Source organism: Miscanthus floridulus, chromosome 9, assembly GCF_019320115.1.
Source record: "Miscanthus floridulus cultivar M001 chromosome 9, ASM1932011v1, whole genome shotgun sequence".
Classification (NCBI taxonomy): domain Eukaryota; kingdom Viridiplantae; phylum Streptophyta; class Magnoliopsida; order Poales; family Poaceae; genus Miscanthus; species Miscanthus floridulus.
The window spans coordinates 14,664,380-14,808,558 of NC_089588.1; the positions used below are offsets into that span (position 1 = coordinate 14,664,380).

The 144,179-nt window shown below is 45.0% G+C and overlaps 6 protein-coding genes and 2 pseudogenes across 6 annotated transcripts; 2 read left to right on the top strand and 6 right to left on the bottom strand.

Annotated features, from left to right (window-relative positions):
• Positions 1 to 11,234: 11,234 nt before the first annotated feature.
• On the bottom strand, positions 11,235 to 15,028 carry LOC136481402 (zinc finger BED domain-containing protein RICESLEEPER 2-like). Its single transcript, XM_066478753.1, has 3 exons — positions 14,732 to 15,028; positions 11,820 to 13,756; positions 11,235 to 11,510 (listed from the first exon to the last, which is right to left on the bottom strand). The coding sequence occupies exons 2-3, from the start codon at positions 13,741 to 13,743 to the stop codon at positions 11,491 to 11,493; spliced, it is 1,944 nt and encodes a 647-aa protein (XP_066334850.1). The 5' UTR covers positions 13,744 to 13,756; positions 14,732 to 15,028; the 3' UTR covers positions 11,235 to 11,490.
• Positions 15,029 to 41,904: 26,876 nt separating this feature from the next.
• Positions 41,905 to 42,757, top strand: LOC136481403 (calmodulin-binding protein 25-like). Its single transcript, XM_066478754.1, has one exon. It carries the CDS (start codon positions 41,942 to 41,944, stop codon positions 42,587 to 42,589), a length of 648 nt encoding a protein of 215 aa, XP_066334851.1. The 5' UTR covers positions 41,905 to 41,941; the 3' UTR covers positions 42,590 to 42,757.
• An 18,386-nt stretch (positions 42,758 to 61,143) lies between these two features.
• Positions 61,144 to 61,885, top strand: LOC136479288 (glutathione S-transferase T2-like). The gene is made up of 2 exons (XM_066477207.1): positions 61,144 to 61,572; positions 61,727 to 61,885. The coding sequence occupies exons 1-2, from the start codon at positions 61,144 to 61,146 to the stop codon at positions 61,883 to 61,885; spliced, it is 588 nt and encodes a 195-aa protein (XP_066333304.1).
• Positions 61,886 to 63,174: 1,289 nt separating this feature from the next.
• Positions 63,175 to 63,834, bottom strand: LOC136479289 (uncharacterized). Its single transcript, XM_066477208.1, has 2 exons — positions 63,593 to 63,834; positions 63,175 to 63,511 (listed from the first exon to the last, which is right to left on the bottom strand). The coding sequence occupies exons 1-2, from the start codon at positions 63,832 to 63,834 to the stop codon at positions 63,175 to 63,177; spliced, it is 579 nt and encodes a 192-aa protein (XP_066333305.1).
• A 3,657-nt stretch (positions 63,835 to 67,491) lies between these two features.
• Positions 67,492 to 69,395, bottom strand: LOC136479290 (wall-associated receptor kinase 5-like; annotated as a pseudogene).
• Positions 69,396 to 98,372: 28,977 nt separating this feature from the next.
• On the bottom strand, positions 98,373 to 113,575 carry LOC136479292 (wall-associated receptor kinase 5-like; annotated as a pseudogene).
• A 4,280-nt stretch (positions 113,576 to 117,855) lies between these two features.
• LOC136479293 (uncharacterized) lies at positions 117,856 to 122,401 on the bottom strand. The gene is made up of 5 exons (XM_066477209.1): positions 122,171 to 122,401; positions 120,421 to 120,565; positions 120,197 to 120,312; positions 119,149 to 119,210; positions 117,856 to 118,644 (listed from the first exon to the last, which is right to left on the bottom strand). Exons 1-3 carry the CDS (start codon positions 122,399 to 122,401, stop codon positions 120,197 to 120,199), a joined length of 492 nt encoding a protein of 163 aa, XP_066333306.1. The 3' UTR covers positions 117,856 to 118,644; positions 119,149 to 119,210.
• Positions 122,402 to 123,757: 1,356 nt separating this feature from the next.
• Positions 123,758 to 126,759, bottom strand: LOC136479294 (putative wall-associated receptor kinase-like 16). The gene is made up of 3 exons (XM_066477210.1): positions 126,138 to 126,759; positions 125,858 to 126,007; positions 123,758 to 124,995 (listed from the first exon to the last, which is right to left on the bottom strand). The coding sequence occupies exons 1-3, from the start codon at positions 126,757 to 126,759 to the stop codon at positions 123,758 to 123,760; spliced, it is 2,010 nt and encodes a 669-aa protein (XP_066333307.1).
• Positions 126,760 to 144,179: the final 17,420 nt, after the last annotated feature.

A 144,179-nucleotide genomic window follows, 5' to 3' on the forward strand; every position in this document is an offset into this window, starting at 1 on the left:
GGCAATCAAGGTCAACATAAAGATTATCATGCCATGTATCTTCTTAGTGGTATTCTTGTGGGCTCAAGGCAAAGGTATGTTTTTACATACATGTATTGTAAGTGCATCTAAGGCCCTTTACATGTTAGAATGTGCATTTGTGTGACATAGGAGATATGTTTTTCAAAACCCATAACTAGCATGTGTAGGTGGTGTGAATTTGAAAAACTATTTGAATCTTGGTCTTTGTGACCTAGCCTTGCCATGTGATGATTATAGCTCTCCTTGATTGTTTGATCAGCTAATCACATATGACATGGCTCTCTTAAGTCCACAATCTACTTTGTCTCACTTTATCTCTCTCAAGCAAGCAAATTATTGATTATGCCATTTATTTGGAAAAGAGAAAATAAATTGATGGCATTCGATAAGAAAAGTGATAGTACTCGGTTTGGATCAAGATCATACACCTTTTTGGACTGAGCAACAACAGAGAAAGGGTTTGGAAGAGTGAGAACACATTTTGGAATTATTTGGGCCAGCCCGCGTATACCGGACGTGTCCGGTATGCTACCGGACGTGTCCGGTATGAGCGGGACTATAAAAACAGAGCGTACCCCTTCGGCCCAACCAGACTTGCCTCCTCCAAACCAACCAGCCGACGCCCTTCTTCTCCCCTAGGGCGACCAAGGATTTCACCAAGGAAAAAAGAGAGAGGGAGATTGCATTGGAGAAGGCTTGGATCAAGGATTGAAGGCCCATGGATTTGGATTTCACATCGCTCTCTCTTCTCTCCTCTCAAGGTACCCTAATCACGGACCTCGTCCGATCTACATGGTTAATGCATGATTTGGAAATTCCTTCGGTAAATATGCTGCATTGGTGATATAGAAGCAATGCCTAATGTTTGGAATTGATCCATGGTGGTTTGAATCGAGGGACCCCGGTTAGGGTTGCTGGTCGCCCATACCAGACGTGTCTGGTATGCTACCGGATGTGTCCGGTATGGCCCAGCAGAGCAGACTCCCTGCTGATCTCTGACTCAATCCTATCTAGAATGGTTTGTTAGGCTTAGTTTCTTTTGTATCTACATTTTGCAAACCTTGTGACAATGGTGTGTCGAGGTGATTGTAAAACCTTGGATGAAAGAATCTATGTCTAATTACAATTCAAGAATAAGCTATGGGCATGTATCTAAAATTCTTTGGAAATCTTTGGATACAGGACAGCTGCCATGAGTGGACGACAGGAGCTGAGGTCCAAGCACAGGCATGATCCAGCACTTGAGAAGTACAAGAAGGCGAGACAGGATATGCATCCTGGATTTCAGCCGACCAGCAGGAGGTCCACCAGGGCTGCCACTAGTGCAGCAGCTCAGTATGCAGAGGGGTCCGGGAGCTCTTCTTTTGACACAGACACTGATGAGTTCAGAGTGGAGTCTAGAGATGAAAGAAAGAGGAAGAGCACTGACAGAGGATCAGATGGTGACAGCTCAGATGAGGAGCAGGAGATTGAGGAGGAGGAGTCAGTTCCTCCAGTTCAGCACTAGCCTGGTCAGGGGATGCATTATGGTCTTCTTGAGACACGTCTGCCCAATGTGCCCTCCTATGTTCCCAGAGTTGACTACAGGGGAAAGGGTATGACCAGGAAGGCTAGAGATGAGCGAAGGGTTGATCCTAGGAGCTTACCTAAGGTTCAGTACGATCACCGCTTCCAGACAGCCTTTCACTTGGACTTCTACTCCAGTGTGATTCTTACCAGGAACCCAGTGATTGCTAGGTCTCAGTGGATTGATTGGCAATATATTAGAGAGTTGCAGAAGGCCTCAGTTGATCATGCTATTGCCATCTACCAGAGCACAGGAGTTTATGAGATCATGGAGTTCCAGCATGACTGGAACACAGAGGTAGTAGCTCAGTTCTATGCTACTCTATTTGTTGAGGAGGATGAGCGGCGGATGCACTGGATGCTTGAGGGCCAGTGGTACAGTGTTGACTATGATGTTTTTGCCGCCCATCTTGGCTTCTCAGAGGATGATCTCCAGAGGGACAGGATCCACACCGAGCAGGTGTTACCTCCTGAGCAGCTCGCCTACATGTATCCTCCTGGTGGTGTGAGAGGAGCTGTGGGGAAGGTTCTAGGTCTTCACCCTACCTACAGGTACCTGGATAGGATGTTCAGGAAGACTATTGACTACAAGGGTGGAGACAAGGGCACCATTGCTGATTACTCCAGGAACCTACTCCACAGGATGGCACCTGATGCTCGGCCCTTCAGCGTGTTTGACTTTATTTGGTCTGAGATCAGGAGTGTTGGAGAGAGGCCCCTCAAGGGCTGTGGTTTTGCTCCTTATATCATGCATATGATTGAGCAGGTGACAGGGCACACATTTGAGTATGATAAGATTCACAAGGCCCTGAAGATTATTACAGATTTGCCTGAGACAGGGTTACCTCCAGCAGGACCAGGAGGAGCAGCAGCAGCACCAGAGGCAGATGCACCTAGGAGTGGTGCACCAACAGGAGCTTCACCTTCACCACATGCACCTTCACGTTCTACTTCACGCCATGGCAGTCCTCCTTCGCCTATCCGTAGGCTTTTCAGCTCCATATTTGGGATGTGCCGTGACATCCAGACTAGGCAGCAGAAGGAGAGGGAGGCTAGGAGGAAGGACACTCGGACTTTGAAGCAAATTGCTTCTAATCTTGAGCTTGATCCTCCTAGGTCTCCTCTATCAGATGAGGCAGCTAGTGAGCCTAAGACTGAGGAGCAGCAGCAGGCTAGATATGATAGAGAGTATGTTGAGTTCATACAGCGATAGCAGCAGCAGCAGGCACCTGAGCACCCTGACACTCTACCACTTCAGGCTCGTATGCCTACTCACTCTCAGCCACGTCCCAACACTGCAGACGACTATGCTACAGATTGGTGGAGTGACCTGACAGGTGGTGGTGGCTTCTACGGGTCTGGTGGCTATGACGCGTCTGGTGCGGGTGGTTCTCGTCCAGCCGGTGTTGCACGCTCAGATGATGAGGATGCTGGTCAAGATGATGATGATGATGAGTGATCTTAGCTTTTCGTGACAGCTTGTAGCCCCTTTGTCCTTAGTATGTCATTGTTGGACCTTTGTGGTGATAGATAACAAAGGGGGAGAGAGACTGATTAAAGCTTCAGGATAGTTTCATTTGCTTATCTTTGTACCTGAAGATATGTACTGCAGGCTGTAGTTTGTTTTTGAGCTTCATTAATGTATCTTGGATTTGAGATAGATTGTATCATGTGAGAGATGAGACTTACTTATGCTTTATCTATGTATCTCTTGAGACATGATCTTTATCTATATATATCAATGGTTTCTGAACTTGAGAAAATTTGTAATGAGTGCTATGTGTGAATTACATGTGTCATATTTATTTTCATAAGGACTATGCATGCTAGAATGAAAATATTTGATGTGATGCCTTTACATTTATTCTTGTATGATATATCATGTCATATGCATCACGGTTTCTCTTTGTCACACACACATGCACCCCACGGATGCAATGATTTAGGGGGAGTCTCCTATTTGTTTTAGTATGTGCAATTGACATTTGAGGTCATTTTGTGGATTCTAATCATAAGCACATATTAAGGGGGAGCCTCTCATAAATCATTGAACCCAAAAGTTTAAATGTTTATATCATTTTGTAAGCTTTAATCAAGTTGTCATCAATCACCAAAAAGGGGGAGATTGAAAGTGCATCTAGCCTTTTTGTGGGTTTTGGATGATTGAATGACAACGTGATTAAAGGACTAACCCGTTTGCTAAGTGTGAACAGGTAATAGGTTATCTCACAGGTACTTAATGAAAGCCAAAATGATGTGTTGTTGTATAAACAATCTAGTTCAAGCACAAGACAACAATGCAAATGGAATTCATGTGAAGGCTTATTTCTTGTGGGATTTCCATGTACTATGTGAAAGCAAGCTCATGATTATTAGTTAATGAGACATAAGGGATTGCATATGGAATGGTCTCATATTTGAAGCTCGCTAAATTTAAATGAAAAAGATAACAATACATATGAATGGATGATTCAATACAAGATGTGACTTGATGGCTTGAGATGGTGAAGATAGCAAGGAAAGGCTTCGAGGTACTAAGCAAGGGTGAAGGGCAAGCAACGGCTTGACGGCCGAAGAACCTAGCTAGGGTGAAGAAGAAAGTACTTGCATTTAGTTGAGGTACTAATCAAGCTAAGATGGTCATATTGATGTGAAGAATCAAATCTATAATGAAGTATTTGATGGAAGTGACTTGATACATTTGGGATTATTCAAACTTGATGAATGGAATCAAGTCACATGCTCAAGATGGCTATAGTGAAAAGATCAACATCAACATGTTAGCACCCTTACTTGATGAAGATTGGAAGGGACGGCATCAATTCAAAAGAACAACTCAAGTGGTACAAATTCATATTTCCGTTTATCTTGAGTTTAATAGGTATGCCGTACTATTAAGAGGGATGCATCATGTTGATAGATAATGTTTCATAAGTGCTCAAGCCAACCCATGTGAGTTTTGAGTATTTGAGCGACAAAAGTGCTAACTGATTTTTTGCTGGTCTGACAATACCGGACGTGTCCGGTATTCATACCGGACGTGTCCGGTATTTGTCCAGCAGCTATAAAACTGTTGTTCTCGGGTTGGTTCATCGGGAGTTCCGACGTAGGTCGGGAGTTCCGACGGTCGGGAGTCCCGGCATGGGTCGGGAGTTCCGACGTCTCGCACCGGATGTGTCCGGTATTTGTCCAGCAGCTATAAAACTGTTGTTCTCGGGTTGGTTCGTCGGGAGTTCCGACGTAGGTCGGGAGTTCCGACGGTCGGGAGTCCCGGCATGGGTCGGGAGTTCCGACGTCTCGCACTTCAACTGACTTGGAGGGTTCACTGTCCTGGTCATACCGGACGTGTCCGGTATTCATACCGGACGTGTCCGGTATGGATGACCAGAAGCCAACGGCCAGTTTTCAAAAGCCGTGAGGGTCGGAAGTTCCGACATGTGTCGGGAGTTCCGACACCTCACTAACTTTAACTCAGTTACATGTTTTTCAAAATTACTGAGGGTCGGGGGTTCCGACTTGAGTCGGGAGTTCCGACGGTCGGAAGTCCCGGCATTCTTCGGGAGTTCCGACGCCTCACAACTTCACTGTAACTTAGTTACCGTTGGCGCAGTGTGAGTAATACCGGACGCGTCCGGTATTCATACCGGACGTGTCCAGTATTACAATGGCTATAAAACGGCTAGTTTTTCAAGGGGGCTATAAATACCCCCAAGCCTTCACCTTTGGAGGCTGCTGATTCTGCTGAGATAGACACACGTTTTTGAGCCTTGCTAACTCTCCTAAACCCTCTCTTAGTGAGTGTGTGATCCAAATTGCAAAATCAATTTGTGGGTTGAGAAAGAATTTGAAAAAGAGAGCAAGCCACCACTTGAGCACTTGTGCTTATTGTCAATCTCATGATTCGCATTTGTTACTCTTGGACTCTTCGGTCCTAAACGGCTAGGCGTCGCCGGAGAGCAACCGAGAGATTGTGGTTGCTTCGGAAAGTTTGTAACGGTCGATTCCGCTGCCTCGGAATCATTTAGTGGAAGGAGGAAAAGGAGTTGGAAAAGACTCCGGCTAGAGTGACCTTCGTGGTACCCTCTAGGGCTGACCTTCGCTGGGTCACCCGCAGCCCCCTCAACGGAGAGTAGGACTCGAACGAGTCCGAACTTCGGTAAAACAAATATCGTGTCTTAATTCGCATTCCATTTGATATTTGTGTTGCTCTAGCTGTGCTGCAGGTTCTCTGTGTATATTGTCATCTCCATTAGGTGCCTGCAGTTTGGTTTGAAGATAGAAATCAAAAGGAGCAAGTTTGGGGCTGATCTGCAGAAATCGTGTATACCAGACACGTCCGGTATTTCCTGCCTGCACTGAAAATATTTATTCTCTGTTCTAACTCGGTGTTGCAGGGTTGTAGCTTCTAGATATATTCTTTATACCTTGTTTACTTTGTGGCTAACTTGTGAGGGGTGGTAGTACTCTTGATTTGGAGTTTCCATTTTGGAAACTCCCCTTTCTAATTATTTCCGCATTTAAAGGTGTTAATTTTCAGAAATGCCTATTCACCCCCCTCTAGGCGGCATCCTAGGTCCTTTCAGTAACCAACAGAGGTTACTAATTAATACATCAAGTTTGTCTCCAAATAGAGGTTCAGCCCACAACAAGTAGGCACTTAAGTGAACTACCTAGTTACACTTACTCAGATATAGTTAGTCACCCTCCAACTATGCAAACCCAAAAGGGCAGGTGCTGGTCAGCCATCTACCATGCACAGGAGCTACACCAAAATAGAACCCAAAAGAGAAGAGAGTGGTTGAGGGAGGTGGAGGAACTATACATCTCAACAGTCAACTCCCTCCTTGCCTTGCTATCCTAGATGGACAAAACTACATATAGTAGTTCTTGGCAAGGTAGTTCCTCAGGCAAATATCCCTATGGTTGATTGCCATGTTCACAAAGTCCCTGCTAAGGGCCTTGTTTTCTAGCAGGTAGGTGTAGGCAACAATGAGAGCTTCAGTGGTGAAGCCAGGCATCTCCATCACTGCAAGATAGAGGTCTGGATCCACATATACAGGCCCAATCTCTCTAAGTATAGAGGCTACATTGTTGACAGCATCAGTCATATTAGTCATCATCAGCATCTCTTCCTCACTGAAATTACCCCTCTTTCTCTTTACTCCCACAGTGGAAGTGAGCAGCTCAGTTGCCTTACTGCCCTCACCCATCTCGGAGCTGCATTTGACATCAGCAACAGTGGTGAAGCCCTAGCCCTCAATCTTAACAGCAACACTGTCAACATTATTCATCCTTATCCTTGAAGCACTTGTCAGCCCTACTGCCATAAAAAACTATCTGGGCCATCCTCCTAAGGACAAACTGTAACACCCTCGGTGTTATGCCCTAAACAAACTATTAAATCATGTCATGAGCATCGTGTTTATGTAATAATACATGCGATAGAAGGTGTTGATAAATTTCTTATAGCCTAAAATAACCAATAAAAATGTTAATGAATGTTGATTCAGTAGCTCATGTATATCAAGTAGGGTTGAAAATCAATTTTTATTAAGCAAAAAATACTATAGAACATGTGTGTGATACTTAAATAAAGTTTGAAGTATAAACTTTATAGATGATAATGCAACTCTTGTTGTAGAAAAATAATATGACTAGGTAGCATTTCTAATGGCTTGAAAATGGAACTTGAAGTCAAATTCTACTCAAGACTTGAAAGAAATTTTAAGTTTGAAAACAGTGTGACAATGCCATGTTGGCGAATTAATTATGAAAAATCTAGCTAAAGGTCAATGCTGTGTTTTTGCTCCTTATGGTAGATTGATGTGCCCTCGTTAGCATGGTCGAGGTAGATTAGCTTCAATCGTGATAGGATAGTTTTTAGACGCGCTTTTAAAATTTGTGCACGCCATATGCTTGGCTCGGGCGCACGGTCACCTTGCGCGGCCGCTCGGCATCGCGTGGCTCGTCGCGTTCCACGCGCCGTGGTGCCGACCCTGGTCGGCCTGTTTGGTCATGGGTTGGCCATGACTAGCTCCAGTGGCCCGCTGTCATCACCCTATAGAGAAATAGCTAAATTCCTGGACCTTTTACAGTTCCGATAGGAAGATAGCGTAGTCAGCCAGAATTCATATTGGACGAGCTTTAAAGATGTTAAGGTGGTGCTTAAAGCGCCATATGAGGTTTTAACAGATTAAACCCAAACAAGAAATTTAAAGATACACTATCTTTATAGAAGATGGGATGACCTAGTGGAGCATGGTATGTAGAAACCTATGACTTGAAGAGAAGCGGGACTGCGTGCCCACTTCAGTGATTCAAAAATAACGAATTTCTCAATACCTGTTGATGTTGTATGACTTACATAACACCTGTTGTTAGCTCTTTGAAAAAGATGAATAATATAAACAATGATCTTGTAACACAGGAGCCTGTAGAATCAATTGTCTCTTGGCAATGAAAAGCAACAACAACCCCATATGAAAGTGCCAGTAGCTGAGGCCGCAGAAGGTCTCAAAGAATTAGAAAACTAATTTTTTTTTGATGACTATGAAGTCTATGTTAGTGAAGAAATTTAAATGGAGGGTGATCCCACCTCATTTGAAGAAGCCATGAGAAGCATTTACTCGTCTAAATGGCAAGAAGCTATGGAATCTGAAATGAATTCGATGAATACCAACGATGTTTGGGACTTAAAAGAAATTCCCAATGAAGCCAAAACAGTAGGCTGTAAATGGGTCTACAAGATATAAAGCACGACTTGTAGCAAAAGGCTTACGCAAAGAGAATGAATATATTACAATGAGAGTTTTCTCTACAGTTTAATGTAAGGATTCTTTTAGAATCATAATGGCGTTATTGGCACATTACGATTTAGAGTTACATCAGATGAATGTGAAGACGACATTCCTCAACGGGGATTTGTATGAAAACATTTACATGGCATAAGCCAAAGGTTTTATCGTGGAAGCAAAAGAACGTATGGAATGTCGTCTGTAGAAATCAATTTATGGGTTAAAACAAGTCTCTAGACAGTAGTATTTGAAGTTGATGAAACAATAAGAAAATTTGGGTTTAAATAAAATGAGAAGGACAATAGCATTTATGTGAAATTCAAGAATGGAAAATTTATTTTCCACATCCTATGTATAGATGATATTCTACTCACTAGTAGTGATGTTAATCTATCATTGAAGAAGAAGAAGTTCTTGTCCTCAAGTTTGAATATGAATGATCTTGGTGAAGCGTCATTGGTTCTAGGAATTAAAATTCACCGAGATATAAGAAAAGGGGTATTAGGACTATCGCAAAGACATACTTAGAAAAGATTCTAAAAAAATAAAGTATGCATGCGAATAAAGCTACACCTGCTCCTAAAGTCAAGGGTAATAGATTTGGGAACCTTCAGTGTTCCAAGAACCAATATGAGATCGATCAAATGAATATGGTTCCATGTGCTTTAGCTGTTGGAAGCTTAATGAGTGTACAAGCAAGAACTTACCCTGACGTAGCTCACGTATCCGAAATATTTTGGCAGAAGTCCAGTTCAGATATAGATTACTGGAATGGAGTTAAAAATATCTTGCAATTTTGCAAAGTATTATAGGCCTCATGCTGAGTAAGAAAGAACAAGTACTCTCAAATAGTTGTGGGTATAAATGTTAAACCTTGGCGAGATGTGTAGTGAAATCCACAGTAGTTGCTAACACTCGCAGTTGGAGTATTATTGTGGAAAAGCTCTAAAGAAACAATTGTGGTATCATCAATGACGCATACCATACTATAGCTTGGTATGAGGCTTCAGGGACAGGCAAAAGTGGTTAAGGAAATTTTGTACCCGGAATTAACAATGGTAGACAACAACAATAACCATTTAAAGCAAATCACTCCTATGACAACAGGTTAAGTGTGCTGCCAAACACATTGACGTTAAGGGTCCGTTTGGTTGGGCTTTTGGCTTTGGCTTTTGGCCCCAAAAGCCAAAAGCCCAACCAAAGGGGCTGCTTTTTCAGGTGGCTTTTTCAGAAGCAGTTGCTTTTCCATAGTACAGTTTTGAAAGCTGGTTTGACCCTGCTTTTGGCTTTTGGCTTTCTGCTTTTCGAAATTAGTGGAATAAAAAGCTCTTCCATAGTTGTTTCAAGAGAGATAAAGATAGAAGGTATATTTTATACTTGTTTAACCAAACAGCTTTCAGCTTTTCTACAGCTCACAGCCCACAGCAGCTTTCCCACAACTCACAGCCCACAGCAGCTTTTTCCCACAGCCACAGCTCAACCAAACACACCCTAAGTTATATGTTGTAAAGGAGAAAATCCAGAATCATTTTAAAAGCATTGAGCATATAAGTACCGAGTAAGTACTTACGGATCTGCTTACCAAAGGCTTACCACCCAGTGCGTTCAGAGAACACATAGTCGACATTGGTTTATGGGAAAGGCTAAGATTTTTGCATACTAAGGATCTAGTTGAGAATCTGTTTCAACACAGAGAGGTGTATTATAGCGGTTAGTCTAACAGTACTAACTGTTATGATGAGGCATGCTCTATGCACTAATCTGTGATGGAATGGGGAAAAAGACAAAGTGAACTAAGTTTTAAGTCATAAGGTGAGATCAAGGAGGAGAATGTTAGATTGATCTCCACCCGGCTCGGTCAAACGATCGAGTCGGACCCTGATTCGCGTCTTGATCGGGCGTTCAGCCGTTCTCCTGGCTAGTGGGCCCCGTCGCATAACGCTATGAATAGGAGGTGGGGGTTGGGGCTCGAGATACGAGGTTTACCGCAGCCGCCAGCGCCCCACCGACGTTCTAACCCTAGTCCGATCTATTGGCGCGCTGTGAGCGACGGGAAGCGCCACCGCTTTCGCCGCTGCCACTGGATCGTGCCTCCACTGCACAGCTACCTCTACTCCGACACTCGAGGCCACGTCGCTGCGGCACCATGGCCACGAATGCGCTTTGAAAGGTACATCGACAAGTTCTTTGTCTAAGTTAAGGTTCACCCGCTAGATCTACACCTTCTGTAAACCCTATCATCGCTTGCCGCTGACAGTGTTCTGATGCTGACGCCAAGCTGTTCCCCTTCGATCCTCAACATCCTCCGACAGTTTCTTCGTGGTGCGTATCTGCAAATCCCCAAGAATTCAGATGATCTGCAGCTGGACGTGGGAATGGATGGACTTCCAAATCCAAACTATCCAGTTCAATAATCATAATTAGTAGAGACATCCAATATAGTCCAATCCAACTTCATCTAAATCCAATTCCATCCAACACAATCCAACTAGCTACCTGATTGCCACAAACACCCGCACAGCATAGCAGAGCTTGGCAATCCAAATACTAATCGGCCTAAACTTACAGCTAAGACTGATCCGAACTCTATGAGGCATCTTATTCTTGCTGAAAAATGTAACCAAAAAATGATTTCCAACAGGGAATATTTTAGTATGGTTCTCTGATCTCCTAAGAACATTACTGTCAACTAGGTTGGCTGTTAACATCAACCAGTTTGAAGAAAAAGACCATTAGAAAAGTAAAAAAGAAAGAGGAGGAATCAGAACCCCCAAAACTGGCATATGCAGAAACAAATCTTTGCCCTAAAACATATCATGCATTCATCATTCATGCATCACATGTGTGCTCGGCTCCTCGCAATTTGCAAGCAAATATAGCAAAAAACTGCGAAGTAATCAATATATCATTTTTAACTTAATAAAGCTGTACATGCTAATCCACACATCTTTTTGAACTGAAGCAAAGGAGTAGCCATAGTATCCTCAGGGCCTAAACAGAAGAATTTAAGCTGTAGATGCTAGTTTTGCATATCCCAAATCACTCTACAAATTAAGCAGTTTGCTATTCTTGTCATCACCTTCAGTTGACCTGTTCAGCGGTGAGAAACTCAAGCAGTAGTCACTTCACCTGCACACAAAAAAAATGTGTTCACAAGCATTCCCAAAAGGATCTATGATATGAAGTATAATAGTTGGAAGCTAACAAAAAATCTGTTTCTGGTCACAAAGAGCATACAGGGTGCTGTAAGAAAATAAAATACGAACATATTATTCAGAGTGAAAGAGGTCTGCAGCTTGTCCCTGCTATGAACACATTTAATTTAACAGCAGTAATGAGACAAAATAAACATGAAAAATATATCTAATCATAGATAGAAAGGGGTCATAACTAGGCATATCATCAAATGTTAATTGCATATCTGAAAAAATGTTTTACCATCATCATCTTCATCATCTGAGAGGTACTCTTTGAGCCAATCTTTTGCACATATGAGTGCTTCCACCGTTTCTGAACTTAGAGAATTGCGATATTTGTCAATCATTATGCTAGCAGTGTTGAATGTTGATTCAGAGGCCACAGTTGACAATGGAATGGCCAAAAAGTCACGAGACATCTTAGCTAGTACAGGATATTGATCTTGGTTTCTTTTCCACCACCCGAGCACATCAAATTCTTCACCCTCCCTTGAAGGAACCAATGGATCATATAGGTAAGTGTCAACTTCTGGCCTTCTTGAGCACTGTGGCCTTCTTTGGTGCCTAAACAATGCAAATTCCAGCCCCAGTTTGCGTTTTCCAGATAAGAAAGAAAGCGGACTCGCTGAACCACCCACTTCGGGCGATGAAGAAACATTACTTTGATAACTCCTTTGAGGCATGCTTTCATAACGAGAATAATATGCTTTAAACCAAATAAGAGCAGCATTTGCTTTACTATCAGCCACTTCCTCTCCATAAACTTTCATGAGACAATACTTCAAAAAGACTAACTTGTACCGTGGGTCTAACAACGATGCAACCAAAAGGATTTTGTTAGGTTCATCCCAATATTTGTCAAACTTTGACTTCATGTCATCACACAAGACCTTCAAGAATTTATCACTTATGTTTTTTTCATCAAAGAGTAGTTCCCTTATCCCCCAAACCTCTTCAACATACCTATGAGAACTTGGAGAATTATGCTGTGAGAAGACTTTGGTTGCATCAGCAAAATTTTTTAAAAATTTGCACACTCTATCTGCCAAGTTCCATTGCTCAAGGTTGGGTCCTTGAATGTTCTGCAGATTTGCATAGTGGGTCAAGGCATCCTTATACTCAAGAGCTTCTTCAAGCATGTCATAGGTAGAGTTCCACCTCGTAGGAACATCTAGGGTGAATCCCCTCTTAGGCCGAAGATTAAATTGGTGTGGAATGGTATTGAAAATTTGCAGCCGAGAGTTAGATGATGAAATATGCTTAATGACATTCCTAACAGGCTCAATGATATTCTGTATGATTTCCATTCCATCTTGGGCAATCAAGTTTAGAATGTGAGTTGTACACCTCACATGAAGATCGCTACCTTGAAAGGGCATATGTCTCCAAAGAGTATCTTTTAGCTTTTGTATGGCTCCATCATTTGATGTGGCATTATCTAGAGTAAAAGCAAAAGTTCTGTTGGACAGATCCCACTCATGAAGGCAATCCATGATAGTACTATGAATTGCATCAGCATTATGAGGATGAGGAACTTGTTTAAAATTGATGAGATGCTTGTGCAGATTGAACTCTTCATCTATAAAATGTGCAGTCAAACATATGTATCCAAGATTCTGGGCTGACATCCACATATCTGAAGTGAAGCTAACACAAGAATCTATATTGGAAAAACCATCTGCAATCTTTTTCTTCTCTTCTTGATACACTGACATGCAGTCTCTCTTGAGTGTCTGTCGATCATGAACTTCAAGGCTTGGGTGGGCTAATTTCATCATCCTCTTAAAAAACCCATTTTCTATCTTTTTGAAGGAAATATTTGCTGTGATCCAAAATTTAGTCATGAAATCCCCGACTAGCTTTGGATCCAATACTGAACTTCGAACATCTAGACTAGACACACCCTTTGGAAAAATCGAACTACGATCAATATCTGGAGGAAGTTCTTTGCAGGCAGTTGTAATATGGTTCCTTAGATGTGATATTCCAAGACCTTGATGATAAGCCAACTTTGATCTGCAATGGATGCAGATTGCTTTTCCTTCATTTGTTAACTCTTCAAAATGGTTCCATACTGGAGATCTTCTCCTGCTTCCGCGGCCTGAATTCTGTACGACTTCATCAGCTCCCTCATTAAGTAGTGCCAAACTTCCGCTATTAGGCATCCTTTCAGTTGACCTGTTCATAGAATAGTATGTGTTCAGATCGCAGAGTCACGAGCATTCCCAAAACAATAGTGCTATGTTATGCAGGATTACAGTTGGAAGCTAACAATAAAATCTGCATGCATATTATTCAGAGGTATCGTCTATTTCTGGTGACAGAGAGTAGACGGGTGCCATAAAATAAACACGAACAAATTTTTTCTCAAGCCAGTACTTGCGATTTGCTCCTACATTTGTCCACAATATGCCGAACTAGCTAGCTACATCAAGTAATCATTGTTGCACACATCCACTAAGAATCCCTATTGCATATATACGCTAGAAATTTCATAAAACAAAAAAAAAATATTTGCCCAAATAGCACCTCACTTATCTGCTATTTTCTTGCTCTAATGTTAAACAAAACCAACACAATCTCTTTGCTTCGAATGAGAATTTTCTGCAGAGAAAAAAATGGCTACAGTTCAAGATTCTGGAGAAGTTGGGATGAGACAAGGCAAGCCACCTCCTGCAGCCACATGCATGCTAAAATGGTGTGCAGGTGCGGCTTCCGAAAGACCTAGGGGATTGTATTTGTTTGTGTGCCTTCCACATTCATAATTATGATGAGCCAGCCCCAATTCACTTTCTTGTTTGATTCGAATAGGTACAGTTTAGTTGGCATGCAACTCACTTTCTACTCTGCAGTTTTTTCTGCTGCATGCCAACAACTTCCAAGCAGACTAAAACTGAATGTATTCAGAGGAAATGGATGACTCCGGTCAGGTGTTTCAATCTCTCTCTCTGCATCACATAACTAAAATTGAACGTATTCAGAGGAAATAGATTGCTCAGTTGAGGTGTTTCAATCTCTTTGCATCACCACATCTCTGAGATGGATTGGAACTACAATCCACAAGAGATCCACACTAGAGATTGTACCTGGATGGTTATGCTAGCTAACGTGTATGGATGATATGGGGTACTTGAGGGCAGCAAGCATACGGACCTGGACCTTCGAATCGAGATGGAGGATGCCGAGAAGGGGGTACGAATTGAACGCCGACGATCTGTACTTGCTTCACTGGCACGAGCGCCCGCCCCGGTCAACCGTGGCACCTCGCGGCAAGAGCCGATGGATGGAACTATGGAAGGCGCTCGCCCTGACAGCCTCGGTAGGCCCTTGCCTACCTGGAGAGCAGGAGCAGCTGGCGGAAGTGCTGGCGGAGGGGGACGCGAAGAAGGCCAGCCGGCTGCGAGAGCGCCCGCACTGCAGCCGCCGCCGCACGTTCGCCGGCTGGCTGCCGAACGGATGTCCAATAGAATTTGGATTATCCAATTTTTTGTTTTTGTTTTGATCCACACAACAGAGTCTAGCTCAGTCCAAATCCAATGAAGTCCAAGTGATTTCGGTCCAAGTCCAATCCAGGTCTAATCTACACCTCTGATGGTAGTGGTACGGGACGGGCCCCCAAGGACGCATGTTCTGGGGAATAGGAATTGGCCCACGGTCCATTTGCATTTTGGGCCGGAGGTCGTGTTGGATCGAGCTGAATCCTGTCTCTCTGTTTATCGTCAAGTTCGTCTCAGCAACTGAAGAAAGGATCAAAATATGCTCATTAATTGAAGGAGAGAGAGAGAGAGAGAGAGAGAGAGAGAGAGAGAGAGAGAGAGAGAGAGAGGGGCAGTGTTCACCGTAATATGCATCCCCCGTTCTAAAAACACTACAATTTTAGATACGAATCTAGATAAACATTTGTCTAAACTAACACGTACAATTATATTCTTTTTATGAAGGAGGGATTCATGAGTTATGACTAGTACACTGGAGACCAAGTCACCATGCATCTCTAGCTAACCGTTGGTGCCGCGATGAAGCTGAATCGGTCCAGAAACGAGTTCCACTTCCACCCAACAAATAAAGACGAACAAAACAACGTCAGCGTCAGCCGTCACATTCTTGCCTCCTCTGCTGACGAGAGCAATCAGGGTCTCTTTTCCCCTATGAAGGAGGAGGATGCCTGCCGTCTCACCTCAGCTCAGATTTTTTGAGTGGTTGAGCTGAGCTTTTTAGCAAGAAATCCTTGGTAATTAATGGGCTATCTATTAGCATTCGTATAGATGCACTCATAAGACCAGCCCTAGTCGTCTTCGCTGCGTCAAGGACATATATATCTTTTAAAACGCCTGAGTCTTAATACGATTCAGAGCACCGAAATTCCCCTAGATACAACATGCGAAAAATATAGGAATCTAGGTAATATAGAGACGTGCAAGAAAAAAGAAAAAAAAAAAGACGCCGATCTCATGTTAGATCTGCTCTGAATTTTCTATGACTTCAGCCCTTCAACTTACAACGTATATTCCATTGTTCAAAAAGGCATATATATAGTAAACACTAGTAGAGAACAGACCTTTGATTCTCGATCAAAATGGACTCTAGTCCTGGAATTTTTTGCGCCCGGGACTAGAGATACCTTTAGTCCTGGTTGGTGGCTCCAACCGGGACTAAAGGTCCCTACCCAACGGCTACTGCGCCAGACAGAGGTGGCAGGGACCTTTAGTCCCGGTTGGAGCCACCAACCGGGACTAAAGGTATACTTTTACTCCCGGTTGGTGGCTCCAACCGGGAGTAAAGGTCTACTCCCGGGCCGTGGCTGCGCCCGGGGTTAGAAAGTTACCTTTAGTCCCGGTTGGAGCCACCAACCAGGACTAAAGGTCCCCCTTTATATCCCGGCCGTCTCCTTCTTTCCCAAGCCCGAGCTCAGCACATTTTGAAGCTCACTGCAGTAGTGTTCTTGCTTCCTCCCTCCCTCCATTGTTCCTCCATCCATTCTTCGATTTCTCCATCGATTTATTCGATTTCTCCGTCGATTCTTCAGTTGTAAAGGTTACCAATCTCATACTCTCATTTTTCACCATTGTCTTATCTCATTTTGTTTACTATATATATATGGTTCTTTATTGTGGTTTTTTTCATTTGTAAGCAATTTGAGTTCAAAATCACTTCAAGCTTGCATATTTACATGAAAGAAGGTTAAAGTAGCTAGTTGAACTTGCGGACCGTGTTCATCACGGCGACCATGTTCTTTGCCGAGCGGTAACGGACGTTAAGGAGGAGCTTTGATTCTACGAGGGAGAGCGGCAACGGTCGTGGAAGACCGTGTTCCCTTCCTCGTAGAATCGGAGCTCTTCCTTGACCAAGTACGGTGCCGTCCGATGGAGAAATGCTCGCCGAGATGATCACGTAAGCAAGTTCAACTAGTACGGATGGTTATTTATTCACATGTCCCGATATCGTTGCAGTAGTCTGTCAATCACCATATTTTTTATTTTAACTTTTTATGAAATGAAAAACTTAGAAAATAGTTAAAAAATTATAGAAAATCCGTACTAGTTGAACTTGCGGACCGTGTTCAGCTCGGCGAGCATGTTCTCTGTCGAGCGGTAACGAACATCAAGGAGGAGCTTTGATTCTACGAGGGAGAGCGACAACGGTCGTGGAAGACCGTGTTCCCTTCCTCGTAGAATCGGAGCTCTTCCTTAACCAAGTACGATGCCGTTCGGTGGAGAAATGCTCGCCGAGATGATCACGTAAGCAAGTTCAACTAGTACGGATGGTTATTTATTCACATGTCCCGATATCGTCGCAGTAGTCTGTCAATCACCGTACTTTTTATTTTAACTTTTTATGAAATAAAAAACTTAGAAAATAGTTAGAAAATTATAGAAAATCCGTACTAGTTGAACTTGCGGACCGTGTTTAGCTCGACGAGCATATTCTCTGTCGAGCGGTAACGGACATCAAGGAGGAGCTTTGATTCTACGAGGGAGAGCGACAACGGTCGTGGAAGACCGTGTTCCCTTCCTCGTAGAATCGGAGCTCTTCCTTGACCAAGTACGGTGCCGTCCGGTGGAGAAATGCTCGCCGAGATGATCACGTAAGCAAGGTCAACTAGTATGGATGGTTATTTATTAAAACATGTTTTTGAGCTATAGTGTATTAAAAAATGAGTATAGAGATATAGATAATTTTATAGTTTCTTAATTTTATTTGTTTATAAAATAAGAAATTTATAGTGTATTAAAAATGAGTATAGAGAGTAGATGGCAACTGCTTCATTGTTTAGAGATATAGATAATTTTATAGTTTCTTAATTTTATTTGTTTATAAAATGAGAAATTTATAGTGTATTAAAAAATGAGTATAGAGAGTAGATGGCAACAGCTTTCGGGTCCTCGGTCTCTCATGGGTTTTCAAAGCGACTTAGGCCGGGCCTCCCTCTCATTCCATGCGGCAAGTGTCGTGATGAGACAAAGATTGTGATGGAGTACCGAGTGAAGAAGGAGGGTCCCAACAAGGATCGTATCTTCTACAAGTGTCCGGATCGCAATGTGAGTTATTTTATCGTATTTAATGATTATGGTTAGTTTATACCTATTTTCATGATGGTTGTGATTAAAGTTCTAATTTTTTGTTTTAATTTCAGTGAGATGGCAGTGGACGATGTTCAGGCTTCTACTGGGAGGCGATCATCATAGTGCTCTGTACGATGACATTGTGTTGGAAGGCGAGGCTGCATCCACACCATTTCCAAGGAGATCTCCAATGCCGCAGCTGCCACCTCCAAGGAGGTCTTCAACGCCGCTACCACCACCTCCAAGGAGGTCTCCAACGCCTCCCCCGCCCCCGCTTACTAAGAAGCCTAGCAAGAGGCCAGCCCCACAAACGAAGAACCAGTCCCCGCCGACAAAGAAAGCCACCGTGAAACCAAGGGCTATTCCCAAAATAATATCTGAAGAGAAGGAAGAATGAATTGATGCATATAAAAAAGATATGTCTAGATTCTATGACAAACTTAAAAAGAATCAAGAAGCAATGAGAAACCCGGAGAAACCATACTTCTTCGTAGCTCCAGATATTCTAATAAAAAGTGTGGCTTCTTACCAGCAACAATAGCGGGAATCTCGTAAGCCGTCCAAATCAACGTTAACGGACTATGACCGCACTCTCACCAAATCAATTGAGGCGGCACAGAAAAAGAAACGGACAGGGAAAGGAGTTGCCCAACTCGAACAACAAGCGCACCAATCAGTCCCCCCGCTAGTTGTTGGTAATGAATATGGTTCGAATTTAGGATTAATGCATTAGGCAAACATACCTTCGGATGTCGATTTGGATCACCTTGGTGAATTTATTGATGAGACTGGTCTCGACCTTTACCAGATGTTTGGTGATGGAAACATTGAGAGTGCGGTGAAGGTTGATATTTAGAAGAAAAAATTTGTACTAGACCAGAGTCTATACAACCCTTAAGCCTTATCTGATCTGGGGACGCAAATGTACCTGGTAAACAAGTGGTACATGCAGGCGTCTACCGGTGGAGACTTCTGCGTTGGTGTCAGAATTAGAGACGAACATTGGTTTCGTGGCGATGATGTTATGTATGTTGACTTTGCAGAATTTCATCAACTATGCCACCTGACCTCTCTGGACAAAGTTATCATTAGCTGCTATTGCCTGTAAGTAATAATTCTTTCGATCTATTATTAAACTCATCATATGTGTGTATATGCATATAAATTATCCTAACAAGTACTATATATATGCAGATTTACAATGACAGAGCTTAGAAAGGAAGGCTACAATAAAATTGGTTTTGTTGATCCCCATATAGTATTCAAAGATCCAGTTATTCCAAAGACTAATTGGAAGTCTGAGTCAGAGAGTAACCTCATGAACTTCTTAGTGAACCAACGCCACAAGAAGGATATACTCTTTCCCTACAACTTCAAGTGAGTGTTAATAATGTCGATCATCCTTAATGGCTCATATGTTGATTCTAGTTAATTAATGAGTGTTATGCGTTATATCCTATAAACACATGCAGCAATCACTGGATATTGATGGACATCGATCTGGTGAAAAGTCACTTGATAATCTATGACTCGATGAGAAAACCACAACAAGACTACTAAGATATGATAGATATTATCCAGAGGTAATTTCAGTATCTCTAGCAACTATATATACACACAAACATGATGATTAACTATATCTGATGACGTGGCAAATTTTTTATTGGGCAGTGTTTGGAAAACCTTTATTGAGAAGCAACACATGGGAAAATGCAAAGCGCCACTGAATGTAATCCCTTTGAAAGTAAGTCCCCTAAATCGCATCATCTTTATTAATTAAACATATAGCTTTCACCGGATCACTAGATTGGATGACAAATCTTTTTCTCGTAAAGTGGTGTCTGAGGCAGGAACAGGGGAACAAGTACTGTAGTTACTATGTTTGCAAGTTTATCAAGGTGGTCTCCCAAAGAACTCCTACAGAGAGACTCAAAGTACGTTAAAAATACATTATATATTCATTTAATTATTATTATTGATTGTGTTACTATATCTTTATATATATATATATGTACATATATTAATTTATTTTCCTTTAATTCAAACCTGTAGACTCGATGGTTGGAGGAAAAGGTCATACGGCAAGACCAAATCAAAGCAATTCAAGAGTCTATAGCCGGATTTTTTTAATGAGCAGGTCATCGATTCCAAGGGCGAGTTCTACTTCGACCCAACACTGCCATGGAAGCCAAGCTAGAGGATGAGAGGAAACTTGTTATATCACAACAACTGTAATGCAATCTTTTTGTAATATATGCACATGAAATAATATAATGTAAAATACACATATGCATGCATGCATGTAAATATATATATGATGCATGCATATATATATATATATATAATTAGCGCGTATATATATATTTCTATGCTTGAATTGTGTGATTTAATACGTTCATTGTGCTTGAACCGAAACATACTATACGCGCATATAAATGTATAATTAGCAGCGTACAATACGACTTCAGAAACCTATTTTGAAAAGAAAACAAAAAAATAAAAAGAAAATAAAAAAACCTTTAGTCCCGGTTCGTATTACCAACCGGAACTAAAGGTGCCAACCATCGTGGCATGTCAGGAGGCACCTTTAGTCCCGGTTCCTGACCCGGGACTAAAGGACCACCTTTAGTCCCGGATGCTTGCTCCCGGGTGGGGAACCAGGACTAGAGAGGGTTCCCCACCGGGAGTAAAGCTCTGTTCTCTGCCAGTGAAAAAAATCCACCGATCCTTTGTTGAGTTTGTTTCAAAGGCAGGCTGTTGATCTTGGATACAAGCAGGCATCTCTAGCTAACCGTTGGTGTTACGAGTCACGCCTAAGCTGAACCAGTCCAAAAGCTAGTTCCAGTTCCACCCAACGAAGAGTCAAAACAGCGTCAGCGTCAGCTTGTTGCTTCCTCTCCTCTTCCTTCGTTTCAACTCCTTTGCTGACGAGAGCAAACAACTTTTCCCCCCTATGGGCCGGGCCTGGTCCAGTGTAGCTCCTGATGCTTTATATATCTTTGAAGCTGAGTAGTCTTAAAACGCTAATTCGGAGCGCCGGAATTTCCCTAGATACAACGTGCGGAAAATATAGGAATCTAGGTATATAGAGAGAGGTGCAAGAAAAAAAAATCAAGAGGTTGGATCCCATATGTTAGATTTCCTCTAATTTTTCTATGACTTAAGCCATTCAGCCCATTCTATAGAAAATGTATATAGTGTTTACAAAGTAGATTCCATTGTTCAAAAAGGCATATATATATATATATATATATATATATATATATATATATATATATATATATATATATATATATATATATATATATATATATATATATATATATATATACGAAAAATCCACTGATCCTTTGTTCTACAGGCAGGGTGTGATCTTGAATACAAGCAAGCATGTTAATTTGATTGATAAATCAACTGAAAATAACAGCATGAAAGAATGCAGAAATCGACAAGAAAGAAAACAAACAGCAAGGGAGCACGCTAGTCAATACTGAAAGCAAAAATGAAAAAAAGAAACGTATGCGAAGAAAGGGAAAGGACAGTGCCTGCCCAAAGTGCGTGCAAGAAAGCAGAGATGTACTACTAGTCCAAAAGATCTGACCGATGACCAATGTATAATCGTCTTGTGCCCGAGAGTGTGTTTAGTTGGGTGAAAGTTGAAATTTGGGTACTGTAGCATTTTCGTTTTTATTTGATCAATAGTGTTCAATCATGGATTAATTAGGCTTAAAACGTTCGTCTCGTAATTTTCAACCAAACTGTGCAATTAGTTTTTTTCATCTACATTTAATGCTCAATACACGTATCACAAGATTTGATGTGATGAGTACTGTAACACTTTTTTGGAATTTGGGGTCCCAACTAAACACGCGCGGAAGATGGTGGGTAGCTAGGTAGAGTCAGTGCAATGGTCAGAGCCCCTAGCGGCAGTGCGTGCGTACGTACGGAGTATATATACTCGGATCTCTGACAGGGTCAAGCAATGCAAGCCGCAAAATCCACTGACACTGACCCAAAGTCTCAAGTCGTACCAAACCATTTTCACACACGCTACATAGGAGGAGTACGTAGCTCTCAAAGCAAGGGGGCGGGATCAATCAATGTACTTATAATAATAAGGCCCTGTTTAGTTCAAAAACATTTTCACCCTAAAATGTCATATCGAATTTTGCGGCACATGCATGGAGTACTAAATGTAGATAAAAAAAACTAATTGCACAGTTGGGTGAGAAATCGCGAGACGAAACTTTCGAACCTAATTAGTCCATAATTAGACACTAACGGTCAAATACAAATGAAAGTGCTACAGTAGCCAAAACCGAAAAATTTCGTCAACTAAATATGCCCTAACAACGTGCTGGGCCATGGTAAAAGGGACATGCGTGCAGTACACTAATACCACCAGCTAAATAAATTAAGTTGACTAGCTAAATTTGGTAATTGGTTTAAGGATTTTTTTTCTTCCAAAAAAGACACCCTATATAGTCTATTGATATAGCATTTGAAGGAATAGTCAGCTAGAAAGGATTTAGAGGCGGGTCACATTATAGCCCATCTCCTAATATATTTGTAGAGTACCATGATTGTCCGTAACACCAACTACCTCTAAAAATAGAAGACATTTAATTTCTAAAAGCGTTCGAAAGCACCATCCACTTCTAAAAATCGATTTTTAGAGACGAGTTGTATTGTTTTAGAGAGATAGCTGGTGATGGAGCCACCTCTGGGACAAAAAAAGAAGAAGCCACCTCTCTTCTACGTAGTAGTGATATAGATGGTTGTGCAAATAGTAAAAGCTATACACTTTTAGTACCACCTCTAGATGAAAAATAATTACTACATCCAAATTTTTTTTTGTAAGTTGAGTTATTTTAAGTCTAGCCAAGTTTATAGAGAAGATTGTCAACACTTACGATATCAAATAGGTAAATATGCTATGAGAATATATGTTTTATAACGAATCTAATAATATTTATTTGGCAGTGCAAAGATGGTATATGTTATGGACCGCGCGTTGGCGATGTAGGAAACGCTGTGAGTAAGGCTGGATAACGAGCTGGCTCGGCTCGGTCTGGCTCGTTAAGATAACGAGCTAGCTTGGCTCGGCTCGTTATCCTAACGAGCCAGAAAGCCAGCTCGGCTCGGCTCGTTAAGCTCGCGAGCCAGGTATAAAAAATACACAAAATATAATATTTGCATTTATCTAAAGTTTGAGAATAATAATAATACAAAAGAAATGCATCTAGATCAGTTACCAGTTAATTTATAGGGTCTAGACCAGTTATCAGTCAATTGTAAAGTGCAAGACACGAAGTAATACAAAAACTAATATAAGTTTTGATACTTTTTTCCTGGAAGCTTGGCTCGTTTAGCTCGCGAGCGGCTCACGAGCTGGCTCGAGTTGGCTCGTTATAGCTAACGAGCTAAAATCTTGGCTCAGCTCGACTCGAGCCAGCCACGAACCGAGCGAGCTAACGAGCTTCGAGTTTTTCATCTAGCCTTAGTTTTGAGTGTAACCAAAATCTATCAAAAATCTAGCTAGCAGATTAATAATTAGTATATTCCTACATGCAAGTGGAGGCAGTGAAAGCGCCAGTTACGTTGCATGCATTCTTTTGGCGCTTATATGCGCAACCGTACTTTGACAGTTTGACTCAAGGTCAAGGGCTACCAAATCAAATACACTAAGGGCACGTTTGGTTGCCTTCTCTGGACTGCCTGCATCGCATCCGGCATGCAGGCTACCGGCGGCCAGGCTCTGGTAATACAATTATCGGTGTTTGGCTATTTGGGTGTGCAGATACAAGATCCAGAAAGTTGTTTGGTTGACAGAGAATACAGCGTGGGGACCGCATGGAAGCGCCTCGCCACCACGAGCGCGCGTGCCGGAGAAACGACTTCCGACTGCGTTTCCTGGAGCCTGGCCGGCGGGGGTTGATTGCATGAGTCGGGACTGGCCCAAGGTGAGATGCAGGCATCCAAACGCATGTTTCTTGTATCTCGGCAGCCTGTCCCAGCCATACGCGGGCAACCAAACACGCCCTAAACACACCCTAAGAGCATCTCTAAGACCCTTCCTAAATTTCACTTTCTAAATCATCATTTGGAGAGCCACTTACATAAAAATCGCTCTCTATATAGTTTCTATATCTCATGCGCACTCTAGAGAGTCATTCTCGTCTTCTATTTTTGGCTAGCAAAAAATCCAGAATAGAAAATAGATATATTTGGATGACCATTTAGAAAAACTGTTGAAGGGTAATTTTTCATCAAAATCTCTATTCCTAGCATTTAGGAAGGATATAGAGAGTCTCCTGGAGATGCTCTAGTATATATAATAGTAGTATATTGAAGCAGTATATATAATACTGTGGCGTGTTATTGTTCACAAATTTGGAGTGTCGATCGACGAGCTACGAGCCGACGGCTACAAGCCAACATATATACTCCTATAATGTATATTGTCAAAGACATAGCTTTCAATTTCATATATACTATTACAAGCCAACATATATACTCTTATATATAGTCAAAGACTTGGCTTTCATATATATGACTGGTGTTGAATTAATAATGATGATGTTTGGATGGGATCAAACTATCAAAGCAAGTTGGCACGTCAAAAATTCAAAATGCATGCGTTCAACTCTGTACAAGTCGTCGCAGTTTGTCATTCCTCTCCCAAGGGCCAAGGACATTATTAATTTCGTTTATATCTTACAATATATACTTGGAGTACGTACATGAAAAGTTTTATTTATGTGGCCCCCAATCTGCCAATAGTTTGTTTTCGTGCGTGCATGGGTTTTGCAGGCCATGGTGTGTGTGTGTGTGTGTATGCATGCACACGAGAGAGAATTTGCACGCACGGGGGCATGTGGTCTCCGATCACATTATTTGACCAATCGAGGAGATCGAGTTGGTCACTCACGGATTCAGGATTCTGCTAATAATACTTTAATTTTGGTCGCACGCACTTAGTAGACATTAATTCATCTTCAAGGTAGTCATGCACTAGCTATTTGATTCCAAGGCACGGTTGAGCAGTCTACGGGTGCATGCTTGTATTTTTCTAGATTTATTTTAGAAATTAAAGGCGCTATTCTTTCAGTGATAGACGCCGTGCCCTTCAACATCGATGAGTGAAATGATCCACGATTTTCTCGAAGGGAAATCCACAGATTACATAATAATGTGATAGTCCAGGACGACTAAGCTGTCACATTATCATTATTCAATTGATACCACAATTCATACATCGCGGAATTACAAGTTTACAAGATATTACAACACTTGGTAACATATATAAGTATAACGTATACTAGTGGAAACGCACACAGATCAGCAACAGAGTAGACATAGCGCATCGGCGGATGAAGGCTCCTCTTTCACGGGCAATCATCAGAGTAGGCGTAGAGTATCAGCGGGCGTAGACTTCATCTCCTCAACCAAACTTGAGCGTAGGAACAAGACCACCTAATCCTTCTAATCTCCATTGTCGTCGTCGTAGATGACATCCAAACCTGCCAATATCATTCAGTACGATTTGTACTGGCCACTGGCTCCCGCCCTATGCTTTGCGTTGCTTTGTGATAAGTGGAATACAAGGGTAGAGCAAAAAGCCTATTTATAGCTGTAGTTTTCCTATACAAGTTCATCAATATTTTATAATAGTTCATCAAGTTTTAACCCATCTCATCCACACACATTCTCCCATCCCATCACACCATCTCACCACAATCTCACTCTCTAGACGGTAAGGACGACTCCCTCTTGTACCTTGCCTTAACGGCCATCAGCCGAAATCTAACAAAACCCAAGGGGAGAAGAAGAAAGGACACATCTCACTAATCAAGGGAAGCGTATGTCATAGGAATGTCCATATCCGTGGACACGGCTATACGTATAGATCGATCAACTCTGCAGAGCTTGTATACCTAGAACCACAAGATCACCATCATCGGTGGTGCCCCGCCTAGTCTGATACCGGGCTACCTTCCAACCGGTGCGATGCCACCCTACCACTCAGCCCTGGGCCACCCCGGAGTCCACCGGCACGCCGAGACTATAAGACGTAGTACCAGACCCCAGAGGTCACTACGCTATCTTAGGAGGGTGTGAGCCGTACGACCGTACCTCCCTACACTATCCACTTCCAATCTAGCAGTGGTGGCACCATCCTAGTTGGTCAGCATCCGTCCCCCGCCCATTCAGGAACGAGTGGCGTGCACGTAGGGTCCTATGATCCGGTTCTCTCGATATACCAGTCCGTAGGGGGACCAGACAAGACATCTTCTCAATGGGGATAACCAACACCCCGTGCTTCAACAGCACCTCCATCCTGGGAACTTGCCCCACAGAGAGTTGCCTCCTCGGGATATACTCTTCACACAAGTACCCACCACAGGTAGCTCTCATAGGGGATGCCTAGGTCACACCCCCTGGCAAGACTCGTCCAATGACTCGTTGTAGAATTCTATCTGGTCGACTCGACCCTCACCACACACCCAAGACGCACGCCAAGATCTCCCCTGTTATTACCACATTATCGGCACCATGTGCCTTATCTGCTCACAAATAATCCTCCACCAAGCATCATATCACAGATATAATGCATAGTAGAAGTAAGCAGTAAGTAGGATGCGAGCATCTATCCTATCAGCGGGTGTGCAGGGGTAAGGGTTGCGTCAGGGTAAAGGCTTCGAGCAATTCTACCATGCAACCTATCATAGATCATCTGCATAAAAGTAAAGCGCTAGCAACTACATTATTGCATGTCTAATAGGATTCTACGAGGTTGGGTAGGACGTGACACCTGTTGACTAGTCATCTCCGAGATCCTCAGTGTACTCGTAGTCGTTCCCCTCCAAGTCCTTCTGTCGTTCACGTGTCCTCCCTCCAACAGGTTCCAGTCATCGTTATCCTTGATGCAACTACCGCAATGGAGCAACAAATAAGGCGAAAGAGCAATCAACCACAAACCAAGAAATACTGCGAATAAAGAGGCAATAGCACATGAAAAGATTGAATAACACCAAAAGAACACTGAAGGAAAAAATGACTTAGCCCTCACGGAAGATGTCCGATCCTTGGGCCTGAAAGATGCAGAAGTAGTTGTTCGCTAAGCACAAGCTTAAGTCATAGCCTAGCTAGTACTTCTGGAGTCGATCATGTCGACCTGTATGGCTCCAAGACTAATGGCATAGACCCTAGCTTAACTTAAGCAAACACTAAGGAAACAAGGATAGCCCTCACGAAGTGAGTCCGTTTTCCTCAGGCTTAAAAGGGGGCGAGGAAGAAGGTCTACTAGGCACGACCATGTCACATCCTCGGTATAGATGGCACTCTAATGGTCGATCGGGTCGACTCTCGTGGTTTCAAGAATACAACATGGACCTAAGCTTCACCAACAGGAAATGATAGTCTGGTCTTTGATCTGATCGTCATGGATAAAGATGGAATCGAACAGAGCGGGCTAAATGGAAAAAAGAGTTGTTCCAGTGTCTCTCAATCGGTATGCCATTGTAATTAACAAGAACCAAAGAGAGGCTGGAACAGGAGGAGAAAGAGAGGGAGGTGGTCTACCTTTCCAATTCACATGCTATGGCAAAAAGCATGGCATCGGAAGGAGCGACACACAAGAGAACCCAAACGAGAATACAAACGCCCAAATCCACTCGTAGGGTACCAAGACCTACATGCACTAAATGGCACTAGGACACCCCTAGGGTCTTAGCGGTGCGGTTGTCACCGCGAGAACCTAGAGAGTGCGAAGGTCTAAAATAGGTACAAGCATACAAGGGGCTCGAGCATGAAAGAGCCAAAGGAGGTGAAATACGGATTCACCTTCCTTTGATCTGCTCGCCATAGCAATCGATGGGAATCAAAGGAATGGAATCAAGAACGCAACAAAAGAACACTAAGAACGCAAACAAGCGAAAAGGGATTTTTGGTTCCATGGTACTTCGGTCCACATGTCATGGCAATTGATAGGAATCGAAGAAGTTGGAACAAGAGGGCTCAATCCACATCTTACTAGGTTGACGAGGATCAAAAGTGAGAACAAGAGAAGATAGAAGAAGGGTCCCCATTCCTTCAACCTGCTCAACATGGTGATGGACAGAGGTTGAAGGAGTTAGGCCAAGGAAAGGAGAGGCACGGTTAGCAAGACCTACCACCCTTCGATTTACTCACCATGGCAAAAGGCGGTAACTGAAGAAATGCCTCAACAGTCCACTACCTTCCGATCCACTCATCATGGTAATGGATGGGAACCGAAGGGAGCGATGCACATGAGAGTTGTCTCAGCAAATACTCACAAATGACACTCCACACCAACCCATAGGGCACCACAACCTCTGTGCAACTAAATCAGCACAATGCAATCCCTAGGGTTCATAGCGGTGCGGTTGTCACCGCGAGAACCAAAGAGATGCTACGATCTATGCGGCATGAGCATACGAGGTGGGTAGAAGAACAAAAGAGAAAAAGAGGTAGAGCCTGGTGGTCATGGCGAGGCAACTCGCGGCCACGAGCTTAACCTAAACGAGTTGGCTTCCGTAAATTCCACGAAGCTTGTCCCCTAGTTTGTCCCCTATAGACTAGGTCATGATGAGCCCATCATGTGTGGGTAGGAAGCGCACCGATGTCAAGCCCATGATGGCCACGTCCTAGGGCCGTAGGAGGGGCCAATGATCATGGCACTACAAAGTCAACTAAAAACAAGGGGTCAGGTTACGCTCGGCATCATGGCCACGGCAGGACCAGCCCACGAATGAAACGTTCGAACGAGGTATGATCCCTCGACCGACTTGAAGGCTTGGTCCATAGACAAACAACACAAACATACAAAGAACCAGCAACTCAACAACACGACATGGAGTAGCTTATAACCATAGCACAAGAGATAGACTGGCGCAAAGGCACGACATAGGCATAGATATAGATAGATCATATATGAATAAGTATAGATGATAAGTATGCAAATGAAATGAAAAGTAGGAGCTTTGTCGACATCGAGGCTGGCATCAACGGGGTTTCAAAAGGTTGACCTTAGAGGTGGAGGGCTGCTGCGGCCCGTCCCGACAGGTTACGGCTAGCTGCAGCTGGCTGTGGCTGGCTACGGCTTGCTGCTAGCTCGCTGCAGCTAGCCTGTGGCTTGCTGGACATGGCAGTGGACAGCCGGGTGGTGCCTACTACTACTAAACGTAGCTCCTGTGATGAGGAAAGGCTCTAGTGAGGTGGCGTCATCGTCCGGCTCCCAAGCCACGGTGCAGCAGGGGTGGTCGTGGTCGGTAGGCAGCGACGCCGGTGTAGGAGCTTGGTGGCGCAGAGGTCGCTGTCATGGAATAGTTCATCCACGCCAAGGAAGAAGCAAGGCGTAGCCTCCCTGCAAGGCATAGAACACGGCACAAAGGCTAATTTCGTTCAAGGATGACGATGAAAAGGAAAAGGTGAAGGTTTTGGCCATGGTGGCTCACTGGTGGGTCAGAGGTGCTCGGGGCGGTGCGATGGGGAGCAGGGAACGACGCCGGTGAAGAAGTCTAGTGGCGCGGTGGAAGCCTAGCCGCTGCTTGGCTTGGTCCCGATGGGTCGCAGCCGTGGTGTGAAGGAGGGGCACGTCGTTGGCTTGACAGAGCAAGGGCATGGCGAGGAGGAGCTTAGAGGCAGAGGGCGATGGCGTGGCTCCGACGAGGAAGAAGAGGTAGAGGTAGACACGGCGTGTTCTGGCTTGGCGAGGCAGGCTCAGGTTGGAGGCTCCACGGCGGCTGGTGGTGCAGAGGTGGTCGACGGAGTGGCCATGGTCGTCAAGACATGACCTTGGCCTGCTCGCGGCCGACTGGGCATGGACGCGACGAGGTGGCTCGACAAAGAGAAGGCATCACCGGTGATGGAGTCCGGCGTCGCGGTGGCATCCATGTGTCGAGGAAACGGATGGCGCAGTGGTGTCCTGCTCGGTGAGGTAGTGGCCTTGGTGAAGCAGAGGAGGCTCAGTCGAAGAGGAAGACGTGGCCTTGGGTCGGTTCCCGGCGTGGTTGTCCACGCGGAGGTGCGGCAAGGCGAGTCGGTGTTGAAAGGTCCTAATATGGCTAGAGGGGGGGGGTGAATAGCCTATTTAAAAATCTACAAACCAACTAGAGCAAATTGATTAGTATGACAAATAGCGAAATGCAAACTTGCTCTAGCTCTATAAGGGTTGCAAGCCACCTATCCAACAATTTTAGTTATTATGATCACTAGACACATAATTTGCTAAGTCACTACTCACTAAGAGCTCTCACACTTGCTACACTAAAGAACTCCACTAGATCAACTTTAGCTACAAAGCAAGCTCTCAATTCTAGCTACACTAAAGAGCTTACTACAACTAGTTTGCGGGTATGTAAATGAGTAAGTAAGGTGATTATACCACCGCGTAGAGGAGTGAACCAATGACAAGATGAATAATAACTCAATCACTGGGAGAATACCAAAGAGCAAGAGACAACCAATTTTCTCCCAAGGTTCACGTGCTTGCCAACACGCTACGTCCCCGTTGTGTCGACCAACACTTGGTGGTTCGGCGGCTAAGAGGTGTTGCACGAACCTCATCCACACAATTGGACACCGCAAGAACCTACCCACAAGTGAGGTAACTCAATAACATGAGCAATCCACTAGGGTTACCTCTCGGCTCTCCACCGGGGAAGGCACAAGTCCCCTCACAATCACCAGAGATGGCCATGAACAATTACCAACTCATGCCAATTCTCCTCCGCTACACCAAGCCATCTAGGTGGTGGCAACCACCAAGAGCAACAAGCGAATCCGACAGCGAAACACAAACACCAAGTGCCTCTAGATGCAATCACTCAAGCAATGCACTTGGATTCTCTCCCAATCTCACAAAGATGATGAATCAATGATGGAGATGAGTGGGATTGCTTTGGCTAAACTCACAAGGTTGCTATGTCAATGCAAATGGCCAAGAGAGTGAGCTTGAGCTGGCCATGGGACTTAAATAGAGAGCCCCCACGAATAGAGCCGTTAGCTCTCTGTTCTCTGAAAAGTCAGGGTGACTGGACCCACCGGTCAGATCGACCAGACGCAGGACCCTAGCGTCCGATCACGTGATGCACACCACGTGGCCCCTGCTTCAAATGCTAATCACCCAATCTCAACGGTCATCAGTACATTTAAGTTATGACCGGACGCACTACAGTGTACGACTAGACGTAGGACCCCAACATCCGATCACTTCCAGTAAGGTACCACTCGTGATCGGACGCGTCCAGTCATGCCCGACCGGACTCACCCAGCGTCCGGTCACTCACCGTCTCCTCTGTGCGCCGCCACATTAGCACGACCGGACGCTGAACAATGTTCAGCCAGAGTCCGATCGCCTGCGTCCGGTCAAGAGACCGAGGGCAGCCTTCACTGCGCCACTGACTAGACGTAGGACCCCAGCGTCTGGTCACCACGTGACCAGTGTCCGGTGCATTTTGTGAAACCCTATCTTTTCTATACAGGGCGCCAGTGGCACCGTCGGACTGTCTGCACTCTACGGGTGGACACTCCGCCGGTGAAGTTTCGAACCCTTGCTCCCAAGTGCTAAACACAATGTGTATCGCCTTTGTGCATGTGCATTAGCATATTTTCACAAATGTTTTCAAGGGTGTTAGTACTCCACTAGATCCTAAATGCATATGAAATGAGTTAGAGCATCTAGTGGCACTTTGATAACCACATTTCGATACTAGTTTCACCCCTCTTAATAGTACGGCTATCGATCCTAAATATGATCACACTCTCTAAGTGTCTCGATCACCAAACCGAAAGCTCCTATCAATTTCACCTTTGCCTTGAGCTTTTCGTTTTCCTTTCTTCTTTTCAAGTCCAAGCATTTGATCATCGCCATGCCATCATCATCATCATGTCATGATCTTCATTTGCTTCATCACTTGTAGTAGTGCTACCTATCTCATAATCACTTTGATAAACTAGGTTAGCACTTAGGGTTTCATCAATTCATCAAAACCAAACTAGAGCTTTCAGGCATGGCGGAGGACGGGTACGAGGATGAGGTCACGATCGAGGCGTCAGGTCAGCCACGGTGCGTCCGTGGCCAGCTGCAGGCTGCACGAGTCCGGCTGTGGCCAAGCAGCGAGGGCGAGGACCAGGCTAGGGCTCCCGGTGACCGGCCGGACATAGCTATGGCCGGCTCACGGTGGCTCGGCTACTGCGTGATGCTAGAAATCAGAGGTGGAAGAGGCTGGTGGGAGTGGCGGCGGGGTTGGGGAAGAGGATGAGGGCGTCGACGGCTACGGGATTTATATGCGAGCATGGCTAGGGTTCAAGGGGGCGCCGAGCACTGTGGATGGCAATGATCTTTAGGAGGCGAGCCAGGTACGCATGGCGGTGGATGTGGGGGCGTGTGTATAGACACCGAGGTAGGGCGCGGGGTGTGAGAAGTGGCGGTGGCGGCTCCTGGGAGCGCCCGGGAGCATGGTTGGGAGCGTCTACCTGCTAGGGTTTCCAACCTAGGGGCGTAGTCGGGCCTGCGGGGCCAGGAAGCGAGGTGGGCTATGGCTTGTTGGCTTGCGCGTGCGTGGGCCGAAGGCAGGAGCTGGCCACTGGCGCCTGGGATGGGCCAAAGGGAGGCGGGAGCACAGGCTGGGCTTGGCGGATGGGGGCAGGCCGGTTGGGCTGAGAAGTGAGGGAGAGGGTGAAGTGGGCCGGTTGGGAGAGAAGGATGGTGGGCTGGTTTTGAAAGGGAAAAGGAAAATAGATTTTCCTTTTATGATTTATGACTCAAGGAAATTGAGAGAAATTCAAAGAGAATTGAGAGGAATTTTCTATGGATTTGTGCACTCCAAACTGACAAAACCCAAACCCAAACCCAACTCAAGACCAAGGCACACTCCTGCAATCAATTCTATATGGATGCACCGATTTGTTAGTAAACTCTCCTAGGTTTGACCTAGCAACTACATGATCCACACATTGCAGGAAAATTTTTAAAAAGCTCGATTTTTTTGTTGCACGAAACATGGGTTGTTACAAGGAATCTGTGTTAACTTTGTCAATCTTGAGATTTGCCGATCCAACTTGGTTCTTCGGAGGTGCTTATAGAGGTAGGGTGTGCGTAGGTGCGGGGGTGAGTGTGCACTTGTTTATATATATAAGCGTCTGCGTCTACAGCTGGGTCTAGATTTTTTGTGTGCAAAAAACGATAATCGCATTTTGTATATGAAGAAAAGTCAAATCGAAAAAATCTTTACAAACAATTGGTCAAGTTATGCATAACTAAGTTTATGGCATAAACTTGTGTCAACCGTCAATACATATATATCTTTTAAGTGTGTTGTGGGGGTGTGTGTTTGGGTGGGGTGGGGTAGGGGTGGGGGGGTTGTACCTTCGGGGTGCCACACTCCCTTCCCTAAACGAACATTCGCGTCTCGTGGCTTCACCCACAAATATAAGTTTCTTTCCGTCATCCTTTGACAGGTTGACATGGGTGAAAGTACGCGAGGACCTACACTTGGCGAAGACATTCGTGGGACGAAGAACGCTAAGGCGTACGCCTTAGATGTAACCTAGAGGACAAAACGATGTTTTGAGAGAAACCTTCGGATCTACTTGAAGGTAGCTACACCTAGATGTAGACTGGTTGTAGATAGGCTGAGGATGCATTGACAACGTTGACCTAAGTTGGTGAACTCAGAGGGGTTAAAGGCCATTATGCCCTAGAATGTACGAAGAATATACTCCAATAGTTGTGGGTGTTCTATATTCTAACCAGACTGTCTGTCTCCCCTATTTTGTACTGCTTTATTCTCATTCTTCTCTTACCTTTACCTCCTCGTTCATGGCATGTTCAGATATGCCTGTGCCCGGGCGGATTTTTATGGTGGTATAAGCAAATATGCCTTTAGTTTTCCACTACTTTGAATCGAGGACCGAGACTCAAAGGTTGGTTGCCTCCCAACATGTGCCTCTGGCATTTAGTCTTAGCAAATGCTCTATTCCCCGTTATAAGTCATTTTACCTTTAGATATATTGTTTTCACTATGTGTGTGTATATATATATATAGCATATATCTAAAAGCATTGAAAAAATTATGTATATCTAGAAAAGCTAAAATGTCTTACAACTTGGAATAGAGTTAGTAATAATAACAATAATACATTAGCATGCACGCCTAGTTTGGCCACACGTACTGCATGCGTGTCTAATGAATGCAATCAATTTGCTGGCATGCATGCTGAAACAAGCAACGAGAGATTGTTTGTTGTGTGCCCGGCTTGCCTAGCTCCCCATCCCATCACAGTCCCAGGCCAAAAAAAAAAAAAAAAAAAGTCCCAGGGCGGTGCTGCCCGATAACCATCGCTGGATGGATTGAGCTAGCTGCGTGCACCGACAGCCAACAACCTTGTGACGCAACGAGAATTAATCAGATGCAACTTAGCTGGATTAATTTGAAGCATTTGTTTGTTTTTTGTACAAATTTCAAAGTCGATTTAAACTAATTGGAGGCTCCATATAAATAATCCTCATGAATTCATTTTAAAAATAAATAAATACAAGATCATCAATTTTGCCTACTCTTTCATATCGTCATTAGATCCATTCTGTGTGTTGTTTTGTTTAGTGCTGGCAAAGGCAACACATCAGTAAGCGGTGCTACCTATATTATATATAAAGAAAAACAACTTTTGTTTTGTTGCTCCCTTGAACGTTTTCTATTCCCACGATTCCGCAAAGAAGAAACTACGAGACTGCAGAGCCAAGAGGAGCAGAGCGGGATCCCATAACACCTATGTTTTTTAAAAAAAGATGCCCAACTATTGTTAGAAATTTAGACAATTTCAGTATTAATTTAATCTAGAAAAAGATTAAGAACACGTTTGTGGCCTCATATATGTGCACATGTGATCTAAGTGATATGGATATGTAGATGATACTAATAATCATGATTTTAATCGCCAAAGATAGGGGATGAATTAAAACATACCCAGCGGCACCAGAGCCGGTTGCGCTAGTCGACATAGCGTATGTTGGTGTAGTCGTCCCACTCGATGCAGTGCAGAGAGGTTGCAGTGCCGAACTCCCGCCGCCATCACGAATGCCAGGAAGAAGATGAAGTCATAGGTCGTGGATCGATCGGGCAGTAGTGTGATCGCTCCCCAAAAACCTGATGGCCGCCCTTCACCCAAGCAGATGAACTCGTAGACGAATCGATTTTGGAGGCCTGCTCTCCCTATTTCCGTGCTCGTAGGAACTAGGATGGGGAAGCCTTGGATGCAGCAGAAGGAGTGGATGTGTTTGTGCGTTGGATCGAGAGAGACGAATGTTGAAATGAGCCTTTCTATTTATCTTGCAGCCAAACAAGCCAAAGGACGCATGAGCCAGCCTTAGAAGGGAAGGGGACACCACGGGAGGGAGGAGAGGAGACTGACGCCACAGGAGGAGAGGAGACGCATGTTACGGTAAACTCCCGTAACTCCCCTCATAACTTTCCTCATTAGGGGCAGAAACTCCTGAAACTCCTATCACTCTTCTCATTATTTTCCTTATCAGGGGCAGAAACTCCCGTCGTCACGAGCAGAAACTCCCGTAACTCAGAAACTCCCATAACTCCTGCCCATAATTGATTTGAGTGGCAAAACCTTTCATGTCCCGCACCGCGTTGCGTCAGGGCCGATAGCGGCGCGCGCATCTGTGGCTTGCCTCATCTTTTCTCAACCTTCTCAATGTGGACAGACACAGTCCGCACATTTAAGTCGAGTCAATATTCAGTCAAAATCCCTTATGGGACTAAATAACATTGTGCACATTATTTAATATGGACCTTAGAATTTATTTGATTTAATTAGATAATATATGGTCCTGGCCCACATTAAATCTAACAATCCCCACCAAATTTTAGGACACATGTTAAATAATCTTCAATCCACTATTCTTTGATATACCAGAGTTTCAACGGAGACTGTTAAGTTGAACATCCGTCTAGAACAGAGGTTACATTCAGTCAAAACTGAACAATGGGCTATGCCTTGAATTGACAGTTTTGTGTGAAGTGAGTTTCACCAAAGTTCTTTTCTGGTACTAGGCTGCTACAAGCATCCCCTCTGGTTGAAGCATATAAGTCACACTTCGAGGCCTTTCATGAGTATCTAGAGACTACCCACATCTCATAGACTATGACTAGTAGTCAAACTCATATAGGTGTGTTCCTTCTAGGATGTTCTGTAGGATAACATCCCTGCTTAAATAAGCCACTCGGATCACATTAAGGTATAAACCAACCTGCCATAGAGCATAGGAGAAACGTGCATCTCAAATGATTTGGACCTTATTATAAGGGATCTCTCCATCAGTCAACCACTAGCTTATTTCACCATCATACTTCACGGGACCTCTGATCACATAGGACAGGTTACCACTATGGAATGACTTTGAGTGGGTCTCAAGCCCATCTCCCTCGATGCACCATCTATCACATTGCGTGATAGTCCCTTTGTAAACTGATTTGTCAGATTCTTAGATGTATAGACATAGTGCAACACTATTACTCTGGAGTTTCTCAGTTTTCTGACAGATTTTAACCGCCTCTTAACATGCCTTGTAGACTTCATGTTATCCCTAGAACTGTTCACTTTGATTATCAATGTCTGATTATCACAGTTCATGGAAATAGCAGGTATTGGTTTTTGACCACCGGTAAATCCATAAGGAGTTCACGGAGCCACTCAGCCTCAACTGAGGCAGTATCTAGTGCTATGAGTTCTGCTTTAATTATTGGTCTCGTTAAGACGGTATGCTTGCAAGACTTTCATGAAACATCGCCACCTCCAAGTGAGAACACATATCCACTTGTGGCATAAATTTCATCAGCATCAGATATCCAATTTGCATCACAATAACCCTCTAGTACCCTTGGATACCTGGTATAGTGAATCCTATAGCTCATAGTCCCTTTTAGATAGCGTAGTACCCTCTCAAGAGCACGCTAGTGATCACCCCACGGATTTGAAACAAATCGGCTGAGTTTGCTCACAACAAATGAGATGTCAGACTTTGTTGCACTAGCTAAATACATAAGAGAGCCAATACCTTGAGAATATCTCAATTGATCCTGTGTTATTCTACGATTTTTTCTTAATAGCATACTTGGGTCATAAGGAGTTGAGCAGGTGTACAGTCACTATATCCAAATTGACTCAACACCTTTTCCACATAGTGGGATTGCACAAGAGTTACCTCACCATTTCCTTCTCTGAGTAGCTTTATGTTAAGAATAATATCAGCTTCTCCCAAATCCTTCATTTCAAAGTTACTTGACAAGAAGTCTTTCACTTCCTTGACCACATTAATATTATTTTCAAAAATTAGTATACCATCCACATATAAGCACAAGATCACACCTTCTCCTCCAGCACACCGATAATATACACATTTATCAGCTTCATTGACAACAAAGCCGGTTGATGTCAGAGTTCTGTCGAACTTCTCATGCCACTGCTTAGGAGCTTGTTTTAGACCATGCAAAGATTTCAATAACTTACACACCTTTTCCTCTTGCCCCTTTGCTACAAATCCATCCGGCTAATCTATATAGATCTCTTCCTCAAGCTCTCCATTCAAGAAAGTTGTCTTAACATCCATCTGACGAACGAGAAGACCATGTGAGGCAGCCAAGGAAAGTAGCACTCGCATAGTCGTTAGATGGGCAACTGGTGAATAAGTATCAAAATAATCTTCACCCTCTTTCTGTGCATAGCCCTTTGCTACAAGCCTCGCCTTTTATTTCTCAATAGTACCATCAGGCCTAAACTTTTTCTTGAACACCTATTTATATCCCACATGTTTACACCTGTAAGGACGATCAACAACCTCCCAAGTTTCATTAGATATTATAGAGTCTATCTCATTCTGAATAGCTTCCTTCCATAAGTTAGCATCAAGAGATGAATATGCATCTTCTATGGTTTTAGGAGTGTCATCCACGAGGTATATAACAGTCTTCACCAAAAGACTATGCAGTTCTCTGTCTCTTACTCTTTCGAGTGACTATATTATTATGCTCCTCATGTTTTTCCACATGGGTTTCAACATCAGCGTGTATTACTGGTTCATTTGTCTCATGAAATGAAATAGACTCATGACTAGAAGTGCTAGGTGTATTTTTATAGAAAACTCATTCTAAAAAAATATAGCATCTCTAGATTCCATGATAGTACCAACATTTATATCAGGCACTCTAGAATTTATTATTAAAAATCTATAACCCACGCTGTGAATAGCATATCCAAAAAAGACACAATCAACGGTTTTGGGCCCAAGCTTTCGTTTCTTATTAATTGGCACATTCACCTTTGCCAAACAACCCCACGTTCACAGATAAGAGAGATTTAATCTCTTCTTCTCCCATTCCTCAAATGACATAATTTCTTTGTTTTTAGTGGGCACTCTATTCAGGACATGACATGCTATCAATATTGCCTCACCCCACCATTCCTTAGATAGTCCCGCTGTCTCTAACATGGCGTTAACTAACTTAGTTAGAATGCGGTTCTCTCTTTGTAATCCCATTGGGTTGTGGTGAGTTTGGCGGTGTCCTCTCATGAATGATCCCATGCTCCGCGTAAAACTCAGAAAAATCATTTGAGAAATATTCTCCCCCGCGATGAGTCCGCAACAGTTTGATGTTCTTCTCTAGTTGGTTTTCTACTTTAGCTTTATAGATCATAAAATAATGCAATGCTTCATCTTTTGATTTCAGTAAATACACATGGTAAAATCTAGTACAATCATCTATAATCGTCATGAAATACCTTTTGCCACCTTTGATCAACTTGTCATTCATTTCGCATAGATCAGAATGATTAGTTCTAATGGTGCTAAGTCTCTTGCCGCAGCAGCCTTGTGAGGCTTGCGAGGTTGTTTAGATTCAACACATACATGGCATTTAAAACCTTTGACCAAATCAAATTTCGAGATTAAATTTAAACTAGCTAAGCAAGTCATACAACCAAAATTAATATGATATAAACGCGAATGCCAAACATTTGTCTCATTATCCTGGCTCACATGGTTCACAGAATGAACACATGCATCAGTTAAAGACAAGCGAAACAAGCCTCCGCCCTCACAGCCTTTTCCCACAAATGTCCCATACTTAAAAAGTATACACTTATTTGACTCAAATAAAAGTTTATAGCCATCATGACATAATAGAGAACCACTATTTAAATTCTTCCTTATTGAGGGGACATGCTACACGTTCTTTAGTTGCACGACCTTTTCTGAAGTAAGCTTTAGATCGATCGTACCAACACCACGTACAGCCGCACGCGCCCCGTTCTCCATCAACAAGGAGGAAGTCCGCCCAACCTGATAAGAAGAAAACAAAAAATATCAACACATATGAATATTAGCTCCTGTATCCACCCACCAATCAGGTGAATGAAAAACTAAAAGAACTATAGGTAATAAATTACCATACCCCGATGTTCCTCCATCTGCTTCAATCCTGTTTGTAGATTTCTACTTGGGCAATCCTTAGCATAATGCCCTGGCTTACCACATGTGAAACAATTTCCCTTTTTCTTGTTCTTGTTCTTCTTCTTCTTAAAAGATGTTGTGTTCTTTTGTTTGAGTTCTTACTGGAATTTCTTCTTGCGAGAATTTTGAGGATTTTTCTACACCACATAGGCACTGGAACCTCCCTCAACAATTTTGTTTCCACGGACATCCTTTGCTCTCGCCTTCTCTTTAACATCCAAAGAGCCAATGAGGTCGCCAATGCCAAACTCCTATCTCTTATGTTTCAAAGAAATAGCAAAATCTGTCCAATCCTATAGTAGCTTTGCAATGATACAGCCTGCCACAAACTTATCTGTCAATACACAACCAAAAATTTCGAGCTCTTTTGCTAGTGTTTGTATCTCATGAGCTTGTTCTACTACAGAACATTTATCAAGTGCATTCCACATCTCTTTATCAGTTCGTAGCGGCACATATGCATCTATTATAGAGTCTCCTAGCAGGCTCAGAATTGTACCCTTGAACGTAGTATCAGCATGTTGGAACGCACACTCCTCCTCAGGAGTATGCGGCCCAACAGCTCTAGGTTCAACAACAAAATAGCAGTGCATAGCAGTCAACCATAGAATGCACCTCTGCCGCCACCTCTTGTAATGAGTGCCCTCAAAAATATTTGGTTTCAGCATGCTCGCAAAGCCCACTAGCGAAAAATGCCTATCAGGTTTTTGGATTGTTAGAAATTTAGGCAATTTCAGTATTAATTTAATCCAGAAAAAGATTAAGAACACGTTTGTGGCCTCATATATGTGCACGTGTGACCTAAGTGACATGGACATGTAGATGATACTAATAATCATGATTTTAATCGCTGAAGATAAGGGATGAATTAGAACATACCCAGCGACACCAGAGCCGGTTGCGCTAGTCGACATAGCGTCTATTGGTGTAGTCGTCCGGCTCGATGCAGTGTAGAGAGGTTGTAGTGCTGAACTGCCGCCGCCGTCACGAACACTGGGAAGAAGATGAAGTCGTAGGTCGTGGATCGATCGAGCAGTCGCGTGATCGCTCCTCAAAAACCTGATGGCAGATGAACTCGTTGACAACTCGGTTTCGAAGGACTGCTCTCCCTATTCCCGTGCTCGTAGGAACCGGGACGGGGAAGCCTTGGATGCAGCAGAAGGAGTGGATGTGTTTGTGCGTTGGATCGAGAGACAAATGTTGAAATGAGCCTTTCTACCTCATTAGGAGCAGAAACTCCTAACACTCCCATCACTCTTCTCAGCATTTCTCATATTAGGAGCAGAAACTCTCATAACTCAAAAACTCGCATAATTCACTCTTCTCATTATTTTCCTTATTAGGAGCAGAAACTCCCATAACTCTACCTCATTAGGGGCAGAAACTCATGAAACTCCCATCACTCTTCTCATTATTTCCCTTATTAGGAGCAGAAACTCTCGTAACTTAGAAACTCCCATAATTCACTCTTCTCATTATTTTGCTTATTAGGAGGAGAAACTCCCGTAACTCAGAAACTCGTACCCATAATTGATTTGAGTGGCAAAACTTTTCATGTCCCGCATCGCGTAGGGGCTGGTAGCGGCGCACGCTTGTGTGGCTCGCCTCATCATTTCTCAACCTTCTCAATGTGGACAGACACAGTCCGCACCTTTAAGTCGAGTCAACATTCAGTCAAAATCCCGTATGGGACTAAATAACATTGCGCACATTATTTAATATATGAGCCTTAGAATTTATTTGATTTAATTAGATAATATATGGGCCTGGCCCACATTAAATCTAACAACTATAAAAAAATTTAAAATAATAGCCGGTGGATTTTGATATGTAGATTTTACATAAAAAAATACAAATATATAAAAGATAGAATAGATAAGTGGATTTTGATTAATCATCATAGTACTACTAAGTATGACCTTTATACTTATATTTGCTTCAGGGATTCTAGTACAGGTTGAGAAAGTTCTGTTTGAAATTAAGTGACTCAGTCGCACTTCCTTTCCGGGGAGAAATAGAGATGCATTTTTCTTATTGAAAATTCCGAGTTCCATGGTCAAACCTCTCTCTCACTGCCATCGTGGGACCGCCTGCTAGGTACGTGTGCTCACCGCTCTTGTGGGCCCCTGGCCCGGGGCGAGGCCGACTGGGCGCTGCCCCACCTCCCCTGCATATAAGCCGCCGCACAGCGCGGCCCTCCTCCCCTGTCTCGCCTGCTCTGCTCATCTGCCTCCACTGCGATCCTGCTGCACGATGCTCATGGCCGCCGCCGCCGCCGACGTGCACACGGACTCTACCCACTCCGCCGGTTCCACCATCTCGCCGCCGCCATGGCACCCTGCCGTACCCGTACCCGTGCCCATCCATCACCAGCACCAGGCGGTGGTCCTCTACGACCCGGACCTCACCACGCCATCCCCGTCCCCGTCCCCGCCGCCGCGCAACCAACACCAGAAGCAACTCCGCCCCGCGGCGGCCCGCCGAGCGTCCAGCAGGCGCCGGCCGCGGCCGTCGCGGAAGGTGCCCACCACGTACATCACCGCGGACCCCACCAGCTTCCGGCGCATGGTGCATCAGGTGACGGGCGCCGACGACCTGCTGCCGCCTCTGGCACCCCCGCCGCCGCCGCACGAGGCGAGCAGCCTCTGCCGCCCGGCGCCCTACCGCGCCGCAGCACGAGGCGCGCTGCCGACGCTGGACACGTCGGCGCTCCTGCTTGGCATCGGCGGGTCCGGGTCCGCCCGGAGGACGACCGGGCCGGCCGCGTCCGTGCGTCCGGCGGCGGCGGAGGCCGGTGGTGGCGGTGTTAGTGTCGGACTCGGAGGAGCGGGCTACAGCAGCAGCGATTGCGGCGGCGCTGGCTTCCCTACCTTGGAGTCGTGGGACGCACTCTTGTACTAGCTCGCATCCATGAACACGAACATGATCCACGATAGATAATCCATCTCATACGTAAGATGGATTAGTTGATCCGTTGATCGATGATGATAGTGTCTGTCCATGGATGGATGCATGAACAAGCATCTCCTTGTTGCTCCTATACATAGGAATCGATTTTCGTTCGGTGCATGTGCCCTTGTTATAATCCGTACTTTTTATCTTGTTTTTTTAATCGAAATAGTATTTTGGTCTCACAATAAATTAGCCGAAACAATATTCTGGTTTTTTTTTAGCGAAGCCAACGGCGCCTTAACTGCCTGGTGATGAACCGGTGATCCATCCATTCTCATTATTGATGACCATTGATCGCCCGGTGCTGCAACAGTGCCATTCAGCCAATCAGCTAGGCCAATCCATCCAAGAGCACCAAAACGAATCGATCGTTCTCAACACACACATATATATAATGATGTTTATTTATTGTTAGCTTAGACCCTACGATACGTCGAGACGAAGGCAGGCAGGCCGCAGGCCAGCCAAAGCGAATAAAACAGCGACAGAGCATGGGTCAGCAGCACGTCCTTTCCTTCCCCGCCCCAAAGAATAATGAGAACTATTTTCATCTTCAAATATCCTTTGTGACTAGTTTATAGAAAATACATCAATATTTTATCTTCTTTAAATATGTTTATTACGAGAATACATTCTAAAATTAATAATCTAGTAATACTAATTATGAATCATAGTTATTAGTACCTTGTTTTCATATAAATATTTAGTTAAATTTGGAATGGTTTGACTCGTCAAAAAACGAGATTTATATTTCATTCTGGAATACAGGCGCTAATTCTGAGATGGAGATATCGTCCATCATCGAGCGACTAGCGATGACTACCCTGCCTTGTTATCTCTCATGACTGACCAATATATAATGCGAGTCTGATTGGTTGCCTGTACATCTTGTTATCGGAGGCACTTGCAGTAGAAAGGGCGATTGTTGGTTTCCTACACATCTCCTCATACATGCAAGCACTCTCCTCAAAAAGCACCTCTTGTTTGCACACACTCGGTACGCTCAAAATTGGGTCGTATCCCCCTATACATTATTGGCTTATGCATATACCTCGACATGTTGTGCACCTTGTGTCTTTTTCTCGTGCACAAGAGGCTCCCCGGCCCTCGTCGTCACTCTCAATGAACTCCGTCAGCCTGCCTCCAACTCCCTACCACGGCTCGGAATGCGTGGTTGCTTGAGCGGCCAACACGGCTTCGGCAGGTCACCCAGGCCCTATAGGCGTCATCGTGGCTTCATCCATCCCGAGCTGGACCAACACTAGAGATGGCAATGGAGAGTCGATCTCGGATTTTCTGCGGGGAATTCGGGGGTGTTTGGTTGCCAGCCTTCACCTGCCACGCCACACTGAGCCGCCACCACAATTTTTCTGGACAGCGTTTGGTTGGCGAAGAGAGTTAGGCACTGTCGATGTTTTACCACCGATAGCCTGCCACGGGGGTACCCGGGGCAGTATGTTCGGGCTTCGGCGTATGCTGAACTCGATGGTTAACGCAAGAGACAGTCGATTTATCCTGGTTCAGGCCCTCGATCGTGGATCGAGTAATAACCTTACGTCCAGTCGGCGTTAGCCTTTGCGTTAGATTGATTGTAAAGTGTTGTGTTGTACCGTTGTCCTTCTCTCAGGAGCCCTGCCCTCCTTTATATAGTCAGGAGGCCAGAGTCCTAGTCGGTTTACAATGAGATTTCCTAATAGGATTACCTAATAGTTCTACTACTACGATTATATGGAAAGAATCCTAGTTGGACTAGATCTTCTTTCTGCCTTGCGGGGTATCCTGTGGGTCCCGCATCGACAAGCCCCCGAGCACTTCATGGTTGAGCTCTGAAAATCTCGCTCTGCTCCTTCTAGTCTTGTTGAGTAGGAACAAAATGTCATCCGAGCGTTTTCTGAAGTGAAACCTTGTAGCGCTCCTTGGGATCTTTGGGTGGTGAGTGCTTTTTGAAGAAAAAGTGCATCCATCTGGTTGTAGCCCCCGAGCCTCTTGCTATTTGGAACAAGGAGCTGGAGGATCTTGTCTTGAAGTTGCCCTGATTGTTCGTTGAAATTTTATAAAAAAGAACTCGAACATGGCTTGTTCCGGGTTCTTTTTGCCGTAATGTCTTGAAGTGGTCTGCGTTGAGGAAGCCTATTGGTGACGTGCGCTTTTTCAAAGAAAAAGGCACTCACTGAGTGTAGCCCCCGAGCCTCTTGCTATTTGGAACAAAAAGTTGGAGGGTCTTGATCCTTTATGTTGTTTGAAAATTTTGTGTTCTGAAGTAGTCCCCGAGACTTGGATTACGTCATCATCCGAGTAGTTTTGCGGTAAGCAGCCTCCGAGCTTATGTCAAAAAATTGCACTCACTGAGTGTAGCCCTCGAGCCTCTTGCTTTTGTTTGTAAAAGTTGGAGGGTCTCCTACGGCCCCGTGCTTTATCCGAGTTCTTCTTTTTAGAAAAGAAGTCGGATGAAGAGTCTTGATGTGTCGTCGTTGTAGTCTTGAGTTTCTTGTATTCTTGGTCCTTTGTCTTTGGTTCCGAGCCTCCGGGAATAGGTGAAAATGAAGGCCGAGCTCCCTAGCTCAGTGTTGTTTAAGCTATGATGCTGGCCAAGCCCCCGAGCGTATATCCGTGTTGTTTTATTCAGGAAGAACTCAGATGCGTGGTTTTGGCGTATTCTTTGATAGTTTTGCTGTTGTCAGATGTAGTTGTATGGTGGTGGTTGAGTGTAAATGCCTTTTGTTCACGGGTTGTACTGTGCTGGTATATTCTTCCGAATATGCCCGTCTTCGAGTACCGCTTCCTCTCGCCTGAGTCGTCCATTATTGTGTCCTGTCTTTTCACTGTGTCCTTTGTTAGGCCTATTTCGTTGGTACTCCTAGTTCATGTGCGCCGATCCTTTGGTCTATAAATACTGTCCCTGAGTACTTGTTTTCATTCATTGGATATTCTGTTGAAACCTTGGTGGTCATGAACATGATAGTTTGTGAAGTAGAGCAGCCCCCGGGCATGTTTTGTAGTTTCTGTGTGTCTTGTCGTAGATGGAGGAAGTCTTGTGATAGGGATTAGAGGTAGGCTGATCCCACGACAGCATTGTGCCAGGATGTACGTGGTGGTAGTTGGAGGAAGTCTTGTGATGTGGGCTTCGTTCCTTCATCCAGCAGTTCTGGGTTGATCCTCGTCGCCTGTCTTGAGACCGTCCGGTGCAGATCAACACCATATCCAGCATCACATCGGTCTTGGGTAGACAGATGCCTGCCGGTCTTCTATGCTCCATGTTGCCCTGCCGTGCTGTCGATTTCCGCCTTGGATGCACTGCGTCCGTCCTTTGAAGAAAACAGTGTAACTGATGGCGGTTTGTCCTTCCGAGTAGCAATTTGGGACACGTAGTCGTTCCAGAGCCTAGTCGTGTCCGTGTTCCTCTTTGCTACTTTGCTTTTCGTGGTGCTGAGTTCGTTGGGTCTTGTAAGATTTGTAATCTTCTATTTTTGAAGTCGCTTGTAATGTAACGAATCTTGTCTTCTGAGTTGTCTTTGACTTTTCTGTTGTGATCCCTGTCGTTCATGAGAGTACCGAGTTCTTTCTTACATAACCGGGTTCTTTTGTTCCTCGTGAGGTAGCCCTTTCTTTCTTCTTTCTTTCTTCTTGGTTTGACGGGTCGTTCTTGTATCAATCTGATAATCCTGCCGTGGCGTTGGACGGATAAGTCTGAAATCTGCCCGTTGGTTTTTACCGTTGTGAGGATTCGTGCCCTCCATCATTTTAGCTGCATCGGTAAATGGACCGTTGCGTTCCCACATTGTGCTTTAACGGGCCTTGTGGGCCGTTTGTATTACTGAGAAATCTATTTAAAGACCTTTTATCTTCCTTTCCCTTGTCACCCAGCTCTTGCCTTTAAACCCTAGTTCTCAGAAATCCGCCGCCGTCATTGTCGCCATCACCCGAGCACCATCATTCTAGCTTCATCTTCCTTAGCGCCTTTTTTGCTTCCGCCAGTTCATGGAAAAGAAGAAAACCACAAGCAAGTCTCAGGCGACCTTTGTGGACGAGGAGTCTTCCCTGTCTTTGATTGAAAACCAGGAGTTCGTGGCCATGAGGGCAGCTCAGAAGGTTTGGCCGGCTCCAACAACAAGTGAAGACCAGCTGCGCGAGCTCGTTAGTGATGGCTTGATCCAAAGCAAAGTCATCGCTGAATGGAGAGTTTCGGGCGAGCATCGGGTTCTGGCTCCGGGTCCTGGTGAGATTGTCCTTTTTGTTTCCTTTGTCCGCGCTGGACTTTGTCTTCCTGCTTCTGCCTTCCTTCATCAGTTTCTTGGTTATTTCAGGGTTAGTTTGAACCATCTAACCCTCAATGCCGTTCTCCATCTTTCTGTTTTTGTTCACCTTTGTGAAGCCTTCCTTGGGATCCCTCCTTCTCTATCTCTTTTTCGCTTTTTCTTTCGTCTGAAACCTCAACCCCGCCGTGAAGAAACCAGTGCCCTCGGCGGTTGCGGGATTCAGTTTCGCCAGGGTCTCAAAATTAAGTTTTTTGACTATGACCTGGTTGATTCTGTCAAAGATTGGCGTGCCGAGTGGTTTTACGCTGCCAATTTGATCCCTTCTCTTGTTGTTCACTCCGGATCCGGTCCTGTGGTGAATGACCGATGGGACAAGAAGCTTGAGTCACCTGCTGAGATTCAAGCGATCCAGCCACTCCTTGATAGGATTAGCATGTTGAAATAGCAGGGATTGACCGGCTTTGGTATTGTCTCAAGCTTTCTTCGTCGCCAGGTTCAGCCCTTGAAAGAGCGGGAACATCTCGGCTTTGAGTATTCTGGGGCCGAGGATCCTTCACGCATGGTCCCAGCTCTTGAGCTGACCGGTGAGGAGGTACTCGAGCGCCTCCAGAAGATGCTGAAAGGAGTGAGCGTCATTCCTCCTGCCGTTTCTGAGTTCTCGGCCATCAACCCGCCCCCAGCTGTGAGTTGTCTAACTTTTTTATTTGAGTTCTTTATGTACTCTTGCTGTATCCGTTCTTGCTTAGCTTTTCCTTGTCTCGGTGTTTTATCTTTTTTCGCAGGAGCTTGGGCGGAATTTTATCGATCCGATCCCCCTTGGTGTTCTCCCTGCCGTGGCGGAGACAGGGGATCGTCTAGCTGGTACTTCTACAATTAGTAAGTCTCAAACCTCTACAGCCCTTCCTGGGGTTTCTTTCAGATTTGTTGATGTATATGAAGAGTATGTTCCTCGTCTAGTCCCTCGCGGTCCTCGCAGTGTCCCGAAGAGGGGGCGAATGGACGGGTCTTCATCTGGCTTGCCTGTCTCCAAGAAGCCTCGCAAACCAAGTACTCCCTCAGGTACTCCAGTTGTTGCTAGCATGCTCTTAGGTGAGCACATTTAATACTCTTTGTTCTTTTATTTTCATGTTTCTCTCTTGAAACGAGTACTTTTCATCTCCTTTTCAGCGGGTGCTCTGGTTTCGTTGGCTGAGGAAGAAGAGGATGATGAAGTCCCCCTCATCATGCGGCGGTGAGTTTGTTTTTCATATTCTTGTTGCATTGAATTTCTCCTCTTTGTTTTGAATTTTAGTCTTGGGCTTTTTGAAGTAATCGGAGGTCGGGTGTGAGTTCTTCCGAGGCTCCCGCGCCGACTTCTTCTGAAGCTCTGGTGTCGAGTTCTTTGGTTGCCTCTGTCCCGAGCTGTACCGCTCCTCCGGTGCGGAGTTCTTCTACGGCTCCAGCCCCAGCTTCTTCTTCAGCCCCGGCTTCTTCTACGGCTCCAGCCCCGGCTTCTTCCGCGGCTCTGTTGTCTGCTGTCCCGCTCCCGTCGCCGGGTGGCGGGGACATCTTCGCCATCGTGGTTCCCCCTGCGAGGCCTTCCCTTGGTTTCGCGAAGAAAAAAGTAGTCGGGTGAGTAAATTCCAGCTTTATCTTTTTGGCTTTTATCTTCCTTCTTCTGGTTCTTATTGGTGCTTCCTTTTATCACTTTTCAGTGTTTCGTCTTCTCTAATTTCTTCATCGACTTCTTCTCTGCCTCCCGCCGTGCCAACGAGTTCCGAGCCTCGGGACTCACAACATTGTGTTGATGAAGTCGCCGTGGGGGCTTCAGAGCTACCTGGCGGAGTTGCAGACTTGGTCGCTCCGGAGGTAACTGTGGCCGTCGCGCTAGGTTCTTCTGAGGGTTTGGCTCCGGCTTCCCTGGAGGTCGCTTTGGTCGTTCCTCCTTTGCCCCAGCCGGCCTCTCCTTCCCCTTCTCTTGTCTCCGGTGGCCCCTCCTTTTCCGGTGACGTGGTGCAACAGTTTGATGCCACTCATCGGTTATCGGAGCTGACCGCAGCCTGGGGGAGCTTGTCGACCCTCGCGACTTCTTTTGGTGAAAAGCTCCAGGTAGGTTTTACTGCCGCTCCTCTTTTGCATGCTTGTTTTTTTTTCTATCCTTACGCTTTGTTTCTCTTTGCTTCTTTTTGCTCAGTCTTTTTCTCGTGATCATTCTGGCTTCTTTTTCTCATCTGAAAATGAGAGGAAGTTGTCTTCGAAGGTGGACGCTCTGAAAGCCGATCTTGACCTTCTCCGGGTTGAGTTGGAGACGGAGCGTCAAATGCATCAAAAGGAGGAGAAAGCCCTTCGCGCCCGGGTAGTGGAGACGGAGAAACAGAGAGATGCTGCGGTGGAGTCTGCGAAGAATGAATGCAAAGGTGCCGCGGGTTCTGCCTGTTTCTTCTTGTATTTTGACTTCTTTTTCCGCTGACTTGTTCTTGGGTGTTATGTCTAGCTCTCCGAGTTGAGAAGCAGAAGCTCTCGGAGAGTATTGATGAAATGAGGGCCCTTGTCCGTTCTAGTCATAATAGAGCTGAGGAGGTAATTACTCATGCTGAGGAAGAACTCGCCCTTGCTAGGCTGATTAGGCGTGGAGCTGACAGAGATCTTGTGCAGGCCCAAAAAACCATTGAAGGCTTATCCGGGAAGCTGGCGACGGCTACCGAGAATTGGAATGCTTTGTGGAAATCTTTTCGTTCGGTAGCCGATGTTCTCCGGACTCCAGCGGATGATGGGCAATCTTGGGCGTAGTTCATTCCCCGGATTCCGACTCGTTTCCAAGAGTTCGCGAAGAGGTGTGCCCAAGTATGTACCAAGAATGTGCTGGCCCAGGTCCGGGTCCTTGCTCCAGAAGCGCCTCTCTCCAAGATAGCAGAAGAAGCTGAAAGCCAAGAATATCTTGACGCCGTTGAAAGGATGGAGCCCGAGGTTGAAGATCTAGCCAGTAGGGTTGTAGATAGTCTAAATATTGATATTTCCCTTTCTGATGACAACGCCTGACTCGATTGAGCGTCCTCTTGTAATATTACACTTCTTTTTAAATGAAGATTCTTTATTTTTGTCGATGTATTCTTTGCCTGGGTGCGGTTGAAGTTACTTGACTTGCTGAGTACCTTGTCTTGTTCCCGTCTCTGCTCCGTAAGACAACTCTGTGCGTTATTCTGACGAGGCCCCTCGATTTGTCGAGTACTTTTCTTTTCTTCCTCCTTTGTGATCCGTCGAGTGCTTTGTCCGTGCTATGACTTGTTAGATGCAGGTCTTTGCGTCAACAACCTTTCGCTTGCGCTATGTGAAACGACTTGGTATAGAATGTTGCCTCAACAAACTTCGGCATCCGAGTGCTTTCTTGAGTGGCGCTTGTGCTTTTCTGAGGAAAAAGTATTCCTATCTAGATGTAGCCCCCGAGCCTCTTGCTTTTCGGAACGAAGTGCTGGAGGGTCTTTTGAAGTTGAAATTTCGGTCGACTCAGCCAATTTGCTTTTTGTTAGCTTTTAGCTACCCTTATCGGCGAGTTCAAGCGTTTTTTCAGCTATTTTGCTCTTGGCCAGAATGCTCAGGCATGTTTTCAGCTATTTTGCTTTTTGTTTCGGGTGTTAGCTTTTAGCTACCCCCATCGACGGGCTCAAGCGTTTTTTCAGCTTTTTTGCTCTCGGCCGGAATGCTCAGGCATATTTTCAGCCATTTTGCTTTTTGTTTCGGGTGTTAGCTTTTAGCTACCCTCATCGGCGAGTTCAAGCATTTTTTCAGCTATTTTGCTCTTGGCCGGGATGCTCAGGCATGTTTTCAGCCATTTTGCTTTTTGTTTCGGGTGTTAGCTTTTAGCTACCCTCATCGGCGGGCTCAAGCGTTTTTTCAGCTATTTTGCTCTCGGCCGGAATGCTCAGGCATGTTTTCAGCCATTTTGCTTTTGGTTTCGGGTGTTAGCTTTTAGCTACCCTCATCGGCGGGCTCAAGCGTTTTTTCAGCTATTTTGCTCTCGGCCGGAATGCTCAGGCATGTTTTCAGCCATTTTGCTTTTGGTTTCGGGTGTTAGCTTTTAGCTACCCTCATCGGCGGGCTCAAGCGTTTTTTCAGCTATTTTGCTCTCGGCCGGAATGCTCAGGCATGTTTATCAGCCATTTTGCTTTTGGTTTCGTGAAAACAACTCGTTGGAAGTCATGACAAGACATGCTGTGGATGAATATCATCTTTATTGATCATGAGTATAAACTAATACATATGTTGTTGAAGAGCATTGTCTTTCGTTGATTGTGAACGTAGGTCCCTTATGGCTTGCATATCTATTTTTTCTTGAGTTGTTTTTACGCGTAGAATCTTCTTAGCTGGCTGATGTGCCATGTATTGCTGACTTCTTTTCCATCTTCGGTTATTAACTTGTATGTGCCTGGTCCGGTGACTTTTGTGACAATGAACGGGCCTTCCCATGGACTGAGTAGCTTATGTCGTCCATCAGTCTTTTGTATCCTTCTTAGCACTAAGTCTCCAACTTGTAGTGATCGAAGTTGGGTGCTCTTGTTGTAGTGCCGTCTTAAACCTTGTAGGTATCTGGCTGATTGGAGGGTAGCGTTTATTCTGACTTCTTCTGAGCTGTCGAGTTCTAATCTTCTTGTGTGTTCTGCTTCTCCTTCATCATATTGTTCTATTTTTGGGGATGTCCAGATCAAGTCGGCAGGTAGTACGGCCTCTGACCCGTAAACTAGGAAGAAGGGTGAGTGGCCTGTTGCTCTGCTTATTTGAGTTCGTAGCCCCCATATTACTTTCGGTAATTCTTCAATCCATTTGGACCCATAGTCCACTAGTTCTTCGTATAACCTTGGTTTTAATCCGGCTAGTATGAGTCCATTAGCCCTTTCTACTTGTCTGTTGGCTTCTGGATGTGCAACAGACGCATAGTCTATACTGAAACCACAGTCTTGTGCCCAGCTCTTGAATTCTGTAGCTGTGAAGGGGGAGCCTAGATCTGTGATGATTCGATTGGGCATGCCGAAGCGGTGCGTAATGTCTTGGATGAATTCGACTGCTTTGGTTGCGCTGTATTTCGCGAGTGGTTTGTATTCAATCCACTTGGTGAACTTGTCGATTGCTACAAAGATGTACTCGAAGCCGCCTTTTGCTTTTTTCAGGGGTCCTACTTGATCTAGCCCCCAGCAGGAAAAAGGCCAAGCGGGTGGGATGCAGATAAGATTGTGAGCTGGTACATGGGCTTGTCTTGCAAACATTTGGCAACTTTTGCATTTTCTGACAAGCTCTTCTGCGTCTTTCAAAGCGGTTGGCCAGTAGAATCCGGTGCGAAAAGCTTTGCCAACCAGTGTCCTTGAAGCGGCATGATTTCCACAGCAACCTGAGTGTATTTCGTCTAGGATCTCTTTACCTTCTTCAAATGAGACACATTTTAAGAGTACTCCTGATGATGCTACTCTTCTGTAAAGTTTATCTCCTACTAGAACGTAGTTTTTGCTTCTGCGAACGACTTGGGTGGCTTCTACCTTATCTGCTGGTAATTTGTTTTCTTTGATATAGTCAATGAAAACTTGGGTCCATGAAGTGTTGATTATCAAGATCTGAACGCCTTTAGCCTGAATTTCATGTGTTGTTTCACCGGGTTGTTTGATAGAGGGAACTGATAGCTCTTCTATGAATACGCCGGGTGGAACCTTTGCTCTGTCTGATCCGAGCTTGGCAAGGACATCTGCTGCAATGTTTGAATCGCGTAGGACGTGTAAAATTTCTAATCCTTGGAAGTGTTTTTCAAGTTTCTGTATTTCAGCACAATAAGCACCCATGTTTTCTTTGGTGCAGTCCCAATCTTTGTTGACTTGGTTGATGACCACTGCTGAATCGCCGTATACGAGTAATCTTTTTATTCCGAGGGTAATCGCGACTCGTAGCCCGTGGATGAGGGCTTCATATTCTGCTTTGTTATTTGTAGCTTGCCATAATATCTGAAGGACGTACTTGAGTTGTTTTCCTTCTAGAGAAATGAGGAGAACGCCTGCACCGGCCCCGCCTAGTTTGAGTGATCCGTCAAAGTACATCTTCCAGTGGTCGAGGATTGTATCTGATAAGGGCTGTTGAATCTCTGTCCATTCGGCCATGAAATCGGCGAGGGCTTGAGATTTGATTGCTTTCCGTGGGGTGAAATTGATGTCAAGAGCTCCAATTTCAACTGCTCACTTGGATATGCGCCCTGTGGCATCTTTATTGTGTAGGATGTCTCTGAGTGGAAAATCTGTCACTATGGTAATCTTGTGGCTTTCGAAATAGTGGCGAAGTTTCTGTGAGGTAATGAGTAGGGCGTAGAGTAGTTTTTGTACATGCGGGTACCGAATTTTGGATTCTGACAGTACTTCGCTGATGTAGTATACTGGACGTTGCACTTTATACACGCGCCCTTGTTCTTCTCTTTCTATGACTATTGCTGTGCTGATTACGGTAGGAGTTGCCGCGATATATAGCATCATATCTTCATCTTTCTTTGGAGGTGTCAGGATAGGTGATGAAGTGAGGTATTCTTTAAGTTTTTTGAAAGCTTTGTCGGCCTCTATTGTCCACTCGAACTTGTCTGTTTTCTTTAGTAGTTTAAAGAAAGGTAACCCTTTTTCGCCGAGTCTTGATATGAAACGGTTGAGGGCCGCCATGCATCCTGTTAGTTTCTGAACATCTTTGACATTTCTAGGTGGGCCCATTTCTGTTATAGCTCGAATTTGCTTGGTGCTGGCTTCGATCCCGCGCTGACTGACCAAAAATCCGAGTAGTTGTCCTGAGGGAACTCCAAATACACATTTATTTGGGTTCAATTTCCATCTCCATTTCTTCAAGTTTTCGAAGGTTTGCTTTAAATCTTCAATTAGAGTGTCTGGGTTCTTTGTTTTTACCACCACATCGTCCACGTATGCCTCCACATTTTCACCGATTTGATTCCCAAGGCAAGTCTGGATAGCTCTTTGGTACGTGGCACCAACGTTCTTTAGTCCAAACGACATGGTCTTGTAGCAGTAGGCACCAAACGGGGTGATGAAAGATGTCTTGCTCTGGTCTTCTTATTTTAGTGCGATCTGGTGATATCCTGAATAGCAATCGAGAAAAGATAATAACGCAGATCCTGCTGTCGAGTCAACTATCTGGTCAATGCGTGGTAGCCCGAACGGATCTTTTGGGCAATGTTTGTTGAGATCTGTGTAATCGACGCACATACACCACTCGTCCGTGTTTTTCTTCTGTACAAGGACCGGGTTTGCTAGCCAATCTGGATGTAGGATCTCCTTGATGAATCCGGCTGCCATTAGTTTTGTTATTTCCTTTTTAATTGCTGCCTTCTTGTCGGGTGAGAATCGTCGTAGCCGTTGTTTTACATGTTTGGAGCTTTTGTTAACATCAATTCTGTGCTCAGCCAACTCCCTTGGGACTCCTGGCATGTCGGCTGGCTTCCAAGCGAAGATATCTTTGTTGTCCCGAAGAAAGTTGGTGAGCGCGAGTTCCTATTTTGCCGAGAGGTGAGCACTGATAGTTGCTGTCTTGGAGGTATCGCCTGTGCCTAAGTCGATTTGCTTGATGTCGGCTTCTTTTGGTGGTGCGATGATGCTGGGCTTTTTAGCCGGTATTTCTAATTCTTCTTGGCTTGTTTCTGCAGCGATTGCGGCTATTTCTTTTCTTCCATTGTCGGCTTGCGCTTTAGCTGCAATCTGGATCGCCTGAACGTCGCAGTCAAAAGCGCGCTTTAAATTGATTCGAAGGGAAAGGATACCGTTGGGTCCTGGCATCTTAAGTAGTAAGTACGGGTAATGTGGTATTGCCATGAATTTGGCCAGTGCTGGACGTCCGAGGATTGCATGATATGATGAATCGAAGTCGGTGACTTCAAATTTGATAAACTCTGTTCGGTAGTTTGAAGGAGTTCCAAAGGTAATAGGTAAAGTAATTTGTCCGAGTGGCATGGCTGCTTTGCTAGGTACTATTCCATAAAAAGGTGTGCTTGTTGGCGTAATCATCCTGGCGAGTTGTAGTCCCATTTTTCTTAGAGTTTCTGAAAAGATGATGTTAAGCCCAGCTCCTCCATCGATTAGTACTTTGGTGACGGTCATACCAGCAATAGTCGGATCCAGAACCAACGGATAATGGCCTGCGTTTCCCACGCTACAACCAGATGGATGCACTTTTTCTTCTGCAGTAATCATCTTTTCTACTATACGTCTGAATTCTTCATTGTTTCTCGGATTTTCTTTGCAGAAGTCTTGAAATTGCCATCTGGCCATGATTCCGTGAGAAAAAGCTTCAATTACTTCTCGTTCAGTTATGTCATGCACTTGAGCTCGTAGTTCGCCGAATCGTCGATAATAGTTTCTGAGACTTTCATCTCCCTTTTGCTTGAGTCCTTTTAGTTCTGCATGAGTGATTGGGTGTGTAATGATTCCTGCGAAATTCTCACAAAAAGCTCTCTGCAAATCCTCCCAATTTCTGATAGATCCTGGATTTAGTTTATCGAACCATTAGAGGGGCATGGCCTCCAGTGCCATGGGGAAGAAAAGGGCTTTGATATCGTCGTCTCCTCCGGCTAGTTCAATCGATTGTGAATATATTCTGAGCCATTGCTTTGGTTCGGTTTTGCCATCATACTTGGAGTGATTAGATGGTTTGAATTTGTGAGGTAATCGCACCAATGCGAGCCTGTTCGCGAAACAGGGGAACCTGTCATGAGCCTTGGTTTCTTTGAATTCAGATTCGGCGCCTTCCTCTGGCCAACTGTCGTTCTGATGGGAACAATTTTGCGAGGTTGTCTGGGTAGGAACCCTGCTCCTAGTCTTCCTTAGTTGTTCAAATCGGTGGCCTTGATTATGTTCCTTCCTACTTCCTCCGTCATGGCTTCCACCCGGCCCAAGTCTTTCGAAGGCGGATTTCCTTTGATTTTGATCTTCTTGTCGGTGGGTTGTTGATCTGGCGGGTAGTCTTGATCGAGCTTTCTCTTCATGTGTTCTCGGGATTATTGATCGGAGCAAGTCCTGGAGCTGTTCGTACTTCTCACCAGGATGCGAAGTTGCTCTGAGTTCTTCTAATGCTTCTCGAATCTTATCGTAAGGCGTATTCGCCGTGCGTCTCCCTTCAACTTCTCGTTGTGATTTTCTTTTGTCGTACTCAGCCAATTCTGACTCGTATCTGGTCCAAGCTTCCCTGCGTTGCCTAGCATGGTGTTGGCGCCCTTGCTTCAACTTGTTTTTTCTTTCTCTAGCTTGTTTCTGACTATCTGTTTCTCCGTCGTAGCCCTGGGCAAAGGGTGATATGTTGGATTCTGATTCATCTGATGATCTAACATCGGGTGCTTCTGGGGGATTTAATGGTGACCACGGTCGTCGAACCATGAACACTTCTCGCTCATGAGTCGTTCTGTTATTGGCATTAGTTTTCATACTGTCGGAGTCGCTGATAACTTTAGTGGATGCCTCGGTGTCGTAGATCGAGTCTCCTTCTTGGTAAGGTAAAATAGCTGTTGTTGTCATGCCGACTAGTTGGGTTCCGCTACTTTCAGGAACGGAATCCGGCCAGTGGATGATACAGTCCTACGATGTTATCATTAGCACGAGGCCCTCCTGAGCTCCTGTTAGTGGTATCCCGAATCTTGGATTGAAAAATCTTTCGACCTGTCCTTGATAGGATTTTGCCATGTTGTCGAGCCCAGATGGAGAAGAACTCGACTTCTTGAGAGAATTCTGGGGGTAATCCGAGTTGTTTTGGGTTGTGCTCCGGAATCTTGCCAAAAAAGAACTCGGTTTCTTGAAAGCACTCGGATAAAACTTCGCCTTGGAGCTTGAATTCGAATTGGATACGAGTGGTCGTGAAATCCGATTTGACTCGGATACTATGAGCTACGCGAATTTTCTGGTGAGCTGATCCATTGTAGTTGTTGGAATAGGAACTTCTTTTAGATGATCTAAATCTTCGAGGAGATGGCTTTGAAGCTTGCCGTTGTTGTCTGCCTCGCAGATCCATGAGCCGAAGATGAAAGTTGATCCCGTCGGAAAAATCATGTTGTCGAGGTCCATCGAGCTCTCGGAGGCAAAGTCGCCGAAGACCCCTACCTGGCGCGCCAGCTGTCGATGTTTTACCACCGATAGCCTGCCACGGGGGTACCCGGGGCAATATGTTCGGGCTTCGGCGTATGCTGAACTCGATGGTTAACGCAAGAGACAGTCGATTTATCCTGGTTCAGGCCCTCGATCGTGGATCGAGTAATAACCTTACGTCCAGTCGGTGTTAGCCTTTGCGTTAGATTGATTGTAAAGTGTTGTGTTGTACCGTTGTCCTTCTCTCAGGAGCCCTGCCCTCCTTTATATAGTCAGAAGGCTAGAGTCCTAGTCGGTTTACAATGAGATTTCCTAATAGGATTACCTAATAGTTCTACTACTACGATTATATGGGAAGAATCCTAGTTGGACTAGATCTTCTTTCTGCCTTGCAGGGTATCCTGTGGGTCCCGCATCGACAGGCACCCATGGAATATGACACGTCAGATTCTTCTGGATTTTCGCCACAGAGTGTGGCGCTACTTTTCTCTGCCACAGTGTGTGCGTCGGTGCAGAAAGTGACCAACACGTAAATATTTGTAGTTTTACCGTACGTTGTGATCGGATGTGGCCTAGCACTCAATGACACATGATTTATACTGGTTCAGGCAACGTGCCCTACGTCCAGTTTGAGTGGGTCGGTGACTTTATTCCTGAGCCTAGGTGCTCGAAGTTTGCTGTGGGGTTACAAACGGAAGGGAAAAAGATTGGGGGTGCAAGAAGTCCGGTCGGACTCTGGTCTGAAGGGCCAAGAGCGACGGGAGCTCTGCTATGTGCTAAGTGTTCGAGTGTGTGCTCGAGGTTTGAACCTAGTGGTTCTGTTGTGGTGTGTGAGTGAACTGATCGATCTCCTTTTTGGGAGAGAGCGCATCCCCTTTTATAGATGAAGGGGATGACCTTACAAGTTGAGAGAGGGAGAGTGTACGTATGCTATGTCTTGTTGCCCACGCCGTCGGGTACAAGATGATTGTAGGCGCCCATAACACTGTTAATGTCAGATGCATGTGGGAGGTTGCGTCGTCTTCTTCTAGTATGGCAGACGTCGGTGCCTGCCATACTGTTGATGCCCAGAGGCATGTAGGGGGTTTTACCATGTGTCGCCTGGTATAGTAAATACCGGCGCCCACAACACTATTGATGTCCAGAGGCATGTGGGGGAGTCTTACCGTGTTTGTCTGGTATGGGAGTTAATGGCGCCCATAATACTGTAGGAAAAATGTCGATGCCCACAACACTGCTTGGGTTCTGGCATGCCAGGAAGGTTGCAGGGTACTGTCCTGCAGGTGTACAGGGTACGGTCCTCGGCATTGCGGTTGACTTGAGTGCCCTGCCTTACTTTCTTCGTCCGTTTACTGGTCCTCACTGAGCGGGCGTCCCCGGTCAGTTGGCCCCAGTCGGCTCTGATTGCGCCAGTCGGAGAAGAGTTGTAAGCAGGGATTCGGTGCATCCCCGGTCGGAGACGCGGGTCGAAGTCAGAAGTGGTGTTTGGCTAGCCTTCCGGTTGGAGAGGTCGTCCGGAGGCGGGCCGGAGTCGGAAGTGAGCGCCTGGGGTCTTCCGGTCGGAGGGGCGGGCCGGAGTCGGAAGCGGGCGCCGTTCCTCCTCGGTCAGGCCTTCCGGACGGAGATTGGATCGCCCTTCTGACCTGTCATTTAGGTATTTGGGTCGGCCCGGGAGTTGCGCGTTGTTCGTAACTTTATCTACTGGACCGAGCCTTTGTTGGAAAGCCGGTCCATGAGAGACCCCGGGTTTATAAACCCGACAGTGTGGCTTGCCACATCTGAGTGGTGGCCAGCTATGGCTAGAATCCAAACAGCCTCTTCATCCATTAAGGAATGGTGAGGATGGGGAGATTTTCCTGTTCATGGGGATGAAAATGAAAAAATGTTGTCCCTGTCGGGTATAGCAGGGGTAGAGATAATGTGCCATCCTGTTCTCAACCCCGTTTAATTGACACCTTATGCCTTGTTCACTTATCTTATAATCTGTTTTTTCAGTTTGTTTTTTTCAGCTGAAACTGTGTTTTTCTCTCACAACAAATCAGTCGAAACAGTGTTTTATCTTATTTTTTCAGCGAAGCGAAGATGACCTAAAGCTGTATCCACCCACTGGAATACGGGTTGAATTGATTGAAACTCAAATGACTGAGCCCACAGGCTTCAAGTCAGTTGACTTGTGAGTGGGCATTTTGTTAAAAAAGTCCCAACCCAACGAATGAATGATGCTGCGGATAAACTTAGCTGCGGATTGCAGGCGGATGGAGTGAGCGTCGCAGTCAGAAACAGCGGCCCGACCGCCCGAGGCCACACACTCCACAGGCTGTCAAGTCGTGGCAGTGGCAAATTCAAAAAAGAAGTCGTGGCAGTGGCAGGGGGATTTGGGAACTGGGAGCACCGAGCACGGCCTCCAGTCAGTCGGCAGAGGGTATATTGGTCGGAGTCCGTGCCGCCTGTTCAGCAGGCCGTAAACAATTGTGGATTATTTACTGTTGATTGGTTTGGTATGAGAGAAAATTAATATTCTAGCTTATAATCCACGATCGTATACGAGCAAGCGAACAGACCGCAAACTAGCAGACCCAGACCACGCCAGAGCAATCCCAGTGCAACACGGTGACGTACTGCTCCAGTATTTATGTAGACGTCCAGACTCCATGTCACTAAGAGCGGTGGTCTCGTAGTTGTTCATAGTCTGCAGCAGAGCAACCGGTAGTCTCAATCGACAAAAAGCAGAAGCCACCGGTGGAAAACACGTTGGGGGAAAGAAAGTAGCTGCTTCGGAGCAGAGAAAGCAAGAAAGCTGCACCATGCACTGTCAAAAGCTTCCGAAAAAAACATACATCTCTCTGCCGGTGATGGGAGATACATGTCCCTGATGTTTACTTGCATGCGTCGAAGGACGAATTCAGCTGGGGTATAGGAAACATGTAAACATCAGGGAGTAAACATGTAAATCTCGCGTTGGGCGTGCCCTCGCCGAGCACGCACGCCCAGCCGTCATCGCCCGCCCTGCTGGCCTGCTCTACTCCGGACGTCGCCCGGCGGCTCGGCCCGGCCCCGTCAGAATTTCGGCCGGGTCCACGTCCACGGCAAAAAGACGACGACGACCGAGACGATCGATGCGTCCGGTCCGGCCCGGTCCAATCCATCGGACTCACTGGACCCCCTCACACGAATTAACGACGACCCACGAAGCAGAGAAAGCAGAATTTGGAAGGCCCCACGAAGCAACGACGACCGCTAGCCTAACTAGCCCAAGAAGCAACCAATATACTCCATACTTCTTTCTAACAAAAAGCTAGCATAGCCGTCCAATAAATATAGCATGCATGGAGTCCACTAAGGAGCTCTCTTGCGGCACTCATCAACTGCCAGCTGGTGGCCGCTACCATTCCAGGCTTTCATTCAGTTTTCATTTATTAAAAAAAAACTAATTACTGTAGCAGTAGAGCATCTCCCAGAGTTCTCTAAACCTACTCCTAATCCTTGGTTTTTAGAAACAAGAGAAAAAATCTCTCTCCAACAGTTTCTAATATCTTCTCCTAATTTTTAGGCAATTGGTAAACTGACCCCAGGCGCGCGTATCTTTCCGCGCTCGCAGCGTCGCGCGAATCGGCGGCTTCCCGCGCGGCATCAATTTGGTGCCCCTCCTTTTGCCGCGAATCGGTCCTTGGCGCGCTCGTTCATCGCAATTGCATCGGATCTCAGAGACATACGAAGGAAGCCGCTCCTCCATCGGCGTCCAGAAGAGGTTCGACCCCGCTACTGCGAGATGCCGAGGTATGTACGATCGGTCCGTGGCCTCTCCCTCCGATCTGCTTTTCGTCTTCGCGGTATTCTCGCGTGCTCCGTCCTCGTCGCTGTCGTCGTGGGCTTCCCCGTCCGCTGCTCGGTCCTCCTTCCTATGGCTGTGTTTGCCGCTCAATCTAACTTGACGCGTGACGCGCAGTGGCAGTGCAGCGTTGCAAACGACAATGCCGTCCAGAACCCAAGCACCATGAGTCATGGGTCATTTCGTAATGATTTTGCATGATTAAGAAAGGGAAATACTATCAGAGGAGCATTTGGTAATGATTTCTTTGTCCATATTTGCAGGCTCGTTGCAATGTCCGGTGGTGGATATTAGACTGACTTAGGTCACGGGATTTGAGGGCGTTCGGACGAGTTTAGCTTTCCCATGACACATGAAACGCACGCATATGAGGACGTGCAGGTAGGAGCCGGTGTTGAAGAAGATGAAGTGCAGGCAGCAGCATGTGCTGGAGTTGTAGAAGTGCAGTCCAGTGCTGGTGGTAATAAACACCCACGTGTTCCAAGGCCAAACGCCAAGAGGCAAAAAAATTTCATTCCGAACGAGGATGAAATTGTTGTCTCGGCTTGGTTGAACGTCAGCAAAGATCCTGTGCAAGGTGCTAATCAGTCTCATTCCTCCTTTTGGCGTAGAATTTATGATTACTATGAGACCCACAGGAAGTCATTTGCAAGCCGAACAGAAAGTTCACTAATGCATAGATGGATGTATATTTTGGAGAATGTCAACAAGTATTGTTCTTGCTATGATGCGATTGACCATAGAAATCAAAGTGGAAAAACCATTCAAGACAAGGTAATTCTTTTTCTTATTTCAGTAATCTTAGAAGACATACACGTTGATATTTAATAAACACATATGTTTACAGGTTTCTGAAGCATTAACTATGTTCAAAGGAATGAACGGTGAGAATACATTCACTCTCATGTAGTGCTGGAACATTTTGAAGGATGAAGAGAAGTGGAAGGCCAAGAGGAGGGAACTTGCAGAGCTAAAGCAAGCTTGTAACAAGAAAAAGAAGGTTCGCCTAGACTCCACTCCCACGAATGTACAAGTCAACATCACTGAAGATGTCACTGAGATTGCACCTCCAGAGTCCGAAGCCTGAAAGAGGCCACAGGGACAGAAGAAGGCAAAAGATGCTCTAAGGCGAGGAGGAGGTGAAGCTTGCATGGAGGCTTTACACAGTTATGTAGCAGAAGATTGTTGCTCGTCGTCTGGCCAATTAGATGTAGTTCCTTTCATTTTATTTCCACAGCCAACTATTTTTATCTTGTCACTCAGTGAACCTTTATTTTATTTTATATGTATAAATGGCCGGCTGCATGGAGCCGTCGTGCATGGCACTGTGCCGGCAACTACCACTGCATGACAGATAGTCATCGTTCAGGATATATGTAAAATCGATCGATCGGTTCCGAGGTTTGACATGACATCAAATGAATGTTGAATTGTTTACACTGGATGCATTGTATCTGGGCAAAGTGAAATAACAGCACACACTTGAATTTACTGTGTGGATTTTGACCGTTCATGATTGATAATTGACACCTAAACACCACTGAAAGAGATTGGAAGCAATAAAAATTTAAATTATATGACACAAGTGCACTAATATGATTCAATAGAATAGAAAATTGTTTACAAAGTACTGATTGCAATTTGAAGTGCTAATAAATACATAGAAGTCCTATGAACTTAATATTTATCAGAAAAATGCTGCCAGAGGTGTTCGATGAGGTCTGCTTTTAACTGATGGTGTATTTCCTTGTCTCTGATCCTTTTATGCGCTTCAATGAATTCATCGAGGGTGCGATTACTCTCATGAAAAGGTTCCACATTTTGGCCACCATAGTCGAACCGCTCAGTAGGGTCAACGACTCCCTCATCTTCGACAATCATATTGTGCATAATGACACAAGCTTTCATGATGTTGCCCATTGTCTCTGTGTCCCATAACCGAGCTGCTCCTCGAACAATGACAAACCTTGATTGCAGAACCCCAAAAGCTCTTTCGACATCCTTCCTCGCTGCTTCTTGTGCTTTGGCAAAACATTTGTTCTTGTTACCCTTAGGCTGAGAGATGGACTTCACTAAAGTAGCCCATGATGGGTATATACCATCGGCTAGATAATAACTCATCGTATAATCATGACCATTTATGGTATAATTCACCCCAGGAGCTCTGCCCTCTGCTAGCTTAGCAAATAAAGGAGACCGGTGAAGCACATTGATATCATTATGAGACCCAGGCATTCCAAAAAAGGCATGCCATATCCAAAGATCGTTGGAAGCAACAACCTTCAAAATAATAGTAGGATCCTCTATATGCCCCTTGTACTGACCCTGCCACTCTATAGGACAATTCTTCCATGCCCAATGCATACAATCGATAGATCATAACATCCCAAGAAAACCATTTTGCTCACCGAATACCAGTAAGCGTGTTGTGTCAGCCTCATTATGATATCTAAGGTATTCTTCTTCAAATAAATCAACAACTGCAGCAATGAACCTACGTAGGCTCTCAATTACGGTAATTTCTTCAATGCGAACATACTCATCCGTAGCATCAGCTGGAACTCCATATGTTAGCATACGAAATGCTGCTGTGACTTTCTGGAAGCAACTTAATCCAAGAACATTGGCTGCACTCATTTTTTGCACAAAGTAGTCATCGTATGATTCTACATCATTCGTTATGCGTACGAAAAGGTCCTGACTCATCCTGTACCTGAAATTAAAAAAATAAAATAAATGTTAGAATAATTACTTAGCGTACTAGTGATCATATCACAGGTGAATGCGCACGAACCTCTGACGGAATAAATTTGGGCCATATGTCGGATCATCAGCCAAGTAATCTTGAAACATCCTTTGGTGCCCGCCTTCTCTATCTCGGTAAATAACTTTATGCCCTGGAACAGAACCACCATGTCTTCCTTTTTTATTTGAATATGTTTCAACAATTGCAGCTGCTGACATGATGAGACAATCATCATCGTCTGATAAAGAATCTTCTAATTCTCTTTGAAACAGAGATTTCTCAGCAGCCATGATTGAACCGACCTTGCGAGGCAGCCTGCAGGCTGTGACTGCCGTGGCCGGCTGGGACCTACTCGCGGCTGGTTACGAAGGTGGAGGCATGGCTACGACCTGGCTGGAAGCGTGCCTACGAGCCTACGACCTGGCTGGAAGCGTGGCGGCGTGGCTATGACCTGGCGACGGCGGCTGGGATCATGTGCGGCGCTCGGCAAAGGCAGGAGAAGACGCGCGACAAAACAACACAACAAGCCAGAAAAAAAATAATGTGGGCCTCAAATTTGATTTTTTAGATACCATTTATTAAAAACTCTTGTAGATGACTATCTATTTTCCCTTCCAATATCTTTTTAGGAGTTGCCAAACTACAAGTTTTTAGGAGAAAAATTAGGGAACTCTTGGAGATGCTCTTAGTGTAGTTACATTTAGCATTGGGCAAATTAGCCTCTCCCCTTAATATTTTAGTTCGCCCTTGAAAGGTCCTTGTTTGGTTTTGGTAATTGAGTGACAACTTAGGTGGACTAATTGTGTTTATGTGAGATACACAGGTGATTAGTCCACAGGTACATGTGTGTGAGCAACATATGCCATGGAGGTGAAAATGGCTTGGAGATGTTGCAAAGCTCACACATGTGATGATGAAGGAGCCTAAATGCACATGAGACATGACATTGAGTCATGTGATCAAGGTGGAGAAGATCAAGACAAGACTTGGCTTGATGGACCGGTTGCAAGCGTGAAGGGCAAGTCGAAGGCTTTGGAGTGATGGACCGCGTGGCGGTGAAGCTTGAGCAAGACTTGGCGCCGATGGACGATGGCAACGGTGAAGAGCAAGTAGAGTCAAGATCGATGAACCAATATGATCATGTGATGATATGAAGTGGATCATATCATTGTTGATCGTGTTGGTGCATGTGTTGCATCGACATTGAAGGAGATGGAATGGAATGCGCAAGGCAAAGGTATAACCTAGGGCATTTCATTTCACCGGTCATAGGTGTGTAGAGAAGTTTATGACCGGGTTTAGGATAGATGGCCGTACTATCAAGAGGGGCAAACTTGTTTGCATATCGGTCATCTAGTGCCACTCGAGTGATCTAACTTTGCATTGTCGCTAGGATCGAGTGGCGTGGCAAGTTGAGTGGCTAACATCCTTTGGAAAATGATTGTGAAAATGCTAACACACATACACATGGTGGTGTACACTTGATGGTGTTGGCACATTTACAAAGGCGGTGGTGTTTGTAGGGGTGAGATGGGTTTGGGTCCCTCTCTCCCTCCCGCCGAGCAAGCTCGGCGGGATTCGGCGCTTTTGGGAAAATGGAATGTCTATTTTCTATTGCGCCGGATGCAAATTCTTGGTGGTTAGCATATTGGTGCAAGGGTGAAGAAGTTAGAAGTGAAAACGAGTTGGTCGCGAAGATGCCGGCGTCGATCAACTGACCGGACGCTGGATCTGAATGCACCGGACGCTGGCAGGCTACGTCCGGTCGCACTGACATAGAGTGTAGCAGTAGCTGGAGAGTGACCGGACGCTGGCTGCGTCCGATCGCGTTCGACCGGACGCGTCCGGTCATGCTCGGGAGCTTACTGGAAATGACCGGACGCTGAGGGTCCAGCGTCCGGTCAGTTGAAGCTGGAGCGTCCGGTCAGGTCAAGTGACCGTTGGAACCAGGACACGTGGTCGTCTGTGGGTGACCGGACGCTGAGGTCCAGCGTCCGGTCAACACGACCGGAGCGTCCGGTCGGCCCGACCGTTGCCCAGTGAAGGGGTAACGGCTAGTTTAGCCCTTGGGGCTATAAATAGAAGTGGCCCTCGGCCATGGCTGGTGTGGAGCACCTCAAGGGACTTAGTGTCCATGCTTGTGAGTGCTTGGGAGCCCTCCATCACACATATACTTGATAGTGATCATTCGATTGTGTGAGTGAGCGATTCTAGTGCGATTGCATCGTGAGGTTGCATCGAGTGGCACTAGGTGATCGAGTTGCAAGCCGGTGGTGCTTGTTACTCTTGGAGGTTGCCACCTCCTAGACGGCTTGGTGGTGGTCTCCGTCGAAGCGCGCAAGAAGCTTGTGCGGCGCTCCGGAGAAGTGCTTGTGAGGGGCATTGTGCTCGCCCCGCGGGAGTCGCGAAGAGCAACTTTAGTAAAGCGTGTCATTGAGCTACCCTCACTCAAGGGGTAGGTTCTTGCGGCGCCCGACGTGCGGGCTTAGCGGGTGATGCTAATTAGCCGCCGAACCACCAAGTGAGCGGTCGACACAACGGGGACTAGCGTGTTGGCAAATACGTGAACCTCGGGAGAAAAATCATCGTGTCAACCTTATTCTTCCCGTTGGTTTGCATCCCCGTTACACAAGCTTGCAATTACTTTTATACATATTAAGCTTGTGTAGTTGCTCGTGTAATTAGATAGCTTGTGTAGCTTGCTAATTACCTTCTTGCTTGTGTAGCATAGAAGTAGCTCCCTTGCGTGGCTAATTTGGTTTTAGTAACCTTGTTAGTCACATTGCTTAGTTTGTGTAGCTAAGTATTTGCGCTCTCTAATTAGGCATTGGTTGCTTTGTTATTGAGCATTGCTAGTGAGCTTAGTTAGCTTTGTGCTTTTGCTTACTAGCATGTGTAGGAGCTCCCTTATCGCTTAAAGTACTAGTGGCATAGGTTTGTGTAACCTTGCTCCTAGAATTGTTTAGGAGAGCTCTAGCTAGCCCGGCACCTTTGTTGCTTAATTGTTATCTTTGCAAGGTGCTAGTGAACATATATAGTGGGGTATAGTCTTGGCTAGACCGATAGTTTTAATTCCGCATTTGTATCGGTTAGCCGACGCGATTAAGTTTTAGAAAAGACTATTCACCCCCCCTCTAGTCGCCATCTCGACCCTTCAGCCCTCCACACTATATAGACATCCTCTATTACCTATTTCTCTCTAGCCAAAGATGGGTATCGAGAATGATTCTCTAAAGTGCGCACAAGATATAGAAAAATTATTGGAGGATACAAAGATAAAGAAAACAACTTTTATTCAAATAACTCTCAAAATAATGATTCAGAGAATGAGTTTAGAAAGAGTCTTGAGATGCTCTAAGGTAATCACAAAATCCACATCTGCAAATTACCAACATCTGCGATTACGAGAAATATCCCAAAATAATCCCCTTATTTTTATCTAAGTGACCCATCCTAGAAATTATACAAACTACTAATCCCTAAAGTTATATCTTGATTAGCCATTACCTTTGCTATTCAAAGTAACCCACCTATGCGATTACAAAAAATAATATAAAGTAACTTATGAACTTGAAGGTAAATTATCCGCCTCTATAGTTATTAAAATTAAAATAACATGAAAAGTTACCTGAGGCATTGTAGAAAATATGTGAAACTACTTATACATATTACATCCTAAATAATTATCATGTTCTGCCACTGTTATATAGAAAAAAAGTTGACTTAAGGTACACTTGCATCATATGTGTGTCACCATTCACACCAGCCCTGTTCGCTTCTCTTATAATCCGTCTTTTTCAGCTTATTTTTCAGCCGGAACAGTGTTTTTCTTTCACAACCAGTGTTTCGCTTGTTTTTCCAGCGAAGCGAACGAAGCCATTAAAGTTACATATAGGAAGCAGTAATTATATCTCTTTTCTATGTCAAACACACATGGACCTTTCAAATCAATCCCGATTTGTATACATAGTAGTATCCACATTTGTAATCTCCTCATACCATTGATCATCTGTCATGTCACTCGAAACATACTCCTTTGCTGCATAAACGCTTTCTAGTGTCATTTCCACTTGTCTCATTGTCGGCTGGTCCTTGCTTTCGTGCTTCACACATATTGCTGCCAATAGAGCAATGTCAACAACTTCTCCATCTCCCTCCTTGACAACTTGTGGATCCAGTATCCAAATAAGTTGCCTTTCGACACGAGAGTGACAAAATGATACACAAGGTCATGACCTTTTACAGATCTATATGAAATAGGCTTCTTTCTAGTAAGTAGCTCTATCAATAGCACACCAAAGCTGTACACATCACTCTTCTCCGTAAGGTGCCCCGTGCTATGGTACATAGGATCTAAGTACCCAAATGTTCCTTGCACAGTAGTATTTAGCCCACTTTGATCAATAGGAATGTACCTTGAAGCTCCAAAGTCTGACAACTTCACGTTTAAATTGTCATCCAGAAGTATATTTGGAGACTTGACATCCCTATGGATTATTGGCCTTGAAGTGAGTGAGTAAAGATATGCAAGAGCCCTGGCGGTTTCGACTGCAATCCTTAATCTATTTCTCCATGGTAGTGATGTTGAATTTCCAACATGAAGGTAGTTGTAAAGGGTGCCATTGGAAGCTTCACAATATTTCTACGATTTATCTGGGAAAGGATAGCAACCTCGTTTACGAACTCATTGATTTCTCTTTGTATCACTATTTTTGACTTATTAATCGCCACAACATGTAGACTCGATAAGATTCCCTTGTACACTGTTCCGTGCCCTCCACCACCAAGTTCACGAGCTTTGTCAAATTTGTTCGTTTCTTTCTCCAGTTCTTCCAAAGTAATAACAATCATTCTTTCGGCTATGCCTGCCCTTTGAGGTAACAATTGTTGCAACAATTGCCCATGGTTTTGGTTAAAGAATCTTTGTCTCATCTTTTTCCTCCTTTGTGTCTTGATTTTGCGAATTATTAGTGTCATGATTATAACAAGAAAGATAAGCATCGCACCACTTCCAATGCCTAGACCAATGATTAGCCCTGTGGGTGACACACAAATTGTCAATTTACTATTAGAGTAAATTCTGAAAACATACACCCATGCTTGGGTCGTCTAAGGCACATAGGTATCTTTAGCAGAAACTGGGTATACGAATAAGCAGTTTCACTCTTTCAGTGGTAGGTGATATGCTCATTAACAACGATATAATGCATCTATGGTGACTTTGTTAATCTCAACATTCGCTGGCTTTGTCTTTTGAAGGTGTTGACAGGGCAGGGCCGGGTACACGTATGGGTGTTCATAGAGAACGTGTATGCGCATTTACGTAAACGTCTATGCATGGGAGTTTGTAGTGTGTTTAGCATATGTTACCTGTGTTTGGATCAGGTGGACTTATGCAACCGTTTTGAATTTTGGGTTGCCACTGGTTCCCTTCGGACACTGGCACAAATAGCTTCCAGGCAAATTTGTGCAATTGCCAAAGCATTTATCCCCAATCGTGCACTCATCGATATCTAATGACAAGAATTTGACGACAGAATTTTATCATCCAGGGTAGCTAAACCTGTATATATATACAGTTGGAACCAGCTGTACGTAGCCGGTGGTGTGGTTGAACCAGCTGTACGTACGTGGTGCGAGTGGTGGTGCAGGTGCTGAAGCTACTGTGGCACGCGCTGCTGCCCAGATCCTTTGGGCACGTCTCGTTCCCAGGCCGGCTCGCATGGCGCTGCGGGCGGCCGGCCAGCTCCCAGTCCATCTTGAGTTTCTCGTAGAAGAAGTGGCACCCCGTGGGGTTCTCGGCGCCGGTCCAGTTCGTGTCGGCTGGTCTTGGCACCAGCGACGGCGCCATGACAACCTGACACTATCCGAAACAGGTGATTTGTCGAGTGTCAAAATATTTGCCGAGTGTATTTTATCGGACACTCGGTAAAAAAACTATTTATCGAGTGCTGCAGAAACCACACTCGGCAAAATAATGGCACTCGGCATACAAATTCTTTGCCGAGTGCTGAAAAAAGACAACTCGGCAAACTAGGACAAAACACTCGACAAAACAGAGACACATAGAAAAAAACAGCCACGTGGACATCCGTTAGTTAGTGTGCCTGCCGTTAAGAGTTTGCCGAGTGTCCGTTAGTGGCACTCGACAAAGAAGTAAGTTTGCCGAGTGTTTTCCTTTAGCACTCGACAAAAAAATAATTTTGCCGAGTGTTTTTTTTTGCGCTCGGCAAATAAATAATTTTTTTCTCCAATGACCTTGAAACTTTTTCTACTCTCCCCATACAACATGTGGTATTCTATGTTAAGATTTGGTATATTTCTAGATCTGTTTGTTATATTTAATTAATTTATTGAATTTCAAGAATTTTTTTGGTATAAGTCAAATTTAAACAGCAAGTGATTCCAATAATAGAATAAAATGAGTATGAAAATGATATTCATGTTATTAAGTCCGGTGTGAGGCCTTACCCGGGAAATGAAAAGAAATTTCAAAGATCTTGTTTAGGAAACACGACCACGAACGTGTGGCCGAATGATTTTTAAAATCTAAAAAAAAAGCAAATGAAGTCTGAAAATCATGAGATTTGTCAAGATCTCATGATATCATACGTGGAGGTCGTGATAAAAAATTGAGAAGGTTTCTCACAATCTGTTACGTATGATATTTACAAACCGAAGTATCTCAGAAGAAGAATCGTAGCGTTGAGAAGGATTCGGTAGGATTTGGAGTCAAAGTAACGGTCGAATTGGGGTTTGACTTCAAAACTTTTTGTATAGAAAATAGAGAATATAAATTGATTCATGTGAAATTTTGGTAATTTTTTGGATCTGTTTGATAATTTTAATTTATTAAGTGCAATTATAGGATTTTAATTGATATAGATCGAATTTGAGCTATAACTGCATGAAATAATAAGTTTTTTCTCTTCTGACCTTGAAACTTTTTCTACTCTCCACATACACCATGTTGTACTCCATTTTAAGATTTGGTATATTTCTGGATCTGTTTGCTATATTTAATTAATTTATTGAATTTCAAGGAATTTTTTGGTATAAGTCAAATTTGAACGGCAAGTGATTCAAATAATAGAATAAAATGAGTAGAAAAATGATATTCATGTTATTGAGTCCGGTGTGAGGCCTTATCCGGGAAATGAAAAGAAATTTTGAATCTCTCGTTCAGGAAACACGACCACGAACGTGTTGCTGAATGGTTTTTAAATTCTAAAAAATCAAACGAAGTCTGAAAAACATGAGATTTGTCAAGATCTCATGATATCATACGTGGAGGCCATGATAAAAAATTGAGAAGGTTTTGCACAATCTGTCACGTACAATGTTTACAAACTGAAGTATCTCAGAAGAAGAATCGAAGCGTTAAGAAGAATTCTATAGGATTTGGAGTCAAAGTGACGGTCGAATTGGGGTTTGACTTTAAAACTTTTTGTATAGGCAATGAAGAACATAGATTGATTCATGTGAAATTTTAGTAATTTTTTGGATCCGTTTGATAATTTTAATTTATTAAGTGTAATTATAGGATTTTAATTGATATAGATTGAATTTGAGCTATAATTGCATAAAATAATAAAATAATATTCCTAGAAAAATCAAATATATGTTGTTCAATGAATTTGAGAAGGTATTTTTAAAGTACATTGGAATAAATTGAGAAAACCACGTTATAAAAAAGGAGGAAAATAAAAAAAATACGTGTGCCGAGTGCCTATGATGTGACACTCGGCAAAACTAGGGTTTGCCGAGTGTCAGACCTGGAACACTCGGCAAACTGCTTCACGGCCCCACACATGCGCAATAGTTTATGGTTCAAAAATGAAAAAAAGAAAACAGGTTTGCCGAGTGCCCACGATCTAGCACTCGACAAACCTTGGCTTTGCCGAGTGCTAGATCGTGGGCACTCAGCAAACCTCCATCGTACATAGCCCCGGCCACACACACGCACACACTCACACACGCACACCCGCGCCCACACACACGCTGATAGTTGCTAGGGTTATACTAGTTAGGCAGCTGAGAGACCATACATGTTGTTCAATCTTGTCTCACACATGCAATCTCGTCTTCTTTGTGCAGAATCAATCGGTGGCATCGATTGAGCCTCATGACCCAGCGTGGTCGCAGTGGAACCTGTGGCATAAGTGACTACTTATGATTTTATTTGTATTTGCATTTGTGGATTACTTGTGACTACTTATGACTATTTGTGGTTGTGAATGAACCTACTAGTGATTCTGAAGTTTATTTGCATTTATGTTGTGTCGATATATCTATATGAACTATCTGTGAAACTTATTGTAAACTATGTGTGATGCCTATAATGTTTATTTGAGTGGAGTAAGTTATACGTGACCGAACAATAAAAATAGAAAATATATGGTCGATTTGCCAAGTGTTACACTCGGCAAAGATGCCTTTTGCCGATTGCTAGGGTAAAAACACTCAGCAAAGCGGATACGTGGCAAATTTCTGTGCATTCTGGGACTAAAATAGCTTCTTTGCCAAGTGTCTGCGCTGTGACACTCGACAAAAAAGGCAACACTTGTATGTTCCGGGCCAGTTTTTGCTGAGTGTCCAGTATTTGACACTCGACAAATAAGGCAGGTTTGCCGAGGGCCCAGGATTTGACACTCGGCAAACTTCTTTGCCGAGTGTCAGGTCCGGGACACTCGGCAAACGCGCCGTGACCGTCTCCACGTCGTCGCGTTACTTTTTTCGCCGAGCGTCTGTTTCAGCTCTCGGCAAAATATTTGCCGAGTGTCCGATAGAAAACACTCGGCAAAGAGATGTTTGTCGGCACGGTAGATGCCGTGTGCTGTTTACCGAGTAAACTTTACCGAGTATTTTGTGAGCTTTATCAAGTGCCTGTGGCACCTGACAAAGGCACTGTGCACTAAGCTCATGGTGGAGCGGCCGAGCGAGATTCCGGTGATGACGTACTGGATGTCGCCCATCCAGAAGACCAGTCGGTGGCGCTGTAGGTGACGTTGAAGCCCTCTAGGTAGTACGTCGGCTCGATGCTGAACGGGTACGACACGCTCACGTTCCCGCAGCGGGTTGTGCATCCCGGTAGTCCCATCATCAGCTGGCGCCCCTCGTCGGTAGCGACAGCGAGAAGATGATGAGCTGCAACAATGCCGCCGCCGCTGACGTCGTTGTCGTCGCAGTAGTTGATGATCTGTACTTTGGCATGGCTTCGAACATCAAGATATCCATTATTATCATGCATATATGGATTGACTCTCCTTTTCTCGTTTTTTTGGCTATGTGAGATCGATGGTGCTAGAGACGCACACAGTGTATATACAGTTTTAGCGTCTGACGCTTGCATACGTAGTGTCTGTTGGATCAGAGCTCGAAGTGATGGCCTAACCCATGTAGCAGGATACATATCAGACATCCTTAGTAACTCCCGAGGACCCAACATTCCTTTCGAAAATCCAAACTTGCAGGCGAGTAGCACGAGAAGAACTACAACAAATTAAGGAGTACACTGTTAGTTTAATCTCCACCCATTGACCCAACAGCTAATCAGACCCCTTGAGCGCGTCCTGATCTGGGACGCTTAACAAATCATTGGTCGGCGGCCCCCTATCACACAGCGCTATATAAAGAGAGGTGGGATCCAGGGCACAGGGACGAGGTTCGACGCCGCAACTGGACCCTACCAAAGAACCCTAGAAGCCCCTCCGATCGTGGGCGCGCTGCAAGTGACGGGAAGCTCCGCCGGGCTCACTGCCGTCCTCTGAACATTACTGGACCGCACTCCATTCTTCCTCCTCTGTCAACCCCGAAGGTATGGATCTCTCTCTCTACTCTATCTCCCTCTCCTGAGTCATGTTTCTAGATCGATTTGAACCAAATAGAGATGAATCCACCAACTAATCTACACCTAGATGATCTTAAGAAGCCTTCATTGGTATCAAAGCTAGGTTCTAGGTGTAGGTTTAGTAAGGGTAGCAGCAATTAGAAGGAGGTGAGAGATCCGATTCGGATCTAAGCAAAGGATTCAATGTGAACCCTAACCCTAATCGGGGTGAAGAAAAGAACAGTAAAGGGGGTCTCGGTTTTGAGAACAACCCGAACCCTAACTCTAACCCGCGAAGACAGAAGGGGAAGATGAATAGTACAGCCAACCCTAACCCTAACCCTAAATCGGACCAGCTCCAAGAAGAAAAAAAGAAGTTCAAATAGAGAAGATCAAGGGGAAAGGGGAAGGGCTAGGGAGGCGGCTTACCTCGCCGCCCTCCACTCACCGGATCACCTCGGGATGGGCCTCCGCACCGATGTACTGCGGCCGTGCTAGAGCGTCGTAGCTAGACCGCTCGACGGCGGCGCGCTCACCCATTAAGGAGCGCGCGTTGGCAACGGCGCCACCATCCCTCCGCCTCAGGCTCTCACTCAGGTGGCTCTTAGCGGCAGGCCACCGCAGGGGAAGCCTCGAGCTAGGTGGTTAAGGGCAACGGCATAAGGCTGCTCGATGGTGGCACGCTCGGCCTTGGGCGTGCGTGCTCACTAACGAGGGGCCCCATGGCGGCGCCACCATCTCCGACCACCGAGGTTCTAGAGAGAGAAGGAAGAGAGAGCGGTCCGTCGCGGGCGAAGAGAGAGAGAGAGAAAGGGGAGAGTGGAGTGAGCTAGGGTTTGGGGGAGCGGCGCTGTCGCACCGTTTTGTTCTCCCGAGACACACGCTTAGCCGTTGATCTCCATTGAACAGCGCAGAAGCGACGGACCAGAGGTTGGCACAGGCGGGCGTGAGCGGGCGGGCGGCTTTGCCGGCCCAGGCCCAGGTTGCGGCCTGGGAAGGCGCAGCGCGCGCGCAAGCAAGGTGGGCTGGGCTGAAAGCAGTCCGGGCCGAAGAAACAGTAAAGAATTGAGTCTTTTTCTTTTTCCAGTAAAATAGTTAATTTCTAGAAATTGATTAATGACTCAAAGAAAATTAGTTAAGTGATTTTTCCTGTGGGTCAGATTCACCAATTATTTTTAAATTTCCGCTGCAAAGTTTAATGTTGATTATATTCTAATTAAATTCGAACCAACGAGAGAATTTAATTTGAAGAGCAGTTATATTTAGTAAATTATGATTATGTTTATCCTCTAATTAAATTGGAATCAATGGTGAAATTTTAAATTAGAGGAGTAGTCTGTTTTATTTAAGTAAGATCAGTGTTCGCCTAAATGGATTAAATGGTCGTTTAAACGGTTAGTAAACGGTAAACGGTGGTAAACTGTTTTGTTTAGGGGGTAAATGGAAATTAAACAGTTGACCTTTTAAACGGTAAAAAAAACGGGAAAAAACAGCCTAAATGGCCTAAACGGAACGGAGATAAACAACATTAAATAAGGTAAACAGTTGTTTAAACGGCCGTTTAGGCGAACACGAGGTAAATCTAGTTCAGTTTGGTATGGATAAATTTGTATACTTAAGTTTATTATATTTATAAATGTGTACACTTGATATGTTACGTGCATAAATATCTATATTTGGTTCTTTTCGCATGCATAAATATATATACATACCAAAATAATTGATTTTTACTCGGATAAATATGTATAAATGCTAGAATACTTGATTTTTTACGTGCACATATATAATTATATGTATTTTTTTTAAAAGTATAAAACCGTTTAGACTGTTTAACTTCATTTAAACACCGTGTAAACAGCCTAAACGCTAAACGAAGGGCGACCGTGTAAAGACCGTTTACCGTTTAGGAAAACATTGAAGATTATGGTATTGTAATTTTTGACCAACGTTGATGATGACAATATTATAATGAATTTAAGTTTGAAGTATAAATCTCTGGAAAATTTTATACCAACGTGGTGAATTTTTCAGAGAGTAGATAAGGACCAAGAAATGCTCCTAAACTAAAAGAATATATTTATTATTAAGTTTTCGCTGCAATGATGTTGATTATCTTCTAATTAAATTTGAACCAACGTTAGAATTTAATTTTGAAGAGTAGTTATATGTATTTGAAGTTGATTTATGAGTTTTATATATTAATTCTATTTTCTGCCCAACGGTGATGTAGAATTGATGCAGAAGCATATTGTATGTTTTATTTTTTAATCAATGAGATCACTCGGCTGCATGTCAACAGACTACAATGCTAGGCTATGTGAATGAAAAGGCTTGAGTCAAGCCACTTTAGGACTGGTTTTTTTGTTAGTTTACTAATTTTTGATTAAATTGAAATCAACTGAGAAGATTTAATTAGAAAATGAAGAAATAAGTGAATGTTTTAAGTCGTCATGACTAAGTTTTCGTTACAGTAAATTGTGTATAAATTTGTCCCGCGAGGGGAGAAGTTTTGGCATAGTACTTATGCTAGTCAATACTGCATAGCGGAAAAAGTTTTGTGATGATTCATATGTTTTGTATCCCACATAGCGAGAGAAGTTTAGGTATCTCTTATGTTGTTCTAGTATTGACCGTGGCACAATAGAAAATGCATCGTCATGGTCAATACTAACCAAAAGATAAAGAAAAGATACAAGCGTGACTTGTAAAAGTACTGCTAATGAAAGACCTCGTTAAGTTCTTGAAGTGAAATAAGGAAAGTATACTCGTAAACGGATCAAGAAATAACTTTGTTTACATGACATAATCATGTGAATGAAGTAACTTATAAGTGTCTCCTCGTTCACAGGCTTTCTGAATAGTTCTCAAAATTATGGCCATAAAGTTCATGCCATATTTCGAGAGGGAGAATATTAAGATCAATTAAGAAAAATACTCTTCATTAAAAGTGAGATAAAGATCAGTTAAGAAAGATACTCTTCATTGAGAGTGAGATAAAGATTAATTAAGATGAAACCGTTGGAGGAGTACAACGGTCACAACAATGATACCCCTAAGCAGAGAAATAGCTAAATTCCTAGACTTTTTAAAGTTTCGATAGGAAAATAGCGTAGTCAGCCTCAAAGATGTTAAGGTGGTGCTGAAAGCGCCATATGAGGTTTTAACAGATTAAACCCAAAATAAAATATTGAAGATACACCATTTTTTAAAAAGATGGGAAGATCTAGGAGGAGAACGGTATGTAGAGACCTATGACTTAAAGAGAAATGGGACTACGTGCCCACTTCAGTGATTCAGGAGCAACAAGTTCCTCAATACCTATTGATGTTGTATGACTAATACAACACCTGTTGTTAGCTCTTCGAACAAGATAAATAATGTAAACAAGGACCTTGTAATACAGGAGCCTATAAAATCAATTGCCTCTTAGCAATGAAGAGCAACAACAGCCCCATATGAAAGTGCCAGTAGCTGAGGCCCCAGAAGGTCTTAAAGGATTAGTAAATTAGTTTTCTGATGACTATAAAGTCTATGTTAGTGAAGAAATTCAAATGGAGGGTGATCCCACCTCATTTGAAGAAGCCATGAGAAGCGTTTACTCATTTAAATGATAAGGAGCTATGAAAGTTGAAATGAATTTGATGAATACCAACGATGTTTGGGACTTAGAAGTAATTCCTAATGGAGCCAAAATAGTAGGCTGTTAATAGGTCTATAAGACAAAATATGACTCCAAAAAGAATATAGAAAGATATAAAGCACGACTTGTAGCAATATGCTTTACACAAAGAGAATGAATAGATTACAATGAGAGTTTTCTCTCCAGTCTTATGCAAGGATTCTTTTAGAATCATAATAGTGTTCATGACATATTACGATTTAGAGTTACATCAGATGGATGTAAAGACGACATTCCTCAACGGGGATTTATAGAGAACACAGATTACATAGCACAACCCAAAAGGTTTTGTCATGAAAGAAAAGAACATATGGGATGCCACCTATAAAAATCCATTTATGGATTAAAAGTAAGTCTCAAATTAGTAGTATTTGAAGTTGATGAAACGATATAAAAGTTTGGGTTTTAAAGAAAATGAGAAGGACAATAGCGTTATGCAAAGATCAAGAATGAAAAAGTCATTTTCCACATCCTGTGAATAGATGATATTTTACTCACTAGTAGTGATGTTAATCTGTCATTGAGAGAAGAAGTTTTGTCCTCAAGTTTCAACATGAATGATCTTGGTGAAGCGTCATTAGTTTTAGGAATCGAAATTCACCGACATAGAAGAAAATGGGGTATTGGGACTATCGCAAAGGCATACTTAGAAAAGATTCTAAAGAAATAAAATATGCATGTGAGTAAACCTACGCCTGCTCCTATAAGTCAAGGGCAATAGATTTGGGAACTTTAAGTGTTCCAGGAACCGATATGAGATCGATCAAATGAACATGGTTCCATATACTTTAGCTGTTGGAAGCTTGATGAGTGTACAAGTACAAGTAAGAACTTACCCTGACGTAGTTTACGTATCTGGGATATTTTGGCAGAAGTCCAGTCTAGATATAGATCACTGGAATGGAGTTGAAAATATCTTGCAATTTTGTAAAGTATCATAGGCCTCATGCTGAGTAAGAAAGAACAAGTACTTTCAAATAGTTGAGGGTATAAATGTTAAGTCTTGGCGAGATGTATAGTGAAATCCATAGCAGTTGCTAACACTCGCAGTTAGAGTATTATTATAGAAAAGCTCTAAAGAAACAGTTGTGGTGTCATCAGTGATGCATACCATAGTATAGCTTGACATGAGCTTAAGGAACAGGCAAAAGAAGGTTAAGGGAATTTATACCCGAATTTAACAATGGTAGACAACAGGAATAACCATTTAAAGTAAGTTAACTCCTAAGACAATAGGTCAAGTGTGCTGCCAGACACATTAACACTAAGTTATATGTTGTAAAGGAGAAAATCCAGAATCATTCTGAAAGCATTGAGCACATAAGTACCGAGTAAGTACTTGTTGATCCACTTACCAAAGGCTAACCACCCAGTGCGTTCAGAGAACACACAGTCGACATGAATTTATGGGAAAGCCTATGATTTCTGAATATTAAGGGTCTAGTTGAGTATCTGTTTCAAAACAGAGAAGGTGCATTGTAGCTGTTAAATTTAATAGCAACTGACCATAACGATGAGGCACGCTCTATGCACTGATCTGTAATGGAATAAGAATAAGATAAAGTAAGTAAGTTAAGTTTAAGTCATAAGGTGAGATTAAGGGGAAAAATGTTAGTTTGATCTCCACCAATTAGCCCAACAGCCAATCGGACCCCTTGACCGCGTCTTGATCTAGGACGCTTAACCGACCAATGGTCGGCGGGCCCCTGTCACACAACGCTATATAAAGAGAGAGGTGGGGGCCAGGGCATGGGGGACGAGGTTCGATGCCGCAACTGGACCCTACCGAAGAACCCTAGAAGCCCCTCCAATTGTGGGCGCGCTGCAAGTGACGGGAAGCTCCGCCGGGCTCACCGCTGTCCTCTGGACATTACCGGACCGCATTCCGTTCTTCCTCCTCTACCTCCTCTGTCAACCCCGAAGGTATGGATCTCTCTCTCTACTCTATCTCCCTCTCGCGAGTCACGTTTCTAGATCGATTTGAACCAAATAGAGATGAATCCACCCACTAATCTACACCTAGATGATCTTAAGAAGCCTTCATACATGTCACCAGTTCACCAAAACAAGGTCCATGCATGAGGATTTACATGGAAATAGTGGGCTGTTAGCCAAGCAAGGGTCTGCAATCGGTGCACCAATTAAAGCGAACCAAATCCAACTTTTTTTGGCTTGTTCAAGGTTGTGCCAGCAACATATAATGGGCACACAACATTCCATGGGTAATGAGAATTAAGGAGTACAGTTAAGACTCCTACAATCTGCACTAATCAAGAGAAGCTCAACTGGCCATGGCCGAACACCTTTTGTGTCTGCACGCATGCCAGCCACACCAACATCGACAACGGCGCCTGCATCGACTGGGTATGTTTATATATATATATATATATATATATATATATATATATATATATATATATATATATATATATATATATATATATATATATACTACAACTAAAAAGAACAAAACGTGGACAGTTTTTGGTGCGATGTTTATTTTGGATCTGCCTCTCTCCGTGCGATACCACGCTCCGTCATACGTCGAGAAGGAAGGTGGGATCGTGGATCGTCGTTCCCTTCCTTGCGCCTCCGCGGTTCCATGCGAAGATAAGGAAGGTGGGATCGCAATCACTGGCGAGGCAATCACGCACAATCACCATCGAGCGATCGGCCTCCACGACCAAAACAGTGAACCCACCGTCCGTGAGCCGTCAGATTACGCGCGCCGTGAGACCTCGCCGCCGCCCGCAACCAAGTACGACGCCGCGACCTGCGCCTCCGCCGCCTCCGCCTACTACCCTCATCAACGCAATCAATCCCACCACCAGTGCCCTCACACGACCACATCACCCTCGTGAGTAGCGTGGGGGCACGGCTTGGGGGTTTCGAGCGTCCGGCGGCGTGCGGCGCTCGGCCGCTTGAGTATGGTGCCTAGCGTGCGGCCGTGCTTGCTATGCCGCGGCGCTGCCTTCTCCCGTCTTGTGTTCCTCCCAGGGCTTCGAGCGTGCGGCGACATCCGTCGCTCGGCCGCTCAGTCATGGTGGCCGGCGTGCGGCGGCCGCCCATCCGCCCGGCCGGAGCGCCGTCCGGCCGCCTACCTCCAGGACACTCACACCACAGGAGGCAGCGCCGCTCTGTTTCCCTCTTGTCTCAGCAGGTGAGTATCCATCGATTGATCCTGATGATCACTCCTCTATTGCGGTAGCACAAAGGATAGTAACAGTGCTTGGTGAAACCTCTTCTGGTGGCTACAGATCATTGCCCTCTTGGTGTTGATGCACTGCTGCTGGTTTTTCGAAGGGAGAAGGCAGGAAGGGGCATCAGGTTGTTTTTTATCTGCTTTAGATATTGAATCGAAGCACTTTTCCATTTTTACTATTCGTTGAGCCCTGTCTGATTAGACCTGTCCATATACTGTATGGCATAATAAGCAGCACTGTAACAGATCGAAGTCTATTTTGAGGACTTTAGCTATCGAATTGGAATCTCCCATAGTAACGAAAGTTATAGAACTTTTCATTACCTTTCCAACGAGGATTTAGACGCATTTTTTTCGTTGAATACTATGAGAGATATCACGTTCTGAATATTACTGTCTCTGATAGAGTACACATTCAATTTCGACCATTAATTTTGGGTGTCAATTTAGAAGTTCGTCAAGGCTAAATTGGTCCAGTGTGCTATGGATGTTTTTGTAGTACTTTGTATGATCTTTTTATCGAGTATTTTAACTCTATTTTTGGTTGGATGGATTGGGAGATATGATTTTTTTTGTCCTTCGGTAGGTTGTTATAAAAACGGAATATGGTGATGTTTGACCTTGGTTTGAATACCAAAGTTGTAGCTCATTCAGTGTAGATGCTTGGGGAGTATTTGTTATTATCACTGCTACGGTTTTAAGTATACAAAAAACACGAAGAGTGCTGCTGCTGTTTTATCGGGGTGAAGCGGGGCTGTTTTCGTCGGTTGTTGGATTCTGTAGCTAAAATAAGAAAATGTTATCTCTTTTACTTTCCAACATGTTGCAGGTATATAAGGAGCAGATCAGTGATCTGTCAAACTATCTTAGTGTGTCATGCAGGTATATTTATCTACTAGTAAATTATTCTGAAACTGTTTTGGGGAAAGAAAAATCGTCTTCCATATGGAAATTATCTTAGTGTCTGGAGCTGCTTTTCGCACCCACGGAAATGTTTCTAGGCTATATGGTTGAATTGTCCCGCTGAATAGCCTTAGCCTGAAATGGTTCTAAAAATAATAATCTATTTTAACTGTGCTACAGCTCCTTCGAATCGGACACCAACAGTAAGGAGCTACAACATCGACAGATCATTCTTGTGACTCCGAAGGTGATCTCTGGTTTCAAATTCAAATTCACATATATCTTATCCCCTAATCTAATTCCTTTTTGAGAAACAAATGGATTTGGAAATGTGGAAGCAGACAAAAGACATTGCACACATGGTTAAGATTATAAAGCATGGCCTTTTTTTTTGTTACTTCACATTGATCTATGCAATAGTGATGGATGCAGCAGGTTCATATTAGGCACCAAGATGGCAAGATAGAATAGGTTGCTGAGTTGCATATGTATGGGAAAAATGAGTTGATAATATAAGAATGAAAAACATATAGTACTGACCTAGAGGAAAACAATGAAATCAATCACCCACCGTTCTCTTTGCATTTATGCAGTACCTCTTTGCATTTTTACTGTTTTTAGGCAGCAGTGCAGCACCAAACCTCTCTCTCTGCTCTTTCACTTTGTGCCAACAGCAGTAGCCATCTCATGTCCCTGATCTGCAGGTCAAGTAGCAGCAGCAGCTAGCCCAGGAACAACAGTTCTCGCTACAGCAATTGTTCATTCAGTAGTTGTCAGTGCAGGGTGCATGGTATTTGTTCTCGGCAACTTCTAGGCTTTGAATCCATGCTTGGTAATTAGTGGTTTGGTTAGGCTTCTAGCTAGAGCTATTTTCAGTGAATTATCTTGCTTGTGTTTAGTACTTCTCAATTAGCTCTCGGTTTAATAATTCTCATATTAAATCTCGATTAGCTATTTTTAGTGAGTTATCTTGCATGATTCAATTATCTTGCATGGCTCATTTGATTAATTTTGTTCCCTATAATTTTTTCAGAGTATAGATATATACAGTATAGAGAGTATTGTCCTTAATTTTGTTGTGGCACAAATCTTTGTATTCCTCACCTATGCTGGGCACTTGGACTCATGCCTGATATTTTGGCATGTGTCGTAGTACACAGGTATACTACATAACTTGTATCTGTATTTTCATTCCGTGCCTCCTCTGAACCTTTCAATGCTGATGGTGGCTGTATAAATGTTTGCTGTTGTACTTTTTGGCAGCCACTTGAGGAACATGTGAATGTGAAGCCCGCACAATTTTGTCATGTTCCTGTAAAAATGTTGCCTGCTCAAGTGTTTTTTAAAATAAATCAAGTCTGCATCATGCAACAGCAATGCTGACTTTGCTTTTATTTGGCAGATACCAAATATCATTAATCTCCATGATGTCAGAACATTTGGCACATCCCTTTGTTGCTCAAAGTATGTCATATGAAATTATTTGTATGCATGATTGCCAAATTCTCATTTGACATGGTTAACCTGAAATCTTTTCTCTCTTTATAGGACCAGAAGGCCCGTGAAGCTATTTTGAGAGTGTTAGACCTTCAGTGGCATGCCACTGGACCAAAGTATTATAAGCTCTTCCAGTTGGCTTCATTTCTAGGAATACTTACATGTATTATTTCTTCATGCGTGCAATGTGGTTAAAGTTGCTCGAGAACCCCAATTGTCTCAATGGACTGAAAAAGCCAGCAGATGTGATAGATTGAAATCTCCAGTTGGTTTGTTGATCATTTTAACTATTGTTTCCAATACCGAATCGACTCTCTTAGCTTATATATAACAACCAGTGCTTGATATTGTGGCATGAAAATCCTTTTCAGGTTAGGATTGCTATGGTTGGAAAGTATACTGGCCTAGATTCCTACCTATCTGTTATCAAGGTGCCATTACTATTTTATATCTCATAACGCAGATACATTTTTGAACCAAACTGGTGGGCCTCATCTGTTTCTTCATCTTCTGTCAAGCTCTTTTGCATGCGTCGGTTGCTTATTGGACAGGAAACTTGTGGTGGACTGGGTTCCTTCCTGTGATCTTGAAGATTCTACCGCAGAAGAGGTCAGTTTTATTTATGCCTTATCAATTCTTCTTTTATATATCTTATATAGAGAATTAACTGACTAATTGGGATACCATCTCATTTGCAGACTCCTGATGCTACCTATGAAAAAGCATGGGAGTCGCTAAAGGTAAGCATAGAATGCCCTCTTGTGACATGCCACTAGCCCACAATATAGAAATCTGAACGAATTTTTGCACCTCAGAGTGCAGATGGTGCCAGGAGGCGTTTTGGAGACAGAGAAGTCCAATGGAAAATTTTTGCTACAAAATATGCGCGAGAATTCCATATCTTGTCATTTGCTTAGGTATAAAAAGGTAGACACATGATATTAACACGGGTGGTAGATGCTTACATGCATATACGCACACATCCAAATGAGTCATCACACTAAAATACATTCTGGAAAATAGGAGCAACTACATCATGACTAACATGGATGGTCAGGTTCCACCACAGGAACCTAAACAGATGAGCTACACTCAATTCACATATAATGAATATCTTCCACTACAAGAACCTAAACAGATGAGCTACACTCAATTCACATATATTAAATATCTTTGATTTATCCCTTGATGTACAATTTTTGCCTTCGCCGATACATTGGCTACGAATCTTGGCTATGTTATAACGCTACTAGGAACTCAAGGAGACAAGAACCCTTAAGGGCAAGGCCAGTGCAAGCAGCATGATTGTTAGCCCTAGCTAAAAAGTTATAGTCCATGTAGACATCCATAAATGAGACCTCTATCTTCACAATGCAGGCCTATTGTCCTTGATTTTCGAGCCCACCTTTATCTGTCATACGAGTAGTCTAAAGCACATAGAAACACAAGGGCACAGGTCTTAAAATCCAGCCCCCGGAATCGGCAGCGGCAAATCCACTGTAGCACATTTGGTACTAATGGTTGAATCGTTAACTAATTAGGCTCAAAACATTCGTCTCGCAAAGTACAACTAAATTATGCAATTAGTTTTTGATTTCATCAACATTTAGTACTCCATACATGTACCGCAAATTTGATATGACGGAAAATCTTCTTTTTGCATAGTGCCAAAGTTTAGATTTTGGGATAACCCCCAGCGTCATTTGGAGTCCTCGTTCTCTCCAACGCCCACTTTACTGGTTGCCACAACCTTTTGTCAGGCAAGGCTATTGTCTCCTCTAGAAGACAATCTGACGCTCTGCATGGCTACTATCATAGCTGATCTAGAGCATCGGTGCGGATGTAGAATCTCGGGCAGTACTCCAAGGTGGCACGTTGGGGAAGGCCTTAGTACACTTGCTAGCTTCTGTAGTCAAGGTCGATGGAGTTCTTCGCCTCCAATAGAAATCTTTTTATTTGTTGTATTGACTATTAATGTTAAACTTAATATGTGGAGTTAGTTAGACTATCTAAGAGTAATAATTTTAGAAGGGAAAATTAATTAAATATATCAATTAATCAATAATTATTTATATAATGTTTATCTTGAAATTATAAATTTATAAATTATATAAAATAATTTACATTAGCAAAAAATTGAAGTATTAAAATAATTTATAATGATAAATATATTAGGTTTCAAATAAATTAAAAATACTAAAATTTATTAATATTTATGTATCATTAATAATATTAAATTAATATTAAAAGTTACTTATAGATATTCTACTAAATAGTTCAATGCATCATTAGTAATATTTAAATTAAATAATTAGTCGCTAGTCTTGGAGAGAAAACTTTTAAATTCATTATACCTTGTTCTTTGTAGATATGGATAAATGTCAGATATTTAGTACGGATCTAAAATCGGATAGAAAAAACTACTGAAAAATGAGTTCGGATACATCCATTTAATATCCACATTAGAAACAATATGAATACGGAAATCCATATTACAAGTTTTAACGGATACAAATTCGGATAATTCAGATTTTGAGACATCCATTTTCATCCCTAATTGCGTAGTACTAGAATTTTTTTTGGCCAAGTCTTCCTCCATTGGGCCATCATCTATCTATAACATGACACCTCGACAAGTTTCGTGATTTTCGGACTTCGTATGGATTTTATATAATTTTAAAACACTTTTCTGACAAGTTCATCATCATGTTACGTGAAGAAGATGTCCGAAATTTGATGCGAGTTCGTGGATAGGGACTCAACATACACCAAATACCATGAATAACATTTTTCGAATCACTAAATTGCATTATTCCATCCACCTGCAGTTCAAATTTGAAATATTAAAAAAAATCAACGAAAAGAAATAAATTAGGGAAATATATAAAAAAAGTCAAATTTGGCCCAAATTTTAAAACTGAGATTTAAATAATGTATTATAGCACCACAAAAAAACTGGGTTCAAAAAACCAAAAAAAAAACTCTTTGCCGAGGGTCTAGCCTGGCCCTCGGCAAAGGGGGTCTTTGCCGAGGGCCCGGCCAATGGCCCTCGGCAAAGAATATTTAAAAAAAAATAAAAAATCTTTGCTGAGGGCCCTGGATCTGGGCCGCGGCAAAGGGCCAACCCTAAATCGGCCAGCCGCCCAAATTCCCCGCCCACAGACAAAAAAAATTCTTTGCCGAGGGTCTAGCCTGGCCCTCGGCAAAGAATATTTTAAAAAAATAAAAAATCTTTGCCGAGGGCCCTGGATCTGGGCCCTCGGCAAAGGGCCCAACCGTAAATCGGCCAGCGGCCCAAATTCCTTGCCCACAGAACACCGGCTGCTTGACGCCCGGCCGCCACGCGCGGCCCACCGCTGCTTCGCGCCCCGCCGCCCCACGCGGTCCGCCGCAGCGTGCCTAGCCGCCACCTCCACCCCGCGCGCCCCCAGCCCCTGGCCGCTAGAGGAGGAGGGAGGAGGAGCAGGCCACCGGAGGAGCCCCACCCCGCCGCTCGCCTCAACCCGCCAGAGGTGCCCCGCCCTGGCCACGCCGCCCGCCCACACCCATCGGCCGGCCCGCCTCGAGGAGGAGGAGAACCTCCGCGCCATCCGTCGGCCACCGGAGAAGGAAGAGGACCCTGCACCACCTGCCAACCCCATCCACGCTGTCCGCCATGCCCGCCCCCGTTCCGAGCAGAAGGTGGGAGAAAGGGAGGAAGAGGAGAAGGGGAACAAGAGAAGAGAGGAGGAGGAGGTGCCCCGCCCCGGCCCCTTGACGCTGCCCCATCCGTGACCTTCGCCCCGTCTGCGGCCTCCGACGTCCCTCCGACGTCTAGGTATGCCCTTCCCTCACTTCATGGTGTACAATGCTGGTGAAGGAGGAGGTCTAGGTGGAGGTCGAGGTGGTGGTGGCGTGCAATGGTGGAGGTGTAGGTGGAGGTGGAGGTGGAGAAGGAGGGTAGTGTGTTCGTTGAGGTGGTGGTGGTGTGGTCGTTGTGGTGGATGTGGTGGTGTGGTCGTTGTGGTGGATGTGGTGGTGTGGTCGTTGTGGTGGATGTGGTGGTGTGGTCATGGTCGTTGTGGTGGATGTCGTGGTGTGGTCGTGGTGGTGGTGGTGGTGGTAGTGTGGTGGTTGTGGTGGTGGTGGTGTGGTCGTGGTGGTGTGGTCGTGGTGGTGGAGGTTGTGGTGGTGGTGGTGTGGTGGTGGTGGTGGCGGTGGTAGTGTGGTGGTTGTGGTGGTGGTGGTGTGGTTGTGGTGGTGGAGGTGGTGGTGTGTTGGTGGTGGATTAATATATATCTGGCTATCGGCCATCGTGCCATATTTGTTCCCTTGATATGTGGTTGTCGGTCATCGTGCTGGTTTTTTCTTGCAGGTTTTAGAAACCTCCCCGTACAGGGAGGTTCTGCCGAAATTTTCAACTTATAGTATTGTGTTTCTTCTTTTGCAGAGAAGAGCACATCAGAGGGGACTCGGCGACCCCAATCCTCTTCGTCGGCGTTGTGGGTCTACCTGCACAGCATCGCCTCGTCACTGCCCCGACTCGCCACTGCCCCGCTAGCCTGACTCCACTGCCACCCTAGGTATAAATAAGCCCTCCTCCCGTATCATTGTCTTAGATCGCGTAACCCAGTTAGGCGTCTCTCGTCCGAAAGAGATACGGTCGTAGGTATGCAGATCTTTGCATATCTACAACTGTATCTGTTTTGGATTGTCCACGTTTTTTGGATAGCCCGCGGATGCGTAGATGGGTTAGTTTCCATGGTCTGCTCTGGTCCGAGACCGAGTTTCGACAGCTCTTCCCTATTGTTCTCCGAATACACACTCTCCCTGATAGGACGTGTATCGGGAGAACAGCGTGGAGGTGCTGCCAAAATTTTGTCTCGAAGAGGAGCGGAGCCTGGAAACTGACCTCATCTACGTATCCGTGGGTGGGATTAGGACATATCCTCACCTATTAGACATTAGGAACACCGCATAGATGCAATTGATGGTCACAATACTCTGTGATGTAAATGTTAAAGGATGGAGGACCGTCAGTGGATGTACACGGGCTGGAGAAGCGGCAATGACTACGACTATGAATGGGTGAAAGGGACAGATCATTTTTGAAACATGCATTTGGCCCAGGAGAAGGAGGACATTCTCTAGTTTAGTGTCCCTGCAGCAAATGTGACAACAGGAGAAAGGTGAGGGGTCGTCGTTCGGGGCAGCGTCCGTAGGAGGTGACGAGAGGAGGACCAGGGGCAGTAGCCGCAAGAGGCAGCGGTCTCCTCCCTCGCCACGTGACGAGGTGCTGGAGGAGGAGCACGTGACGGCCACGGCCACATCCTCGTCGGAGGACAAGAGGGGTCAGCAGATGGTCGAGGGAGGCGAGGTGCTCGAGGGTGAGGGAGGCGAGGGGCTCGAGGGTGACGGAGGGGGTACCGCTACCCAGACTCCCTACGAGCGAGGTCCCGCGAGCCTCCCTCTGGTTCCGCTTCCTCACAACCGCCCAGTGATTCGGCCTGTGGCAAAGAGGTAAGTAACTATAGATGTTATCACAACTACTTCATAAGATATGTTGGAAATCATAAGAGAAACTGATAAATTTTCTTAATCACTTATGTAAGGCCTGGTTGGTTTTGTCAAGTACTCCAGCATGCACCCCCATGAGCATCCTTGGTGTTTTGTGCAGGAAATGGTACCCCGGCATTGTGCAACTGTCCGAAGAGCTGGTGGTGCGGGAGCCAGCCTCCAACTGGGACATGTACATGTTGGTCACGGATGACATTTACCGCAACAAGCAGGAGCGGGTATTGGCGGAGTTTTGGGTAAGTTTCTCTCGCACAACATTGCATAATACATCTCATTCATTGGTTAAATATTTTATTGAAATAATGAATGGATACATCGGTTTTGTATGCAGAAAATTTTCAAGGCCGAAAAAGGGCTTGAGGCCCAGGCGGATTGAGCGGCTGCCACAGCTTGTAGGAAGTACATCACCGAGATGCACCACCATGGGCGCGTCCAAGCCCACATAGACTACTACAGGTCGGTACTTAAGCAGTCCCTCCCCAAGCCTCAAGCAAGACTGATTACGCTGACCCAAGACCAGTACCTTGAGGTAGGCAAATAACATTCATGATGATTCATTTTGATATTAAGTATGTTCAATTTCATCTTCTTATATGTCAAATACTCGATGACTTGTAGGTGATTCCTTGGTGGTGCCGATCGTATCCCGAGTGCTGGGCCATGATCGTGGACAAGTGGTTATCACAGGACTTTGTTGGCGCGCACGAGAGGCAGCAGGAATAACGTCTGATGAGGCAAGGCCCAACTCACCATCAAGGCAGCCGTAGCCTCCCCGGATATAAACAAGCATACGTAAGTGATTTCTTTCATTTATTTTGATGCTCAATTCTGCTTGATTTCTCACCATCTTCCCGTCTTTCTCGTAGGAGGCTGCGCACCCGGGCGAGGAGGTCTCGGAGTTCTCTGTGTGGGCTATGTCCCACATGGGCAGGGCATTGTCCTCTGTCTCCTTCGACTCGGCTGCCCCGCCCCAGGTGTACTCCGACCCGAACGTATACACTAAAGTCCAAGAGTACACGTCCTCGGTAAGGGAGATCTATGGGAAAGATTACAATGTGCGCACTGAGCCCATTGATGCAGAGAAGGTCATGAGGCTCAGAGGAGGCAAGAAGCATGGGCGGCTGTGGATTGCAGACGGCGCCATCGACTCCACCACTGTTCCCTCCCTTGACGCTATCCGAGCACGGAGCATGAGCTCCAGCCAGCCCATACGCTCACGGCCTTCTCCAGCACTACAGTAGGTCCAGGCACTCCAGGTAATTCCTGTTTTACTCGTACGTTGATATTTACACACCTAAATTAGATTTGCATTACTGATACATTGTAGTGAAATATTGCAGGCCGAGCTGCAAGAAACAAAAAGGCAAACTCAAGAGCAGAACGTGGAACTGACCGCACAGCTGTAGGCCCAGCAGGTCGCGTTCGAGGCCGCGCAGAAGCAGATGGCGGAGATGATGGTGATCATGCAAAGTCTTAGGCAAGCATCGGGTGTACCTGTGTAGTTTTCAGCTCCTCCACCTACTCCTGCAGCTACTCCTGTAAGTATGAAAGTTCACTTTTCGCTTGTGTATATCGGCCTTCGTGCCGTTGTGGATGTCGGCGTTCGTGCCGTTGTGGATGTCGGCGTTCGTGCCGTTGTTTCTTGCAGGTTTTGGAAACCTCATCGTGTAGGAGAGGTGCTGCCGAAATTTTTAATTGAGTCTAATCTTTTTGTATTCCTAGATTACTAGATGCAATCTCTAAGTTCCAAAACTGTTTTCCTGGATTACTCACACATGCAATCTCTGCTCCTTTGTGCAGCCTCCGTCTGCGGGTTCCAATCAATTTGGTAGTGCGTCACCGGGTGATCCCGCCTTTCCTTCACGACCGTCTCATAGGCTACCTTGATGAGGACTAGTGCTAGGTGATGTGGTTGGACTTTATTGTAATATTTGTGGTTTATGGTTCTTACTTGTGCTTTGATTTCATGAACTTGTCGTAATAAACATGTGAATGATGATGGACATGTGACTTGTCGTTGTAATATATTGTGATTTGTGGTTCACAATTATGGTTGTGATATATTGTGAGAAAATGGGTTCTGTGTGATATATATATATATGTGATGGTTGATATATATATGTATATATATGAAATGCTTATGTCGATGGAATGCAAAAAACAAAAAAAAATTAAATTTCTGCCTCTTTGCCGAGGGCAATGACCAAGGCCCTCGGCAAAGAAGGGTCCTTTGCCGAGGGCCGTCCCATTGCCCTCTGCAAAGATTTTTTTTAAAAAAATAAAATTTCTGCAACATTTCTTTGCCGAGGGCCATGGTTGGAGGCCCTCGGCAAAGACGTTTTTAAAAAAAATAAAATTTCTTTGCCGAGGGCCTACGTGGAAGCCCTCAGCAAAGATTTTTCAAAAAAAAAAAGAATAATTCTTTGCCGAGGGCCATCCTATTGCCCTCGGCAAAGATTTTTTGAAAAAATTCTGCACATTTCTTTACTGAGGGCCATGGTTGGAGGCCCTCGGCAAAGATATTTAAAAAAAGAATAATTCTTTGCTGAGGGCCCCCGGAGACGGCCCTCGGCAAAGACTCCGTCCCAGGCGCCGGCGCCGTGACGGCTGCTTTTCTTTGCCGAGTGCCGCTCCAGCCCTCGGCAAAGGCTTTGCCGAGTGCCCGATAAAAGGCCCTCGGCAAAGACCCTCTTCGCCGACTCAAAATTCCCCAAGAGCTCTTTGCCGAGGGCCGCCCTCGACAAAGCCTTTGCCGAGGGCCTCAGGCCCTCGACAAAGAGGCCGTCTCCAGTAGTGATAGCAATCTCATTTATGAAATCATCAATTCCTCTTTGTATCACTATTTTTGACTTCTTAATTGCCCCAACATGTAGAGTTGATCGATAAAATCCCCTTGTAAACTGTGCCATGCCCTCTGCCGCCAAGCTCACGAGCTTTGTCGAAGTTGTTGGTGGCTTTCATTAGCTCTTCTAGACTAACAATCATTCTTTCTGCTATGTCTTCCCTTTGACATACCAATTGTTGTAGCAATTGCCCACGGTTTTGCTTGAAGAACCTTTCTCTCATCCTTTTCTTCCTTTGAGTCTTGATTTTATGAATAACAAATGTGTTGCTTATTACTATAAACAGAAGCATTCCACCACATCCAATTCTTAGGCCAATGATTAGCCCTGAGAGTGACATGCAAAATTTTAGCGTTTAAACACAAAACATCCCAAATACAAAACATATGTTAGAGAATCCTTTTTTTTCTTGAAATCATATTTATAAAATTTGGCTAGAAATATTTTATCTTATGCAACAAACCATATATTTTAGGCGACCGAGTAAATTCTCTACTCATCTGGTTTGTAGGATGCATTCGAGATATATTGTTTCTCGTTGTATTAACCAACTTTAATCTTTTTCCGCAAGGATATATATGATGAAATGTTTCAAAAGTATCAATTCTCGTAAAGGTTATTATTATTTTTTAAGAAAGCAAAGATCATTATTATTAATAAAAGTTTAAGAGAGTGCAGGTAACTTCTTTTAGCTAGGAGTAAGAAGTGTGATCCGCCTTATTGTTTTGGAGAGAAATTCATAGCATATCATCTATAAGAGGGGGCATTAATTTCTTCGAAAAAGAGATCCTTAAATTCAGTAATGAAGCTGGAGTCTGAATCGTTACATGTATTTGGATTATGAGGTTTTTGCACAACCATTTGGAGTGTATGGGTCACCGATGGTTCCCTTGGGACATAGGCATGAATAGTTCCAGGTAGGTTTTTGCAATCGCCGAAGCATGTATTTACTCGGAAATGTGCTCTCAGAGGCGTTAGTTAGCATGAGACGCGGGCAGGAGAAGACGGCTGCAAGGCAGGGCAAAGTCCAGGCGCCTCTTCGCCATGCATGGTGAACTGGGCCAGGCGCCTCTCTGTCATGCATGGTGACCAGGGCCAGGCGCCTCTCAACCACCCAGAGTGCCTATTTCATCTCTGTAATAAGGACAGGTAGAGATAAGCAAGAATTAGAAGAAAAACCTTTGCCTCTTGCTCGGCCGTAGGCAAGGCCCCCGGCCGGCCCCTCTCTCTCCCTCTCAATCAGCCATAGCAGCCTTCGTAGCATTTGGTATCGGCTGTGTCAGGTGTTTCTCCGAGCCATGGCACTGTCATTGCGCACGCCTCCTGTGACACTATGAAAAAAAAAACAGAAAAAAAAATTGGAGAAGGGAGCCCTGTTGGGCCAGCCCAAATCCTCTGTTCTGACGCTCCCTGCTCCTTCCCTTCCTCTGCCATGGCTGCCCTCCCTGAAATCCCCTCTACAGCAGCAAACTCTTGGGGGAAACTAGCAAAACTGATTCAGGACAACAAGAGGAGCAAGAAGAGGTACATCTTCCATATAGATCGGTCTTTCCCCATATCTTCCTGCTGCCCTAGGGTTTGTGGGTAACCAAGGTGAGTCGGATTTCATGCTTCCCTGCATGATTTGGGTGTTTAGGGTGAAGTTTGGCCTTGGGTATAAGTGGATTAGAGGGGAAGAAAAGTTGTTGGGATGTCTTTCCTCGGATTTCAGTTGTGCAGTTCCTGTACCTTTTATTGGGGGAGCGATTAGGGCCAGTTCGATTCTGAACTGAATGTTGTGATGAACTACAAAGTTGTAGAGTACCTTATGATCTGTTAGCTTGTGAAATTTCATGATTTTAGCTCAAATGGTTTAAGAGATATGATTCTTTCTAAGATGGCTGTCATTCTCTGACAAAATTCTGGACAGAACTGGATCTAGGAGGATTTTGAGAACCTTAGATGCATTATAGGACTTTACAAATTATAAGATACTTAGTACTTTTCATTAGCTTTCCAGATTGGTAAATACCATGATTTGTGGATAAGGGAAACTCTAGATATATATTTTCAAAGCTCAATGTTGATGGAGTTACAGATTGGTAAGCAAGATAAGTATACAATACAAGAGCATATTAATGATCTCGAAAGTCCCCAAAATTTTTGGCACATATTGTTAAAGAGGAATGAGAATTGGCCCTAATACGAATATTTATTTATCAGATATATGGTGTTTTACCAGGTAATTAAGAACTAAGCTGTAGCAGGAAGGAATGAAGAGTTACCTGTATTTGGTTTGACGCAGACATTTCTGTATGGGTCGCCGGTGGTTCCCTTGGGACATTCGCATAAATACTTGCCAGGAAAATTTGGGCAGATGCCAAAGCATTTACCCGGAAGCGCGCACTCATCGATATCTAATAAGCAAGGTTAGAAAATTAATCAGTGGTCATGCATGTTGTATGATGATGCTAACACTACGACAAGAGTCATTATCTCCCTCGCAAAAAAAAAAATTAAAGATTAACAGAGGCGGGCAGGCTGTCTGCCTCCACTTCAACGTCACTGTTAATCAGGACTTACAGGGACGGGCATATGCCTGCCTCTGTTAATAAATTAAAAAAATATAAAAAAAAACAAGCTCTATCGTCGAACAGGCCTGCTGAGCCCATTGGCGAGGCCCACTGAGTACATCAACGCGCCGCCGCCACCGCCCTCGCGACTGCTGCCAGAGAGAGAGAGAGACTTTGAGTGCAGCTGAGAAAGGGAGAGTGAAATGAGAGAGTGATCTCGTCTATGCCGTATACTAGAATTTCTAAGCGGGCTGGTTTGGGCTGGTGGGCTTGCCATGATTGATTTTAGCAATTTGGAATAGATAGCGGGAGCAGGAGTTACCTATGCATCCGTCGCGTAGGTAAGCGTTGCCTTGGTAACCATCGTCGCATCTGCATGTGTAACCGGTGATTGTAGATCCCGAGGTGTTGATGACTTGGCAGGTGCTGTGGGTGCTATGGCACGCGGTGGTGCCCAAATCCTTGGGGCATGTTGCGTTGCCGGCACGAGTATCGTTTGGCCGCCATTGCAACACGCGGGAGACCAGCTTCCACCGCACCGATGCCTGTAGATCGAAGAAGTAGATGCCTTCGTCGTCGGACGTTGTCGAATTATGGTTATCATACGATAATGTCACTGTCAGCATGGAGTCGTCGAGGGAGATATGTCCGATCGGTGGGTTGATTCCGACGTCCGGGGGGAACAGCTGCGGCGGCGTGTAGCTAGTGTTGCAGTCTTGCAGATGAGGTCGAAGCCCTTAAGGTAGCAGCTCGGCTCGATGCCGAACGGGTAGGGCACGCTCACGTTCCCACAGGTGGTCCGGCAGCCCAATACTCGTGGCCGCCCCCGGCGCTACGCCGTGAGGCACCAAGAGCTGTAACGACACCATCGCCGCCGCCGCGGCCGCGAGCAGTGCTCCTGGACTCTCGTCTCCCATTCCCAATCCCCGGGGTGATGGCCACTGGTCAGGCGCGCCTGTGATCGCTGTTGCCGCTGCACGCGGCTGCTATTGCTATACATAGTAGCAAATAGCAAGCGCCTATGTCAGCAATATGTAATGGCACAGTTGCCAGAAAACCCAAAGCATATGTGTTTCCAACCAACAGGCGAGCAAACCCAAGCATGCATGCCAAATATAAATGCCGGATCGGAGACACCACAGCATTCTTCGTTCATAGATCCTACCGACGATTCAACATAACGATCATTCCTTGGTGTTATAAACAACTCTCTTACGGAGCAAGGCGACACTGCCCATGTGCACACCTCCTTGGTGGGTCATTCTGCATCATCCTTCACCAGATTTATAAAAACATCAAACATGCATATGCGTGTCACGATGACACATTCAGTTCCAACTTTTGTCAGAACTGATGATGTCGCTCTCCCACAAGATAACCTATACAAACCCTACAGTTATGTAATGCCACAGGATGACTATCCTGGCCGTTACACTCCACTATTACAGGAATGACTTTTGGAGAAAATCCCTTTTATTTACAGGCTAAAAGTGTTACCATCTCAAAAAAATACCCAGAGGTTTTCTGGACAGCAATAGAGGCAGCCCAATAAAATACTGCATCCAAAAAACAACAAACAAATACCATTTTCAAAGACCTTAACTTAGAGGTCTGCCTCCGTGAATTAAGAGCTAGCCTATCTAAAACCTTAACTTAGGGATGATGCCCTTAGGGCATCCTCTCATTTCTCTTCTTCCCATATCAAAACCCACCAACCCCCTTCTCCTTCACTCCTCTCTCTCTCCTCCACCATCCCTCACACTCTCCCACAAAGGAACATTGTCACCGCCCCTCTAAACCATCATGGCAACGGCCCAATCCATGGCCTGACGCCATGATCCATCGTGGCAACAACCCGATGGAGGCAGATCCGATGGTGTACGAGATCGAGCAAGAAGAAGGGTGCACCCCATGGCAGTGACATGGCCAACATCGGTGGAGGTGGCCGAGCTATAGTCACCAAAGACTTGGTATGCCAAAGTCGCACCCGTAACATCTCGGACTTGGTCGGGGTGTACATATATATTTTGTCGTGTAGAACACGCGTCCGGATCAGGCAGGTTCCGTCTTTCTCGTCTCGGTGTTGGCCAGGATAGAGGCCCTCTTCGTCAGGACGTGTTGGCACAGGAGAGGTGTACCTCGTCTGGACCGTATTGGTGTAAGTTGCCTCTCCTAGCCCTGCCTCACAAATCCCTGGCAGAGGAGGTTTGTCTTGTGTCAAAGGTGGAGTAGCGACTCCATGCCGGGGGGGGGGGGGGGGGGGGGAAGTTGGGGAGTTCTAGGATGGTAGGCTCGGCAATAGGCGCAACAGTGGTTTTGTTGTTTTTTTGGGTTTTTTCTCTATTAATAGGCACTATTCTCACTAATCTATGTTATTTTCACTCAAAGGTGGCCGAGCACCCTACCACTGGAAACTAGTATTGCCCGCCTCTGGAGACCATTATTGTAGTAGTGCTCTTCTCAGCACCAGGATGAAATTTGACGAAACCTAAGACAACTGCAAGTAGTAGGAAATAAAGTTGCAACTGATGAATGCATAACTGGCGAACATAAATTGAGCTACTAACTCTGAGAAGTCCAAAAAAATTGGTTTTATTATAGCGCATAGGGATTTTGTTTACGCGGGCGATAGTGGGTGAGAGGCAGAAAGAGTGGCTCAGACTAGTCTCTTTAGTGCTGTCGGTATGACTAAACGGTGACAAGGATAACTTCATTTGGTTAATAAAGAAAAATAGAGTTTTCTCGGCACACTCTTTGTATAGAGAAAAAACGAAGAAAGCAGAGAGATTATGGGGAAAGGAGTGTTATGGAAAGCAGAACTACCTTCGAAAATAAAAAAAAAATCATGTGGTACTTAAAGAGAGGGTGGTACTAAAAAGAAAAAATACTAAAAATGGGGTGGAAATGAGATTCTAAGTGCAAATTTTGTGGCTTAGAAGAAACTGTACATCTTTTTTCGACTGCTGTGTGGCTAGGTTTTTATGGAATTCTCTTTATTCATTGTGTTTAACTTTCAACCACCATGAAGTACAGTACACATGTTTGGCTCTTTGATAAGGAGCTTTGCTCCAGGGCTAAGAAATCAAATAGTTATGGGGATAGGTCTACATGTTGGGTCTTGTGGTTGAATAGAAATGATGCAGTATTCCAAAGGATAGTTGCTAATCTTTCTCGTAGGTAATTTTCAAAGGGGACTTATTGGATCAGGCAATGGTCTGGTCTCGACTGTCTAAAGAAGAAGAGAGGTGTGGGGTATTGAAAGAAGGTTGCCCGAGTTTGGAAATCGTGGTGTTACAAATTTTTGGTGCCCATTCATGGAAAGACCAAAGTAGGATAGGAGTGTATCTTCTTAGGGCCTTTTTAAATGTCGCTTTCACTTTTGAAAGAATAAATGTGGTTTGGAGTTTGGGCTCTTTCGTCTCCGTCTAGCGGAACGCCAGAACTTGAAGTAAATCAACCGCCACGGAAATCTTTCTCTGCAAGATGCACGATTGATGTTGTTCCTGCGGTCCTGCCCGTGAAAGCTAGATCAAGGGGGGATGAAGATGGCCAGAATACCGGTCGACAAGCATCTTGTTTGATCAGTCTCTGATTGTGAATTTGAGATTGTTTGATGATCAGCCTCTGATTGTGTGACTAATGTTCTCTCCGTCAGTCCGTCCGCCGGCTGCCTCCTCCGATCCGATGATTCTTCCTATCCACTCCTCGCCTCCACGGGTATTTCACCTTCGCCGCGCAGCCCCTCCGCGGACTGCCCGCCGGTCACCAGCGCACACACATGCTTCCTCCTTGCGGCCAACCTGCCGGTTGCCCAGTCACCCTGATGACGCTTACTCGTTCTTGGTCCTTGCGCACACACTAGCGAGGACACTGATGTGCCGGCCCAGCCGCAACTGAGCAAGAGCAACAGAAGGTCCAATGTCCATACCACGAGTCCAGAGTGTGTTCAGCCCAAGTGGCGAGACAAGGCGTGCGTGTGTAGCCAATTTGGCCGCCGGCTTCGACCGGATGTACTACTTCCATAAAAAAAAGTTATCTAGAAAAGCCAAAATATATCTTATAATTTGGAAATGAGGTAGTATAAAGGAGAGGTTAAACAGATGAATAACTCTAAACTCTGAATCATTCCTCTATATCCTAGCCCAAATTCTTTGTGGTGTTTCCATCTCTACCTCTCGCTAACACGTGTACCCGGTCATTATGATGTACTAGTACACACTATCTAAAGAAGCATTTCTCTTTTCCTTTTCCTACTAAAGAGTCAAACTAGTGCATCATCAGTTGCAATACAGTAATGCAAAAGAAACAAACATTGATTGTTTGGACTCAATTGAAAAGCAACTTTCTTAAAAAACAGAAAAAACTGAAAAGCAACTTGATTAGGTCCAAGACCATAAATGTTATTCGTCCTAAAAAAAGTCATTTTAGTTTTCTTCGTAGTCATACCATCTTAAGTTGTACTAAGCTTATATGAAAACAAGTACCATTGTTTATGATACCAATAAATTGATTAGAGTCACCATAAAATCTATTTTAAACATATCTTTATAGTGTGGCTATTTGGTGTCATAAATGTTGATTCTGTTCTCTATTAACTTGCAAATTTGAGATAGATCTATTTAAAATGAAAATAAAAATATTTTTTTTGAGGGGCGAAGGGAATAGTTTACAACTTATACAAGTACAAAGGCAGCTTCACTGGATGTGCAAATGCCTCAAGGGAGCACTACTGTTCGGATCATCCACAGATTGAGATATATGGGCCACCTAAGTGGTGCCATCATTACTCACATCAATTATTCTTTCTCCAAGCTCTGCTAACCCACAGTGGATTCCAATGTCCTTGTCTATCCCTCCAATACACACATTGTTCACTTGATTGTAATTCTCCTCAGATTCATCTGTCATGTCACTCGAAACATACTCCTTTGCTGCATGGATGCTTTCAAGAGTCATTTCCACTTGTCTCATGGTTGGCCGGTCCTTGCTTACAAACTTCACACACATCGCTGCTAACAAAGAGATATCGATAACTTCCCAGGCTCCCTCTTATACAACTTGTGGATCCAATATGTCAACCAATTTATGCTCTGATAGCAGAGTGGTAAAATGTTTCACGAGACCATAGCCCCCAGAGGACCTATAAGAGACTGGCTTCTTTCTGGTTAACAACTCAATAAGAATAACACCAAAACTATAGACATCCCTCTTCTCAGTAACATGCCCTGTGCTATGATACGTAGGGTCTAAGGTGAAATTTTTGTATTTTGGTCTCTTTTGAAAACAATTTTTAGAAAAATACCTCCGCCAAAACATTTTCTGAAAATAGACCATTTTTAGGCGTCTTAGCACATGACGCCGAGATATGAGGCTCGGCGTCGTGTCACTCAACGCCGAGGTATTGCCACGTCACAGACGACCGGGGTCGTCGTCGACACGGTGGCGCGTGGGTCCGAGATGTCGGCGTCGTGTCCGCCGACGCCAAGTGCCCAACCTCGGCGCGGCTGGACTGCGCGCCGAGCTACTGGACCCACCCGGAGCGCGGCCCAGGCGGCCCAACAAAGCACGGTGGCCCAGAAGCTCGGCGTTGGGTCACTTAACGCCGAGCCTCCAGACCTCGGCGTGGCCCGACTCAACGCCGAGGTCTGGTCCCTTTAGGCCGCGCCGAGGCCCCTTCTTCTTCCTCCCTCCATTCTAAAACCGCCGGCCTCCCTCTCTTTCTCTTCTCACCCGCGCCGCCACCAAACCCTAGGCTCCAAAATCGACTCCCGGTGCCACGATGATCTCGGCTCCCGAAGCTTCCTCGAGGTAATAGTCCCTCCCCTCCTCCATTCTATCCGCGTAGATGTGCTTACATTGTCCCTAATCATGTGGAATCATGGTTGTATGGTGTTTTGGTATATTTGTGTTTGCATTTGCAAAATGTATGGCTTAGGATGATTGAGTGCATTGTTGTTTAACTGTTTTATGTGATGAACATGTTAGGTTAGTTTGGTTTCTAGTTATTTTGGTCATTAGAGTTCTTTGTTTATTGTAGGTGTCATTAGGGTTAGTTATTTGTTGGTCATTAGGGTTACTATGTATTTTATTTATTTGTTGGTCATTACATTTCAATTTGTTATGACTAGAAATGATTATGTTGTTGGGATTGAAAAAGATGAAATGATATATTTTAGTTTCTACTTATTGGATTGAAACTCGCATGATATATTGATATGTGACACTACTTGTTGTGTGATGGCTGTAGATGGATAAATTAGTGAGGTTGCATCATGGAGGCCGTATTGTTAGGACAAGAGATGATAGTTTGGAATTTCTGGACATGTGTGAGGAGTTGTTGAACTCCGCCTATGGTGGGGCGCCTGTGGTGTCCCAGCATAGCAGGTCCCAAGCCCTGGTAAAGGAGGAGGGTTGTGTTAGGCGTGGCGAGCCAATGTAAAAACTTAGCCACTTAAATGGAGATGAAACCCGAAAGAAAATCGTTGGGGCGTAACCCTCTTAGCGACGCGCCATATCAGAACCCGGGTATGGTGTTAAATGGGCAAGGGCCGGGTCATCACCCCCATGACGCGCCGTGTCGTGATCTGGGCATGGTGTCAAGTAACCAAGGATCGGGTCGTCGCTTCCTTAGTGGCGCGCTACATCGGCGCCCGGGTGTAGTGAAAAATGAGCAAGAGTCTTCGCATCAGAGTCGACGGGTGCGAAGGGTAAGGAAGCTAGTCGAACCAACTAGGATCCGTTTAGGTAGTTGGAATGTAGGGTCACTTACAGGTAAGTTAAGAGAATTAGTTGATACCGCGACTAGGAGGCGTGTAAATATATTATGCGTTCAAGAGACTAAATGGAAGGGTCAGAAGGCGAAGGAGGTGGACAATACAGGTTTCAAGCTTTGGTATACAGGGACAGTCGCAAATAGAAATGGAGTAGGAGTTTTGATTGATAAGAGCCTCAAGAATGGTGTGGTGGGAGTGAGAAGGCAAGGAGATAGGATTATCTTAGTCAAGCTTGTCGTTGGTGATATGGTCTTGAACGTAATTAGTGCGTATGCCCCCCAAGTAGGCCTCGACGAGAGTGCTAAGAGACAGTTCTGGGAAGACTTAGATGGCTTGGTTAGAGCTATACCTAGTAGTGAGAAGCTTTTTATAGGAGGAGATCTTAATGGGCATGTAGGTACTACAAGCGCAGGTTTTGAGGCAGTTCATGGAGGTTTTGGGTATGGTAGTAGGAATCAGGAGGGGGAGGAAGCTCTAGACTTCGCGGTAGCTTTTGACCTGATGATAGCCAACACTTTCTTTAGAAAGAGAGAATCTCATTTAGTGACCTTCAGTAGCGGACAACACTATAGTCAGATTGACTTTGTCCTTGCAAGAAGAAAAGACAAACGAGCATGCTTGGATTGCAAGGTGATACCAGGGGAGTGTGTTGTTTCTCAACATAAGCTTTTGGTGGCAGATTTTTGTTTTCAGATGCGTGCCCGTAGGGATAAACAAGCTAAGATTGAAAGAACAAAGTGGTGGAAACTGAAAGGGGAGACGTCAGAGGTATTTAGGGAAAGGGTTATCAAAGGGGGCTCTTGGAAGGAAGAAGACGACATAAACAATATGTGGGACAAGATGACAACCAACATTCGGAAGGTAGCCTCAAAGGTGTGTGGAGTAACCAAAGGAAGGGGACGTGAGGCTAAAGATACTTGGTGGTGAAACGAGGAAGTCCAAAGGGCTATTAAGGAGAAGAAAGAATGCTATAGACGCTTGTACCATGATAGGAGTGTGGACAACATAGAGAAGTATAAGGTGGCAAAGAAGACTGCAAAGCGAGCTGTAAGTGTGGCAAAGGGTAGAGCGTACGAGGATCTTTACCAACATTTGAGTACGAAGGAAGGAGAGAAGGACATTTATAGGATGGCTAGGGTTCGTGAGAGAAAGACACGGGACTTCAACCAAGTTAAGTGCATTAAGGATGAAAGGGAGCATCTCTTGGTAAAGGAGGATGAGATCCGACATCGATGGCAAGAGTATTTTGACAAATTGTTCAATGGTGAGAATATGGACACAACCTTTCAGTTGGATGACTCTTTTGATGACACCAATAGGCGCTTTGTGCGGAGAATCCAAGAATCTGAGGTCAGAGAGGCGTTGAAAAGGATGAAAGGAGGTAAGGCGATGGGACCAGATGGTATCCCAATCGAGGTGTGGAGATGCCTCGGGGACATAGCTGTAGTATGGTTAACTAAGCTGTTCAACCATATTTTTCGATCGAACAAGATGCCTGATGAGTGGAGGAGAAGTATATTGGTACCGATCTACAAGAATAAAGGGGATATTCAAAGTTGTACAAATTACCGAGGAATTAAGTTGATGAGCCATACTATGAAGCTATGGGAGAGAGTTATCGAGCATCGCTTGAGAGCAATAATGCGGGTCTCTATGAACCAATTTGGTTTCATGCCCGGAAGGTCAACCATGGAAGCCATTTTCTTAATAAGACAAGTTATGGAGCGGTATAGGGAGAAGAAGAAGGACCTACACATGGTTTTTATTGACTTGGAGAAGGCTTATGATAAAATACCAAGGAATGTTATGTGGTGGGCGTTGGACAAACATAAAGTCCCAACAAAGTACGTCGGGCTCATTAAGGACATGTACAACAATGTTGTGACTAGAGTTCAAACAAGTGATGGAGACACGGATGACTTCCCGATTAGGATAGGACTACATCAAGGGTCAGCTTTGAGCCCTTATTTGTTTGCTTTAGTGATGGATGAGGTCACAAGGGACATAAAGGGGACATCCCTTGGTGTATGCTTTTCACGAACGATGTAGTGCTAGTTGATGAAAGCCGGACAGGAGTGAATCAGAAACTGGAGTTATGGCGGGAGACTTTGGAGTCCAAAGGTTTTAGACTTAGTAGAACTAAAACTGAGTATATGAGATGTGACTTTGGCACTACTACTCGGGAGGAGGAAGATGTTAGTTTGGAAGGTCAAGTAGTGCCTAGGAAGGATACCTTTCGATATTTAGGATCAATGCTACAGAGGGACGGGGATATTGATGAAGATGTTAGCCATAGAATCAAAGCATGGTGGATGAAGTGGCGGCAAGCGTCTGGTGTCCTATGTGACAAAAGGGTACCACAGAAGCTAAAAGGCAAGTTTTATAGGACGGCGATTAGACCTGCTATGTTGTATGGTGTAGAATGTTGGCCTACGAAAAGACGACATATTCAACAGCTAAGTGTCGCGGAAATGCATATGTTGCGTTGGATTTGCGGTCATACAAGAAGGGATCGAGTTCAGAACGATGATATACGTGAGAGATTAGGGGTAGCGCCAATTGAAGAAAAGCTTGTCCAACACCGGTTGAGATGGTTTGGACATGTGCAACGGAGACCTCCAGATGCACCGGTGCGTAGTGGAATCCTAAGTCAGGATAGTAACGTGAAGAGAGGCAGAGGAAGACCGAAGTTGACTTGGGTAGAGGCAGTAAAAGGAGACTTGAAAGGATGGAATATACCCAAAGACTTAGCCTTAGATAGGAGTGCTTGGAAGACAGCTATTCACGTGCCTGAACCTTGATTGCTTCTGTTGGGTTTCAACTCTAGCCTACCCCAACTTGTTTTGGGACTTAAAGGCTTTGTTGTTGTTGTTGTTGTGTGAGGAGTTATTGATTTTTTCTGAAACACCATCTTTGACCCAGTTAGTGGAGCGAGTCAAGGTTAAGTTAGGCTGGAATGAAGGAGACATGCATATTCAGTTTGAAGGTGTCATAGATGTTGGGTCATCGAAGGGTCCTCGGATCAAGCGGTTGCTCAAAATTACAAGCGAGACTGAATGGAATGATTACAAGGCAGTTGTATTGGCCTCAGAAGTGCGATCTTTAGATTTAGTAGTAAGTAAGGAGTCCGGCTTAGGAAATGATAACTTTGAAGCATGGCCATCTTCCCCCGCTCACATAGGTTATGGTCCTTTGCCTGAAGAAGAAATACTTGTCACACAACTAGGCTACGGTGGAGATGAGGAAGAGAATCCGGTTGCCGATGGTGAGGGCAATCATGATAGTGATGAAGAGGATGATGAATATGTAATTGTTGATGCAGAAGAAGGTTTGGACGACGCTAGCGGAGACTTTTCTATTGAGGATGAGCTTAGCGACGAAGATGATCTTAGTGGTGAAGAAGACTTTGGTGATGCTAGGGCTACGAACCGTTTTGACATGGAGATAGCTGGAGATGATGAATCCTTCGTAGAGGAGATAGCCGAAGACTCTAATGACGATCGCCCTGTTGGTTGTCTGAATTTTAGGGAAATAGAGATATTGTCTAGGGTCTTGCCTTGGAGAGATCCACTAGTTGGTGATTTCGAGGACCTTAGCCATGGTCATAGGGCAGTAGCTGATGGTGGGTCAAGTGATACAACTGTGCCTGATGTTAGCGGTTGCCTCATCATATGGAAGGGCATATTGTTTGCTACCATGGATGAGTTGAAATCATGGTTGCAAGAGTACTCCATTGTACACAACCGACCTTTTAGGGTCATCAATTCATTTAAGGAGAAGAGGTACACTGTTGCTTGTGAAGAACAACAGTGTGGTTGGAGAGTATGTGCTAGGAAGACGAAGGCAGGCAAATGGAAGATTACCTCAGTGAAGCAACCACATGTTTGTGCCACTGCTGAGGCAGAAGAGAACCATCTGCAGCTCAATTCTAGGTTCATTGCAAGGCAATTATGCCCCGTGGTGAAGCATATGCCAACCATTACGGTGTCTGCGTTGGTTGAGATCATCTTCTAATGGTACAATTACTATGTCAAGTATGGGAAAGCATGGAGGGCAAAGCAGCGTGCACTGGAAATAATATTTGGAAATTAGGAAGAAGCTTATGAGCGCCTCCCTGTAATGTTGAGCGCAATGAGGGCTGTAAATCCTAGGATGCACTTCGAGTATTTATCTAAGGAGGGTGAAACAGGGAATGGTAGCCAGGTATTTGGAAGGGCGTTTTGGGCGTTCGGGCAGAGCATCGAAGCATTCAAGCATTGCAGGCCCTGTCGTCTCAATTGATGGGACCTTTCTTACAGGGAAATTTGAAGACACAATGCTTATTTGTATTGGGACAGAAGCAGAGGACCAGCTTGTGCCATTGGCCTTTGCGATTGTTCGGAAGGAGGACACGGATAGTTGGTGTTGGTTTCTCAAGCTAGTAAGACAAGTGGTAATTGGTCTGGGACGTGATGTTTGTGTGATATCCGATAGGCATGCTGGCATTCTGAATGCCGTAGAACAAGAGATTCCTGGTTATGGCCAAATACATCACCGGTGGTGCACCAAATACCTTGCTCAGAATCTTATAAGGCGTGATCACACAAAGGACAACTTCAAATTATTTGAGGAGGTTTGCAGGCAGCAAGAGGTTCAATTATTCAAAAACAAGTTAGATGCCCTGAAGTTAGCCACAAATGTTGATGGCAGGCAATTCTTGAGCGAGTTGATGGCGTCGAAGGATAATTGGTCACTTGCATATGACACCGGTGGTTGGAGATGGGGCTTCATGACTAGTAACATGGCAGAGATGTTCAACAGCCTTCTAAGAGGTTGTCGTGGTCTGCCTGTGACTGCTATTGCCTCATTCACCTTCTACAAGTTGAATTCTTGGTTCGTTTCAAGGAAGAAGCATGCGAGGTCTCTATGGACAGCAGGCAAAGCTTGGCCACTTTTAGCATCTCAGGAACTAGCTTTCTCAAAGAAAAAGTCTAAATGACAGAAGGGTTCATGTTTCGATCCGATCAACCATGGATATGAGATTCTAGAGGGTGGTGGAACTAACATTGGTGGTGAAGACCGGGGTGCTCGAAAACATAAAGTAGTGATCAATGAGAACAAGTGTACGTGTGGAAAATCGATCATATACCATAGGCCTTGCTCCCACATGATTACAGCCTGTCGCCTTAGATGTGTTGACGCTGAGGTCCCTCCCCGTATGGCCGCGGAGTTCTCTTTGAGGAACCTAATGAGACCCTAGAATCCACAGTTTGAGCCATTTCTTGACAAGAGTCAATGGCCTACTTATGATGGCCCCAAGTATGTGGTTGATCTTGGTTTACTCTGGAAGAGTAGAGGACCTAGGCAGCGGAAGCGGTTCAGGATGGACATGGACCGAGCCACGAAAGGTAGATCAACCACGAGTAAGGTTGGGAGACATTTTGTAGAGGACACCCAAAAGAGCCGTTGCTCTGGTTGCCATAAGCCGGGCCACAATAAGAGAAAATGTCCTGAACTACTTAGACAACAGGTATCCACCAAGCTAACTACTAGAATTGCTTTGTGTAATAGTACATTGGTTTACTTTTGTTTTTTTTATTTTTATGTTACTTCGTACCACATACACATGCTTTAACTTATACTAATGCTTTGGCATTGCTTATGTTGCGGGATGGATCGGTTCCCCCTTCTTGATCCAAGGTTCGATGAGCACCACCGGGCTCGGAGGATCGAGAACGGAGAGGTATATTCAACAATTCGTATGAAACATTGCATTGTTCATGTTTTGCTCTATAGTCCATGCTCTTTATAAAGTGACATGAACTAATACTTTTTCATGCTTGTCTTTTTTTTGTAGGTTTTGAATGTGCTGAGGCCAATGACACATGAGGCCTCTACGACCATGGTCTACGATGAGAGGTACACGCCCCTCCTGAAGCTGGCGAACCTTGCTACCATTGCTCGTGTTTGTCGTCGAGGCACGCCACCTTTCAACCCAGCGGCGCTGATGGCGTTGATAGATCGGTGGCGTCCGGAGACACACAACTTTCACCTACCATGCGGGGAGATGACGGTCACTCTCAAGGACGTTGCCATGATCCTTGGAGTCAAAATCCAAGGATTCCCAGTGACAGGAGACACGGAGTCCGAAGGATGGCAGCAGCGGGTTGAGCACTTCTTGGGACGGCCCCTAGCGACAGTTGAGGCTGGCAAGAAACGGCACAGCAGTGGGGTGTCCCTGAGGTGGCTTCGTCAGCAGTTTCGGGAGTGCCCACCCAACGTAGACGCCGAGACCGTGACATACTACTGTCGAGCCTACGTCCTCCACATGTTTGGTACGGTTCTCTTTCCTGACGGCACTGGAGACACGGCGTTCTGGATGTACATCCCGTGCCTTTTGAACTGGGAGGATGCCGGCAATAGGAGTTGGGGCTCGGCTATACTTGCCTTCCTGTACCGTCAGCTTTGCGAGGCTTGCCGCCGTCCTGGAGGCGCGCATGCTACAATGTCAGGGTGCATCACACTGTTGCAGGTAATAAAGCAAAGTTGTACAAGTTTCCACTACAATTCAATGTTTTTTCTTAACAAAAGTGATTAACATTCATGTTTCCACTCTTTTTTGCAGATTTGAATGTGGGAGAGGCTTCCAGTTGGGAGACTGCATCAGCTTAATCCCCCACAACCTTGGTTTCCTCAAGGAGACGCAGTTGTCGCCCCTACCGTGGCACACCTCTACGAGCGAGTCCACGGAACATACCACGTGTCACGCCACGCGTACATCAGTTTCACCAACGAGCTGGACACCCTTTTGCCACAGCATGTAAGTTTCCCACCCTTTTGGCCTAATCGAGGATATGTGCACAAATTGAGCGTCGACTAGTTGATGACGACGTTGTGTACAGGTTCAATGGTGCCCATATCGGCGGAGGCAAATCACGGATCTCAACTTGAGTGCCTTGTGCATGGCAGACGAGGATGTCTGGACGATGAGGACCCCCCTTATTTGTTTCTATGCAGTGGAGTACCATCTCCCTCACCATGTAGCACGACAGTTTGGTAGGCTGCAGCCTTCTCCGCCCGATGATTTCTCCACCGGTTGGCAGCTCCACAAGTACATAACATGCAATATTTTGTTCGTTTCACATGAATGAATCATTGAGTAGGCCTTCATATTGCCGATTTGGTGTAAAATTTGCAGGTTCAACAGACAAAAAAATAAGAAGATCACCAACTGGCAGCTGGAGCACCAGCGCTACATTGATGAGTGGATGTTGATGGAGCAGAACAACATGGGCATCCACGCCGTCCATCGTGACAAGGCATTCGATGATTACCTTGTTTGGTTTGGTCAACGAACAAGGCTTTAATTGAGGCCCGCTTGGACAGAGCAAGACATTGCTGACATTGCGAGCGAGGATGAGGGCAACAACCCATATGACCAAGCTACCCGAGAAGGCAGGCAAGTTGAGATTGCCCCTGCGTTAGCCAGAGCTGTAAGTGATACAACTATTTCCATCTTTGAGGTCTTTACTGTGATGGAGACTTAAATTCTTGTTTTTGTTGCATAGAGCATGGAGATAATGAGGACACTGGCCGAGCAAGGAAGGGCATTGATGATTCCTGTGGGCGATCCTAATGAGGCCTCCATGTTACGACAGCACATTTAGGTAGTCTCCTCTCATTTAGTTCATGTTACATCTTTATATAGTTTTGCGACCAACCCCACTTACTAATAATGCTTTCAAAATGCAGCATGCCATGCATCGCCTCCGAAAGGTAGCTGCACGCCTTGGATGTAGATGTTCCTCGGATGTGGTAGTCCCACAACAGCTTGGTGCTGGACCTTCTACTACACATGTTGGAGGGACTTCATCTTCACATGGTGCACATGGTGGCAGGACTTCTTCTTCACATGGTGCAGCAACTAGTGCAGAGGGTGGTCAAGGACATGGTCATTATGATGATGAAGATGATGAAGGACAGGGAGAGTACTATGATCATGAGTATAATGAGATTGGCATGTCCCAGCTTGGAGATGCACCCTAAGGAACTCAAGGCCCCTCTGGTTCTGGACGTCCACAGAGGACGCTCAGACCAATGGATAGGTACACTCCAGGTACCTATCCGTTTGGGAGGGGAAAGCGTTACGCTCGCCATCTACGTTAAGGTACAAGGAGCGATAAAAGATCCAAAGACTTCATATGCTATATTTTGTGCGTGGACTATGTATGCATTGGACCTTGTACTATATTTGGACTATGTCTGTTGATTGATGAAGCATATGTATGGACTATGTTGGATGTTGAATGTGTTGGACTATGTTGGATGTTGAATGTGTTGGACCTTATGTATGTACGGATGTTGAATGAATGTGTATGTCGGTGTGGTCATGTGTTATGTGAATGTGTGGAACGTCGCCATGTTTCATGTTTCCAGCTATTAAGAGAGGGCCTCCGTCGCAACTCACAAGGAAGAAGGGGTGTCATCATCCCCATCCTCCATGTTACGATCAACCTCTGTTGGATCCACGGTGACATGGCAAGCATGCAAAGGGGACGAAGCGGCTTAGGAGAGTTAGGGAGCAAGCGAGCTCAGGTCCGTTGTTGGCACAAGGTCATCGTCGGCTGATTAGAGTAGTGGGCAATAGTGAAGCATCAAAGAAGAGATGATATATTTTGGTGAACCCAGGAGCTCGGCGTTTAGTCATTTCACGCCGACCCCTGGTACATACTGGAAACCCTTGCATCGAAGCACCGAGGTGTCCAAGCTCAGCGTTTAGTCATTTGACACCGACCCCTGGTACATACTGGAAACCCTTGCATCGAAGCGCTAAGGTGCCCAAGCTCGGCGTGCGGTAAATTGACGCCGAGCCATTAACCTCGGCGTGGGACGACTAAGCGCCGAGGTTCGGCCCAAACCTGGCCATGGCCGTTGCCAAACCCTAGGGTTGGCGTGGGCCGACTCGACGTCGAGCCTCAGCCCAACTCGCAAACGGTCGAGCCAAACCCTAGGGTCGGCGTGGGCCGACTCAACGCCAAGCCTCAGCCCACCTCGCTCACAGCCGAGCCAAACCCTAGGGTCGGCGTGGGCCGACTCAACGCCGAGCCTCAGCCCAACACGTAAACGCCGACCCAAACCCTTTGGTATATGTTGCGATCCTATTTGCATGATTCAAATGAAAAATCTTTCTCAACGATTCCTCTTCGACTAACACGAGTTATACTAATAAGAGTAGACATGCTATATTTATGTTTGTATGTTTGTTCCTGCAGGAAAAACCGAATGTTGGTTCGATTTCAATCCCCTATTTTTAGAGAGACTCAAATCTTTTTTTCAGTTTGGGAATCAACCATAGTACATGAAACTTAGAGGTAGGTAAACTGCAATTTATGAAATAGCGAATGCACAACGATTACACTCACATCAAAAGTAACAATGGCATGTCACAAACTAAACCTAGCATGCCTTAGGGGATTGAAAGAAACAAGTGATACAGACATTGCAAAGGGTACACACTCACATGAAAACTAACAATGGCATGTTGCAAACTAAACCTAGCATGCCTTACGAGATTGAAAAGAACAACTCATACAAGCATTCCACATTCGGATTGACTAACAAAGGTTGGTCCTAATAATGCTCCCACATATTGAACTGAGTTGCGCCTTCCCCATAGTATCCTCCAGTTGACGGAGGCGGTGTTGGTGGCGGTGGCAGTGGTGGTGGAGAAGGAGGCCCATCCTTCTTATGGTGTGGGCACTCGCAGTACGGATTATTGCATAGTGCCTCCTCTGCATCACTGCTGTTGTCGTCGTCCGACTTGTCCCTGTTACCACTTCTAGGGCCATACTCTAGGTCAAAGATGCGTCCCTGTAGATATGTGATGTACTGTTGATGGGGATAGATAGGAGGAGGGTCGACCCATCTAGTGAAGCCACAGTTATCTGGACAGCTTGAATCCTGAAAACCCATCTACCAATAAGTACTACTAGAAACCAAATGCAAATCTAAAAAAGGAGAGAGTTCAAAGGCAATACAAATCCTCGCGGGCATCTGAAGAAACGACGGCCTTCACCGTCATAGTCGTTGTACATCTACACAACGCAATCCAAACTGTGGCGGCATTTTGGCCAATCTTCAATGCGCTTCTCGTATGATCTAAGAGGTCTCTCACGGGTGAAGTCACTCTTCCTCTCCAAAGGAAATTCCTCTATTGGTTCTTCAAAAGAATCAGGACCCAGAGAACCCTCCCACACAATTGGAGGTCCCTTGCTCACCCCCTTTCCTCTCCCTCTGCTGAAACCCTTTCCACTCGAGGAACCTCTGCTCGACATTTGCTAAAACTAAACCAGAAAACAAGTTGTGTGGATGTGGAGCAAGACATGGAGCACTATATATAGAGATGAAGGCAGGTTCACCATGAATGCTACTTGACAAAAAACATGTGTGCGTACTCATTTATTGAATCTGAAAAGGCTAGATGCTTCATCTGAAAAGCCTACAACTATGACTGGTCATTTCATCTGAAAAGGCTACACCTGTGTTTTGTCACTTCATCTAAATGCAGTAGATCACTCTGATATTAATTCATTGTGTATACGGATACAACAGTAAACGAATCTAGGCTTTTCAGTGAGTTTTCAAATAGACTTGTAGCCCTTTCAGTGACTGCAATAGTACTTGTAGCCCTTTCAGTGACTGCAACAACACAAGTAGTCTTTTCAGTGATACAAACAGTACCACTACAGTCTTAGGATAGTTAACGAAGTACAGGGCATAAGACCATCTGAAATAAAATCATAGTGCATTCCAACATAATAAAAAAAGTTTAGGGAATAAGTTCATCTGAAATAAAAGCAGAGTGCATTACAACATAGTAAAAAAAGTCCAGGGCTACACGACATCGCTCGTGAATGGACCAAATACCTACTGAGTGCAACGAGGCCACTTTCCCTTCCTCTCGGTATCGGGATTCTCCTCCATCGCTACCTTCACTCGGCGCACACGCTCAAGCTTCTTCTCCCTCTCCGCCCTGTACGCAGCAACACGCCTCCTTTCCTCCTCTTCCTTATGCTCCTTTTCTATAGCCTCCAGTCTGCGTCTCTGCTCAAACCTCTCCTTAACCTCCGCATCCCACTCCTTCAGGCCTTCTAGACGCTGCTTGTCCGACTCCTTGATCTCAGTGTCAATCCACTACTCAAAGTCACACAGTGGTGGAACGGTCTGCAAGAAAAACAAATTGTTATAAAATTAATAAATAAGCAATACTTAATATCACAAGAAAATTAATTAACACAATAAAAATTCCTCACAAACGATGCACGGCGTTGTTGCTTTGTAGGTTCCCATGCATAATTGGGATACATCCAGTACCTCTGTCTATATGTTTCCTCATCTTCAGAGATGTCTACCTTGCAAGTATCACCACAAAAGCACATTGGTCGAGGAACACCTTCAGGGAGAGGCTTTAGGTCATAGGGATTTGCCCTCTGGCGACCATAGCTACAATTGAAAGAATTTAGTCATATTAACGGAGAACCAAACCTAAACCTAGGGTTTTCTATTTGTTGCATAGATAATGAATAAACATTGGGATTACCTTGGAATACGAGCTTTACCACGCCTTGGCATCCTAACATTACGTAGAAAAAAAATCAATCCAAAGCACCTTGCAACGAATGTAAAGGTACTAACACTAAATCACCATACCTCCCAAATAAGCTTTTCATTACAAACCCTAAACAAATTCGAATCCCAACAAACACAAAATTTAACTCAATGATTATAAACCATAACATATACAACAACAACAGCAACAACCATACATTTGGGTCATTCAATCATTTGAACCACCATACATTGCACGAATGACATGAACATGAACCAAACCTATAATGCCAAGTTCAAAAACAAACGAATCTAAATGGATGAATTGAAAGAGAGGAAAGAGGAGTACCTTGGCAAAACACCTTGGTCATAACAAATTGAAATGTAATGACCAACAAATAAATAAAATACATAGTAACCCTAATGACCAACAAATAACTAACCCTAATGACACCTACAATAAACAAATAACCCTAATGACCAAAATAACTAGAAACCAAACTAACCTAACATGTTCAGCACATAAAACAGTTAAACAACAATGCACTCAATCATCCTAAGCCATACATTTTACAAATGCAAACACAAATATACCAAAACACAATACAACCATGATTCCACATGATTAGGGACAATGTAAGCACATCTACGCGGATAGAATGGAGGAGGGGAGGGACCATTACCTCGAGGAAGCTTCAGGAGACAAGATCCGGGCACCGGGGGTCGATTTTGGAGGTTAGAGTTTCGTGGGGGCCGTGGAGGATTTGGGAGCCGGCGGTCTTCAGAATTTGGGAGTCATGGGGGAATGGAGGAGGGGAGGGAAGAAGAAGAAGGGGGCCTCGGCCTAAAGGGACCAGACCTCGGCGTTGAGTCGGGCCACGCCGAGGTCTGGAGGCTCGGCGTTAAGTGACCCAACGTCGAGCTTCTGGGCCACCGTGCTTTGTTGGGCCGCTTGGGCCGCGCTCCGGATGGGGCCAGTAGCTCGGCGCGCAGTCCAACCGCGCCGAGGTTGGGTACTTGGCGTCGGCTGACACGACGCCGACGTCTCGGACCCACGCGCCAACGTGTCGACGACGACCCCGGTCGTCCGTGACGTGGCAATACCTCGGCGTCGAGTGACACGACGCCGAGCCTCATATCTCGGCGTCATGTGCTAAGACGCCTAAAAATGGTCTATTTTCAGAAAATGTTTTGGCGTTGGTATTTTTCTAAAAATTATTTTCAAAAGAGACCAAAATACGAAAATTTCACAGGGTCTAAGTACCCAAATGTTTCTTGCACAGTTGTATCTAATCCAGTTTGATCAATGGGAATGTACCTTGAAGCTCCGAAATATGACGGTTTCACAGTCAAATTGTCATCAAGAAGTATAGTAGGAGGCTTGACATCCCTGTGGATTATTGGCATTGAAGTGAGTGAGTGCAGATACGCGAGAGCCCTAGCAGTTTCGACTGCAGTTCTCATTCTATCTTTCCATGAAAGTGATACTAAAGTTTCGACATGAAGATGATTGTAAAGGGTGCCATTAGAAATGAACTCGTAAACAAGTAGAGGAACTTCTGTCTCAAGGCAACACCCATGAAGCTTCTGATCCTCCCATGGTTTTGCTTGAAAAATCTTTGTCTCATTCTTTTCTTCCGTGTCATGATTCTATGGATCATAAATGTGGTGCTTAGCTCTAGAAAAGGAATAACTGCTCCACTGCCAATTCCTAGGCCAATGATTAGCCCTAAAATTTACAAAAAAAAATTGTCAACACCAGAAATATATATAATAGTGCAATATATATGATCTAATATTTAGAAGAGATGTAGCTGAAAATATGTCTCTTTGTATTAGAAAACAATTTTGTATAGCCAGTGTAATCTCCTTAAAATAGGCCATCATCATGCTCGCTGTCGACCGGAAATAATCACTTTTTTCAAAAATTGAAAGTACATACAACATTTGATTTTGTGATAATCTGACGCTTTCTATCAAAGTAAATATTTCTTGTCATGAGAACATAACTAATAAAAAGAAACATCTACATTATTTATGATCACTCAACGTTTTAGTTTACTCCAATTATTCTGTATTAAATAAAAATAATGAAAAAAGTCAAAGAAAGGACTATCGGTCAAGATTAATCCAAAGGTTTCATATCGGATTCAACTCCATCCAAGGGAGGATCAGTAGAATTCATTGTTACAATCGTCCAACTTTAAAATTAGTTCAAAGATTTTTCATATATAAAATATATATACCATACCCACTAGATAGCAAAAGTTGGTAGGAAAGCATATCTAAGAGCAACTCCAAGAAAATCCATATCTTCCTATCTACTAGGAATACAGATTTTGATGAAAAAAATATCCTCCAACAGTTTCATTATTTGGTTGTCTAAGAGCATCTCCAAGAGCCTTTCTAAAACTCACTCTCTAAATCATCATTTGGAGAGTCATTTGCATAAAATCGTTTTCTATATCTTTTCACTCTCCAACAGTTTTCCTATATCTCATGCACACTCTAGAGAACCATTTTCGTCTTCTATTTTTGGTTAACGAAAAATTCGGAATAGAAGATGGCTATATTTGGATAATCATTTAAAAAAGCTATTGGAGGGTTGTTTTTCACCCAATTCTCTATTCCTAGCATTTAGGAAGAATATAGAGAGTCTCTTGGAGTTGCTCTAAATATAGCCATCTATTCCGGATTTCTTACTAGTCAAAGATAGAAAACAAGAATGACTATCTAGAGTGCATATAAGAGATATAAAAAACTAGAAAACAATTTTTATATAAATGACTCTCCAAATAATAATTTAGAGACTAAAATTTCTAAAGACTCTTGGAGATGCTCTAATAAGAAACAGTGGTTATAAATCCAGAGAGAAAGAGAGAGAGTTATTTTGACAAGATGTATCAGGAATGAAGTGTTATTACCTCTATTTTGTTTGACGCAGCCATTTGGAGTGTATGGGTTGCCGATGGTTCCCTTGGGACACTGGCATGAATAGTTGCCAGGTAAATTTTGGCAATCACCAAAGCATTTATCCTGAAGCGTGCACTCATCGATATCAAAGTAATAATCAAGGACAAAAACTAAGGAGAGCGGTAATATCCCTGCGAGGGTATGACCACTCCAGGCATTGCATTAAGAAGAAGATCTTCTCACGTAGGCCTAGAAAACCCTTGAACCCCTGCCCCACCCTTACACAGCGGCATCATCGCCCTGTGAGAACGGGCCGGTCCTTAGACACCCCAGGCATTGCATTAAGAAGAAGACCTTCTCACGTAGGCCTAAAAAACCCCTGAACCCCTGCCCCACCTTTACACAGTGGCACCATCGCCCTAAGAGAACGGATCGGTCCTTAGACATATGCTTTGGCGTGGGACAGACGGGGGGATTTTTTTAACCGCAACCTGAAATTTGCTCCCACGAGGAGCCAAACCCAGGACCTGATGAGTGCCGTCAGGACGCTCTAACAAGTTGGACTAGAGGCCCTTTGGCTATATACAGATTGGATATATAGATAGAAAAACAAATAAGGAAATAAATACCATGGCATCCGTCGCTGGGATAGGCGTTGCCTTGATAACCATTGTCGCATCGGCATACGTAGCCGGTGATGTAGTTAACCGTACGGCTGGTGGGATGGCAGGTGCTGTGACTGCTATGGCACGCGCTGGTGCCCAACAAATCTGCTGGGCACGTCGCGTTCCCGGCGCGCGCTTCGTTCAGCCGCCATGGCACGACGCTGGATTCCAGCTCCCATTCCCGCAGCTCTTGAACCGCGAAGCGGAGGCCCATATGTCGTCCTGCTGCCCCAATAGCTCCCGAGGGAGCGGCACGTGGATGAGGCGCATGGTGGAGTCATCCAGGGAGATGTTCAGGATTAGCGCCGCGGTGGCGCCGGCGTATTCGTCAGCGATCCACAACGCCTTGCCTGTTCCAGCGGGCTTGCAGGTGAGGTTGAACGATGATGGTCTCAGGTGGCACCCGGGTTCCAGCCCGAACGGAAATGGCACGCTCACGTCTCCGCAGCGGGTCGGGCAGCCGATCAGCGGCTCGCCGCCCACCGCTGCGTCGTCAGCCTCAGCCATCAAGAGCTGCTGTTAGCTGCAAGCGTCCAACCACACCAGCGCCGCCGCAGCTGGTGTGTTGTTCCAGCACTGATAGTTGCGCATCGCCTCAACTCTCTTCTTACTAAAAATTCCCCACTCCATGCATCTTTCTTTCCCTGGACAAAATATATAAATATATATATATATATATATATATATATATATATATATATATATATATATATATATATATATATATATATATATATATATATATATATATATATATATATTGACAATGCCATCTACAACGTATGCAGGTAGTAGTCTGACGGAGACACGTACGTATGTTCCATCTCCCTACTAACCGGTAGCCAAATCCAAAGCACAGCTTGCTAAACAGGACAAGATCGTTTCATAGATGCTACCTGCTGATCCTCCCACACAACACAACACATTAACACAACTCGCCATTCCAAAATCCAAACCGCTGGCGAGTACCACGAATGCGAATTAAATCCAAACAAGTCTTAAGGAGGTGGCACCACACACCATATCACAACACAAATACTAACACACATGTTCATGCACGCATGCTAAACACGGTGTCGCAACAAATAAAAGCGCATGGATCGGCACCCTACAATGCAAGGAGCGTCATTCATGATCCTCCACCAGATTACGTACACAAAGATGCCAATCACCATATGATCCATTCAGTTTTCTCCTCTGATCAGAATGACACCCACTCTCACATGATAATTAACAAGCCCTACAACTACAACTATCCTGGTTCGGAGTTCACTGCTCATCGATATGAATACGGAAAACCCCTCCTCATATATCACCGGATTGAAATTTTCATAAGGGCCCGTTCGGTTAGGCTCATTCCTGGCTGGAACGGTTCCTAGTGATGCTTGGTTGTATCAAATACAGCAGCGTTCCTGGCCGGATCGGTTCTAGGACTCAGATCCCGTGAGAACCGAACGTGCCCTAAACCTAATGAGACAGTTTGAAAGAACAAGGAGATCAGTCAACAATCAACTGTATGTTGAAAAGTGAGCTACTAACTCTGAAAAGTTAAAAAACAAAGTATTTATTTATTAAACACTTCAAGAAAAAAACAAGTTCAGTTCCACAGTGCGTGACAGTGCTTGCAGCCATGCCAAAAATATAATCCAGAAGAACAATGTATATATTGACCAGATCCGTTCCCTTTTGACTTTAGAGGCCTTGTTGCATGCAAAAAGAACAACAAGTATCTTTGGCATCAATCAGGACCATGTTAAGCTGAAAAAGGTGGAAGCTGGCAGGTCTGGCTTTGTTGGGTTACAACCAGTCCAGCGGTAGCAAGCAGTCACATGATATTCATACAGCCTGTTCGCTTGTTGGTTTCAGCCAGGGCTTATCAGCCAGCCAACAGTGTTTTTCTCTTACAACAAACCAGCACCAGCCGAGCTTATTCAGTCCAGAAACCAACCAACGAACAGGATGATAGTGTGGGCTGTCCGGCTGTGTTGCTCCCAGCAATGGCAAAACATAAAGTCCAGGAACTAAAGCATACAGAAAACAGACCAAGCCCACTTGTGGGCTGCCCAGGAAAAGGAAATGACGAATGGGTACTCAGAGCCATACACAAGGCTACTGCCGCCAAAGATCGATGGGGGACCCAAATCCAAATCAACTAGTACTATGGTGATAAATCAACCTTCATTGCAGCAACTATGATTTTCTACTTTGAAATACATCATGGACAGCCAAGGCAAAAGCAAAATAGCTTTCCTTGCTTGAAACCAGACTCTAACAAATTGAAGCTCCGGTCTGCCACATCTACGATTACTGAAACCAAAAAGGCAGTTATAAGGAGAATAATGTTACTCAAGTTACTTCCTCCAAAAAAAATAATGTTACTCAAGTTTAACTGGCAAATGAGATTGGGACATTGGGTTACTACAAGAGATTGATGAATGGAAAGACATTTAAGCATCACCGCCGACATCAAATTCTCAATGTGCAATACAATTTATAATGCTGGCAGTCAAGTCAAATTATGCAAAGCCAAGGGGACAAACATTTTGATCAGATGCTTCTGGTTAGACTCTAAGGTCAGTCACGTGATGCAAAACAACAAACACTACTACAAAAAGCATTTGTAGGGGCGGCTGGCGATGGTTTGTAGAGGTGGCTCAACCAACCGCCCCTACCATACCGTCTCTACAAATCATGTATTTGTAGGGGCGGTTCCTAGACCGTCCCTAAAAATCGATTTGTATAGACGGCTGGTGTTATCACCGGCCCCTACAAATCGATTTCTAGGGGCGATTCAGTCTAGAACCGCCCCTACAGTACATTTTTCCGTAAAAAAAAAAATCAAATTTACAATTCAAATTCGACCAGAACATATTTTTCATGCACAACTCCATCATGACTTATCTTCTTCTGCAATTGTACTGAAACTCAATGACAATACACATTTATTTATACCAGATTATAACAAATATTCCATGACTTTTAGGTGGACAGTTTAGTCCAGATAAATGAAACAACAAATTTCATCTATTAAACTTTCCAGTAATCGTAATAACATTTGCAAATCAGTCATTATCTCTTTCCTGTGTGGCAGGGATAATGGGCCTGCAATTTTGCAAAACAAAACTATTTCAGTGTAATGTCCTTAAGTTAATTTGTAATATGTCTACTTTCACAAAATTGTGAGATCATCATGTTGTACCAAGGTGTTGAGATGTTGTTCATTTAAATAAGTAATCCATCATTTGTTCTTTACACAACCTTTTTCTTGAGTTTATTATTATACATATGTGCTTTTGCATGATAAATAAATGCTGTGAAGTATTCAAAGTAAAAAGGATGAACTGTTAAAACTAACATATTTCTGGGGTTTGGCATGAACTGTTAAAACTAACAGCAAGCTAAATAATAGCAGTATAGATCAATAGGTGAAAGTACAAGAGAAAGCAATCCAGTTTGATTGGCAAGCCTGTATTATTTGGAACTCATTACAACAACACGTGAAATAATAGCAGTATAGATCAATTAATAGGTCAAATTAATCATGGAAACACCGAAATAGACAGACTCCAAGAGCATTTAGAAAAATAGATACACAGAATGGCTTACTCAGGAAATATGTTTCTGGGGTTTAGTCATAGACAACGTGCTCCCAAAAGGCGAAAGGCTCCCTGAAAAGAGCAAAATAGTCACATTTCGCCTGGTGTGCACTTGTGGTAGCATGCAAAAACAATTTTACTAAATTTCAGAATTTCTTCTCCATCCTTTCGCACAACTCCTATGTATGCCACTATTAATGATTTTTCCACCCAATCCATGGAAGTTTCAGGCTCATTTGCGATCAAAACAGGAAGAATAGCGATGCATCAAACTACTTGAAAAGGGGTGGAGGCACGGAAACGGAAAGCGAGTCCAATAGCTCTACCACTCGTAGAAAATGGACGAGGACATGCTGCAGCTGGAGAGTAATTATTTCCGAGATGGCAAACATGCAACAGGAGTTCTCAGAGAAGCAAGTGTGACACTCTTGACAAGGCTACTATACAGGATTTCTACCTGACCTGACCTGATGACCCCAACTATACAATGTACAATTATGTTTGCCTAGTGAGGAGTGATAAACTCCAACTCTCAGCAATTCAGACAAAAGAAAAAAAAACTTTGCATAGTATATTAAATCTAAATAAATAACTCTGATGAGTTACAAACTGATACTAACTTGAGGCTGACATCCAAAACTGAGTTCACAAGTCAACAATCAGTTGGAACCAATGACTTATATAATCCGCTACTGCTACTGAAAATGTGAACAAATGAAACTGCACTAATCGACAGCTCTAATAAGTACAATACTGATAGAATTTCTGTTAATAAGTATACCTGACTCTGACCAAAGATCATGCAGGAGGTAAAATCCAGTTACTCAGTTTCCACCTAATCGAATGATAGGCCACGAAGCCAAAATTCACAACCATAGTGAACAAGTATACTCGGATAGGCCGAGATCTTATCAGCCCCACAGTCTCCGCACCACCCGATTTCACCTCTCAAAAGCGTACACAGACCCACACAAACAACAGCGCGCACCGCAGATCGGCAAACCAAACCAAGCGGATCTAACGGACAGGGCGTTGGTAAGGGAATAATAGACACGAACCTAGCCGGAACCGACGATGATGTTGTTGATGGGGATGAAGATGAGCTTGACGAAGAAGCCGACGAAGCCCATCACGACGAACCCGATCGTCGTCCGCGCCGCCACCTTGGTGAACTCTGCAAGCCCAGATCACACAGAAACACCGTCAGATCTGACCATGGAAGAACCAAAACAAACTCGGATTCTAACAGGGCACGGCGGATGGAGGGGATCCTTGCACGTACCCTTGCGGTCGGGCTTGTGGCAGCGCTTGACGAGGCGGACGCTGTCCTTGGCGAAGTCGCGGAGGGGATCCACCACGGAGTCGATCGCATTGACCTGATGACCTGACCTGACCTGACCTGATGACCTGTGACACTCTTGACAAGGCTACTATACAGGCACATTGCGGGAGAGCCCGTGAATGGCCATGGATGATGGACCCTCTGCTCGCCTGCCTCCTCTCAATATCATCGCTATGGGTCCTTGGATCGGAATTGGACTTGGACATGGGTGATGAAAGGAAAGTCACGGTATGCCTTGACAGAAGAAGTCACTGAATCCGAATCCCAATCATGCCATAATTCAGTGAACTAGAACATCAGGCACCCTCCACTGACTTAAGAACAAAAGCGAATCTTGACAGATAGCCAAATAGCTTAGTCAAATAGCTTGCAATTAGATCAGATACAATTACCGATAGCCAAATAGCTTAGTCGGAGAAGTGGCCGGCATACCTAGGTGCTCCTGCGCTGGGTGCTCCTACTCGACTCGGTCGAATGCGCTAGGCGTTGGACGACAGTGCCGCCTGGACAAGCGACCGGCCACGGGTGTCCACGGCAAGCACTGTTCAGGTGAGCTCCCACGGCACTAGAGCACTCGGCGCTCGTAGTATTGCCTCCCCGCAACCCACATCGAGCATAACGATGAACGAAGAACCAACTGTACGAACAGAAAAACAGCCAACCATAGGAATCGACGAAAATCAAACCAAATCAAAAAGATTGGATCCCTAACTTTGCACAGGCCATCACAAGTGGGTTAGTGAGGATATTCCAAGAGATCATTGTCCAATTTGTATCCAATCTCCGGAAAATTTCAGATCGAGCCAAGAACACGTAAAAGTCTCCCAAAACGAAAATAGTTGATTTCTTCGTGCTCGAGTCGATTCAATCAAATTAACTCTTAGGATAGCTTCAAATCATGTCATAGCATGAATCAACGCAAAAAGAACGAACAGATTTGATCTCAAATCGACGAAACGAAAAATCTCCTAAAATAACTCCGAAAATCACAGCAAAAGGAAAAAGTCAGATTTGAAGAGGAGAACAAGTGCAGCACTACGAGCCGCGGGTCTAGAGCTCGTCTGCCGAGGAGGGGGGCGCTGCCGCGCTGCATGGGCGGGCGAGGAGCCACGGCCATCAGGACAACGAACGAGGGAGAGAGAGAGGAAAGGGAAGAGAACACTGGAAGAGTCGAGACAGAGAGAGAGGGGAGGACAATAAATATTTTGGATGGGTGACTCCGTGACTGTACGTGGGGCAGCCGCCTCTACAAATAGAAACACCGGGGCCGTCTGATGAGTGAGCCGTCCCTACAAATCGACCCATTTGTAGGAGCGGCTCGTATCACCAGCCATCCCTGTTGTTTCATTTGTAGGGGCGGCTGGTCTCGTGGCTTCCGAACACATCACTATAGGGGCGGCGCCATCACCAGCCGCCCCTAAAAAAAACTTGCCCTGTTGCTACAAACCGTTTTTCACGTAGTGAAAGAACATCATTAGCATCAGTCGACATCATGTTGAATTGCAAAAGGTATACTGAGTTATTAGGGTCTGACTTCTGGAACAGGTCCACAAGATTGCTTTCAGGTGTGGCAGAAAATATAAGGTAAGACTAGCTAGGAACAGTGGCCATTGGAGAAGGTTAATATGTGAATCTTATCACTCTATTATATTTGATGAAAAAAAGAGTTGAACTAAAACTTGATATGAACAGTTGCAGTCCCGGGCACCCGCGGCGGCACTGCTATCCGCGCCGGCAACCGGCCCTGCCCCCGTCCCCAGCGCTCACGGCGGTCCTCCCGTCCGCTCCCACGCCGGTCCCGTTCCCGGTGCTCACAGCAGCCCCATCTCCAGCGCTCGCGTTTGGGCCCACACGGGAAGGACGACGAGGAAGGAGGAAGGTGGAAGGTGGAAGGTGGAAGGTGGAAGAAGGTGGCTGACATTGTGGGGCCCATATGATAGCGGGCCCCATGGCTAATAGTAACTGACGGTGTGTAAAATGCCATCCATCTCAACCCCCTCGATCCCTCAAACCAAACAAGAAACTGAAATGACTATCTCTCAAACCAAACATGAGATGGGTTCAACCTAACCCTAAAAACTGGGACGGGTCCAACCCATTCCATATCATCCCCAAAGCAAACACACGCTTAAGGGGTGATAGAAAACATAAGTTAAGGCTAGGAACAGTAGCCATTGGACAAGGAGGTTAGTATGTGAATTTAGCTCTCTAGTAGACTCGATAAAAAAAAGTTGAACTGAAACTTATTTACAAATTGTTGAAGTTCAAACACATCGACAGCAAATCCCTCAACCGACAGTACTACTTCCATGATGTCTAGCATCATATAATGCACATCAGTTTCAATATGTCCGTGAGACTCAATCCACTCAGCACCACCATTACCCTAGAGTTTGATAAAATTAAAAAAAAAATCATTACCCTAGAGGCACAAGGTAACTTTGTGAATATCACATTTTAAAAAAAACTTGCGATTATAAATGAAAATGTTGATATTTTTTATTATATAAAAATATCGAATGTTATAGTAGACATTGACGATGTGATTGTTGTTGTGTTTGTCCGTCGGTCCATCTAACGCTGAGCCAGTGATGGTCCAGTTCCCAGAGAAGCCAAATACAAAGATGGCGCTTTCATTGGGACGAACATGACCCTCGCCGCCTAGCCTAGGTAGCCCCCTACCGCACAGGGGCACAAACACGTGTGCCTCCTTGCGGCCAACCTGCCGGTCACCTTGACGTCTTCTTGGTTCTTGCACTCTGTTCATTATGATGTAGTGCCTTTCTTTTTTTTCCTAAAAAGGAAAAATAGTGTGCCATCAGGTGCAATGCAGTAGTGCAAAGAAACAAACATCGATTGTGGACTCAACCGAAAAGCAACTTCCTTAGATAAAAAATCCCTGAAAACCAACTTGATCAGGTCCAACACCCGAAATGTTATTCATCCTAAAAAAGTTATTTTAGTTTTGTCCATAGTCATACCATCTTAAGTTGTACTAAGTTTTACACAAAAACAAGTTCCAATATTTATGATACCAATAGGTTGATTAGATTCATCATATATAAAATCTATTATTAAACATATTTTTATAGTATGGCTATTTGGTGTTATAAAATGTTGGTTCTCTTCTCTATCAACCTTTTCAAATTTAAGATAGATCTATTTAAAATAAAACTAAAAAACGTTTATGAGGGGTGGAAAGAATAGTTTATAACTTATACAAGTACAAACGCAACTTAACTGGATGGAGATGCCTCAAGGGAGCGCACTGTCCCGATCATCCACATTTCTGAGATATATTGGCTACCAAAGTGGTGCCATCATTACTCTCATCAGTTATTATTTCTCTAAGCTCTCGTAACCCATCATGGATTCCAGTGTCATTGTTTATCCCTTCAATACGCATATTGTTCACTTGATTGTAGTTCTCCTCAGATTCATCTGTCATGTCACTCAAAGCATACTCTTTTACTGCATGGATGCTTTCAAGAGTCATTTCCACTTGTCTCATGGTTGGCCGGTCCTTGCTTACGAACTTCACACACATCGCTGCTAACAAAGAGATATCGATAACTTCCCCGGCTCCCTCTCGTACAACTTGTGGATCCAATATGTCAACCAAGTTATGTTCTGACAGTAGAGTGGTAAAATGTCTCACAAGACCATAGCCGTTAGAGGACCTATAAGAGACCGGTTTCTTTCTGGTTAACAACTCAATAAGAATAACGCCAAAACTGTAGACATCACTCTTCTCAGTAAGATGCCCTGTGCTATGGTACGTAGGGTCTAAGTACCCAAATGTTCCTTGCACAGTTGTATCCAACCCGGTTTGATCAATGGGAATGTACCTTGAAGCTCCAAAATCTGACAACTTCACAGTCAAATTGTCATCGAGAAGTATATTAGGAGACTTGACATCCCTATGGATTATTGGCATTGAAGTGAGTGAGTGTAGATACGTGATAGCCCTAGCAGCTTCGACTGCAATCCTCACTCTATCTTTCCATGATAGTGATACTAAAGTTTCAACATGAAGATGATTGTAAAGGGTGCCATTAGAAATGAACTCATAAACAAGTAAAGGAACTTCTGTTTCAAGGCAACACCCATGAAGCTTCACAATATTTCTATGGTTTATCTGAGAAAGGATAACAAGCTCATTTATGAAGTCATCAATTTCTCTTTGTATCACTATCTTTGCCTTCTTAATTGCCACAACATGAAGTGTCGATAAAATTCCCTTGTAAACTATACCATGCCCTCCACCACCTAGCTCGCGAGCTTTGTCAAAGTTGTTGGTTGCTTTCTCTAGTTCTTCTAAAGTAAGGATCATTCTCTCACCAATGTCTGCCCTTTGACATACTAATTGTTGTAGTAATTGACCACGATTTTGCTTGAAGAATCTTTGTCTCATTCTTTTCTTACGTGTCATGATTCTATGGATCACAAATATGGTGCTCAGCACTAGAAAGAGAAGAATGACACCACTTCCAACTCCTAGGCCAATGATTAATCCTAAGAGTGATACACAAAATTGTCAAATTTAGAAACATAAATGAGGAATACATACAATCTTGTAATGCAGAATGCAGCTAAACATATTTCTTAGTACTAGCAAACTATTTAGGGTTGATGAAAGGTTTTGTACTTAGTGGTGATTAGTACTTCCTCCATTCCAAATTATAAGTCATTTTAGTTTTCCTAGATACATTGCTTTTATAATATATCTAGACATAGTATAGATGTAAGTACGTAGCAAAAACTATGTATCTACAAAAGTCAAAACATCTTATAATTTAGAATGAAGGGACTATTATTTATTATCGAAATATTAGAGTGATTTTGTTTCGAAGTTCTTGTTGAAAAGAATGCAGTGGTGCAGTTTCGTTTTGATTTGGACGCTCGGTTTTAAAACTGTGGATGTTTTCAGTTTTGAAATAGTGTGCATGTACTGATGTCATCACTCTTCGCATGAGGTAAAGGGCCGTTTGTTCAGGCTCTTGTGTGCTCCGGCTTTGGCACTATAGTGGCTTGTGCCTGTGGGAAAATAAAAACTATCTTCGGCTCCTAGTATAATCTGGGATGCTTTTGGAGAATTAATGGCTCTATGATACGGTGCATGAGAGCCAGAGAGGCAGTGTGAGCTGTTGCCAAACAACATGTTATCAACCCCAATCCCTCCCTGCCCGTATGAATTGGGGTGGATTAGAGTGCAGCCAACCAAACACTAAGTAGTTTCTTACAGATAATTACTTTGTGTTTCTCTCTGTATACGTGCAAACAGCTGGTTACATTGCACGGCGCCGGCCGTGGGTTTATTTGCTGGTGTTACAAATGGCTCTCCACCTAGTTAAGAAGATTTTATTGGAATTGTTACCTGTTTTTGGATCACGCGGTTTGACGCAGCCATTCAGGGTGTATGGGTCGCCGATTGTTCCCTCCGGGCACTGACATAAATACTTGCTGCCGGGGAAATTTGTACAATTGCCGAAGCATAATTTATCCGGGAAACTGCACCGATCGACATCTGCTAATAATATAATCAGGCAACAAGGGCAGACAGATCGAGTGTGTCATCATCATTAGTAGAGAGCATATATTATTATATATACATATATATAGAGAGAGGGAGAGACGTGACGTTATTATCAGTCTACCTTGGCATCCGTCACTGAGGTAAGCGTTGCCCTGATAACCATCGTCACATCTGCATGTGTAGCCGGTGATGATAGGGCCTGTGGCGGTGATGGCTTGGCAGGTGCTGTGAGTGCTATGGCATGCGGTGGCGCCCAGATCCTTGGGGCATGTCGCGTTCCCGGCGCGCGTTTTGTTCGGCTCTTGCAGCGCGCTGGACACCAGCATCCAATCAAACCGTTGCTCACCCGCGGAGAAGAGGCCGCCCGAAGGCATGCTCTGCTGGTCGTCGTCGTTGATCAACTGCTTTGACGTGGGCGCTAGTCCTTCTCTCAATGGGGCGAAGTAGAGCACCGTGGAGTCGTCGAGGGAGATCTCCGTGACCGTGTCTGTGTCCATGATGAACAGCTTCGGCGGCGTGCGGCTCACGTCGCAGGTGAGGTTGAAGCCCTTGAGGGAGCACCCGGGCTCGAAGCCGAACGGGTAGGGCACACTCACGTTGCCGCAGATGGTCGTGCAGCCGGGAAGCCCGATCTTGGCGCCGTCAGCCACCAGGAGGTGCAACCACACCAGCGCCGCCGCCGCCGCGAGCAGTGGCCGCAGTAGTCCCAGAACTGAACTCGCCCATGGCTTCATCTCATACATTGACGGCGCCAACGGCGCGTTTTGAGCTGGGCTATGATCGATGGTGCGTGCTGCATGCATATGTGGCTGCTAAAGCAACCAAGTGCTGGGAATATGTAATGTATATATGTAATGGGATCCCAGCTGGAGCTGGTACGTTTGATTGGAAGAAATAAATAAATCCAAGCATATGTTTCCAACCGACGACGGGCAAACCCAGGCATGGCATGGCACACAATGCAAGAGCTGGCCGGAGATCACATCGTATCGTTCATGTCATGCATATATATATATATATATATATATAGATTGTACCAACAATCCAACGTACGCTAGCTAGCTGCGCATATCTACCATCACAACTCATTCAACAATTTACCCAACCAAAACAAGGCCCAATGTTATGAGGTATTATAGATTAGCATGCACACCGGTAATTCAGTGCCGGTCCTAGAATATTGAGGACCCTCTGACGAACTTGTCGCGACAATCCCTTGGAAGCAGTGGCCGCATGCATACAGTGGCAGTGGCTGCTTGATTCAGCCGCATGTCGTCCCCAATATAATCCCTCCTCGACTCTCTTATTTTGACTAGGCCTATGCATGATCGAGTTGTTACTACTTGCTAGCTGCTTGCGTGTGCCGGCAACGGCAATATATATGCATACAAGGAGATCGATCCTCGATCTCAGGTGCACGTTTGGAACAAATTAAAACCTTGGACGGCAAACCCAACAACATGCATGGGCATGGGCGGCATGGCACACAAAATCTTGGACGGGCAAACCCAAGCATGGCGGCGATCACATCAACAATTGATGCCACTTGCCGCACCCTTATAAGATGCACCATTACGTTCCAAAAATCCAAACATATATACGTATATAAAAACAATTTAAGCATCACAACGTACTTTGTGTTCATGTTCACGGTGTCAGTGTGCGTTTCAGTCTTTTGCAGAAGAACATGATCAGAATACGTCCTGACGACTGGCATAAACCTCTGCTCACTTGTTCTGTGTCATAACCCACCAATGCAACACAACCGTCACGTACCCTGCTGTCACATAAGTGCGCCTTCAGCATGGGCTATCAGGCTGGAGCGCTGGACATGTGGGGTGGACTTTGGGCCTGCTGGGGGCGGCAGGCCTATATGATTGATGCTGCTGCGGCTGCAATGGCCGGAAACATATGGAGTGGGATCCCAGCTGCATAGATTCTACCGATAAAATCTCTCCTTACATTCCTTGATCACATCATTCATGTCATTCATAGATTCTACTGACAATCCAACATATATAACGTTAGTTCTAATCAAGATCATATCACTGCATATCTGTAACAACTCGGGTTTTTGTGCAACCAAAAACACGAGCTTTTCTAAAATTTTCCTGTAATGTGTGAAGTATATAGTCGCTAGGTCAGACCTGAGCCAACTCCTTCCCTTCTCGGCCTAACTTCAAAGACTAGGACTTCGTAATCTTGCACACACATGTAATTTAGTTGCATATTGAGTGCCTTGAGTTGGTTCTTGATGAAGTTTATCGTTGATTGTAGGTCTAATTAGTTTTAGAAGAAATAGGAAAATCTTTTCCCCTCCCAACCAACTCAGCCGGCCCACTCCCTCCTCTTGCGTTTGGCCCAGCCGGCCTTAGCCTCCTCTCCTGGCCCAACCGAGCGCCAGGGAAGCCCAGCTCCCTCCTGCTGCCGATCGCGTGCGCGGCACGCACTTGAGGAAGCTGCCGCCGCTCCTTGCATGAACGCGCGTAGAAGGAGGCACCGCTGCCAGCCCGAGACCCTCACGTTCACGTGCATGCCCCCGTACGGCTTCCGCCTGCGGGATCCGCTCGTCAGCTCCTGTGGGGAAAAGAAAGCCGTAACGACGTTGCCTTTTCTCTTCGCCCCGCCGTCATGTTCTTCTCACGGCCGCGCCCGCGCCCGCCCCCGCTCCCTTCCTTTCCGTCGCTTTTCCTCGTTCCATCGTCCACCACCGCGGGAGCCAAGCAAAGCCAAATCGCCCAGTCTCGGATGCCCTCGCGCCCGCGTCAGCAGGTCCCACCGCAAGCGCTGGCAATCACGGCGCTTTGACCGCGCGGACGGAGCCCCGACGCCCCCGCTTCGCGAAGCTTCCGAGCCGCGCCACCTACTCCACCACTCAGATGATCGCCACGTCGCGCCGGCCATCTCATCAAGCGGTGCGGACACCGGCGCCTCCCGCGGAACCCTAGCCCCAGCGCTATAAAGCCCCCTCGGCCAGCCTCACCCTCACCCTCACCCTCTTCTCCCTGCCCGCCGCCACCAACTCTTCCTCGCTCCACTGCTCTGTCCTCTGTGGAGCCACGGACGCCTCAGCCTCGGCCCGACGAGTCCAGAGCCGCCGGAGTTGCGGGCAGGACCCCGTGGTCGACCTCACCCCCGACGGGAAGCCATGGCCTCGATCACGACTCCAAGCTTCGTGCGGCGCCCTTCTCCTCTCGCCGTGTCCGAAGCTCAGCGCGGCAACTATGACCTCACCCCGGCCTTGCCTTCCTCACCTCGCCGCCGCCTGTGGACGAATCTACGCTGAGCAGGCCAGAGCGGAACCTGACCCAGCACCACGAGACCACCCCGACATCATCATGGCCTTGCCCTGCAAAACCATCGGTGAGCCCTCCCTCGCCAAAGGCGCCTCCTTTCTCATGTTCACGCTGTTATCCCACACCTGACCTGCCCTGGCCCTCGACGCCGTCAAGTTGCTTCTGCAATCTTCCAGTGTTAGTTGATCTCCACCAATAGGCCCAACAGTCTATTGGGCCCTTGTCTCTGCTCCCTGATCAGGGGAGCCCAACCCTAATACGGTTGGTGGGCCCCTGTCGCACAGCACACATAAAAGGAAGGTGGGGATCAAGGCTTGGACAACAAGGTTCACTGGAGCCGCCATCCCACCCACAGAAAACCCTAATCCGATCCCAAAGAGGTGCTGCCAGCGACGGGATGAGCCCACCACCACCGCCGTCGTTCCCCTGCAGGTCTACACCGGACCGCCGTCTCGCCACTGAGCCAGAGCTGCCCCTACACCGGCGTCTACCCTCTGAGGTGCAGCTACCGGGAAGACGAGGATGCTTACTCGATCCTACGGTTACATAGAAAGGTACACACATTGATTCTAACAATGGTACCAGAGCTAGGTTGCCTCTGTGTAACCCTAACCCTAACCGGGTAAAAGAAAAAGTAAAGGGACCGGGGGTGGCGGACATCACTGGAACCCCGGTCACCACCGCCATCGCATGGGGAAAGAAGCCGCACCATTCGACGGCGCATGGCAAAGAACAGAAAAGATCAAATCCAGTTCGGATCTGACAAGAAAGAGGGTTCTTCCCAACTCTAACCCTAATTCACGTGAGAAAGAAGAAGAGTGGGTTTGGATTTGGCCAAACCCTAAGACCTAACCCAAGAAAGAAAAGCAAGGACGGATGAATCAAAAGAAAAGGTTCAACCAAAACCCTAACCCTAATTTGTAACCCCATCCCAAATCGGGTTAATCCCAAAAGAAGGGGAAAGGGGAAGAAGGGGAAGGGAAGAGATTTGGATGAACTCCAAAAGGAAAAGAAATCAAAGAAAAGAAAGGAAATCCAAAGAAGAGAAAAAGAACAGAGGTCGACACACAAACCCTAACCCTAGAACGATTCCCCATCCCTAACCAGTCGAATCAAAAGAAAGAAAAGGAATCAAAGAAACCCTAACCCTAACCCTAATCCCCACCACCGGTTCGAAAAACAGAGATCAATCCAAATCAGAGAAAGAGAAAGGGAAAGAGGAAGGGATAAACCTCGCCGTGCGTCGGGATGACCCTTCGCCGGCGTGGGAGAAGAAGGGCCGAGCTGGGGGCGCCACGGCCAGGCCGCTCGACGGCGGCGTGCTCACCCGTCGGGGAGCACGCGCGCCGGCGAGGGGGCCGGCGACGGCACCATGCCTCGCTCCACCGTTCGCTCGCTCGCCGTCTCGCTCTCGGTGGCTGCTGTCCTTGCGCTGAGAAAGAACGGCGCGAGAGAAAGAAAGAGAGAGAGCGAAGAGAGAGAGAGGAGAGGATCAAATGACCTAGGGTTTTCGGGACTCACAGCCGCGGCGGGTTTTTGACCTCCCGAAACGCGCGGGCGAGCCGTCGATCAGATCGAACGGCTACAAATGATCGGGCTGACTCGCAGCCCAGGCGGGAGCGCGCGGCAGCGCACTTTGCCGGCCCAGGCCCAGGTTGCGGCCTGGGTGCGGCCTGGGCGCGTGCGGTGAGCTGGGCCGAGCTGGCTTTTGCCGTTTTGGGCCGCCGAGAGTAAAGGATGAGCTCGTTTCGCTTTTTTCTTTTTCCTGGAAAATTGAAAATGCAAATTGGCTCAAAAGAAAAATAGAAAAAAAAGTAAATTTTCCCTGTGGGTAAAATTCAAGAAATTGAGCATACGTTTTCCGCTGCTAAAGAAAAGTATATTCTCCAGTGATTTTGAACCGACGTGATATTTAACTGGAGAAAAGGAAAGTTTTTCCAGTAAATGTTTATTTCCTGGAAATTGATTAATGGATTAAAGAAAATAGAAAAAGCAATTTTCCCTGTGGGTAAAATTCAAGGAAAAGAGAGTTTTTTCTACAGCCAAAGAAAAATTGTTTATACTCTAGTTATTTTGAACCAATGTGGTATTTAATTGGAGAAAAAGAGATTTTTTCCGCTGCTAAAGAAAATGTTGATTCTCCAGTTATTTTGAACCAATATGGTATTTAACTGGAGAAAAAGAGATTTGACATGATTATGATGTTGTTATTTTCTAACCAACGTTGTTAATAACAATATCATAATTTTAATGATTTATGCATTAATTCTATTTCTGCCCAACGGTGATGTAGAATTAGTGTATAAGAAAAGTTGATAATTTTAATGATTTATGCATTAATTCTACTTCTGCCCAACGGTGATGTAGAATTAGTGTATGAGAACAATTGTAAAAGTTAATGATTTATACATTAATTCTATTTCTGCCCAACAGTGATGTAGAATTAGTGTGTAAGAACAATTGTGAAAGTTAATGATTTATACATTAATTCTATTTCTGCCCAACGGTGATGTAGAATTAGTGTATAAGAATAGTTGTATGTTTTGATTTTGACCAACGTTGGAATCAAGGCATGAAAATGATGTTATTTTTGTGTTAAGAAAAGTTTTGACCTGGTTTTCATCTTGTCTAAGGTGGACTGGATAGTCACCTCACCGTGTTCCACTGAGTTTGTGGCACCGGTGAGGAAGAAAAAAGAGAATGATGCCGATTAGGCAACTAAAGAGAGGGATTTTGAATCCCAAAAGATGTCCTATGCTCTTGAGCATAGGAAGTGTGTCACTACCAACAAGAAATGTTTGGCTATGATAAAGAATATGATTGAACCTGCAATTGTGGGCTCAATCCCAGAATGTGACATGGTCACCGAGTACCTCGATAGAATAAAGAGTAAGTTCACTGGCTCTTCAAAGACATATAAAGAGTCAGTTCACTGGCTCTTCAAAGACATATGCCACTTAGCTGATAAAGCAGCTGGTCATAGAGTGTTAATCTGGAAAAGGTGGCATAAGAGAGCTCACGATGCGTTGTCGAAATTATGGCACTATCGTTCAGGCCATATTTCGATAGGGAGAATAGAAAGACTAGTTAAGAATGATATTCTTCCTCCATTAGAGCTCTTAGATTTAGAACAATGCAGAGAATGCATAAAAGTAAAGTATGTAAAGAAGATTAAGAAAGATGACAAAAGAAGCGCAAGAATTTTACAGATTATTCACACATACATCTGTGATCAGTTTTCCTGTAAAGAGTGTTGATGGTTATGATTCGTTCATAACATTCATAGATGATTACTCCCATTATGGCTATATTTATCCAATCAAAGAAAGAACAGAAGCATTGGATAAATTTAAGATATTAAAGATTAAGATAGTCAGGTCTGACCATGGGGGAGTACTATGGTCGGCATACCCTAAAAGAATGGCATAGTAGCCCAGTATTCTATACCGGGTGAACCTCAGTAGAATAGAGTAGCTAAAATAATCAATCGTACCCTGATGGATATGGTGGGCAGTATGATAAGTTACTCCACCTTACAGTTGAGCCTGTGGATGGAGGCGATAAAACCGCCATTCATATTCTCAATAGAGTATCAAGAAAGTCGGTGCTCAAAACACCGTATCAGTTGTGGACAGAAAGAGTACCCTCACTTAACCACTTGCGTGTGTGTGGGGAGCCCTGCTGAGGCTAAAGTATTTAACCCAAACATTGGAAAGTTATATCCCAAAACAGTAAGTTGCCATTTGTTTGGCTACATAGAAAAGTCAAAAGGTTTTCGTTTCTACTGTCCAGAGAGACATACAAAGTTTATGGAAACGAGACACGCTGTTTTCCTAGAGGATGAAAAGATGAGGGGGAGCATGGTAGCTCAAGAAATTGTCCTTGAAGTGAAGCGGGTGTATGCACCCACTCCAATGATTCACGAGCCAATTTTCTCACTACATGCTGTCACTGCACTGACAGTGCAAGATACTATGGTGTCAGCACCTGTTGTTATTCCACCTGTGGCAACAATGAATGAAAATGAGAAACCTGTTCTTTAGGATCCTATAGAACCTATTGCCACACATGAGGGGGAGCAACAACAGCCTCAAACAGTAGATGTGCCAAATGTGGAGGCCCCTAGAAGGTCTCAAAGAGTTAGAAAATCAGCTATTTCTGCTGATTATGAAGTGTATAACACTAAGGAATTTCAAATGGAGGATGATCCCACCTCATTTGAAGAAGCCATGAGAAGTGATCATACATCAAAGTGGCTTGAGGCCATGGAAGATGAGATGAAATCGATGAATGCCAATAGAGTTTGGGACTTGGAAATAATTCCTAAAGGAGCCAAAACAGTAGGCTGTAAATGGGTCTACAGAACAAAACTTGACTCTCAAGAGAATATAGAAACATATAAAGCGTGACTTGTGGCAAAAGGCTTTATGCAAAGGGAAGGGATTGATTACGTTGAGACCTTTTCTCCAGTCTCATGTAAAGTTTCCTTCAGAATCATAATGGCATTAGTGGCACATTACAATTGAGAATTACATCAGATGGATGTAAAGACGATATTTCTCAACGGAGACTTGGAGGAAAATGTTTACATGGCACAACCGAAAGGTTTTGTCATGGAAGGAAAAGAACGAATGGGATTCCGCCTAAAGAAATCAATTTATGGATTAAAGCAAGCTTCAAGACAGTGGTACTTGAAGTTTGATCAGTCGATAAAGAATTTTGGGTTTTAAAAGAGAATGTAGAGGACAATTGTGTCTATGCAAAGTTTAAGAATGGGAAGTTTATCTTCCTTGTCCTGTATGTGGATGATATCTTACTTGCTAGTAGTGATGTCAGTCTACTATAGGAGACAAAGAAGTTTTGTCCTCAAAACTTGATATGAAAGATCTTGACGAAGCCTCGTTCGTTCTAGGGATCGAGATTCACCGAGATAGAAGAAAAAGGGTATAATGACTGTCACAAAAGGCATACATGGAAAAGATCTTAAAGAAATTCAATATGTACAAATGTAGTCCCTCACCTGCTCCTATAGTCAAGGGCGATAGATATGGGGATTTTAAATGCCCCAGGAACCAATATGAGCTCAATCGATAAAGTGAAAGTGGTTCCATATGCTTCAGTTGTCGGAAGCTTGCAACATGCTCAAGTATGTACGCGCCCTGACTTGGCATTTGTTACCGGGTTTTACTTGGTAGATTCCAGAGCAATTCTGGAATAGAACACTGAAATTAGTAAAGAAAGTCTTGCATTATTTGCAAGGAACGAAAGGCCTCATGATGACATATAGAAGATCTGATTCACTCCACATGGTGGGATATTCAGATTCTGATTATGCGAGAGTGAATGCATATCCAGACATGGATTTTCTATCATCTCACAAAGGGGAGCTATTTCATGGAAAAGCTCAAAGCAAACTGTCACTACATCGTCCACAATGTATGACAGTTTGTAGCGTGTTATGAGGCAACGGGCAGGTGAACTGACTAAAGAAGTTCATACCCGGTTTGAAGGTGGTTGACGACATCTATAGACCACTTAAGTTATACTGCGATTATAATCTGGCAGTACAGTATGCTAACAACATAAGTCAAGTGGTGCTGCCAAACACATTGGCATAGAGTATTATGTTGTGAAAGATAAAGTCTGGGATCAAGTCATAAGTCTTGAGCATATAAGTACAGAAAGAATGCTCGCGGATCCGCTTACAAAAGGCTTACCACCCAACATGTTCAGAGAATATGGTGTTCAGAGAACATGTAGCTAGCATGGGTTTAAGGGAAGCCTAAAATTCCTAGACAAAACAAGGCCCAAAGATAAGTATCTATTTCAGAACAGAGTAGTGTGTTGTAGCTGTTAAGTCTATCGGCAATGGACTGTGACGATGAGACATGCTCTATGCGCTAATCTGTAATGGAATAAACAAAAGTAAATGATATGAAATTGAAAGATGGAATGAGATCAAGGGGGAAAATGTTAGTTGATCTCCACCAATAGGCCCAACGGCCTATTGGGCCCTTGTCTCTGCTCCCTAATCGGGGGCCCCAACCCTAATACGGTTGGTGGGCCCCTGTCGCACAGCACCCATAAAAGGAAGGTGAGGATCAAGGCTCGGACAACGAGGTTCACTGGAGCCGCCATCCCACCCATAGAAAACCCTAATCCGATCCCAAAGAGGTGCTGCCAGCGACGGGATGAGCCCGCCACCACCGCCGTCGTTCCCCTGTAGGTCTACACCGGACCGCCATCTCGCCACCGAGCTAGAGCTACCTGTACACCGATGTCTACCCTCTGAGGTGCAGCTACCGGGAAGATGAGGATGCTTACTCGATCCTACGGTTACACAGAAAGGTACACACATTGATTCTAACATCCAGCAGTCTGCACCGAGGAACAACGAGCCTCCCTGGAACGCCTTCACCTCGACGTCACGGCCACGATCGGAAACGTCACCACGCCGGGGACCACCGTCCACCACGACGTCGCACATGGACCTCGCCACCATGTCAATGTCCTCGCCGTAGCCACCTCGACCTCGACCACCATCTGCAGGCTGTCTGCACGCTCTGAACCGCGAGCCCGGCCACCATCTACACTGCGTCCCTGCCCCCTCTGCCAAGTTGCAACCTTGACGCCGACCCAAATGCCACTGGTCCTGTCCGGTGCCACACCAACCCGGAGCCCCGTGACCATGATAGGATACGCACGCCGGCGCTCACGTTCTGCCCGCGTCGAGCCCGATCTGCACCACGCGACCATCCGGCGCCAAGCCCGCTGGTGAGCACCCCCAAAGACCCTTCCTTTTTCATGTCATCGCTTTGCCTGCTTGCCCGGCCATGGGGCCACTTTACCCCCAAATCTAACCGTCGCGGCCACTTCCCAGATCGTCGGCAACCACGGCCCGCACGACGTCGCCGACGCCGCACGCTGAGGGGAGCCACGCGGATCGCAAAGATGCCTTCCCCAAGCCTCTGGTGAGCCCAACCGAAGCCCCAAAACCCCGCCTTTTTGTTTGTCGCTAGCCTCTGCCTGCACTGGCCATCGATGCCGCCATTGCCCCGGCGCTTTCTCCCTCGGAATCTGGGGAAATCGCCGTAGCCTGCTGCTAGCGACCGCGTCCCACAAGCACACACGATCGCACAGAGGCACACATCCTCAGCACCACACCACTGGCATGGCCTTTCACAACCCCAAACCTTCCACCTTTCGGCCCATTCGTCTCTGTTCCTTCCCATCCAGCCATGCCTACGAAGCCATAGCTGGGGCACGGTGTGCAAATGCTCGCTATGGCATCGACCTCACACAGCGCACCACCACACACTCCCATGTCGGAGACACACTGCGATGGCAACCCCACGCACACCGCACCCATGGCCGAGGCCACCATCTAGACACCGCACGCTCGTCGGCGAGCGAGCTGCCGAGCGCATGGGTATGACACCGCCACACGGTCGCCACGGAAGCCGCAAAGCCTCAATTCGGCATGGCCACTCGTGCCACGAACACGACCCTCGCATCCAAGGACCGCCCGGCCTCTTCTTTGGATATCCTTCCTTAGCATCACAACGTCGTCGCAAGCACGCGTCCGAGACCGCACAACCTTCTGAACCATGCGACCATGGTCGCCGTCCTGCTAAGGCACGGCAAGGCCGTGTGCACGGCCTCCTTGCTAGCCTCGCTGCGAGCCATGGCACGCACCGCGTGAACCTCCTCCAACCCCGCTGTTGCACTCACGGCCAGGACCACTGTTTACGGCACACACCACGGGCCCGTCGGCGTCCGAGCGCTCGAGTGCGGCCTCCTAGCCGTTGTCGCGCACGCACGTCTGATAGCACCTGTAGGGCCGCCACCGCCGTTCTTGCATGCACGCCCTCTCCATGACCGCGACCAGCTCTCGCACGGCACCCCGACACTCACGATGTCTGGGCCATGCACGAGCTCAAGCACCCACCTTTTAGTCCTGTTATTGCCGCTCCTGAGCCAAGCTCGTGTGGCCCTCATCTTGCATCTGCAGTCAGCACCGCGCCCTCAGATGTAGCACTGCAGACGCGATAGGGAGGTCATGTAAAGCCCTTGGGATCATCTAGGTGTAGATTAGTGGGTAGATTCATCTCTATTTGGTTCAAATTGATCAAGTACATGACTCGGGAGAGAGAGGTAGACTCGTGAGAGGGAGACAGAGTAGAGACCCATACCTTTGGGCTTGGCAGAGGAGGTGGAGGGGAAGGAATCGTTATGGCAGTGGTTACATAGTGCGTGGCGGTGTAGTCCAGGTGCCGGTGAGGCGGTCGACGGCACTTCCCGTCACTTGCAGCGCTACCCATGATCGGAGGGACCTTCTAGGGTTACTTCGGTGGGTCAGTGGTGGCGGTAAACCTCATCACCCTGCCCTGGCCCCCACCTTTCTCTTTATATAGCGCTGTATGACAGGGGCCCACCGACCAGTGGTCGGTTAAGCGTCCCCGATCAGGATGCGGTCAAGGGGTCCGATTGGCCGTTGGGCCAATTGATAGAGATCAAACTAGCATTCTCCCCCTTAATCTCATCTTATGATTTAAACTTAACTTACTTACTTTATCTTATTTCCATTCCACCACAGATCGGTGCATAAAGCGTGCCTCATCATCACGGTCAGTTGCCATTAGATTTAACAGCTACAATGCACCTCTCTATTTTGAAACAGATACTCAACTAGGCCCTTAGTATCCAGAAATCATAGGCTTTTCCATAAACCCATGTCGACTGTGTGTTCTCTGAACGCACTGGGTGGTTAGCCTTTGGTAAGCGGACCCACAAGTACTTACTCGGTACTTATGTGCTCAATGCTTTTAAAATAATTCTGGATTTTCTTCTTTACAACATATAACTTAGTGTCAATGTGTCTGGCAGCATAGTTGACATGTTGTCTTAGAAGTTAACTTACTTTAAATGGTTATTGTTGTTGTCTACCATTGTTAAATCTGGGTATAAATTCCCTTAACCTCCTTTTGCCTGTTCCTTAAGCCTCATGTCTAGCTATACTATGGTATGCATCACTGATGACACCATAACAGTTTCTTTGGAGCTTTTCCACAATAATACTCCAACTGCGAGTGTTAGCAACTACTATGGATTTCACTACACATCTCGTCAAAACTTAACATTTGTACCCACAACTATTTGAGAGTACTTGTTCTTTCTTACTCGGCATGAGGCCTATGATACTTTGCAAAATTGCAAGACATTCTCAACTCCATTCCAGTGATCTATATCTAGACTGAACTTCTACCAAAATATCCCGGATACGAAAACTACGTCAGGGTAAGTTCTTACTTGTACTTGTACACTCATCAAGCTTCCAACAGCTGAAGCATATGGAACCATGTTCATTCGATCAATCTCATATCGGTTCCTGGAACACTAAAAGTTCCGTTATCTATTACCCTTGACTATAGGAGCAGGCGTAGGTTTACTCGCATGCATACTTTATTTCTTTAGAATCTTTTCTAAGTATGCCTTTGTGATAGTCCTTGTACCCCATTTTCTTCTATCTCGGTGAATTTCGATTTCTAGAACCAATGACGCTTCACCAAGATCGTTCACATTAAAACTTGAGGACAAAACTTCTTCTTCTCTAATGACAGATTAACATCACTACTAGTGAGTAGAATGTCATCTATTCATAGGATGTGGAAAATTAATTTTCCATTCTTGAACTTCACATAAACGCTATTGTCCTTCTCATTTTCTTTAAAACCCAAACTTTCTTATTGTTTCATCAACTTCAAATACTACTGTCTAGAGACTTACTTTTAACCCATAAATGGATTTCTACAGGCGGCATCCCATATGTTCTTTTCGTCCATGACAAAACCTTTTGGGTTGTGCCATGTAAACGTTTTCATACAAATCCCCGTTGAGGAATGCCTTCTTTACATCCATCTGATGTAACTCTAAATCGTAATATGCCAATAACACCATTTTGATTCTAAAGAATCCTTGCATGAGTTTGGAGAGAAAACTCTCATTGTAATCTAATCATTCTGTTTGCGTAAAGCATATTGCTACAAGTCGTGCTTTATATCTTTCTACATTCCCTTTGTAGTCACATTTTGTCTTGTAGACCCATTAATAACCTACTATTTTGGCTCCATTAGGAATTACTTCTAAGTCCCAAACATCGTTGGTATTCATCAAATTCATTTCAGCTTTCATAGCTTCTTGACATTTAAATGAGTAAATGCTTCTCATGGCTTCTTCAAATGAGGTGGGATCACCTTCTATTTGCATTTCTTTACTAACATAGACTTCATAGTCATTAGAAAAACTAGTTTACTAATTTTTTGAGACCTTCTGGGGCCTCATCTACTGGCACTTTCATATGGGACTGTTGTTGCTCTTCATTGCCAAGAGACAATTGATTCTACAGGCTCCTGTATAACAAGATCCTTGTTTACATTATTCATCTTCTTTGAAGAGCTAACAACAGGTGTTGTATTAGTCATACAACATCAATAGGTATTGAAAAACTTGTTGCTCCTGAGTCACTAGAGTGGGCACACAATCCCTCTTCTCTTCAAGTCTTAGGTCTCTACATACCTCTACATACCATGCTTCCCCAGATCTTCCCATCTTTTCTAAAGATGGTGTATCTTCAAATATCTTATTTTGGGTTTAATCTGTTAAAACCTCATATGACACTTTAAACACCACCTTAACATCTTTAAGACTGACTACGCTATCTTCCTGTCGGAACTTTAAAAGGTCCAGGAATTTAGCTATTTCTCTGCTTAGGGGTATCATTGTTGTGACGTTGTACTCCTCCAACGGTTTCATATTAATTAATCTTTATCTCACTCTTAATGAAGAGTATCTTTCTTAATTGATCTTTATCTCACTCTTAATGAAGAGTATTGAAACATCCTCAATTTTCCGTGAAGGGAAAATCCATAGAATGAATTATAATATGATGAAACCAATAGTTGATTCCATCATATTATCATATATCAGTCGATATCACTGTCCTACATCGTAAGATTACAAGATAAAAGGTATTACATCACTAAGGAACACACCTATTACAGAGTTAATCTAGCAGAAGTAAATCGAGTGAAGGCTCCTCCTTCACGGGCATCATCAGAGTTGGCGTAGTGCAGCGTAGATTCCATCTTCGAACCAAACTTGAGCGTAGGCACGAGACCTTGTAATCCTTCTAAAGTCAGCATCTCTGAGAAGCAGGAAATCTGCACACCGCCAGATGTGTGCAGGCCATGGTCAGCACCGATGAGCTTTAGTGGAAAAGACAAACAAGGGATCTGGCGATCCTAATATTTGGCTGTGGTTTGCATCCTTAGCGCATGAGAAGTAAATAACATTAGTAATATATTAATAATATCCAATTTTTAACATATTCACCACCACACCATCCATATCCATCCGTCAACCATCCATCCCAAACCATCTCCACACCACCACACCTCATCTCATCTCACACACTTAGGTCGACAGGCCAACTCCCTCTCGGCCTTGTCTCAACGGCCCGCAGCCCCCAAGGCTCACGACCGGAAAATACCCCAACCCTGGAGGGAGGAAAGAAGGACTCATCTCCTATCTAGTTTAAGCGAAACCTAGGAAAGGTCCATAGCCGACAAGTCGGCATATGTATCGATCGATCAACCATACACTATGCAAAGGTTTTACATGCCCACAAGATTAGCCATCCTTGGAGTCTAGAATCTCCTAGGAAGAATTCCGGTCGCTTGCTAGCCTAGAACGATGCCACCCTACATCTTAGCCCTGGAACATCCCAAGTCTAGTCTGGGATGACTGATACTGTGAGTCGTAGATAGAGCCGAGGCCCACCGGATGTCAAGAGCTAGGTCCACAAGGCCTCCTGAAGTCTCGGAAGGGTGTGGGGGAAACCACGCGCCCCGTACCTCCTTACACACGTTCGCCTAGCAGTAGTGGCATTGTTCTACCAAGTAGTCCGACCGTCCCGCACCATATAGGGCGAGTGGGATGTAAAAGATTCCTGGTGAGTCTGAGTACTAGTAAGTCCTTAGGGTTTGACCAAGCCAGAATGTCTTCATCAGGGTTTCCATTTTACATGCCACCACAGCACCTCTACCCCGAGCTCCACCTCTCCGAGGTTCACACCCAAGGCCACCTCCAATTACCATTTACCCGCCACAGGTATTCCATATCCAAGTGCCCAGGTAGCACCACATGGCAAGACTCGCCCTAGGCTCATCGTTATTCCAGCTCGGTCGACACAACCCTCACTCTCCACGCACCCAAGACACACGCAGCACGCTCACACACCACCAAGTCCGGCACCCATAGCCAAACCCTTCCCAAGGGGTTCACCACCAGCATCACATCCCCGATATAATGCGAAGTGGAGTTAATAATAAGTATAGTGGTGTATTATGCAAGCAAGCAGGCAAGTAAGCATATATAAGCGAGCGAATGCACAAAGCAGGGTGACGTGGTAGAGTGGGTTGCATCAGGGTAATAATGGCCCAGGTAGTAGCATGCATCAAAGTACTATCAAAGGAATAATTATAAAGCGCTAGCAGTTCTAGATATTATGCAATGTCTAATAGGATTCTCTAAAAGAGGGTGCTGCCATGACACCTGCGATGTCGAGGTAGTAGTGGTACAAATCTTCGTTAGTTGATGTAGTTGATCAACAAGGTCTCCTCTTCGCAGGGTCCTGTCGTCAATCACGTCCTCCTACTCTATTGGGTTCTGATCCAACGTTGTCCTCGAGGCAATTACCTCCCAAAACACACTCAAGGCAAGAGAACAAACAATACTTAAGTCAAGGCCTAACCTGTACTTCATGGGCCAACCGTGTTGACCTGTACGGCTTCAAGATAAATGGTCCTGATCTTAGCTCATCCTGAGCAAACACCATGGCTTGCGGTCTTGTGATCCGGGCGTCAAGGAGATGACGGGGATTTGAAAGATGGGCCAAGTAAAAAGGAGAAAGGCAAGCAATCTACTCCTCCCAATACTCACGTCATGGAAAAGACAGGACATCGACAAGGAGCGTCGCGCAAGAGGGCACGAGTGCTCAGTCCACTCGTAGGATACCAAGACCTAGGCGCCCTAAATGCACTAAGACACCCTAGGATTCTTAGCGGTGCGGTTGTCACCGCGAGGACCACAGAAATGCTGCAGTCTATATAGGCACAATCATACAAGGGCTTAAGCTCGGAAGAACCAAGAGAAAGGAAAATGGAATCTATACCCTTTCGACCAACTCATCATGGAACGGACGAAGGTTGGAGAAAGGAGACATAGTTCCATGGTCCAAACCAACTCATAGGGCACCACGACCATGCAGCTAAATGGCACAAGGCTAATCCTGTGGCTCGCAGCGATGCAGTTGTCACCGCTGGATCCAGAAGAACGCTATGGTCTAGGTGGTGCAATCATATGAGGTGGCTAGGATAAAATACGAGAAAAAGAGGTAGAGCCCAATGGTCATGGCGAGGCATCTCGCGACCACGAGCTTCACCTACACGAGTTGGCACCCGTCGTTCTACGATTATTGTCTCCCCATCCGTCCACTAGGTTAGGCCACATAGGGCTCATTGCGTGCGGGTAATATCCGCACCAATGTCTAGTCCAAAATGGGCGAGTCCTAGGGCCGAATTGGATTACTAATGATTATAGTACGTTGGAGACAACTAAAAGAGAGGGAGCAAGTTACGCTCGGCACTACGGTCATGGTGGGACGAACCCACGACCGAAATGGCCGAACGAAGTACGATCCCTCGACCAGCTCGAAGGCACGGTCCTCAGACGACAACCAAAACAAGCAAAAGAACCAACTTGACATAAGAACCAGACCATCATAACCATAACTCGCGGAGTAGCACGCTTCCATAGCGAAGGGAGTGATAAATAGACCTACACAAGGGTACGGTGTAGACATTTCTAGATAGATAAAGATCATGTAATATAAGTGTAAGAACAAGAGTGAAGAAAGAGCAAGGAAGGGCTTTCGTCGGAAGACGGTTGTTGTTGCCGGACTCAGCTACGGTGGTGGCTCGGACACGCGGCTCAGCGTAGGCCTGCCTGAGGGCGCGCAAACAGTGGTGGTGGTGTGGTTCTGAGGCTCGCGCGATGGCGTGCGGAGGCACAGCCGCACGTCACCACATGCAAGTGCGCATGCACAAGTCCACAGATCGTGGCGTGTATCCACAAATGGCGGGGGCGAAGCAAGGCCGGTCTCTAGGGTCGGTGTGCAGGCGTGAGTCCATGCGTTAGCTATGGTCGCAAATGTGGTGGCAAGGTTAGAGATCACGATGGTGTAGGAAATAGTTAAAAAGGGAGTGGTGACGGACTCGTCACGGCATCACGCCATGGTCCATGGCAGCAGGTCCGCGCCAACCATGCGGCCGCGGTGTTATTGTGCTTGTGTTGGGCAAGGTGGTCTCTGTTTCCATGGGTGCGCTTACACCGTGGCGGCGCAGACAGGGACGTGCTTCTGTGGTTTTCGCCAGCATGGGTGGTGCTCTATACATGCTGGTTCGTGTGACTATGGCTTCGTCGAGACGAAGACGGGCTTGACGTTGCGACGCTAGAGCCAGGCGTGGTGGTCGCAATCCTATTGGAGGCGAGGAGGACTCAGTGGTCTTTGGCTTGGTGGGTGGCTGTGGTAGCAAGGCAAAGGACGTGCCGGTGCGAAACAAGGCCACGGTGGTGCGTGAGAACGTGGCCACTTGTTGGAAAAAGCCAATGGTTCAAGCTTGTGTTCGTGTGGGCGCACGGGCACTTGGCCGCCGTGCGTGTGCGCTCGTCCGGCAGCCGTGGCGAGCGGTGGTGCTCTTCTTAGGCGCTCATGCACTGGTGTGCGTGTGGTTGTGCTGTGCATGTGC

What these genes read in the sequence shown, in the direction of transcription:
- LOC136481402 (XM_066478753.1), bottom strand. Translation starts at nt 13,743, where the DNA reads ATGCCTAATAGCGGAAGTTTGGCACTACTTAATGAGGGAGCTGATGAA. An exon ending in AGATGATGAAGATGATGATG is followed by an intron (nt 11,511 to 11,819) that starts GTAAAACATTTT and finishes TTTTGTGTGCAG; the next exon opens with GTGAAGTGACTACTGCTTGA.
- LOC136481403 (XM_066478754.1), top strand. Translation starts at nt 41,942, where the DNA reads ATGCTCATGGCCGCCGCCGCCGCCGACGTGCACACGGACTCTACCCAC.
- LOC136479288 (XM_066477207.1), top strand. Translation starts at nt 61,144, where the DNA reads ATGACACATGAAACGCACGCATATGAGGACGTGCAGGTAGGAGCCGGT. An exon ending in GAAAAACCATTCAAGACAAG is followed by an intron (nt 61,573 to 61,726) that starts GTAATTCTTTTT and finishes AACATTTTGAAG; the next exon opens with GATGAAGAGAAGTGGAAGGC.
- LOC136479289 (XM_066477208.1), bottom strand. Translation starts at nt 63,834, where the DNA reads ATGGCTGCTGAGAAATCTCTGTTTCAAAGAGAATTAGAAGATTCTTTA. An exon ending in CCAAATTTATTCCGTCAGAG is followed by an intron (nt 63,512 to 63,592) that starts GTTCGTGCGCAT and finishes TTTTAATTTCAG; the next exon opens with GTACAGGATGAGTCAGGACC.
- LOC136479293 (XM_066477209.1), bottom strand. Translation starts at nt 122,401, where the DNA reads ATGTCAGCCACCTTCTTCCACCTTCCACCTTCCACCTTCCACCTTCCT. An exon ending in GGGTGCCCGGGACTGCAACT is followed by an intron (nt 120,566 to 122,170) that starts GTTCATATCAAG and finishes CCTGTATAGTAG; the next exon opens with CCTTGTCAAGAGTGTCACAG. An exon ending in CCACAAGCCCGACCGCAAGG is followed by an intron (nt 120,313 to 120,420) that starts GTACGTGCAAGG and finishes CTGGGCTTGCAG; the next exon opens with AGTTCACCAAGGTGGCGGCG.
- LOC136479294 (XM_066477210.1), bottom strand. Translation starts at nt 126,759, where the DNA reads ATGTATGAGATGAAGCCATGGGCGAGTTCAGTTCTGGGACTACTGCGG. An exon ending in CCTCAGTGACGGATGCCAAG is followed by an intron (nt 126,008 to 126,137) that starts GTAGACTGATAA and finishes TATTATTAGCAG; the next exon opens with ATGTCGATCGGTGCAGTTTC. An exon ending in ACCGCGTGATCCAAAAACAG is followed by an intron (nt 124,996 to 125,857) that starts GTAACAATTCCA and finishes TATCACTCTTAG; the next exon opens with GATTAATCATTGGCCTAGGA.